Below are 119,303 nucleotides of genomic sequence, written 5' to 3'. Positions count from 1 at the left end.
TACTGCAACATTTTAGTACACCTCTCTGCCTCTGGCAGAAGAGATTGAAAGTTCTCCTTGTAGCGTGGGTCTAGAAGTGTCACCAACCAGTAATGAGTGTCACCCAAAATTTTGATAATCCGAGGGTCACATGAAATGCAGCGCAACATAAAGTCAGCCATGCGTGCCAGACAGCTAACAGTCCTTCCGTGTCCTCACCAGCAGGATGACTGACCATGCTGTCCTCCTCCTCCTCCTCATCCTCCTCCCCCTGTCCTCTGATCATCCCTGTTGAACAGAAGCTAATGCAGATGTGTTTGTAGTACCGTCTATAGCGCATGAAAGTAGCTCCTGTTTTTCCTCCTCCTCCTCCTCATTGCCTACCAATCCACGCTGAGAAGACATGAGGCTGGGCTGAGTATAATCCCCCTGTATGTTTCCTTGCTCCATGTCCTCGTGCTCTGCCTGCAATGCATCCTCTTTGATTGTGAGCAGAGAGGTTTTAAGAATGCTGAGAAGCGGTATGGTGATGCTAATTATGGCGTCATCGCCGCTCACCATCTTGGTGCAGTCCTCAAAGTTTTGGAGGATGTTACATATGTCTGACATCCATGTCCACTCCTGAGGTCTTATGTGTGGAGTCTGACCTGAAATTCGACGGCCCAGGAAGCAGGATACCCCAGCGCCACACCTAGAGGAGCCCTTTTTGGGACCTAATTTCAAACTTTCAAACAGTATCAGCTACTCAGTTTGAGAAAGACCCGGAATTGGGTCGAAACGTCACTTTTTTTCTTATCCTGCTGTATGTGTACATATATTTAAAGGGAACCTGTCACCTGAATTTGGCGGGACTGGTTTTGGGTCATATGGGCGGAGTTTTCGGGTGTTTGATTCACCCTTTCCTTACCCGCTGGCTGCATGCTGGCCGCAATATTGGATTGAAGTTCATTCTCTGTCCTCCGTAGTACACGCCTGCGCAAGGCAAGATTGCCTTGCGCAGGCGTGTACTACGGAGGACATAGAATGAACTTCAATGCAATATTGCGGCCAGCGGGTAAGGAAAGGGTGAATCAAACACCCGAAAACTCCGCCCATATGACCCAAAACCAGTCCCGCCAAATTCAGGTGACAGGTTCCCTTTAAATGTCAAACACATGTGAATAAATACACCACTTTGCAAGCTATAACCCAAGAGAGTGCGGCTGTTTTCTCGCTTATCCTCCTGACTTTCTGGCAATTGTGTCTCATCATCTTCCACCTCTTGTGACACTTTCCCACCATCGCCTTCATGTGACCGGGGCTGGTCAAAGCTTTGGGCAGCTCTACATGCGATCTTATCTTTCCCCACTTCAAGATGACCGGCAGAGATTTCTGAATCTTGAAATGGAAAACTGAACAGCTCTTCAGAGTGTCCAAGTATGGGATAAGTTGTCTCAGGGCACTCAGCATGGTGGGAGGAAGGAGGATCAGGGTGAGGAATATCCTGGCCACACTCACGGCTACTCAGACTTGACGTGTGGAAGACAAGGAGGTGGTGGTGGCTAAGTGACTGGAAGCATTATCCGCTATCCAACCAACAACCGTTTCACACTGCTCTGGCTTCAATAGTGGTGTGTTGCGGTCCCCTAGAACTGGGACAGGAAGGTCGAGCGAGAAGATGTGGGTCTTTGTTGTTGTCCACTTCCACCTTGCCCATGACCTCGTCCTCTGGATGCACCATCAGCATCATGTCCACTTCCCCGTCCCTTGCCCCTTGCCTTAACCATTTTAAATGGACTACTGCACTATTTCAAATGCTCAAAACAAATGTCTTTATTAGTAGCGAAATAATATGTGATCAGTATGCCTGCAAATCTATGATTTTTCAAACCCAAACACCAGGCAGGCCTCAGCCTGACCTAACAGAATGTATACAATTTTTTTTTTTTTTAAAGTTGCTGCTATGTAGTTGAGCCGATCCAGTGATGCCAACTTCTAGCAAAAGTATGGCAAAAGTAAAAAAAAAAAATGTTTTTAAAAATATGAAAAAAATAAAAAAAAATAAAAGTTTAAATCACCCCCCTTTCGCCCCATCCAAAATAAAACAATAAAAAAAAAATCAAACCTACACTTATTTGGTATCGCCGCATTCAGAATCGCCTGATCTATCAATAAAAAAAAGCGTTAACCTGATCGCTAAACAGCGTAACGAGAAAAAAATTCGAAACACCAGAATTACGTTTTTTTGATCGCTATGACATTGCATTAAAATGCAATAACGGGCGATCAAAAAAATGTTTCTGCACAAAAGTGCTATCATTAAAAACATCATCTCGGCACGCAAAAAATAAGCCCTCAACCGACCCCAGATCACGAAAAATGGAGACGCTACGGATATCGGAAAATGGCGCATTTTGTTTTGTTGTTTTTTTTAGCCAAGTTTTGAATTTTGTTTCACCACTTAGATAAAAAATAACCTAGACATGTTAGGTATCTGTGAACTTGTAATGACCTGGAGAATCGAATCATAATATCAGGTCAGTTTTAGCATTTAATGAAGCTAGCAAAAAAGCCAATCAAAAAACAAGTGTGGGATTGCACTTTTTTTGCAATTTCACCGCACTTGGAATTTTTTACCGTTTTCTAGTACAAGACACTTACCATGGTGTCGTTCAAAAGTACAACTCGTCCCGCAAAAAATAAGCCCTCACATTACCATATTGACAGAAAAATAAAAAAGTTATGTCTCTGGGAAGGAGGGGAGTGAAAAACGAAAACACAAAAACGAAAAAAGGCCGTGGCGGGAAGGGGTTAAAACACCCCCCCCCAAAAAAAAAGGGGGCACAAGGGTAGCATATACAACTATGCTACGTATGCCTGACAAACTATAACTTTTCAACAGGCCTTAGTCTGACAGAACAGACTGTATGTATGTATATATTTTTTTTTTTGGGAGGGGAAATTAAAAAAAATAAAAATAGGTATATAGACAGTAAATAAGCAGCAGCAGGCAGTTAAGGAGCTTTGGGAGGGATGCAGTGGGAGCAATGGACGCACATACAGTGCCTGCAGGCCTTACACTGATGTGGATATGCTGTGCCCTGCCTGCCTAGCACTGCAATATCGGGACCCACGAATTAGCCCTAAAAAGGACTTTTTGTTTCTGAGGAGTTGCAGACCTACACTAACTCTAAAACCACGATTCTGACCCTATCTCGGCAGCAGTTCTCCCTACTCTCGCTGAAACAGGAACAGAATGCGGCGAGCAGGGTGGCGCCAGGTCTCTTATACTCGGGATGATGCTGTACGGCCCAGCCAATCACTGCACGACCACAACAAAGATGGCTGCGGCGTTTCATGGCCTGGCAGACAATCCCTGCACCGTGACTGGGTCTCTAAAGTCCGCCAAAACTGCTGGGTGGAGACTGCAGTTACCGCCAAATAATCCCGGAAATGCTCGCTCCTCGCCGAGTACACCAAGTACCCCGAGTAGTGGCGAGCACGTACGCTCATCACTAGTAACTACCTTTCATGGCACTACGTAGCTCCTATTTGTAGCAATTTGTTGTTGTTTTCTTGTCCATTCTTTCTTGCATTTACAGTATGATCCTTAACTATTTAGCTCCTAGGCTGCTTTGATGCAATCATGGACAGTTTACAGTGTCACCTGAGATTAACTGCAGCGCTGCCCAACTGTCTCTCAGGTTCTTTTTTACTAACATTCTCCTGCCCTCTTGCGCCATTTTGGACATTTATTTATACTTATTTTATTGCCACATTTTACTCATGATGTTATTCTAATTATGGTGGTTGCCTGTTTGATTCTTTGTAATACATGCCATATTTATACTTGATTTACCTTATCACTGACATTCATGTGGAGCACCCCCAGACGCAGGGCCGCGGGTTACTCGGTACCGGTCCTCTGCTGGCTCAGTTCTGGGGATGTCACGGTGGCTGGACCCGGTCCGTGACCCTGCTAAGGGGCGTCCAATGAAAAGTGATACAAGTCTGTCAAGGTTTCGTGACGCCACCTGTGGTATTCAGTCAGGGTGACCAACGCTGCTTGGGGTCCACTGGGGTGATGTGATGGCAGCTAGATGGTATACCTTCCCACAGGTGAAGTAGATCCCCAGGGCTTCCCAGTAGTGTAGGTGGCGATGGTGTGAGGTGCAGTCAATAACGAGGACACAGGGTTGCAGTCTCTTTACCTTTTTTACTGGTGACTTCAGGATCCTCAATCCAGAGCACAGTTAACAGGGCTGTCTGAGACCGGCCGGTCCAAAGGCACATCCAGAGTTCCCTTTGCAGGTGGAAATCGTTGCCTACCAATAGCGCCTGTGTGTTGTAGTCCTTCCCTGCTGAGCATTCGGGATAGTCCTCACAACTTCTGTTCTCGTTCTTTCTAGTTCTTTCTCATTTCTTTCTAGTTCTTTCTATTCTCCATCCCCCAAGTTGGTTATGGCTAGGACGCACCCGTTTGACAGGTAGGCTCGGAGCTCTTCCGGGACCCTAGAGACGCCCCTCTCCACGGTTGCCCTCTATGTCTGCTTAGGTGATGTAAGGTAGACAGCCAACCTATAATTAACTGTCCTGAGGTATTTGAAGTAAGGCATAAAGTCAGTTACTTCCTCGGTGTTCCGGGCACCGGCTACGCGCCTCAGTAGGATGTTGCCGTTCTCGGGGCACGACTCCTACTGGCTCTCCTTTGTGCTTTATCTCGTTTCTAACTGTCCACAATATCCTTCGCTTCATGTCCTTTCTTAGGATACCGCCGCAAGGTAGTGCAGGCGTGGTTCCGTAACGTTCTGCCTTGTCGCTAGGTACCTGCCAGGTTCCCACGCCTGACAGGGACCCCCCTGAATCTTCCCCGCAACACCCCCTGCCACGGAATGTTGCCTGGACAAAACCCAGTCAGCTTCTGCTCTAACTTCCTATCCAACCCCTAGTTTTACCAGTGTGAGGAGTGGCCTAATAAATAAAACCTTTTGCTCCCCCTATTGGCCGGAGTGTGAAGTGTAATGTGTGATGGTGATACCTGGTCAGATGAACTTCTTTAGTGCCATCAGACATACCATCACTCCCCTTAGTGGCAGAGCGACATTACTGCCACGACCAGGTCTCTGGGGCGCTGCACTCCCCCCCTCCCCCCGGGTAAATCCAGTACTCCTGGACTGGGAAGAAGAACAACAATACATGTTAGCAAAAGACATACAAAATTTTGGAATGCTTGAAACAAGTAAATTTAACAATGCTTCCCTTTATGGGAGGTGAGGACACTTGAACGTTACAAACAAAAACAAGGTTAAATATTTTAAATAACACTCTGACTATAAATAACTTCTGGTACCCTGCCGGGTATTCTACTAAGTGCAAATTCTGAACAATAATTTAACTTCTCCTTTAAGGGCGTATAGGCTGGACCCACTAAAGGCTTACTATAAAGTACTTTAATGCAAACTCAACTTTTCTTTATTTTTCTAACTTCACAAATGCAGGACCGCCTAGCTCCTTGGCTGGGCCTACTGTCATTGTCACAATCAACTATCTTTCTATGGTTCTCAGGAGGACTCTCTAACCCCTACAGGTTCACTATGTTGAAATTCGGCTTCCAACTTTTCCTGTCCTCAATCTCTAGTAACATTATTAACAGTTCCTAAATCTCAACATTATTACAATTTTAACTTTCCTAAGGCAACATTATACTTAAGTGCAACATGTGAACATTCCCTTTAAGAGGGAACCAGGTCTCTTTGAGGTAGTGCAGATTCTCTCTGTCTGCAAGTCCGTTAGAAAGCAAGACCTTCTGTGCTGTATTCAAAAACAGTCTCTTCACAAAGCCTTCTTTCTGTGTAAAACCAGTAGAGGGCACCTTTAAGAAGGTGCGAACTATTTACAAAACAGTTTGTGAATCATTCACCGTCCATGATTCGGCAGTCCTTGAAAACAATGGTAACTTGTGCAAAAATAAAACGATAGGGATCCCGGGTAAACAAAGGGATCCCTTTAAGAGTTAACCCTAAACGGGTTTAGGCAAAAGAGCAGGAAACAAACAGTTAACTATTTACATTTGTCGGGGTTTCGAGGTTTATTCTCACGACGTTAGGTTGCAAGGCATCAGCTGGCAGCGAACACTTCCTGGGCCGGGAAGATCTGTGTTCGACTTCTCATCCGATGCGATATCAATGTCACTAATCGGTTTTTCAGGTATAATCTGGGTTCGAATGTCACTTTTGGTAGTAGGTTCAGTAGCGGCAATAATGTCCACTGTGGTAGTAGTATTAGGATTTGTCAGTTCAGAGTTAGTCTTAGTCATGGCATCAGGTGGCGCTGCTACGGGGCCTACCAGTAGGTCCTCCATCACTGGGGCAGGGTCGGCGTCCTTACCTGCCACCACGGTGTCCTCGGGGTCGGCCGACTCTGACGACGGCGGGCTCCGGAATGCCGACTGCGTGGCCCTGCGCTGTGGCGCTGTCATCTCTGTTTGCAGTATCTCGCTTTCCGGCAGGGCCTTGCTTTCTGGCTTCGGAGCGCTGGAACTTCTTTCTTGCTCCGGACCAGACGAGGCCGCCGACAGATGTCTGGTGAGGCCCCCGGTGACGGTCTCCTTCCACCCGGCCTCAGTGCTCAGCTGCGTCCGCCGGAGTTGATCGCTGAGCTCGTCCACTCCGGCCTGCAGGAAGTCGGGACCAACAGGTGACGCTCGGCCGCGGTATCTCTCTGGGTAGCTGGGGGAGTCCTCTGCTCCGACCCCACGCTCCGATCCCGGTCGGCTGGCCATGGCGTCTCCCACGTGGTTCACTTCTTCTCCCTCGTCCTTTTCCCGCTCTCTCCTCTGTAGGCGGTTTTGCTTTCTTTGTCTCCGCCCGCCATTGAGGATCAGGAGGCGGATCTCGGCTGCTGACGGACACGTCCTCAAGGTACCGAAATATTTAGACTGGGCGGCCATTGCTCTTCGCGCTTCTCAGTTCGTCCACGCCCACAACTCCACGCCCTTCTTCTTCTCCTGCGCTCCTCGTGGCGCTGTAATGGTGGCGGTTTTGGCTATGTCTGCTTAGGTGATGTAAGGTAGACTGCCAACCTATAATTAACTGTCCTGCGGTATTTGAAGTAAGGCATAAGTCAGTTACTTCCTCGGTGTTCCGGGCACCGGCTACACGCCTCAGTAGGATGTTGCCGTTCTCGGGGCACGACTCCTACTGGCTCTCCTTTGTGCTTGATCTCGTTTCTAACTGTCCACAATATCCTTCGCTTCGTGTCCTTTCTTAGGATACCGCCGCAAGGTAGTAGAGGCGTGGTTCCGTAACGTTCTGCCTTGTCGCTAGGTACCTGCCAGCTTCCCACGCCTGACATGGACCCCCCTGAGTCTTCCCCGCAACACCCCCTGCCACGGGATGTTGCCTGGACAAAACCCAGTCAGCTTCTGCTCTAACTTCCTATCCAACCCCTAGTTTTACCAGTGTGAGAAGGCCTAATAAATAAAACCTTTTGCTCCCCCTAGTGGCCGGAGTGTAAAGTGTAATGTGTGCTGGTGATACCTGGTCAGATTAACTCCTTTAGTGCCATCAGATGTACCATCACTCCCCTTAGTGGCAGAGCGACATTACTGCAACGACGAGGTCTCTGGGGCGCTGCACATGCGTATTTGGTGCTAGTTATGTATGAGATGTGCAGGCTATTTATGTCAATATTATGACCTAACATTTTTCTGATTCAACACATCTACCAACACATTGGTCTTCTGATACTTTTATACTCGCCATATAGTGCACTTTGCACCATTATTTTCATTCTTTGTACAATTAGTCTACACAATCATTGTTGTCAGTGTTATATGGTTGTTACTCTGGTCTTGTGTATTTTATGAGCATATTTTACACTGTGTGTCACCAGAACCTTGTTGCCATCCCTTTCTTCCTTTGTTTGTCTTTAATAATAAACAATATATATTTTTTGTACTATACATCCTTTATTTGTGTTCATTTGACCTTATAGTTCGGTTCTTTTTCTCTTCCTTTGTTATTCTCACATTAGTGCAAAATGTCCGTGTGCTGCCAGATTTTTTATTATCATACGGCACTCGGACTTGTAGAATTTTATAGCTCCATTCACACATTCATGAGGATGTCATGTATACCAGGATAGGAATGAGGGGGCCATGTACAGGTCCTTCTCAAAAAATTAGCATATAGTGTTAAATTTCATTATTTACCATAATGTAATGATTACAATTAAACTTTCATATATTATAGATTCATTATCCACCAACTGAAATTTGTCAGGTCTTTTATTGTTTTAATACTGATGATTTTGGCATACAACTCCTGATAACCCAAAAAACCTGTCTCAATAAATTAGCATATTTCACACATCCAATCAAATAAAAGTGTTTTTTAATAACAAACAAAAAAACCATCAAATAATAATGTTCAGTTATGCACTCAATACTTGGTCGGGAATCCTTTGGCAGAAATGACTGCTTCAATGCGGCGTGGCATGGAGGCAATCAGCCTGTGACACTGCTGAGATGTTATGGAGGCCCAGGATGCTTCAATAGCGGCCTTAAGCTCATCCAGAGTGTTGGGTCTTGCGTCTCTCAACTTTCTCTTCACAATATCCCACAGATTCTCTATGGGGTTCAGGTCAGGAGAGTTGGCAGGCCAATTGAACACAGTAATACCATGGTCAGTAAACCATTTACCAGTGGTTTTGGCACTGTGAGCAGGTGCCAGGTCGTGCTGAAAAATGAAATCTTCATCTCCATAAAGCATTTCAGCCGATGGAAGCATGAAGTGCTCCAAAATCTCCTGATAGCTAGCTGCATTGACCCTGCCCTTGATGAAACACAGTGGACCAACACCAGCAGCTGACATGGCACCCCACACCATCACTGACTGTGGGTACTTGACACTGGACTTCAGGCATTTTGGCATTTCCTTCTCCCCAGTCTTCCTCCAGACTCTGGCACCTTGATTTCCGAATGACATGCAAAATTTGCTTTCATCAGAAAAAAGTACTTGGGACCACTTAGCAACAGTCCAGTGCTGCTTCTCTGTAGCCCAGGTCAGGCGCCTCTGCCGCTGTTTATGGTTCAAAAGTGGCTTTACCTGGGGAATGCGGCACCTGTAGCCCATTTCCTGCACACGCCTGTGCACGGTGGCTCTGGATGTTTCCACACCAGACTCAGTCCACTGCTTCCTCAGGTTCCCCAAGGTCTGGAATCGGTCCTTCTCCACAATCTTCCTCAGGGTCCGGTCTCCTCTTCTCGTTGTACAGCGTTTTCTGCCACATTGTTTCCTTCCAACAGACTTACCATTGAGGTGCCTTGATACAGCACTCTGGGAACAGCCTATTTGTTGAGAAATTTCTTTCTGGGTCTTACCCTCTTGCTTGAGGGTGTCAATGATGGACTTCTTGACATCTGTCAGGTCGCTAGTCTTACCCATGATGGGGGTTTTGAGTAAAGGCCCCTTCACATTAAGCGACGCTGCAGCGATACCGACAACGATCCGGATCGCTGCAGCGTCGCTGTTTGGTCGCCGAAGAGCTGTCACACAGACCGCTCTCCAGCGACCAACGATGCCGGTAACCAGGGTAAACATCAGGTAACTAAGCGCAGGGCCGCGCTTAGTAACCCGATGTTTACCCTGGTTACCATGCTAAAAGTAAAAAAAAACAAACACTAGATACTTACCTACCGCTGTCTGTCCTCCAGCGCTGCGCTCTGCTTCTCTGCTCTCCTCCTGTACTGTCTGTGAGCCGGAAAGCAGAGCGGTGACGTCACCGCTCTGCTTTCCGGCTCACAGACAGTACAGGAGGAGAGCAGAGCACAGCGCTGGAGGACAGACAGCGGTAGGTAAGTATGTACTGTTTGTTTTTTTTTACTTTTAGCATGGTAACCAGGGTAAACATCGGGTTACTAAGCGCGGCCCTGCGCTTAGTTACCCGATGTTTACCCTGGTTACCAGTGAAGACATCGCTGGATCGGTGTCACACACGCCGATCCAGCGATGTCAGCAGGAGTCCAGCGACGAAATAAAGTTCTGGACTTTATTCAGCGACCAACGATCTCCCAGCAGGGGCCTGATCGTTGGTCGCTGTCACACATAACGATTTCATTAACGATATCGTTGCTAGGTCACAAATAGCAACGATATCGTTAACAATATCGTTATGTGTGAAGGTACCTTAAGGTACCTTCACACATAACGATATTGTTAACGATATCGTTGCTATTTGTGACATAGCAACGATATCGTTAATGAAATCGTTATGTGTGACAGCGACCAACGATCAGGCCCCTGCTGGGAGATCGTTGGTCGCTGAATAAAGTCCAGAACTTTATTTCGTCGCTGGACTCCCTGGAGACATCGCTGGATCGGCGTGTGTGACACCGATCCAGCGATGTCTTCACTGGTAACCAGGGTAAACATCGGGTAACTAAGCGCAGGGCCGCGCTCAGTAACCCGATGTTTACCCTGGTTACCATGCTAAAAGTAAAAAAAAAACAAACAGTACATACTTACCTACAGCCGTCTGTCCTCCAGCGCTGTGCTCTGCACTCCTCCTGTACTGGCTGTGAGCCGGAAAGCAGAGCGGTGACGTCACCGCTCTGCTTTCTGGCTCCCAGACAGTACAGGAGGAGAGCAGAGAAGCAGAGCGCAGCGCTGGAGGACAGACGGCTGTAGGTAAGTATGTACTGTTTGTTTTTTTTTACTTTTAGCATGGTAACCAGGGTAAACATCGGGTTACTAAGCGCGGCCCTGCGCTTAGTTACCCGATGTTTACCCTGGTTACCGGCATCGTTGGTCGCTGGAGAGCGGTCTGTGTGACAGCTCTCCAGCGACCAAACAGCGACGCTGCAGCGATTCGGATCGTTGTCGGTATCGCTGCAGCGTCGCTAAATGTGAAGGGGCCTTTAATGAACCAGGCAGGGAGTTTATAAAAGCCTCAGGTATCTTTTGCATGTGTTTAGAGTTAATTAGTTGATTCAGAAGATTAGGGTAATAGGTCGTTTAGATAACCTTTTCTTGATATGCTAATTTATTGAGTCAGGTTTTTTGGGTTATCAGGAGTTGTATGCCAAAATCATCAGTATTAAAACAATAAAAGACCTGACAAATTTCAGTTGGTGGATAATGAATCTATAATATATGAAAGTTTAATTGTAATCATTACATTATGGTAAATAATGAAATTTAACACTATATGCTAATTTTTTGAGAAGGACCTGTATACCAGGATAGGGATGAAGAGGCCGTGCATTCCAGTATACGAATGAGGGGACCATGCATACCAGGATGGGGATGAAGGGGCCATGCATTCCAGTATACGAATGAGGGGGCCATGCATACCAGGATGGGGATGAGGAGGCCATGCATTCCAGTATACGAATGAGGGGGCCATGCATACCAGGATAGGGAAGAGGGGGCCATGTATACCAGGATAGGGATGAGGAGGCCATGCATACCAGGATAGGGAAGAGGGGGCCATGCCTTCCAGTATACGAATGAGGGGGCCATGCATACCAGGATGGGGATGAGGGGGCCATTCATACCAGGATAGGAATGAGGGGGCCATGTATACCAGGATAGGGATGAGGGGGCCATGTATACCAGGATAGGGATGAGGGGGCCATGTATACCAGGATAGGGATGAGGAGGCCATGCATACCAGGATGGGGATGAGGAGGCCATGCATTCCAGTATACGAATGAGGGGGCCATGCATACCAGGATAGGGAAGAGAGGGCCATGCATTCCAGTATACGAATGAGGGGGCCATGCATACCAGGATAGGGATGAGGGGGCCATGTATACCAGGATAGGGATGAGGAGGCCATGCATACCAGGATAGGGAAGAGGGGGCCATGCCTTCCAGTATACAAATGAGGGGGCCATGCATACCAGGATGGGGATGAGGAGGCCATGCATTCCAGTATATGAATGAGGGGGCCAGGCATACCAGGATAGGGATGAGGGGGCCATGCATTCCAGTATATGAATGAGGGGGCCATGCATACCAAGATAGGGATGAGGGGGCCATGCATACCAGGATAGGGATGAGGGGGCCATGCATTCCAGTATACGAATGAGGGGGCCATGCATATCAGGATAGGGATGAGGGGGCCATGCATTCCAGTATACGAATGAGGGGGCCATGCATACCAGGATAGGGATGAGGGGGCCATGCATTCCAGTATATGAATGAGGGGGCCATGCATACCAGGATAGGGATGAGGGGGCCATGCATTCCAGTATACAAATGAGGGGGCCATGCATACCAGGATAGGGATGAGGAGGCCATGCATACCAGGATAGGGATGAGGGGGCCATGCATACCAGGATAGGGATGAGGGGACCATGCATACCAGGATAGGGATGAGGGGGCCATGCATACCAGGATAGGGATGAGGGGGCCATGCATACCAGGATTGGGATGAGGGGGCCATGCATTCTAGTATACGAATGAGGGGGCCATGCATACCAGGATAGGGATGAGGGGGCCATGCATTCCAGTATACAAGTGAGGGGGCCATGCATACCAGGATAGGGATGAGGAGGCCATGCATTCCAGTATACGAATGAGGATGCCATGCATACCAGGATAGGGTTGAGGATGCCATGCATACCAGGATAGGGATGAGGGGGCCATGCATTCCAGCATACAAATGAGGATGCCATGCATACCAGGATAGGGATGAGGGGGCCATGCATACCAGGATAGGGATGAGGAGGCCATGCTTACCAGTATACGAATGAGGAGGCCATGCATACTAGGATGGAGATGAGGAGGCCATGCTTACCAGGATAGGAATGAGGAGGTCATGCATACCGTGATAGGGGTGAGGGGGCCATGTAGGCAAGAATAGTGATGATGGGGGGACCATGCATACCAGGATAGGGATGAGGAGGCTGTGCAATCCAGTATACGGATAAGGAGCCATGCATACCAGGATGGAGATGAGGAGGAAATGCATACCAGGATATGGATTATGAGGTAATTTATTCCCGAATGGGGATGAGGAGGTCAATCATAGCATAATAATAATAATAATCTTTATTTGTATAGCGCCAACATATTCCGCAGCGCTTTACAGTTTAACAGTTTCAAACAAAACAGTCATAAGTAACAACGTTAACAATACAATAATTAAAGTGAAATAAGATGACCCTGCTCATGAGAGCTTACAATCTACAATGAGGTGGGGGAGATACAAGGCAGGGGTGTGTATGTACTATGATGGTCCAGCCATTTCCTGGGGTGAGGGATAGATGGAAGTAGTGAATGGGCTACACACACACACAATGACTTTGATCAGTGAACATGATAGGCCTCTATCTATGCAAACTATGCAAATTGTGGATGGTCCTAATATCTTGGGGTAGAGCATTCCAGAGGATTGGCGCAGCATGGGAGAAGTTTTGGAGTCGGGAGTGGGAGGTACGGATTAGTGCAGAGGTTAGTCGAAAGTCATTTGCAGAGCGCAGTGGTTGGTTAGGCCGATAGACAGAAATGAGGGAGGAGATGTATGGGGGTGCTGCACTGGGGAGAGCTTTGTGGGTTAGAACAAGTACTTTGAATTGGATTCTACAATGAATGAGCAGCCAGTGTAACGACTGGAAAAGAGCGGACACGTCTGAATACCGATTAGCTAGATGGACAACCCTGGCTGCTGCATTAAGGATAGATTGGAGAGAGGAAAGTCGAGTAACGGGGAGGCGAATTAATAGAGCGTTGCAGTAGTCGAGACGGGAGTGGATCACGGCGACAGTGAGGGTTTTTGTTTCCATGGTGAGAAAAGGGCGGATTCTAGAGATGTTCTTTAGATGTAAGTGCAGCGCCCCAGGGTCCTGGTCGTTGCAGTAATGTCGTTCTTCCACCAGGGAGAGTGATGTTACATCTCATGGCAATAAAGGAGATCACCTTACCAGGTATCACAAACCACACAACACACTTCACACTCCAGTCCACCAGGGGGAGCTATGCTCCTATCTATTAGGGCACTCTTCACAGTTGGGTAAAACTGGTGGCTTGGTTAGGTAGTTAGGCAGAACCTGACTGGGCATTGACCCAGGCAGAAGCTGGCTGGGGATTGACCAAATCAGAAGCTGACAGGGCTTCACGTAGGCAGCTCCTGTCAGGCAGACAGGGGAAAGGAGGAACTTCAAACCATTTCAGACAGAGAGGTCCCTGACGGGGTGGGATCCTGTCAGAGGCCTAGATAGAAGCCCCACGTGCGGCAGCATCCTAAGAAAGGACGTGAAGGGAATTGCGTTGCTGAAAGTGAGAAACGAAGTCATAGCGAAAGGAGAGAAAACCAGAAGGAGTTCTGCCCTGTAAAAGGCTGCCTCCTTCTGAGGCGCAGAAGCTGGTAGCCAGAACACCGAGGGAGCAATAGTCTCCAAGTCTTGCTTCAGAGACTGGTAGGACAGCTAGTTCCATATTAGTTGCCCGACCCATACCCAGGAGGCACGGTGGCAACTTGTGGGGGCTGGGGCATCGTAGGGTCCCTGTAAAAAGCCTCAGGCCACCAGTCATACGGGTTTATCCTATCCATACCATCTGGGGGACAGAGAGAAAGAGATACAACATCTAGAACACCAACATCAGTTGTGAGGACCTCACCGAGAAGCTCAGCAGGGAGGGACTACAACACTCAGGCGCTAGAGGAAGGCTACTGATTTCCACCTGGATAAGGGGACTCTGGATTTGCCTTCTGACCGGCCGGACTCTGCCTACCCTGTGATCTGGTGCTCTGGACTGTGGATGCTGAAGCCTTCAGTATAGGTAAAGAGACTGCAACCTTGTGTCCTCGTTATTCACTGCGCCTTACAACTTCCATCATTCACCATCTAGACTCTGGGAAGCCATGGGGATACACTTCACCTGTGGGAAGGTATACCATCTAGCTGCCATAACATCACCACAGCGGACCACTAAGCAGCGTCGGTCCCCTGACCGAATACCACAGGTGGCGTCACAAACTTTATCCTATAAACTTTCGTCCTTTTATTGGACGCCGCTCAAGGGCCACAGACCAGGTCAGGCCACCGTGACATCCCCGACAAGAACCAGAGGACCCGGCTCTGACGTGGGGGCGCTCCATAAGTGGCAAGAGCAGGCTAGAGATTGTATATGGGATGTGAAGGAGAGATCGGAGTCAAACACCCAGACAGCGCGCTTGCTGCCGGGGTGATATTATGCTGCCACCCACGGAGAGGGAAATGTCAGATTTTGGGAGGTTAGTAGATGGCGGGAGCAGGAGAAGTTCATTTTTGGAGAAGTTGAGTTTCAGATAGAGAGCGGACATGATGTTGGAGACTGCAGACAGACAGTCATTGGCGTTCTGTAGTACAGTGGGGGTAAGGTCAGGGGAGGATGTGTATAGTTGTGTGTCATCAGCATAAAGATGGAACTGAAAGCCAAATCTGCTGATGGTCTGTCCAATTGGGGCCGTGTAGAGGGAGAAGAGAAGGGGACCAAGGACTGAGCCCTGAGGTACCCGACAGCGAGAGGAAGAGGAGATGAAGTGGAGCCAGAGAACAGAACACTGAAGGAGCGGTCAGAAAGGTAGGAGAATCAGGAGAGAGCAGTGTCGTTAATGCCTAGTGACTGGAGCCTAGAGAGTAGGAGATGGTGGTCAACAGTGTTGAAAGCTGTAGAAAGGTCGAGAAGAATGAGCAGAGCGTGGTCACCGTTACATTTTGCTGTCAGAAGGTCGTTGGTCATTTTAATGAGTGTAGTTTCTGTAGATTGTAGGGGACAGAAGCCGGACTGTGAAGGGTCTAGGAGGGAGTGAGTGGAGACGTAACGGGTAAGGCGGGAGAAGACCAGGCGCTCCAAAAGTTTAGAGATGAAGGGGAGATTGGAGACTGGTCTGTAGTTATTTGTGCAGGATGGGTTGAAAGTGGGTTTCTTTAATAATGGAGTAATAATAGAGTGTTTGAAGGAGGATGGGAAAATGCCTGAGGAGAGGGAGAGATTAAAGATTGTAGTTGGGGATGAGGAGGTCATTGATATCAGGATGGGGATGAGGAGGTCATTCATGCCAGGATGAGGATGAGGAGGCCATGCATACCAGTATATGGATGAGGGGGCCATGCAGGGGTGAACATAGCCTCTCTGCTGCCTGAGGCGAACGGAAAAATGGCGCCCCCCCCCACAGTCCCTGCCTCACTGCCCGTGCACACACATCCCTCCACCGGACCCGGTAATCGCCGCTCGCAGTGGCATACTGGCAGAGGTGTATCTAGGGTTTCTGGCACCAGGGACAAGAATTCATTTTGGTGCCCCCCCTCCACCAAGGACATATGCGATTTGCACACTTCACACTTAAGGTACCTTCACACTAAACGATATCGCTAGCGATCCGTGACGTTGCAGCGTCCTGGCTAGCGATATCGTCCAGTGTGACAGGCAGCAGTGATCAGGATCCTGCTGTGATATCACTGATCGGGGCAGAAAGGCCAGAACTTTGTTTCGTCACTGGACGTCCCGCTGACATCGCTGAATCGGCGTGTGTGACGCCGATTCAGCGATGTCTTCGCTGGTAACCAGGGTAAACATCGGGTTACTAAGTGCAGGGCCGCGCTTAGTAACCCGATGTTTACCCTGGTTACCATCGTTAAAGTAAAAAAAGCAACCACTACATACTTACCTACCGCTGTCTGTCCTCCGGCGCTCTGCTTCTCTGCTCTGGCTGTGAGCGCCGGGCAGCCGGAAAGCACAGCGGTGAAGTCACCGTTCTGCTTTCCGGCCGCTGTGCTTACACAGGGCAGAGAAGCAGAGCGCCGAGGACAGACACGGAAGGTAAGTATTTAGTGGTTGTTTTTTTTACTTTAATGATGGTAACCAGGGTAAACATCGGGTTACTAAGCGCGGCCCTGCGCTTAGTAACCCGATGTTTACCCTGGTTACCGGCATCGTTGGTCGCTGGAGAGCTGTCTGTGTGACAGCTCTCCAGCGACCAAACAGCGACGCTGCAGCGATCAACATCGTTGTCGGTATCGCTGCAGCGTCGCTTAGTGTGACGGTACCTTTAGTCATGTACCCACGAGCTCCTCTCCCTAATGCTCTCAATGTTCAGTGAAAAACTGAGAGAAGCAGAAAAGAAGCTCGATGTCACAGGACCACAAGTATGAAAGTCACATATGAGTGAAGTGTCCATGTGACGACTACTGGAACCTGCAGAGCTGAATCCTGACATCGCAGCTTCTGAATTCTCACAACCAATGCACTGCAAACTACTAGGATTCTCCCTTGCCGATGGACGGTCATGTCAGCACAAGCACGTGATTTGTATACTTCTGACCACATTCCGACTAGACGTGCCCGGCCTCGCTTAGTTCATTTTCAATGACGGAGGCCACACATGTCTAGTCAGCACATGACCGCGTGTATGTAAATCACCAGCACGAGAGAATCCTGACAGCGTGAAGTTCGCACTGTGAGAAGTCAGAAGTCTGCAGTCACAAAGAATGACTGCAGACTCATTACAAACCTGGACAACCCCTTTAAAGCTCCTAACATAAATAAAAACATGAGAATTAGTATCACAAATAACATTTACATCCAGGTACCTTATAGATGGCGTTGACTCTGGAGCCGTTCTTCTTTTCTTCATCTTGTCCAGATCCCATGATGAGTTTTCTTAGCCACAGCCGTCTCTGCAGACTTCCATCTTTTCCGCTCTTTTGCAGAAAATCTCCACAAGACGCCCTTAAAGATACAAGTGTCATTATAATGCTCCGGAATAAAAAATTGCCCCTCACTATATTGTCTGCACAAAATATGACCCCCACACTGTCCCTCTTATGGTACATGCTCTTCACACTGACCTCTCCTTTCTATACCGGCCCCCTCTTCACACTGTCCTCTCACACTGTGTCCCCCCCTATAGGGCCTAGTATTTATACTCCATCCTCCCACCCTGTGTGCATGGCTCCCCCATCCTTCTCCCCTGCGTGCATGGCTCCCCCATCCTTCTCCCCTGCGTTCATGGCTCCCCCATCCTTCTCCCCTGCGTTCATGGCTCCCCCATCCTTCTCCCCTGCGTTCATGGCTCCCCCATCCTTCTACCCTGCGTTCATGGCTCCCCCATCCTTCACCCCTGCGTTCATGGCTCCCCCATCCTTCACCCCTGCGTTCATGGCTCCCCCATCCTTCTCCCCTGCTTTCATGGCTTCCTCATCCTTCTCCCCTGCGTTCATGGCTCCCCCATCCTTCTCCCCTGCGTTCATGGCTCCCCTATCCTTCTCCCCTGCGTTCACAGCTCCCCCATCATTCTCCCCTGCGTGCATGGGTCCCCCATCCTTCTCCCCTGCGTTCACAGCTCCCCCATCCTTCTCCCCTGCGTTCATGGCTCCCCCATCCTTCTCCCCTGCGTTCATGGCTCCCCCATCCTTCTCCCCTGCATTCACGGCTCCCCCATCCTTCACCCCTGCGTTCACGGCTCCCCCATCCTTCTCCCCTGCGTTCACGGCTCCCCCATCCTTCTCCCCTGAGTTCACAGCTCCCCATCCTTCTCCCCTGAGTTCACGGCTCCCCCATCCTTCTCCCCTGCGTTCGCGGCTCCTCCATCCTTCTCCCCTGCGTTCGCGGCTCCCCATCCTTCTCCCCTGCGTTCGCGGCTCTCCATCCTTCTCCCCTGCGTTCATTGCTCCCCCATCCTTCTCCCCTGCGTGCTTGGCTCCCCTATCCTTCTCCCCTACGTGCATGCCTCCCCTATCCTCCCACCCTGCCTGCATGTCTCCCCTATCCTCCCACCCTGCGTGCATGCCTCCCCTATCCTCCCACCCTGCCTGCATGCCTCCCCTATCCTCCCACCCTGCGTGCATGGCTCCCCATCCTTTTTCCCTGTCATACTCACCTCTCACCGTGCGGCACAGAACAGAACTTCCTGGCATCTCTTCTGCAGCGTTTTCCTTCCTGTCTTCAGCGGTCACATGATAGCGCTAATTAAGGTCATGAATATGTGCATATTCATGACCTTAAATGAGCGGTACCATGTGACCACTGAAGACAAGACGCGCTGCCGGCGCTGAGACACAGTTGCAGCCACCGCTGGAGGAAGGTGAGTATTACGTCTTCAGGGAGGGGGGGCATGTGTTATGTTTGCTAATGACAGGTGTTATGAAGGCAATCCAGAAACACAGTGTGCTTAGCGATCAGAGAGCACACAGTGATCTGACAAATACCCAAAAATACAAGAACGAGCTCTGAGACGTGGAAACTCTGTAGACTGCACACCTGATCCTATCCTAAACACAACTAAAAGCGGCTGTGGATTGCGCCTAACAACTACCTAGGCAACTCGGCACAGCCTAAGAAACTAGCTAGCCTGAAGATAGAAAAATAGGCCTGACTTGCCCCAGAGAAATTCCCCAAAGGAAAAGGCAGCCCCCCACATATAATGACTGTGAGTAAGATGAAAAGACAAAACGTAGGGATGAAATAGATTCAGCAAAGTGGGGCCCGATATTCTAGGACAGAGCGAGGACAGTAAAGCGAACTTTGCAGTCTACAAAAAACCCTAAAGCAAAACCACGCAAAGGGGGCAAAAAAAACCCACCGTGCCGAACTAACGGCACGGCGGTACACCCTTTGCGTCTCAGAGCTTCCAGCAAAACAAAAGACAAGCTGGACAGAAAAAAAGCAACAAAAAAGCAAAAAGCACTTAGCTATACAGAGCAACAGGTCACAGGAACAATCAGGAGAAGCTCAGATCCAACACTGAAACATTGACAAGGAGCAAGGATAGCAGCATCAGGCGGAGTTAAGTAATGAAGCAGTTAACGAGCTCACCAGAACACCTGAGGGAGGAAGCTCAGAAGCTGCAGTACCACTTGTGACCACAGGAGTGAATTCAGCCACAGAATTCACAACAGTACCCCCCCCTTGAGGAGGGGTCACCGAACCCTCACCAGAGCCCCCAGGCCGACCAGGATGAGCCGCATGAAAGGCACGAACAAGATCGGAAGCATGAACATCAGAGGCAAAAACCCAGGAATTATCTTCCTGAGCATAACCCTTCCATGTAACCAGATACTGGAGTTTCCGTCTAGAAACACGAGAATCCAAAATCTTCTCCACAATATACTCCAATTCCCCCTCCACCAAAACCGGGGCAGGAGGCTCAACAGATGGAACCATAGGTGCCACGTATCTCCGCAACAACGACCTATGGAATACATTATATATGGAAAAGGAGTCTGGGAGGGTCAAACGAAAAGACACAGGATTGAGAACCTCAGAAATCCTATACGGACCAATAAAACGAGGTTTAAATTTAGGAGAGGAAACCTTCATAGGAATATGACGAGAAGATAACCAAACCAGATCCCCAACACGAAGTCGGGAACCCACACGGCGTCTGCGATTAGCGAAAAGTTGAGCTTTCTCCTGGGACAAGATCAAATTGTCCACTACCTGAGTCCAGATCTGCTGCAACCTATCCACCACAGAATCCACACCAGGACAGTCCGAAGACTCAACCTGTCCTGAAGAGAAACGAGGATGGAACCCAGAATTGCAAAAAAATGGAGAAACCAAGGTAGCCGAGCTGGCCCGATTATTAAGGGCGAACTCAGCCAACGGCAAAAAGGACACCCAATCATCCTGGTCTGCAGAAACAAAACATCTCAGATATGTTTCCAAGGTCTGATTGGTTCGTTCGGTCTGGCCATTAGTCTGAGGATGGAAAGCCGAGGAAAAGGATAGGTCAATGCCCATCCTACCACAAAAGGCTCGCCAAAACCTTGAAACAAACTGGGAACCTCTGTCAGAAACAATATTCTCAGGAATGCCATGCAACCGAACCACATGCTGAAAGAACAAAGGTACCAAATCAGAGGAGGAAGGCAATTTAGCCAAGGGCACCAGATGGACCATTTTAGAAAAGCGATCACAGACCACCCAAATGACTGACATCTTTTGAGAAACGGGAAGGTCAGAAATGAAATCCATCGAAATATGTGTCCAAGGCCTCTTTGGGACTGGCAAGGGCAAAAGCAACCCACTGGCACGAGAACAGCAGGGCTTAGCCCTAGCACAAATCCCACAGGACTGCACAAAAGTACGTACATCCCGTGACAGAGATGGCCACCAGAAGGATCTAGCCACTAACTCTCTGGTACCAAAGATTCCAGGATGACCAGCCAACACCGAACAATGAAGTTCAGAGATAAGTTTATTAGTCCACCTATCAGGGACGAACAGTTTCTCTGCTGGACAACGATCAGGTTTATTCGCCTGAAATTTTTGCAGCACCCGCCGCAAATCAGGGGAGATGGCAGACACAATGACTCCTTCCTTGAGGATACCCGCTGGCTCAGATAAACCCGGAGAGTCGGGCACAAAACTCCTAGACAGAGCATCCGCCTTCACATTTTTAGAGCCCGGAAGGTACGAAATCACAGAGTCGAAGCGGGCAAAAAATAACGACCAACGGGCCTGTCTAGGATTCAAGCGCTTGGCAGACTCGAGATAAGTCAAGTTCTTATGATCAGTCAATACCACCACGCGATGCTTAGCTCCTTCAAGCCAATGACGCCACTCCTCGAATGCCCACTTCATGGCCAGCAACTCTCGATTGCCCACATCATAATTACGCTCAGCGGGCGAAAACTTCCTGGAAAAGAAAGCACATGGTTTCATCACTGAGCAATCAGAACCTCTCTGTGACAAAACCGCCCCTGCTCCAATCTCAGAAGCATCAACCTCGACCTGGAACGGAAGAGAAACATCTGGCTGACACAACACAGGGGCAGAACAAAAATGACGCTTCAACTCCTGAAAAGCTTCCACAGCAGCAGAAGACCAATTAACCAAATCAGCACCCTTCTTGGTCAAATCGGTCAATGGTTTGGCAATGCTAGAAAAATTACAGATGAAGCGACGATAAAAATTAGCAAAGCCCAGGAACTTTTGCAGACTTTTCAGAGATGTCGGCTGAATCCAATCCTGGATGGCTTGGACCTTAACTGGATCCATCTCGATAGTAGAAGGGGTAAAGATGAACCCCAAAAATGAAACTTTCTGCACACCGAAGAGACACTTTGATCCCTTCACAAACAAAGAGTTAGCACGCAGGACCTGAAAAACCATTCTGACCTGCTTCACATGAGACTCCCAATCATCTGAGAAGATCAAAATGTTATCCAAGTAAACAATCAGGAATTTATCCAGATACTCACGGAAGATGTCATGCATAAAAGACTGAAACACAGATGGAGCATTGGCAAGTCCGAACGGCATCACTAGATACTCAAAATGACCCTCGGGCGTATTGAATGCAGTTTTCCATTCATCTCCTTGCCTGATTCTCACCAGATTATACGCACCACGAAGATCTATCTTAGTGAACCAACTAGCCCCCTTAATCTGAGCAAACAAGTCAGATAACAATGGCAAGGGATACTGAAATTTAACAGTGATCTTATTAAGAAGGCGGTAATCAATACACGGTCTCAGCGAACCATCCTTCTTGGCTACAAAGAAGAACCCTGCTCCCAGTGGTGATGACGATGGGCGAATATGTCCCTTCTCCAGGGATTCCTTCACATAACTGCGCATAGCGGCGTGTTCGGGCACGGATAAATTAAATAATCGACCTTTAGGGAATTTACTACCAGGAATCAAATTGATAGCACAATCACAATCCCTATGCGGAGGTAGAGCATCGGACTTGGGCTCTTCAAATACATCCTGATAATCAGACAAGAACTCTGGGACCTCAGAAGGGGTGGATGACGAAATCGACAAAAATGGAACATCACCATGTACCCCCTGACAACCCCAGCTGGATACCGACATGGAATTCCAATCCAATACTGGATTATGGGTTTGTAGCCATGGCAACCCCAACACGACCACATCATGCAGATTATGCAACACCAGAAAGCGAATAACTTCCTGATGTGCAGGAGCCATGCACATGGTCAGCTGGGCCCAGTATTGAGGTTTATTCTTGGCCAAAGGTGTAGCATCAATTCCTCTCAATGGAATAGGACACTGCAAAGGCTCCAAGAAAAACCCACAACGTTTAGCATAATCCAAATCCATCAGATTCAGGGCAGCGCCCGAATCCACAAACGCCATGACAGAAAACGACGACAAAGAGCATATCAAGGTAATGGACAAAAGGAATTTGGACTGTACAGTACCAATGACGGCAGACCTAGCGGACCGCTTAGTGCGCTTAGGACAATCAGAAATAGCATGAGTGGAATCACCACAGTAGAAACACAGACCATTCAGACGTCTGTATTCCTGCCGTTCAACTCTAGTCATAGTCCTATCGCACTGCATAGGCTCAGGTTTAACCTCAGGCAGTACCGCCAAATGGTGCACAGATTTACGCTCACGCAAGCGTCGACCGATCTGAATGGCCAAAGACAAAGACTCATTCAAACCAGCAGGCATAGGAAATCCCACCATGACATCCTTAAGAGCCTCAGAGAGACCCTTTCTGAACAAAGCTGCCAGCGCAGATTCATTCCACTGAGTGAGTACTGACCATTTCCTAAATTTCTGACAATATACTTCTATATCATCCTGACCCTGGCACAAAGCCAGCAAATTTTTCTCAGCCTGATCCACTGAATTAGGCTCATCGTACAGCAATCCGAGCGCCAGGAAAAACGCATCGACACTACTCAATGCAGGGTCTCCTGGCGCAAGAGAAAATGCCCAGTCTTGAGGGTCGCCGCGCAAAAAAGAAATAATAATCAAAACCTGTTGAATAGGATTACCAGAAGAATGAGGTTTCAAGGCCAGAAATAGCTTACAATTATTTTTGAAACTTAGAACTAAGTTTCTATCTCCAAAAAAACAAATCAGGAATAGGAATTCTTGGTTCTAACATAGATTTCTGATCAATAGTATCTTGAATTTTTTGTACATTTATAACGAGATTATCCATTGAAGGGCACAGACCCTGAATATCCATGTCCACACCTGTGTCCAGAATCACCCAAATGTCTAGGGGAAAAAAAAAAGTGAACACAGAGCAGAAAAAAAAAAAAAAAAAAATGATGTCAGAACTTTTTCTTTCCCTCTATTGAGAATCATTAGTTAGGCTCCTTGTACTGTTATGTTTGCTAATGACAGGTGTTATGAAGGCAATCCAGAAACACAGTGTGCTTAGCGATCAGAGAGCACACAGTGATCTGACAAATACCCAAAAATACAAGAACGAGCTCTGAGACGTGGAAACTCTGTAGACTGCACACCTGATCCTATCCTAAACACAACTAAAAGCGGCTGTGGATTGCGCCTAACAACTACCTAGGCAACTCGGCACAGCCTAAGAAACTAGCTAGCCTGAAGATAGAAAAATAGGCCTGACTTGCCCCAGAGAAATTCCCCAAAGGAAAAGGCAGCCCCCCACATATAATGACTGTGAGTAAGATGAAAAGACAAAACGTAGGGATGAAATAGATTCAGCAAAGTGGGGCCCGATATTCTAGGACAGAGCGAGGACAGTAAAGCGAACTTTGCAGTCTACAAAAAACCCTAAAGCAAAACCACGCAAAGGGGGCAAAAAAAACCCACCGTGCCGAACTAACGGCACGGCGGTACACCCTTTGCGTCTCAGAGCTTCCAGCAAAACAAAAGACAAGCTGGACAGAAAAAAAGCAACAAAAAAGCAAAAAGCACTTAGCTATACAGAGCAGCAGGTCACAGGAACAATCAGGAGAAGCTCAGATCCAACACTGAAACATTGACAAGGAGCAAGGATAGCAGCATCAGGCGGAGTTAAGTAATGAAGCAGTTAACGAGCTCACCAGAACACCTGAGGGAGGAAGCTCAGAAGCTGCAGTACCACTTGTGACCACAGGAGTGAATTCAGCCACAGAATTCACAACAGGCATGAAGGAGGGAGGGAGGAGGGGGGGCGGGCACTTGACCCCGGAGTTTTATAAAAAAAAAAAAACATACAAAAAAAAACCTAGCAGCGCAAATCCACGGAATCTGCCGCCCCCTCTCTTCTGCCGCCTGAGCCAAAGGGCTCAAATCGCCTAATGGAAGCAGCGTCCCTGGGGCCATGCATACCAGGATAGGGATGAGGGGGCCATGCCTGTCAGGATAGGGATGAGGAGGCCATGCATACCAGGATGGGGATGAGGAGGCCATGCATACCAGGATGGGGATGAGGGGGCCATGCCTACCAGAATACAGATGAGGAGGTCATTCATACCAGGATGGAGATGAGGAGGCCATGCATACCAGGATAGAGATGAGAGTGCCATGTAACAGATTTTTGTGGTAAAATTAGGTGCCTCGGTTTAAATTTGGGTTGGCTTATACTCGAGTATACACCGTATTATGTATAGCACAGTCTCTTAGTATATAGTGTATTCACTTATTGTGTAGGGTACAGTCCGTTAGTATATAGTGTACTCACATATTATGTATAGCAGAGTCCCTTAGTATACAGTGTACTCACTTATGTATAGCACAGTCACCTAGTATACAGTGTACTCACTTATGTACGTATAGCGCCGTCCTTAGTTATAGTTTCCTTTTTTATTATGTTTAACACCATCCCTTATTACATACCATCCTGTCTAGTCATATATGGTGACGTTGTTTATTATATAGCCTCCTCTGCTGTTATGTACAGTGCTGTCCCTTACATACCATATTCTTATTTTTGTTATTCACAGCACCCTTCCTACATAGTCCTCTCATGTTAGCTAGAAAATGACTGATGATGGATCCAGGCTCGGACTGGCCCATAGGGGAACAGGGGAATCCCCTGGTGGGCCCCTGTGCAGACACAGGCCACCTACCCCAATATATGGGTAGTACATGGCATAATTCACATGATTTAGGCTGGGTTCCCATTGCGTTATGGGATCCCGTTTAACGGACAGCGTTGCACGGCGAAATTAACGGCGTGCAACGCATCCGTTAGCGCGCCCATTCAAGGCAATGGGAACGCGCATCGCTAGCGCGTGCCATTTTCGGCACGCGCTTGCGATGTGCCGGTGTTTTGTAGCGTGCCGCGGACGCTGCTTGCAGCGTCCGCAGCGCGCCCGAGGTCGGTTCCCCGCTCTCGCAGATCAGGGATCTGCGAGAGCGGGGACGTTAAATGCGACCCCGAAAATCACATTGCGTTAGCGCAACCCGCCACCGCTTAGCGCTAAACGGATTGCTCTAACGCAATCTGAACCTAGCCTTACTCTGTATAGAAAAAAGCAGCATCTCATCATTCATTAACCCAGTTTATTATTATATAGAAATATAGGTAAATTTGTGAACAAGGGTTGTGTAATATTTGCATGTAGGTGAAAAGTGGGCCCTGAAAGTCATTGTTACTGGTGGGCACTTGGCACCCCAGTCCGACACTGGATGGAGCAGTATCTGACCAGAAGACCAGTCCATTAGCTGCTTCCATTAGGAAAGAAGTTTTTCCTTACTTCATCAGCCATCATTGCATTATATATCTAACAAGAGAGGACTACGAAACTGGACTTTCTCATTTACTGGACTGTGACAAACCTACCGAGCTTCCACCACATATCATCCACGTAGATTTGAGCACCAAACATCCAGGGATTTATTCCGATCGCCATATTTAGGGTCAGGAAGGACTTTTTTTCCCTTGATATCAGGATATTTCAAGAACATAGCAAGTAACTAAAGGCTGAAATTGAAGGACTTCTTTCAGCTATACTTGCTATGTGACCATCTGGATGACTCATCTACAATGTAGTGGTAAGGAGAAGACTACCGAATATGGGCAGACTGAAGGCAGCGGCTGCTCCTTCACCTATCGGATATTTACAGAGAGAAGGAAGCGGCTGCTCTTTCTCCTACTTGGCCATGTACACATGCAAAGCGCCATTGAATAAATGACACTATAATAATAAATAATAATAATGTACAGACAGACGGAAACTGCTGCTCCTTCACCTACCTGGCCATGTACATGGATAGCCCCCAGTAGGGCAGTGGGGTACTCGGAGCCGGGCACTTCGGTTCTCAAGGGGGATGTCACCGGGGCTGACCCGGTCCGTGGCCCTAGGGGCATCTGTTGATAAAAGGGGGAAAGGTCTTTAAAGGGGAAATGTTCATGACGCCACCTGTGGTATTCGGTCAGGGTGACCAATGCTGCTTAGGGGTCCGCTGGGGTGATGTGATGGCAGCTAGATGGTATACCTTCCCACAGGTGAAGTATGTCCCCAGGGCTTCCCAGTGTGTAGATGGTGGATGGTGTGAGTTGCAGAGAAGAACGAGGACACAAGGTTGCAGTCTCTTTACCTTTACTGAAGGCTTCAGCATCCACAGTCCAGAGCACCAGATCATAGGGCAGGCAGAGTCCGGCCGGTCTGAAGGCAAATCCAGAGTCCCCTTATCCAGGTGGAAATCAGTAGCCTTCCTCTAGCGCTTGGATGTTCTTGTTCTAGTACTACCTTACTGCTGTGCTTCTCATAAGGTCCTCACAACTGTTGGTGGTGTTCTAGATGTTATGTTTTTCTCTCTGTCCCCCAGATGGATAGGAACAACCCGTATGACTGATGGCCTGAGGCTTTTTACAGGGACTCTAGCACGCCCCGGCCCCCACAGTTGCCACCGTACCTCCTGGGTAAAGGGTCGGGCAACTAATATGGAATTAGCTGTCCTGCCAGTCTCTGGAGCTAGGCTTGGAGACGATGACTCTCTCGGTGTTCCAGCTACCGGCTTCTGAGCCTCAGAAGGAGGCAGCCATTTACAGGGCAGAACTCTTTCTGGTTTCCTCTCCTTTTGCTATGACTTCGCTTCTCACTCTCAGCAACGCAATTCCCTTCAATGTCTCTTTCTTTGGATGCTGCCGCATTGGTAAGCAGGTGCAGCTCCATGTCCTTCTGTCTAGGCCTCTGACAGGATCCCACCCCTGTCAGGGACCCACTACCTGAGTGGAGCTCAAATAGCAGCTAACTGAGTATAGCCCAGCCAGACATAACATCACTCCCCCTGGTGGAAGAATGACATTACTGCAACGACCAGGACCCTGGGGCGCTGCATACAGACAAAAGGCAGCGGCTGCTCATTCTCATACTTGGCCATGTACATACAGAAGGATGCGGCTGCTCCTTCACCTTCCTGCCCATGGTCAGACAGAAGGCCATACGGTTGATTGCGTTGCTATAGGAATCCAGGAAAACTCCAACTACACAGATCACATGTCACACATTCCTGCTCTTCTCCTCTCTGTCATGTGTGATCCAGACCTGGATGTCCAAGTGCAAGCCAAGGCCCGAGGAGCGGAATCATCATCATCTGCTCCTTTCTACAGAAAGTCACTGTATCTACACACTTTCTTTTTATATTTGCATAATATTAACAACTTTTTTGGACAAATAAATATGTAAAACATCTATGTTGCTTTTGGTTAAATTCTTCTCATATACAGACCTGTTTTTTTGTACTTTTATTAACATCATGATCAGGGCCGGGACAAGGTATTTTGGTCCATTAAGGAGAGAAGACAATGGTCTCCTCCCGCAAGAAAAGCAATAGGTCAGACACTATGGTAACAGGACCCCTAACGCAGCACCTCCACCCTCCGATCGGTCAGGTGACAAGCTCCGATGACCACTTCTACTGCAATTCTTACCTTTTTTACCCAAAAAATACTAGTGAAAGTAAATTTAAAAAATATTGTGTATCAGGGTTGAGGCTTACCAGGGAGCACAATTTCAGACTTTTATATAGAACCATTCATTGTTTGTGGACGATTTACTCCATATAGGGGACAAATAGCGATATTCATCCCTGACATCCTATATTTTAAATGTCAGACCAAAGAATGGTCATGGAAACAAATATAGCTTAACTATGACCATAGCCGGAGTCTCGTGGGAATTACCGGCAGAGCAGCGAGCGGATTACAGCTCCTCTGCTCCTATCCTGGCAGCGCTCACACCAATTGTATTCATAAATACAATTCAGTGCAGGGAGGGAGTGACGGCCGGGTGTTAGTGACGCACCGACACTGCTCACCTTTGTGCGTGTGCTGTTGGTGTGTGCTGTTTCTGTGTGGTCTGGTTTGGAAACAGACAGAACTCAGACCAAAAATATGTTTGTGTGAACATACCCTTATGGGGAAGAGAAAGTTTGCAATTTTTTTGGGGCATATGACAAAACCAGTGATGGTTAAAACAGATGCACCGACCAAACACTGATGAAAGTCTCTTCCAGCAGATTGATGAAAATAGATTTAAAAAAATGAACGTCTAACAGTATTGGATTCAGTAGATTCAGCTATGTAATTTAATGATTTAATTACATTTTTTTCAAATTAAAGTACATAACTGAATCTACAAACATGCAGGACGTCTGTCCAAGAATTTACCCACAGATTTCTTCTATCAGTGAAGCCTTGGGATAAGTGAATCATCTGTGGACACAAGTAGCCACTGATGTCAGGAAAAGAGAGTTCATGAGGCCAAATTTCTCCATTTCCTGCTGCGTCTCTTTAAATTCCCTTAAGAGGCAAAACAGAGAAATGACATATCTTAATACCTTAAAGGGAACCTGTCACCCCGTTTTTTCAGTAGGAGATAAAAATACCGTTAAATAGGGCCTGAGCTGTGCTTTACAATATGTTCCCGTTGGTGGCGTAGTGCTTCTCGCATGCGCAAGTGCCGAATGCACATCGAATCTCGGCTTCAGGAAAATGGCCGCCGCGATATCCATCTGCGCACGCGCGGCATCCCGCGGCCATTTTCCTGAAGCCCCGGGAAGCAGGAGGCTCCATCTGCGCACGCACGGCCTCAGGAAGATGGCCGCGCCCACCGAGAAACCGCTGAATAGCGGCGAGCGTGCTCTTTTTCTTCAGCTGCGCAGTGCATTCGGCACTTGCGCATGCGAGAAGCACTACGCCACCAACGGGAACATAAGCAAGATGTGGGGGAGAAACAGCGCTGTGACCACGCCCATCCGACCTGACCAGCCTGATTGACAGGCGAAAAAGGCCACTTTTGTAAGGTATTTCGGCAGCATAGGTAGGGAATCAGGGGACAAAAAATACCCTATTGTAAAGCACAGCTCAGGCCCTATTTAACGGTATTTTTATCTCCTACTGAAAAACGGGGTGACAGGTTCCCTTTAACCCCTTCCCAACCCATGACGCCACGTAGGCGTCATGAAAGTCGGTGCCAATCCGACCCATGACGCCTATGTGGCGTCATGGAAAGATCGCGTCCCTGCAGATCGGGTGAAAGGGTTAACTCCCATTTCACCCGATCTGCAGGGACAGGGGGAGTGGTAGTTTAGCCCAGGGGGGGTGGCTTCACCCCCTCGTGGCTACGATCGCTCTGATTGGCTGTTGAAAGTGAAACTGCCAATCAGAGCGATTTGTAATATTTCACCTATTATAACGGGTGAAATATTACAATCCAGCCATGGCCGATGCTGCAATATCATCGGCCATGGCTGGAAATACTAATGTGCCCCCACCCCACCCCACCGATCGCCCCCCCAGTCCCCCGATCTGGCCGGTACACTGCTCCGGCTCCCCTCCGTCCAGTGCTCCGCTCCCCCCCGTGCTCTTGTCCGCTCCCCCCGTGCTCCAATCACCCCCCTGTGCTCCAATCACCCCCCCTGCACTCCGATCCACCCCCCCGTGCTCCGTTCCACCCCCCCGTGCTCCGTTCCAGCCCCCCGTGCTCCGTTCCACGCCCCCCGTGCTCCGTTCCACACCTGCCGCGCTCCGATTTCCCCCCCATGCTCCGATCCCCCCCCCGTGCTCCCCCCCACCCCATCATACTTACCGATCCTGCGGGGCTCCGTCCGTCTTCTCCCTGGGCGCCGCCATCTTCCAAAATGGCGGACGCATGCGCTGTGCGCCCGCCGAATCTGCCGGCCGGCAGATTCGTTCCAAAGTACATTTTGATCACTGAGATAGATTATATCTCAGTGATCAAAATAAAAAATAAAATAAATGACCCCCCCCCCCTTTGTCACCCCCATAGGTAGGGACAATAAAAAAATAAAGAAATTTTTTTTTTCCACTAATGTTAGAATAGGGTTAGGGGTAGGGTTAGGGGTAGGGTTAGGGTTAGGGCTAGGGTTAGGGTTTCGGTATGTGCACACGTATTCTGGTCCTCTGCGGATTTTTCCGCTGCGGATTTGATAAATCCGCAGTGCTAAACCGCTGCGGATTTATGGCGGATTTACCGCGTTTTTTTCTGCGCATTTCACTGCGGTTTTACAATTGCGATTTTCTATTGGAGCAGTTGTAAAACCGCTGCGGAATCCGCACAAAGAAGTGACATGCTGCGGAATGTAAACCGCTGCGTTTCCGTGCAGTTTTTCCGCAGCATGTGTACAGCGATTTTTGTTTCCCGTAGGTTTACATTGAACTGTAAACTCATGGGAAACTGCTGCGGATCCGCAGCGTTTTCCGCAGCGTGTGCACATACCTTTAGAATTAGGCTATGTGCACACGGTGCGGATTGGCCGCTGCGGATTCGCAGCAGTGTTCCATCAGGTTTACAGTACCATGTAAACATATGAAAAACCAAATCCGCTGTGCCCATGGTGCGGAAAATACCGCGCGGAAACGCTGCGTTGTATTTTCCGCAGCATGTCAATTCTTTGTGCGGATACCGCAGCATTTTACATTTGTTCCTCAATAGGAATCCGCAGGTGAAATCCGCACAAAAAACACTGGAAATCCGCGGAAAATCCGCAGGTAAAACGCAGTGCCTTTTACCCGCGGATTTTTCAAAAATGATGCTGAAAAATCTCACACGAATCCGCAACGTGGGCACATAGCCTTAGGGTTAGGGTTGGAATTAGGGTTATGGCTACAGTTGGGATTAGGGTTAGGGGTGTGTTGGGCTTAGGGTTGTGATTAGGGTTATGGCTACAGTTGGGATTAGGGTTAGGGGTGTGGGGGGGTTAGTGTTGGAGTTAGAATTGAGGGGTTTCCACTGTTTAGGCACATCAGGGGGTCTCCAAATGCAACATGGCGCCACCATTGATTCCAGCCAATATTCAAAAAGTCAAATGGTGCTCCCTCAATTCCGAGCCCCGACGTGTGCTCAAAGTTTCTTTCGGGGTCTAGTTTCCAAAATGGGGTCACTTGTGGGGGGTTTCTACTGTTTAGGCACATCAGGGGCTCTGCAAACGCAACGTGACGCCCGCAGAGCATTCCATCAAAGTCTGCATTTCAAAACGTCACTACTTCAATTCCGAGCCCCGGCATGTGCCCAAACAGTAGTTTACCCCCACATATGGGGTATCACCGTACTCAGGAGAAACTGGACAACAAATATTGGGGTCAAATTTCTCCTGTTACCCTTGGGAAAATTAAAAAATTCTGGGCTAAATAATTATTTTTGAGGAAAGAAAACGTATTTATTATTTTCACGGCTCTGCATTATAAACTTCTGTGAAGCACTTGGGGGTTCAAAGTGCTCACCACACATCTAGATAAGTTCCTTTCGGGGTCTAGTTTCCAAAATGGGGTCACTTGTGGGGGGTTTCTACTGTTAAGCCACATCAGGGGCTCTGCAAACGCAACGTGACGCCCACAGAGCATTCCATCAAAGTCTGCATTTCAAAACGTCACTACTTCAATTCCGAGCCCCGGCATGCGCCCAAACAGTGGTTTACCCCCACATATGGGGTATCAGCGTACTCAGGAGAAACTGGACAACAAATTTTGGGATCCAATTTCTCCTGTAACCCTTGGGAAAATTAAAAAATTCTGGGCTAAATAATTATTTTTGAGGAAAGAAAACGTATTTATTATTTTCACGGCTCTGCATTATAAACTTCTGTGAAGCACTTGGGGGTTCAAAGTGCTCACCACACATCTAGATAAGTTCCTTTCGGGGTCTAGTTTCCAAAATGGGGTCACTTGTGGGGGGTTTCTACTGTTAAGCCACATCAGGGCCTCTGCAAACGCAACGTGACGCCCACAGAGCATTCCATCAAAGTCTGCATTTCAAAACGTCACTACTTCACTTCCGAGCCCCGGCATGTGCCCAAACAGTGGTTTACCCCCACATATGGGCTATCAGCGTACTCAGGAGAAACTGGACAACAACTTTTGGGGTCAAATTTCTCCTGTTACTCTTTGTAAAATAAAAAATTGCAGGCTAAAAGATCATTTTTGAGAAAATAATTTTTATTTTTTTTATTTTCATGGCTCTGCGTTATAAACTTCTGTGAAGCACTTGGGGGTTCAAAGTCCTCACCACACATCTAGATTAGTTCCTTTGGGGGTCTAGTTTCCAAAATGGGGTCATTTCTGGGGGATCTCCAATGTTTAGGCACACAGGGGCTCTCCAAACGTGACATGGTGTCCGCTAATGATTGGAGCTAATTTTCCATTTAAAAAGCCAAATGGCGTGCCATCCCTTCCGAGCCCTGCCGTGCGCCCAAACAGTGGTTTACCCCCACATATGGGGTATCAGCAGGGCCGTATTTAGAGTTTCTGCTGCCCTAGGCACTTTTAGCGCTGCCTCCCCCTCTGGTGAGTATGACACTATCGGCAGTGACTTTGGGAAGAATCACTGATGTGAAAGTTGCCGTTTGCAGCAGATCGGGCAGTTTTTCTGCATCTGCCACGTAACGGATCACTTACGGCAACACTGCGTTTGGTTTCATTCATTCCTTATGGGATTCGCGGTACTTGATGTGATCTGGGAAATGCGGTGCCATACCTCCCAACTTTTGAAGGGAAAAAGGTCTAAAGGTTGCGGCGCACATAGTGCGCCGCGGCAAATTTTAGGCCACGCCTCTGACCACACCCATTTCACAACTAATCACACCCATATCCAAGTCCCAACCACACCCATTTAGCACTGCTGATCACACTGTTTCATATACATTAAAACAAAAAAAAAATATGGCCACACAGTGCTTCATACTGTACAATGGCTATGCAGTGCTCCACATACTGTATAATGGCCCTACATGATGTTCCATACTGTATAATGGCCACACAGTGCTCCATACTGTATAATGGCCACGTCTGTCCTGTGTCCTTGTGTGTACCACATTGAGAATGGAGAAAAGAAAGAAGACCAAAGAACTGTCTGAGGACTTGAGAAACCAAATTGTGAGGAAGCATGAGCAATCTCAAGGCTACAAGTCCATCTCCAAAGACCTGAATGTTCCTGTGTCTACCATGCGCAGTGTCATCAAGAAGTTTAAAGCCCATGGCACTGTGGCTAACCTCCCTAGATGTGGACGGAAAAGAAAAATTGACAAGAGATTTCAACGCAAGATTGTGCGGATGTTGGATAAAGAACCTCGACTAACATCCAAACAAGTTCTAGCTGCCCTGCAGTCCGAGGGTACAACAGTGTCAACCCGTACTATCCGTCGGCGTCTGAATGAAAAGGGACTGTATGGTAGGAGACCCAGGAAGACCCCACTTCTTACCCCGAGACATAAAAAAGCCAGGCTGGAGTTTGCCAAAACTTACCTAAAAAAGCCTAAAACGTTTTGGAAGAATGTTCTCTGGTCAGATGAGACAAAAGTAGAGCTTTTTGGGCAAAGGCATCAACATAGAGTTTACAGGAGAAAAAAAAGAGGCATTCAAAGAGAAGAACACGGTCCCTACAGTCAAACATGGCGGAAGTTCCCTGATGTTTTGGGGGTGCTTTGCTGCCTCTGGCACTGGACTGCTTGACCGTGTGCATGGCAGTATGAAGTCTGAAGACTAACCAACAAATTTTGCAGCAGAATGTAGGGCCCAGTGTGAGAAAGCTGGGTCTCCCTCAAAGGTCATGGGTCTTCCAGCAGGACAATGACCCAAAACACACTTCAAAAAGCACTAGAAAATGGTTTGAGAGAAAGCACTGGAGACTTCTAAGGTGACCAGCAATGAGTCCAGACCTGAATCCCATAGAACACCTGTGGAGAGATCTAAAAATGGCAGTTTGGAGAAGGCGCCCTTCAAATATCAGGGACCTGGAGCAGTTTGCCAAAGAAGAATGGTCTAAAATTCCAGCAGAGCATTGGAAGCAACTCATTGATGGTTACCGGAAGTGGTTGGTCGTAGTTATTTTGGCTAAAGGTTGTGCAACCAAGTATTAGGCTGAGGGTGCCAATACTTTTGTCTGGCCCAATTTTGGAGTTTTGTGTGAAATGATCAATGTTTTGCTTTTTGCTTCATTCTCTTTTGTGTTTCTTCATTTAAGACAAATTAAATGAAGATAATAATACCAAAGAATTTGTGTTTGCAATCATTTTCAGGAAGAAACTGAGTATTATCTGACAGAATTGCAGGGGTGTCAATACTTTTGACCATGACTGTACTGAGCCCGAGTGACGGGCGAGACACCACATGTACTGAGCCCGAGTGACGGGCGAGACACCCCATGTACTGAGCCCGGGTGACACTGTAATATGTAAGTAACATCAGACTGTATTGTGGGGACCATTCACTTCTATGGGAGGGTGTTAAAGGGAACCTGTCACCCCCAAAATCGCGGGTGAGGTAAGCCCACCGGCATCAGGGGCTTATCTACAGCATTCTGGAATGCTGTAGATAAGCCCCCGATGTAACCTAAAAGATGAGAAAAAGACGTTATATTATACTCACCCAGGGGCGTTCCCGCTGTTGGTCCGGGTCCGGCGCCTCCCATCTTCATCAGATGACGTCCTCTTCTGGTCTTCACACCGCAGCTCCGGCGCAGGCGTACTTTGCTCTGCCCTGTTGAGGGCAGAGCAAAGTACAGCATTGTGCAGGCGCCGGGCCTCTCTGACCTTTCCCGCCACCTGCGCAATGCAGTACTTTACTCCGCCCTCAACAGGGCAGGCAAAGTACGCCTGCGCCGGAGCTGCGGCGTGAAGACCAGAAGAGGACGTCATCTGATGAAGATGGGAGGCGCCAGACCCGGACCAACAGTGGGAACGCTCCTGGGTGAGTATAATATAACGTCTTTTTTTCATGTTTTAGGATACATCAGGGGCTTATCTACAGCATTCCAGAATGCTGTAGATAAGCCCCTGATGCCGATGTGCCTACCTCACCCGCGATTTTGGCGGTGACAGGTTCCCTTTAAGGAGGAGGAGGAGGTGAGCTGTGACATCTCCTATTGTGACTGTTGGATCTGGTTGCCGGGGTCTACCTTCCTGTGGTTGTTACAAGTATCCTCCGCTCACCTTTCGGGGTGTTGCGCTCCTCGTCCACTTGTCTCAGGAGATTCGGTTGAACGCTCGGTCCGGCGCTGACATCCTGCAATATAATGGAAATGGCGGCTGAAGCTGCAGCACAAGGAGACACCGGAGAACGGCGGGGACAGAGCGCTCTGTAGCCGTGGACACGTGCAGTATAGCACGCGGCTGCCGATCATGTGACGCCTGCACTCACTTTCACCAGAGGAGCGGCGCTATAGGTCAGAATATCAGAGTAGAAGCCTCGCTGTCTGATCACCGGATATTTCCGCGGGAGGACGGCGCTGATCCGCGCGGGTGACACCGGCACAAGCGACTGCGGACACGGGATCTCCCAGTGTGGACGGGACTCCGCGGAGGATGGGGGTCGCCTGCCGTTATCTGCTCCATCTGCGCCCAACAGAGAAGACAAACATGTCCGATAACTCTACAGGACCGTGACAGCTGCAGAACATCGCCCCCCCTCCCTCCCTCCCTCCCTGCAGAGCTTCATCGCCCCCCCTCCCTCCCTGCAGAGCTTCATCGCCCCCCCTCCCTCCCTGCAGAGCTTCATCGCCCCCCCTCCCTCCCTGCAGAGCTTCATCGCCCCCCCTCCCTCCCTGCAGAGCTTCATCGCCCCCCCTCCCTCCCTGCAGAGCTTCATCATCGCCCCCCTCCCTCCCTGCAGAGCTTCATCATCGCCCCCCCTCCCTCCCTGCAGAGCTTCATCATCGCCCCCCCCTCCCTGCAGAGCTTCATCATCGCCCCCCCTCCCTCCCTGCAGAGCTTCATCATCGCCCCCCCTCCCTCCCTGCAGAGCTTCATCATCTCCCCCCCTCCCTCCCTGCAGAGCTTCATCATCGCCCCCCTCCCTCCCTGCAGAGCTTCATCATCGCCCCCCTCCCTCCCTGCAGAGTTTCATCATCGCCCCCCCTCCCTCCCTGCAGAGCTTCATCATCGCCCCCCCTCCCTCCCTGCAGAGCTTCATCATCGCCCCCCCTCCCTCCCTCCCTGCAGAGCTTCATCATCGCCCCCCCTCCCTCCCTCCCTGCAGAGCTTCATCATCGCCCCCCCTCCCTCCCTGCAGAGCTTCATCATCGCCCCCCCTCCCTCCCTGCAGAGCTTCATCGCCCCCCCTCCCTCTCTCCCTGCAGAGCTTCATCGCCCCCCCCTCCCTCCCTCCCTGCAGAGCTTCATCGCCCCCCCTCCCTCCCTCCCTGCAGAGCTTCATTGCCCCCCCTCCCTGCAGAGCTTCATCGCCCCCCCTCCCTGCAGAACATCGCCCCCGTCCGTCCTCATACTCACCTGTCACTCAGCTCAGCTGCCTGCCCACACACTGCGCGCGCCGCAGCCGCCGACATCCCTCTGGCGCTCTGTCCCGCCGCAGTGCCTTCTTCCTGACTGAGTGAGCGGTCATGTGATACTGCTCAATAAGGTCATGAATATGCGCATATTCATGACCTTAATGACCGGTACCATGTGACCGCTCACTCAGGACGCGCTACAGACGGTGAGAACAGGCATCGCTGGAGGCTGGAGCAGGAGGTGAGTATCGTCTCTCTTCATGGAGGGTGGGTGGGATGCGGAGGCGGGGAGGGGCGCGGGGAGGGGAGGGGCGCGGGGAGGCAGGCGGGGGGGCGGGGTTTTGCGTCGGTCGCGTTTGTGACTTAAAAAAAAAAAAAAAAAAAAATCCTTGCCCAGGTGCCGCCCCCCCGCAATGTCGCCGCCCTAGGCACGTGCCCTCGAGTGCCTAGTGGCAAATACGGCCCTGGGTATCAGCGTACTCAGGACAAACTGGACAACAATATTTGGGGTCCAATTTCTCCTATTATCCTTGGCAAAATAGGAAATTCCAGGCTAAAAAATCATTTTTGAGGAAAGAAAAATTATTTTTTATTTTCATGGCTCTGCGTTATAAACTTATGTGAAGCACCTGGGGGTTTAAAGTGCTCAATATGCATCTAGATAAGTTCCTTGGGGGGTCTAGTTTCCAAAATGGGGTCACTTGTGGGGAAGCTCCAATGCATAGGCACACAGGGGCTCTCCAAACGCGACATGGTGTCCGCTAACAATTGGAGCTAATTTTCCATTCAAAAAGTCAAATGGCGCGCCTTCCCTTCCGAGCCCTGCCGTGTGCCCAAACAGTGGTTTACCCCCACATATGATGTATCGGCGTACTCGGGAGAAATTGCCCAACAAATTTTATGATCCATTTTATCCTACTGCCCATGTGAAAATGAAAAAATTGAGGCAAAAAGAATTTTTTTATGAAAAAAAAGTACTTTTTCATTTTTACAGATCAATTTGTGAAGCACCTGAGGGTTTAAAGTGCTCACTAGGCATCTAAATAAGTTCCTTGGGGGGTCTAGTTTCCAAAATGGGGTCACTTGTGGGGGAGCGCCAATGTTTAGGCACACAGGAGCTCTCCAAACGCGACATGGTGTCCGCTAACGATGGAAATAATTTTTCATTCAAAAAGTCAAATTGCGCTCCTTCCCTTCCGAGCCTTACCATGTGCCCAAACAGTGGTTTACCCCCACATATGAGGTATCGGCGTACTCAAGAGAAATTGCCCAACACATTTTATGATCCATTTTATCCTGTTGCCCATGTGAAAATGAAAAAATTGAGGCTAAAAGAATTTTTTTGTGAAAAAAAAAGTACTTTTTCATTTTTACGGATCAATTTGTGAAGCTCCTGGGGGTTCAAAGTGCTCAATATGCATCTAGATAAGTTCCTTGGGGCGTCTAGTTTCCAAAATGGGGTCACTTGTGGGGGAGCTCCAATTTTTAGGCACACGGGGGCTCTCCAAACGTGACATGGTGTCCGCTAAAGAGTGGAGTAAATTTTTGATTCAAAAAGTCAAATGGCACTCCTTCCCTTCCAAGCCCTGCCGTGCGCCCAAACAGTGGTTTACCCCCACATATGAGGTATCAGCGTACTCAGGACAAATTGGACAACAACTTTCGTGGTTCAGTTTCTCCTTTTACCATTGGGAAAATAAAAAAATTGTTGCTAAAAGATAATTTTTGTGACTAAAAAGTTAAATGTTCATTTTTTCCTTCCATGTTGCTTCTGCTGCTGTGAAGCACCTGAAGGGTTAATAAACTTCTTGAATGTGGTTTTGAGTACCTTGATGGGTGCAGTTTTTAGAATGGTGTCACTTTTGGGTATTTTCAGCCATATAGACCCCTCAAACTGACTTCAAATGTGAGGTGGTCCCTAAAAAAAATGGTTTTGTAAATTTCGTTGTAAAAATGACAAATCGCTGGTCAAATTTTAACCCTTATAACTTCCTAACAAAAAAAATTTTGTTTCCAAAATTGTGCTGATGTAAAGTAAACATGTGGGAAATGTTATTTATTAACTATTTTGTGTCACATATCTCTCTGGTTTAACAGAATAAAAATTCAAAATGTGAAAATTGCGAAATTTTCAAAATTTTCGCCAAATTTCCGTTTTTATCACAAATAAACGCAGAATTTATTGACCTAAATTTACCACTAACATGAAGCCCAATATGTCACGAAAAAACAATCTCAGAACCGCTAGGATCCGTTGAAGCGTTCCTGAGTTATTACCTCATAAAGGGACACTGGTCAGAATTGCAAAAAACGGCAAGGTCTTTAAGGTCAAAATAGGCTGGGTCATGAAGGGGTTAAAGAGGTTTTTTCACTACTATGATATTAATGACCTATCAATGAAATAGGTCATCACTATCAGGCAGCATGGGTGGCTCAGTGGTTAGCTCTGCAGTCTTGCAGCGCTGGGGTCCTGGATTCAAATCTCACCAAGGACATAATCTGCAAGGAGTCTGTATGTTCTCGTGTTTGCATGGGTTTCCTCCGGTTTCCTCCCACACTCCAAAGACATACTGATATGGAATTTAGACTGTGAGCCCCAATGGGGACAGGTATGAATACCGGAAAAGTGCTGCGGAATATAATAGCGCTATATAAGCAAGTATAATACAATAATAATAAATCAGCTTGTACTCAGGTGAATAGAACCAGTACCAGATAGCCACCACTAAACAGCGTCATGGAGCGGTGGTGTTCTGGTTACCGGACCTGGTTCCAGGTGTCAGACCCCTACTGATCTGATATAGATGACCTATTAAGGACAGGTCTTCAATATCAGCGTAGTGGAAAACCTCTTTGAAAGGGTTGGACAAAGAAAATCACGATTGTTTCCAGAAGCAGTGACTGTATTGTCTATTTTCTGCATTTGCAAAACCCCCCAAAAGAACGGGCACACATGTTGGTATAGGTGCAGTGTGTAGGTGCTCATTGACACTGTGGCCATGTAACAGACAGAACCTAGGATAAAACCAAAATCAGCAAATACCCCGCACTAAGTAAATAGTAACAGTCCTTGTAAATACAATTGCATAATTAGTTGACACTGTTTTGATCAAAAGCCCTGTTTTTGCACTTTGTACATACAGGGGCATGGCTCCCCTTTTTGGGCTGGGCATTTTGTCTATATTGCTTTCCTAAACAGTCAGGTGTGGGTCCTGCTCTGCCCCCATCTGTTCTGACATCTGCTGACACATAGTGAGGTGACCTACAAGAGTTAGGGTCCATCCCAATCGGGTACACCTTGTCGCAGTAGGACGACTTTTACGCTCTTTTGATCAAAATAGTCAACTAAGTGCCCCATGTTATTTACATGTATTATTGCTATTTATTTACTGCAAGGTTTTTATACATTGTTTTTACCCTTGGTTCTATTTGCTGTATTTGGAAAGATGGTAACAGTGGGACAGGGAGAGACATATAAAACAGTTTGCGGGATAATATTCTCCTATTATCGCTTCTAGGGGAGGATACATGAACTGTGATGATGATGTGGCTTCCTACTCTATCAGCACTACTAGGTGGTAATGAGCACTTGCAGTATGTGGCCACATGAGGGCAGTAGTGTCGCGCTGAATCTGACATACAGTACATTCCTGCATTGTTTTATTGAGAACTATATCAGCAAGTATATCAGCACTGCCTATGGTATACTCACATGGGGCAAATGTATCCCTCCAGACAATCTGAAATTATTAATGATGTGGATTTTCATTGTATTTCATCACTTGCAAATCATCAAGTGTGTAAGTTATGTAGCTTTTACTGCAGATTCCTGGAGGATACTGTTGTGGTTTGCTTGCTTTTTCCATTTGGATGTACTATTGACCCTGATTCGTTAAAGAAGCACTCCCTTCAAAGTTTGTATTCTTTTAATGTAATGCAATCATCATATTATATGGCTTTGTGTGCTTACAATTGCTCTTTTTGCCTTTCTACCTAGTAAATTCTTCACTTTTCTCTGCTCTATGTAGAAACAGGAAGTCTCTTTTCTCTGCATTTATCATTCCCCTCTTCAGCTCCTGTCCCGTCAGGGACTTTTGCAATGATGACTCATACAGGGAAAATTGACCTCCTGTTTCTACATAGAGCTTAGAAGGGTTCAGCTAGTCAGTTTTTAATCAAGTTATGTCATAGTTGTAATGGAAAAGAGAAGAATTAACTGGTTAGAATGGGAAAATGAGCAATTGTAAGTACACAGTGCTATATAATATGATGATTGCACTATATTAAGAAGGTAAACTTTTTGATGGAAGGAGGAGGAGTGCTTCTTTAAGACAGGCTTCGCCATGTCTGGTCTCATCCAAGCTCTGTCAACTTTCACAGATCTGGCCGGGACAAGCGTAAAAATGTTACAACATTTGTGTTTTTCACTGTAATAAATCGGATCCTTAACCTTCTGTGGCACATTAGAATATTAGAAATATCCTTCTATATGGATGTGGCCAGTAATGTCTCCCCTGCTGTGATACGCTGCCTGTGGGCTGCATGTGGCCTTACAATTCCTCAGATTCGCTCATGGAGCCCAATAGCTATCAACCCTCGTGAAATATTTGGCCATATTCAGCAAACCCATAGGATTCCCCCCTCCAAAATCCTCCCCGTGTATAGACTGCCTAGAGGCATGCGTCCTGAGAGGAACGAGGGCTGCACTATCCACCTGTTAGTGGTATTGTTTTCATGCTTTGGTCTTGGCCCACTAATAATAAGGGAGGAGACGCCATATTTGGAGGGGTTTGGCGCCATTCTGGTAGAGCGGTAAGGGGAGAAAAGCTGGAAGGCGGCAGCTGTGGAGGTGGTGAACCAGAGACGGAACAGGAGGTCTATGGGAAAGAGACCTCAGAGGAGAAAAGAACATGGCTGTATGGCCAAGTGTGGCCTAGCACGTGTCACAGAGAGGACGGTGAGCGACTAGTGCTGAGCATGGTCTGGGGGCTGATAGAGTTGTGTCACGTATGGTCAGGGCTGTGGCCAGTAAACCACCAGCCCAGCAGGGATGTACATCCACAGACCAGTGCGGGAAACACTTGAGCATTTACAGCTTGGCTGTGATAAGTAATAGTAACCAATCAGCACACTCGTACAAATTCCACCCCCACAGCACTGATGAGTGGACTCATCTCATTGGATGGAATAACAGTCAATCACGACCTACTTAGCAAACAGCTGGTTGCCGTGGAAATTCTAGCTGTGGCCCCTTAACTAGTGTATTTGTGGTATTGGGAAGATAAAGCGTCCTGCGAGAGACCAGGAAAAGAGACCCCCGGAGTAGAAACGTCACAGCTGCATAGTTATGCTGAAACCGGGGAGACTAGTGGAGAACACTGATGATCGCCTCACGGCCGCTCATGCCGGGTACTCACCTGTCCCCCAATACTTTACTTAAAGGGAACCTGTCAGCACAATATCATCCCCAAAAGTCTGAATGAGGCCTAAGCCAGTACCCCAACATCGCCCAGTCTGTTATATGCACACACACAGATATATTGCTCCTAGTAAAGCCCATTATTGATCCCGCACAGTATGATTCCTAGCTCACTGATTCCTAGTTCATGGTCCCCGCAGAGCTCCTTAAACAGTAAGGTGGACCCACAGTCCCCTGCACATAGTAAATGGCCCCAACTGTGCCACCACACAGTATAACGCCTCCGCAGATCCTCACACAGTATGATAACACCCACAAACTCACCCACAGACCCTCCCATCACACAATATGATGACCCCAAAAGAACCCCCCACAGTATGATGTTCCCACAGACCCTCCCATCACACAGTATGACCCCAAAAGACTCGCCCACAGTATGATGTTACCACAGACCCTCCCATCACACAGTATGATGACCCCAAAAGACTCCCCAACAGTATGATGTTCCCACAGACCCTCCCATCACACAGTATGATGACCTAAAAGACTCCTCCACAGTATCATGTTCCCACAGACCCTCTCATCACACAGTATGACCCCAAAAGACTCGCCCACAGTATGTTACCACAGACCCTCCCATCACACAGTATGATGACCCCAAAAGACTCCCCCACAGCATGATGTTCCCACAGACCCTCCCATCACACAGTATGATGACCTAAAAGACTCCTCCACAGTATAATGTTCCCACAGACCCTCCCAACACACAGTATGATGACCTAAAAGACTCTCCCACAGTATAATGTTCCCACAGACCCTCCCATCACCCAGTATGATGTTCCCACAGACCCTCCCATTATACAGTATGATGACCTAAAAGACTCCCCCACAGTATAATGTTCCCACAGACCCTCCCATCACACAGTATGACCCCAAAAGACTCCCCCACAGTATGATGTTCCCACAGACCCTCCCATCACACAGTATGATGACCTAAAAGACTCTCCCACAGTATAATGTTCCCACAGACCCTCCCATCACACAGTATGATGACCCCAAAAGACTCCTCCACAGTATAATGTTCCCACAGACCCTCCCATCACACAGTATGATGACCCCAAAAGACTCTCCCACAGTATTATGTTCCCAGAGACCCTCCCATCACACAGTATGATGACCCCAAAAGACTACCCCACAGTATAATGTTCCCACAGACCCTCCCATCACACAGTATGATGACCCCAAAACTCTCCCCAACAGTATGATGTTACCACAGACCCTCCCATCACACAGTATGATGACCCCAAAAGACTCCCGGACAGTATCATGTTCCCACAGACCCTCCCATCACACAGTATGATGACCCCAAAAGGCTCCCCAACAGTATGATGTTCCAACAGACCCTCCCATCACACAGTATGATGACCCCAAAAGCACTGCTACATCAACACACATAAACACAACCCTGCTATACATATATATGCACAGACACTGACACAAAAACTGCTACATCAACGCAGACAACCCTGCTATATCAAAACACATGTACCCTACTACACCAGACACATATACACTCAGCTCTGCTATATCTATCTGCAGTAGTGTTCAAGTTGAACTGTTTGAATGTACAGCTCTGGATAAAATAAAGAGACCACTGCAAAATGTTCAGTTTGTCTGATTTTTCTCTTTATAGGTATATTTTTGAGTAAAATGCAAATTATTCATTTATTCTATAAACTTCTGACAACATGTCTCCGAATTTCCAAGCAATACATTTTGTATTTATTTTCTGACACAGAAAAATGGTCAAAATTAAAAAAAAAAACCCACTGCTTTCAGACCTCAAATAATGCAAAGAAAACAAGTTCATAGTCCTTTAGAAACAACACTAATGTTTTGTCTCAGGAAGAGTTCAGAAATCAATATTTTGTGGAATAACCATGATTGTTAATCACAGCTTTCATGCGTCTTGGCATGCTTTCCACCAGTCTTTTACACTGCTTCTGGCGCAAAAGTTTAAGCAGTTCTTCTGTTTGATGTCTAGTGACTATCCATCATCCTCCTGATTCCAGAGGCTTTCAGTAGGTTCAGGTCTGGAGATTGTGCTGCCCATGACAGGGATTAGATGTGGTGGTCTCTTAATTTTTGCCAGTGCTGTATTTGAAGTGTGATTGTCTTCTTTATCAAAGGGGCCATTTGAGATCCCCACCCTGCACACATGTTGGCATCAGCCTTACAGAAAAAAACTGCAAATCCTATGCTGACTTTCATTGGCACAGTACAGAGATCCTGATACTGCCCTCTGCTGGCAGCATTTGGTAAAACTAATAATGGCTTGTTATTACTAACTGGTTTCCAGGTTTCCAGAGTCTTTAATGTCCTTGTGGGATGAAGAGCATGTTCACAGATAAATATGTTGCCTTGATGGCGAAAATTGTATTTTTTAATATTTTCCGCCAGACCCTGTGATGGGGGAATAGTGTATTTTTCCTTGTGGGGTGCACTGACATACTGCTGGACAGCCTGCTTGTTATAATAGTATTGGTGCTACTTATAGGCTGTAAGCCAGATATGTTCAGAAAAAGCGAAACGTGTCGTAAAAGTTGAGAGATTGACTTTAACTGTAATGGGAAGGCTGCGAGAAAAATTAAAAACTTGTGGACGTATTATTATTTTATTTGAGTAACTACAGCTTATCCATGAAATATGGGGAAGATCCCGTCACTGAATGTTATCCCTGAGGGAATTCAACGATCTGCACTAATTTTGAGCATTTAATTAATCCAATATATTGACGATAGAGACCACTATATACAGTTAGGGCCAGAAATATTTGGACAGTGACACAATTTTCGCGAGTTGGGCTCTGCATGCCACCACATTGGATTTGAAATGAAACCTCTACAACAGAATTCAAGTGCAGATTGTAACGTTTAATTTGAAGGGTTGAACAAAAATATCTGATAGAAAATGTAGGAATTGTACACATTTCTTTACAAACACTCCACATTTTAGGAGGTCAAAAGTAATTGGACAAATAAACATAACCCAAACAAAATATTTTTATTTTCAATATTTTGTTGCAAATCCTTTGGAGGCAATCACTGCCTTAAGTCTGGAACCCATGGACATCACCAAACGCTGGGTTTCCTCCTTCTTAATGCTTTGCCAGGCCTTTACAGCCGCAGCCTTCAGGTCTTGCTTGTTTGTGGGTCTTTCCGTCTTAAGTCTGGATTTGAGCAAGTGAAATGCATGCTCAATTGGGTTTAGATCTGGAGATTGACTTGGCCATTGCAGAATGTTCCACTTTTTGGCACTCATGAACTCCTGGGTAGCTTTGGCTGTATGCTTGGGGTCATTGTCCATCTGTACTATGAAGCGCCGTCCAATCAACTTTGCAGCATTTGGCTGAATCTGGGCTGAAAGTATATCCCGGTACACTTCAGAATTCATCCGGCTACTCTTGTCTGCTCTTATGTCATCAATAAACACAAGTGACCCAGTGCCATTGAAAGCCATGCATGCCCATGCCATCACGTTGCCTCCACCATGTTTTACAGAGGATGTGGTGTGCCTTGGATCATGTGCCGTTCCCTTTCTTCTCCAAACTTTTTTCTTCCCATCATTCTGGTACAGGTTGATCTTTGTCTCATCTGTCCATAGAATACTTTTCCAGAACTGAGCTGGCTTCTTGAGGTGTTTTTCTGCAAATTTAACTCTGGCCTGTCTATTTTTGGTATTGATGAATGGTTTGCATCTAGATGTGAACCCTTTGTATTTACTGTCATGGAGTCTTCTCTTTACTGTTGACTTAGAGACAGATACACCTACTTCACTGAGAGTGTTCTGGACTTCAGTTGATGTTGTGAACAGGTTCTTCTTCACCAAATTAAGTATGCGGCGATCATCCACCACTGTTGTCATCCGTGGACGCCCAGGCCTTTTTGAGTTCCCAAGCTCACCAGTCAATTCCTTTTTTCTCAGAATGTACCCAACTGTTGATTTTGCTACTCCAAGCATGTCTGCTATCTCTCTGATGGATTTTTTCTTTTTTTTCAGCCTCAGGATGTTCTGCTTCACCTCAATTGAGAGTTCATTTGACCGCATGTTGTCTGCTCACAGCAACAGCTTCCAAATGCAAAACCACACACCTGGAATCCACCCCTGACCTTTTAACTACTTCATTGATTACAGGTTAACGAGGGAGACGCCTTCAGAGTTAATTGCAGCCCTTAGAGTCCATTGTCCAATTACTTTTGGTCCCTTGAAAAAGAGGACGCTATGCATTACAGAGCTATGATTCCTAAACCCTTTCTCCGATTTGGATGTGGAAACTATCATATTGCAGCTGGGAGTGTGCACTTTCAGCCCATATTATATATATAATTGTATTTCTGAACATGTTTTTGTAAACAGCTAAAATAACAAAACTTGTGTCACTGTCCAAATATTTCTGGCCCTAACTGTAGGTTAAATTCAGAAGTGGCGACGTGTTTCTATTATACTTTTCTTCTGATTGTTCATCTCCTGATTTTGGATCTTGATGTAAAATACTGATGTACAATACTGACTGAATCCTGATAGTGTGAATGGGACCTATCACGCTTAATACTTTTACAAAGAGAGAAAACCCACAAGATGTATTAAAAAAGTGAAAATGTGTATAAAATAACAACTTTATTGAAGAATAACCCTCATATAAAAGAAAACATAAGCTCAAGAACTTTGAAAACATATATAACAGCGTGAGAGGGGGATAGGCACAGTACTCGTATGTCCAAAAATGAGAAGCTGCAAATAGTCCCCTGTCAATATGATACCAAAGATAGAAAATGGTGACACAAATAAAGTAAGGATAATTTCCAAAAATAAAATATCCAGTGACAAAATGACTAAAGGATAATAGGATCTGAGTAAAGGGAAGGATACACTGAAGCATTTACACTAAGGTAAGTATACAACAAAACAATAAAAAGACAAATATAAAGCAATACTTCATGGACAGCAGGACATAAAATGACAATAGTAGCAGTTATGGCAACAGGTCTGCATTGCAAGGATAATATAATAAACTGAAAAGCTAAAGAAAAGACATACCACAAACCTCACACCACTCCAACGCCGTTTCGCTACTGCTTCATCAGGGAGTTACTTCAATAGATGTAATATATTAAAGTGTCTATGTGCATAGTGCTGCTTGATTTTAAGTATAAGGTGCAGGGTCACATACTAATACCTGTGTGAAGGGTCGATGAGCTGCGTATTAGTATGTGACCCTACATCTTATACTTAAAATACCAGGACAGGAGGAGTGGCACTGTGCAGTGTATATATGGACAAAAGGCAGGGAGCCAGCACACCGAGGAAATGCAGTGTATATATACAGGACAGGAGGAGTGGCACTGTGCAGTGTATATATACAGGACAGGAGGAGTGGCACTGTGCAGTGTATATATACAGGACAGGAGGAGTGGCACTGTGCAGTGTATATTGTTGTGAGTTCTGTTTTTGGGCTCCCTCTGGTGGTTACTGATGGTACTGGGTGATTTGTGTTCTGCTGTCTCTGGTGTCCACCTGTTCTATTAGGATTTGGGAGTTTCCTATTTAACCGGGCTTTCTTGTCATTTCCCCGCTGGCTATCAAGGTTATCAGAGTGTTTTGTTACCTCAGCTTCTGGCTTCAGTAATCTTCAGGACAAGCTAAGTTTTTGATTTTCTTGTTCCACGTTTTGCTTTATTTTTGTCTTGTCCAGCTTGCATATAATTGTTTCTTGCTGCTGGTTGCTCTAGTGGGCTGTAATTGCCCCTCATGTTCCATGAGTTGGAACATGAGTTCAAGTAATTGCAGGATGGTTTTTTGAAGGGTTTTTTGCTGACCGCGCAGTTTACTTTTGTATCCTCTGCTATCTAGTTTTAGCGGGCCTCATTTTGCTGAATCTGTTTTCATACTGTGTATGTGCCTTCCTCTCATTTCACCGTCATTATATGTGGGGGGGCTGCTATTTCTGTGGGGTATTTCTCTGGAGGCAAGAGAGGTCTGTGTTTCTTCTAATAGGGGAAGTTAGATCTTCGGCTGGTGCGAGACGTCTAGGATCAACGTAGGCACGTTCCCCGGCTATTGTTATTTGTGTGTTCAGGTTTAGGGTCGCGGTCAGCTCAGGTTCCATCACCCTAGAGCTCGTTGGTGCTTGTCCTTTTGTGATTCCCTGCCATTGGAATCATGACAGTATAGCCGGCCAAAATGTTTGGGCTGAAGTAGGAGGAAAAGTAGTCTGAGGAAGTTTTTTTTTTTTTTTCTCTCCTCTGAGGTTGCTGCCTAGCCTTAATTGCAGCCTGGCTGATTTTTTTTTTTTTTCCTCCTCTTAATCCTTGAATGGCTCTGACCTTAGCTGTTTATCATGGACGTCCAGAGTTTAGCTTCCAGCTTGAATAATCTTGCTGTTAAGGTTCAAAATATACAAGATTTTGTTGTACATGCTCCTATATCTGAACCTAGAATTCCTATTCCAGAGTTCTTTGCTGGAGATATATCTAGTTTTCTGAATTTTAGGAACAATTGCAAGCTGTTCCTTTCTTTGAAATCTCGCTCTTCTGGAGACCCTGCTCAGCAGGTTAAGATTATTATATCTTTCCTGCGGGGTGACCCTCAAAATTGGGCATTTGCATTGGCACCAGGGGATCCTGCGTTGCTTAATGTGGATGCGTTTTTTCTGGCATTGGGTTTGCTCTATGAGGAACCTAACCAGGAGATTCAGGCTGAAAAAGCTTTATTAGCTCTCTCTCAGGGGCAAGATGAAGCAGAAATATATTGTCAAAAATTTCAGAAATGGTCAGTGCTTACTCAGTGGAATGAGTGCGCCCTGGCTGCAAAGTTCAGAGATGGCCTTTCTGAGGCCATTAAAGATGTTATGGTGGGGTTCCCTGCGCCTACGGGTCTGAATGAGTCTATGACTATGGCTATTCAGATTGATCGGCGTTCACGGGAGCGCAAACCTGTGCACCATTTGGCGGTGTCTTCTTAACAGGCACTTGAGACAATGCAATGTGATAGAGTTCAGTCTAGAAGTGAACGGCAAAACTATAGGCGGAAAAATGGGTTGTGCTTTTATTGTGGTGATTCAGCTCATGTTATATCAGCATGCTCTAAACGCACAAAAAAGGTTGATAAGTCTGTTGCCATTAGTACGTTACAGTCTAAGTTCATTCTGTCTGTGACTCTGATTTGCTCATTATCATCCATTTCCGTCGATGCCTATGTAGATTCAGGCGCTGCCCTGAGTCTTATGGATTGGTCATTTGCCAAGCGATGTGGGTTTAGTCTTGAGCCTCTGGAAGTCCCTATTCCTTTGAAGGGAATTGACTCTACACCTTTAGCTATGAATAAACCTCAGTACTGGACACAAGTGACCATGCGTATGACTCCCGTTCATCAGGAGGTGATTCGCTTCCTGGTATTGTATAATTTACATGATGTTCTAGTACTTGGTCTGCCATGGTTACAAACTCATAATCCAGTCCTTGACTGGAAAACAATGTCTGTGTTAAGCTGGGGATGTCAGGGGGTTCATGATGATGCACCTCCGATTTCTATCGCTTCATCTACTCCTTCTGAGGTTCCTGTATTTTTGTCTGATTATCGGGATGTTTTTGAGGAGCCTAAGCTCAGTTCGCTTCCTCCTCACAGGGATTGCGATTGTGCTATAGATTTAATTCCTGGTAGTAAATTTCCTAAAGGTCGTTTGTTCAATCTGTCAGTGCCAGAGCATACTGCTATGCGGGATTATGTTAAGGAGTCCTTGGAAAAGGGACATATCCGTCCATCTTCGTCCCCTTTGGGAGCAGGTTTTTTTTTCGTGGCCAAAAAAGATGGGTCCTTGAGGCCTTGTATAGATTATCGTTTTTTGAATAAGATTACCGTAAAATATCAGTATCCTTTGCCTTTGTTGACTGATTTGTTTGCTCGCATTAAGGGGGCTAAATGGTTCACTAAGATTGATCTTCGGGGTGCGTATAATCTTATACGAATAAAGCAAGGTGATGAGTGGAAAACCGCATTTAATACGCCTGAGGGCCATTTTGAGTATTTGGTAATGCCTTTCGGACTTTCTAATGCTCCTTCAGTCTTCCAGTCCTTTATGCACGATATTTTCCGTGAATATCTGGATAAATTTATGATTGTGTATTTGGATGATATTTTGTTTTTTTCTGATGACTGGGAGTCTCATGTTCAGCAGGTCAGGAAGGTGTTTCAGGTCCTGCGGGCTAATTCCTTGTTTGTAAAGGGCTCAAAGTGTTTCTTTGGAGTCCAGAAGATTTCTTTCTTGGGGTATATTTTTTCCCCTTCTACTATTGAGATGGATCCCGTCAAGGTTCGGGCTATTTGTGACTGGACGCAGCCTGCATCTCTTAAGAGTCTGCAGAAGTTCTTGGGCTTTGCTAATTTCTATCGTCGTTTTATAACTAATTTTTCTAGTGTTGTTAAGCCTTTGACGGATTTGACTAAGAAGGGTGCTGATGTTGCTGATTGGTCTCCTGCGGCTGTGGAGGCCTTTCAGGAACTTAAAAGCTGGTTTTCTTCTGCTCCTGTGTTGCGTCAGCCTGATGTTTCACTTCCTTTCCAAGTTGAGGTTGATGCTTCCGAGATTGGAGCGGGGGCGGTTTTGTCACAGAGAAGCTCCGATTGCTCGGTGATGAAGCCATGTGCGTTCTTTTCTAGAAAATTTTCGCCCGCTGAGCGGAATTATGATGTGGGTAATCGGGAACTTTTGGCCATGAAGTGGGCATTTGAGGAGTGGCGTCATTGGCTGGAGGGTGCTAGACATCGTGTGGTGGTCTTGACTGATCACAAAAATCTGATTTACCTTGAGTCTGCCAGGCGTCTGAATCCTAGACAGGCTCGTTGGTCACTGTTTTTCTCTCGTTTCAATTTTGTGGTTTCATACCTGCCAGGTTCAAAGAATGTGAAGGCGGATGCTCTTTCTAGGAGTTTTGTGCCTGACTCCTCTGGAAATTCTGAGCCCACTGGTATCCTTAGGGATGGGGTGATATTGTCGGCCGTCTTCCCAGACTTGCGACGTGCTTTGCAGGAGTTTCAGGCGGGTAAACCTGATCGTTGTCCGCCTGAGAGACTGTTTGTTCCGGATAGTTGGACCAGTAGAGTCATCTCCGAGGTCCATTCCTCTGCGTTGGCAGGTCGTCCTGGAATATTTGGTACTAGAGACTTGGTGGCCAGGTCTTTTTGGTGGCCTTCCTTGTCGAGGGATGTGCGTTCTTTTGTGCAGTCTTGTGAGGTTTGTGCTCGGGCTAAGCCTTGCTGTTCTCGAGCCAGTGGATTGTTGTCACCTTTGCCTATCCCGAAGAGGCCTTGGACGCACATTTCCATGGACTTTATTTCGGATCTCCCTGTCTCTCAAAAAATGTCTGTCATCTGGGTTGTGTGTGACCGCTTTTCTAAAATGGTTCATCTTGTACCCTTGCCTAAGTTGACTTCCTCCTCTGAGTTGGTCCCTCTGTTTTTCCAGAACGTGGTTCGTTTGCATGGGATTCCGGAGAACATCGTTTCTGACAGGGGATCCCAGTTTGTGTCTAGATTTTGGCGGACGTTCTGTGCTAAGATGGGCATTGATTTGTCCTTTTCGTCTGCATTCCATCCTCAGACGAATGGCCAGACGGAGCGAACTAATCAGACCTTGGAAACTTATTTGAGGTGTTTTGTTTCTGCTGATCAGGATGACTGGGTTACCTTTTTGCCGCTGGCCGAGTTTGCCCTTAATAATCGGGCTAGTTCTGCTACCTTGGTTTCTCCTTTCTTTTGTAATTCGGGGTTTCATCCTCGTTTTTCCTCTGGTCAGGTGGAGCCTTCTGATTGTCCTGGAGTGGACATGGTGGTGGATGGGTTGCATCGGATTTGGAGTCATGTGGTGGACAATTTGAAGTTGTCCCAGGAGAAGGCTCAGCAGTTTGCTAATCGCCGTCGCCGCGTGGGTCCTCGACTTCGTGTTGGGGACTTGGTGTGGTTGTCTTCTCGTTTTGTTCCTATGAAGGTCTCTTCTCCTAAGTTCAAGCCTCGGTTCATCGGTCCTTATAGGATCTTGGAAATTCTTAACCCTGTGTCGTTTCGTTTGGATCTCCCGGCATCGTTTGCTATTCATAATGTGTTCCATCGGTCGTTGTTGCGGAGGTATGAGGTACCTGTTGTTCCTTCGCTTGGGCCTCCTGCTCCGGTGCTGGTGGAGGGAGAATTGGAGTATGTTGTAGAGAAGATCTTGGATTCTCGTGTTTCCAGACGGAAACTCCAATATTTGGTCAAGTGGAAGGGTTATGGTCAGGAGGATAATTCTTGGGTGGTTGCCTCTGATGTTCATGCTGATGATTTGGTCCGCGCTTTTCATAGGGCTCATCCTGGTCGCCCTGGTGGTTCTCGTGAGGGTTCGGTGACCCCTCCTCAAGGGGGGGGTACTGTTGTGAGTTCTGTTTTTGGGCTCCCTCTGGTGGTTACTGATGGTACTGGGTGATTTGTGTTCTGCTGTCTCTGGTGTCCACCTGTTCTATTAGGATTTGGGAGTTTCCTATTTAACCGGGCTTTCTTGTCATTTCCCCGCCGGCTATCAAGGTTATCAGAGTGTTTTGTTACCTCAGCTTCTGGCTTCAGTAATCTTCAGGACAAGCTAAGTTTTTGATTTTCTTGTTCCACGTTTTGCTTTATTTTTGTCTTGTCCAGTTTGCATATAATTGTTTCTTTCTGCTGGTTGCTCTAGTGGGCTGTAATTGCCCCTCATGTTCCATGAGTTGGAACATGAGTTCAAGTAATTGCAGGATGGTTTTTTGAAGGGTTTTTTGCTGACCGCGCAGTTTACTTTTGTATCCTCTGCTATCTAGTTTTAGCGGGCCTCATTTTGCTGAATCTGTTTTCATACTGTGTATGTGCCTTCCTCTCATTTCACCGTCATTATATGTGGGGGGCTGCTATTTCTGTGGGGTATTTCTCTGGAGGCAAGAGAGGTCTGTGTTTCTTCTAATAGGGGAAGTTAGATCTTCGGCTGGTGCGAGACGTCTAGGATCAACGTAGGCACGTTCCCCGGCTATTGTTATTTGTGTGTTCAGGTTTAGGGTCGCGGTCAGCTCAGGTTACATCACCCTAGAGCTCGTTGGTGCTTGTCCTTTTGTGATTCCCTGCCATTGGAATCATGACAGTATATATACAGGACAGGAGGAGTGGTACTGTGCAGTGTATATATACAGGACAGGAGAAGTGGTACTGTGCAGTGTATATATACAGGACAGGAGGAGTGGTACCGTGCAGTGTATATATACAGGACAGGAGGAGTGGTACTGTGCAGTGTATATATACAGGACAGGAGACGTGGTGCTGTGCAGTGTATATATACAGGACAGGAGGAGTGGAACTGTGCAGTGTATATATACAGGACAGGAGAAGTGGTACTGTGCAGTGTATATATACAGGACAGGAGGAGTGGTGCTGTACAGTGTATATATACAGGACAGGAGGAGTGGTACTGTGCAGTGTATATATACAGGACAGGAGAAGTGCTACTGTGCAGTGTATATATACAGGACAGGAGAAGTGGTACCGTGCAGTGTATATATACAGGACAGGAGGAGTGGTACTGTACAGTGTATATATACAGGACAGGAGGAGTGGTGCTGTACAGTGTATATATACAGGACAGGAGGAGTGGTACTGTGCAGTGTATATATACAGGACAGGAGAAGTGCTACTGTGCAGTGTATATATACAGGACAGGAGGAGTGGTACTGTGCAGTGTATATATACAGGACAGGAGGAGTGGTACCGTGCAGTGTATATATACAGGACAGGAGAAGTGCTACTGTGCAGTGTATATATACAGGACAGGAGGAGTGGTACTGTGCAGTGTATATATACAGGACAGGAGGAGTGGCACTGTGCAGTGTATATATACAGGACAGGAGGAGTGGTACTGTGCAGTGTATATATACAGGACAGGAGGAGTGGTACTGTGCAGTGTGTATATATATATATATATATATAGGACAGGAGGAGTGGTACTGTGCAGTGTAAATATACAGGACAGGAGGAGTGGTACTGTGCAGTGTATAAATACAGGACAGGAGGAGTGGCACTGTGCAGTGTATATATACAGGACAGGAGGAGTGGTACTGTGCAGTGTATATATATATATATATATACAGGACAGGAGGAGCGGTACTGTGCAGTGTATATATACAGGACAGGAGGAGCGGTACTGTGCAGTGTATATATACAGGACAGGAGCAGTGGCACTGTGCAGTGTATATAAACAGGACAGGAGGAGTGGTACTGTGCAGTGTATATATACAGGACAGGAGGAGTGGTACTGTGCAGTGTATATATACAGGACAGGAGGAGTGGTACTGTGCAGTTTATATATACAGGACAGGAGGAGCGGTACTGTGCAGTGTATATATACAGGACAGGAGGAGTGGTACTGTGCAGTGTATATATATATATATATAGGACAGGAGGAGTGGCACTGTGCAGTGTATATATACAGGACAGGAAGAGTGGCACTGTGCAGTGTATATATACAGGACAGGAGGAGTGGCACTGTGCAGTGTATATATACAGGACAGGAGGAGTGGCACTGTGCAGTGTATATATACAGGACAGGAGGAGTGGCACTGTGCAGTGTATATATACAGGACAGGAGGAGCGGTACTGTGCAGTGTATATATATATATATATATATATATATATATATATATATATATACAGGACAGGAGGAGTGGTACTGTGCAGTGTATATATATATACAGGACAGGAGGAGTGGTACTGTGCAGTGTATATATATATATATACAGGACAGGAGGAGTGGTACTGTGCAGTGTATATATACAGGACAGGAGGAGTGGCACTGTGCAGTGTATATATACAGGACAGGAGGAGTGGCACTGTGCAGTGTATATATACAGGACAGGAGGAGTGGCACTGTGCAGTGTATATATACAGGACAGGAGGAGTGGTACTGTGCAGTGTATATATACAGGACAGAAGGAGTGGCACTGTGCAGTGTATATATACAGGACAGGAGAAGTGGTACTGTGCAGTGTATATGCAGCGCCCCAGGGTCCTGGTCGTTGCAGTAATATCTTTCTCCTCTAGGGGGAGTGATGTTACGTCTGAAGGCAATAAAGGAGATCACTTTACCAGGTATCACAAACCACACAACACACTTCACACTCCAGTCCACCAGGGGAAGCTATGCTCCTATATATTAGGGCACTCTTCACAATTAGGTAAAACTGGTGGTCTGGATAGGAAGTTAGGCAGAAGCTGACTGGGCTTCACCCAGGGAGTACCTGTCAGGCAGACAGAGGAAAGGAGGAACTTCTAGCAGTTACCGACAGAGGGTCCCTGGCAGGGGTGGGATCCTGTCAGAGGCCTAGACAGAAAAACATGGAGCTGCGACTGCCTAGCGATGCGGCAGCATCCTAAGGAAGGACACGAAAGAGAATTGTATTGTAGAGGGTGAGAAACGAAGTCATAGCAAAAGGAGAGGAAAACCAGGAGGAGTTCTGCCCTACAAAGGCTGCCTCCTTCTGAGGCGCAGGATACGGTAGCCGGAACACCGAGGGAGCAATCATCTCCATGCCTTGCTCCAGAGACCAGCAGGACAGTTAATTGCACATTGCTGATCCGCACCTATACCCAGGAGACACAGTGGCAACTTGTGGGGGTTGGGGGCGTGCTAGAGTCCCTGTAAAAAGCCTCAGGCCACCAGTCATACGGGTTTGTTCCTATCCATCTGGGGGACAGAGAGAGACATAACATCTAGAACACCAACAACAGTTGTGAGGACCTTACGAGAGGCTCAGCAGCAAGGTACTACAACATCCAGGTGCTAGAGGAAGGCTACTGATTTCCACTTGGATAAGGGGACTCTGGATTTGCCTTCAGACCGGCCGGACTCTGCCTGCCCTGTGATCTGGTGCTCTGGACTGTGGATGCTGAAGCCTTCAGTAAAAAAAGGTAAAGAGACTGCAACCTTGTGTCCTCGTTCTTCACTGCGCCTTACACCATTCACCATCCACCATCTACACACCAGGAAGCCCTGGGGACATTCTTCACCTGTGGGAAGGTATACCAACTAGCTGCCATAACATCACCCCAGCGGACCCCTAAGCAGCGTCGGTCACCCTGTCCGAATACCACAGGTCGGTCACGAACATATCCCTTTAAAGACCTTTCCCTTTTACACGGACGTCCCAGGGCCACGGACCGTGTCAGCCACCGTGACAACCCCCTGTGAACCGCAGGACCCGGTACCGAGTACCCCTAGCCCCTGGGGGCGATCCATCTTGATTAGACCATGTTCCTGCACAGTCAGACACGGCCATTACACAGTACACAGCAGGGGCACATTTATAAGATTATCTCAGCACATGAAGATTATTTTTAAATACATCCAATTGTGGAAATGATTATTAAAAGCTTAATTAGAATTAACTTTGCTCATGGGAAAACCAATCTAATCTTCTGCCTTGCTCTTAACATCTGGGCAACAATCTCTCAGAGTTATTGTCCCATTTGTAGTAGGTGGCCGGTGTCCAATGGATAACCTTTCTTTGTGCGGTCTGAGAGCGTCAGGGTGATTTAGCTTGTTCGGCACAGTTTGTGCTTGTGAGGTCTCATTCTTGGCATGCAAGGATATAGATATATGAGTTTTCATCTAATAAAGGCCTCATGGCCATCCACACCCAACCTGGATCTAAACCCAGAATAGCATTATGTCCAAAATAATCAGAAATGTCATCCTTTAACCCTTTCCAAACTCTTGGTTTTGTCGGGAGAGAGTAATTAAATCTGCTAGCAAAACTCTGCAAAGACTATATAATGGTGGTCTGTTGAACGGACAAACAAAATGCGATTTACACAGATTTTTCTGACCTTAATAAGTCTATATCTGTCAGCTCTTACCCAACAACTACAAGAAAGTAACTGTACGTGAATGGCAGCACATCAGGGGACTGCGTTTGTACAATGGGTGGCCTTAAAGGCAGGGCTGTGGAGTTGGTAAGCCTAACCTTCGACTCCGACGCCTCAATTTCCATGACACCGACTCCACCAAAATGGCCTCCGACTCCAATTCTGACTCCACGACTCCAACTCCACAGCCCTGCTTAATGGCAGTAGTGAAAGTGTGTAGGAAAGTAAGTGATGTGGCACTGCTGTATATGGAGCGCCCCCGTAGGAGTGGGGTACTCGGAGCCGGGCCCTTCGGTTCTCAAGGGGGATGTCATGGTGGCAGACCCGGTCCGTGGCCCTAGGGGCGTCCGTTGTAAATGGGGAAAGGTCTTTAAAGGGGAAATGTTCGTGACGCCACCTGTGGTATTCGGTCAGGGTTACCGACGCTGCTTAGGGGTCCGCTGGGGTGATGTTATGGCAGCTAGATGGTATACCTTCCCACAGGTGAAGTATGTCCCCAGGGCTTCCCAATGTGTGGATGGTGGATGGTGTGAGGTGCAGTGAAGAACGAGGACACAAGGTTGCAGTCTCTTTACCTTTACTGAAGACTTCAGCATCCACAGCCCAGAGCACCAGATCACAGGGCAGGCAGAGTCCGGCCGGTCTGAAGGCAAATCCAGAGTCCCCTTATCCAGGTGGAAAATCAGTAGCCTTCCTCTAGCACCTGGATGTTGTACCTTACTACTGAGCCTCTCGTAAGGTCCTCACAACTGTTGTTGGTGTTCTAGATGCTATGTTTCTCTGTCCCCAAGATGGATAGGAACAAACCCGTATGACTGGTGGCCTGAGGCTTTTTACAGGGACTCCAGCACGCCCCAGCCCCCACAAGTTGCCACCGTGCCTCCTGGGTTTAGGTGCGGATCAGCAATGTGCAATTAACTGTCCTGCCGGTCTCTGGAGCAAGGCATGGAGACGCTTGCTCCCTCTGTGTTCCGGCTACCGTATCCTGCGCCTCAGAAGGAGGCAGCCTTTGTAGGGCGAACTCCTCCTGGTTTTCCTCTCCTTTTGCTATGACTTCGTTTCTCACCCTCTACAATACAATTCTCTTTCGTGTCCTTCCTTAGGATGCTGCCGCATCGCTAGGCAGTCGCAGCTCCGTGTTTTTCTGTCTAGGCCTCTGACAGGATCCCACCCCTGTCAGGGACCCTCTGTCGGCAACTGCTAGAAGTTCCTCCTTTCCCCTGTCTGCCTGACAGGAACTGCCTGGGTGAAGCCCAGTCAGCTTCTGCCTGAGTGAAGCCCAGTCATCTTCTACCTAACTTCCTATCCAGACCACCAGTTTTACCTAATTGTGAAGAGTGCCCTACTAAATAGGAGCATAGCTCCCCCTGGTGGGCTGGAGTGTGAAGTGTGTTGAATGGTTTGTGATACCTGGTAAAGAGATCTCCTTTATTGCCTTCAAACGTAACATCACTCCCCCTAGAGGAGAATGATATTAGTGCAACGACCAGGACCCTGGGGCGCTGCATATATGCTGTACACATCTGATGTCTGGACAAAATTTAGCAAAATCCAGAAATCCTTTTCTCCTTTTTGTATTGGTGAGTGGAAGACCCACATGCCATGCAATATACTCCTGCAAGTAGGATGTGGCACTATAGAGCATCCTTAATACAAATAAAGAAGCTAGACTTAAGGCCCCGTCACACATAGCGACGCTTGAGCGATTCCGACAACGATACGACCTGTCAGGGATCGCTCAAGCGTCGCTATGTGGTCGCTGGTGAGATGTCAAACAGTGAGATCTCACCAACGACGCAGCAGCGATGCGGCGACCTGTAGCGACCTGTACAACGATCCTATTTCATGACGATTCAATGGGACGTCCTGTCAGCAAGGTCGTTGGTAAGGTGTCAAACACAGCGATGTGTGCTACCCAGCGGGACCTCAACGATCAAAAAATGGTCCAGGCCATTCCGACACGACCAGCGATCTCACAGCAGGGGCCTGGTCGCTGCTACGTGTCACACATAACGAGATCGTTACTGAGATCGCTGTTGCGTCACAAAACTTGTGACTCAGCAGCGATCTCGCTAGCGATCTCGCTGTGTGTGACGGGGGCTTTAGAGACTTGTACCACAAGGGAAAAAAATTAAAACCAAAAGCATAGAAATGCTGGTAATAATAGAGCAAAGCTGCAAACTTAAAGGTAATTTGTTATCAGGTTTTTGCTTCCCCATCTGAGAGAAACATAATGTAGGGGCAGAGACCCTGATTCCAGTGATGTTTAACATACTGGACTTCTTGTTCACTGTTTTATCAGCTGCAGATCTACCAGTTTTCTTAACCTCTTACCGACATTGGGCGTAATAGTACGCTGATGTCGGTATTCCCCGCTTCGATGTGGGCTGCGGCGCTGAGCCCACATCTTTTCCGGGACATGTCAGCTGTTTTGAACAGCTGACATGTGCCCGCAATAGCCGCGGGTGGAATCGCGATCCACTCGCTGCCATTAACTGGTTAAATGCCGCTGTCAAACTCTGACAGCGGCATTTAAATTGCGCTTCCAATCATTGGCCTGGAAATACGCGCACCAGTGACCCCCATTAAGTGTTCAGGGATCATCGGTTCGTTGGCATGACAGCCAGGGGTCTCCTTGAGTCCTCTATGGCTGTCAGTGCCGGTTTGCTATGAGCGCCACCCAGTGGTCAGAGCTCATAGCAAGTCAGTATGTCTGCTACATAGAGGCGAGGTTCAGATCGTCTTTATGTAGCAGAGCCGATCAGGCTATGGCAGCTTCTAGTCTCCTATGGAGGCTATTGAAGCATGCCAAAAGTAAAAAAAAAATGTTTTAAAAAATATAAAAAATAAAATAATATATAAGTCCGAATCACCCCCCTTTTGCCCCATTCAAAATAAAACAAAAAAAAAATCAAACACACATATCTATCAATAAAAAAAAGATCAACCTGATCGCAAAATGGCATAGCGATAAAAAAAAAGTAAGAAAATAAGCTTGCACCCAACCCGAGATCATGAAAAATAGAGACGCTACGGGTATCGGAAAATGGCGCAATTATTTTTTTAGCGAAGTGTGGAATTTTTTTTCACCACATAGATAACAAATAACCTAGTCATGTTAGGTGTCTATGAACTCGTACTGACCTGGAGAATCATAATGACTGGTCAGTTTTAGCATTTAGTGAACCTAGCCAAAAAAACAAGAGTGAGACTGCACTTTTTTTGAAATTTCACCGCACTTGTAATTTTTTTCCCGTTTTCTAGTACACGACATGGTAAAACCAGTGGTGTATTGCAAAAGTACAACTCGTCCCGCAAAAAATAAGCCCTCACATGGCCATATTGATGGAAACATAAAAAAGTTATGGCTCTGGGAAGGAGGGGAGCGAAAAACGAAAACGCAAAACCGAAAAAAGCTCCGGGGGTGAAGGGATTATCAAGGTCAGTACAAAGTCTGGAGAATGCAATGTTTCTTCTCAGGGACATGATTGTTCTCAGAGCACAGTGTCCCTGGAATAGATTTCAGGGTTGGACTTTGCTTGGATACTTATGGTTCTTTTTATGAATATGTATCGTCTTCCAGGCCCTGAAGCACAGCATGTCCTAGTCACTACGCGCTCGGGTCAAGCACACATGCACACTGTTCCTGAATGGCTGCGGTTGTTCCTCACAGGATGTGAAAGTCTCATAAAAGGAACTGAAGATTCACTTTAGTGGAAAACATCTGACATGATGGCCACGTGATGTGGTCGGGGAGAGTAGGGTGTAGACTGGTGCAATGGGGAACAGATGGAGGTCATGTGACCTGAGCTGGTGTTGTGCAGGGAGCTACACTACTGCCTATGCTTGCCTTTCTGCAGCTCTTCCTGAGAACTCCATTTCCTGGCACTTTGATGTGTAACCTCCTCTTCCTCCCCTTCTCCTAGTCCTCCTCACTCTCCCTGCAGCTGGAAGTGTTTCCTCTGTGTGCTGCCGCAGAGAAGGAGGGAGGGAGGCTGAGGAGACGCACACATACTTGTGTGGGATGCACGGAAACTCTATGGTGCAACATCAGCCCCAACATCTGGATCTGCGCCGCCACCTCCCATTTTCTCCGCACCGTCCTTTGGCCTTCTGTTCTCTATTCCTTCCTTCCTTCTCTTCTGTCTCATTGTCCCCTCTGAATGTCCCCTCCCTGAGACCGCCTGGAGGAGAGCGTGCCAGCTGGTGGGATGTGGAGATCGGGGTAAGATCAATGCATTGTGATATGGGGTCTGCCCAGTAGCGTCATTTGAAACTAATGGGCCCCGATGCAAGAGCTTCAACGGGTCCCCCAAATATTGTCAATCTTTAATAGCAATAGTCTTATTCTATAGGCCAAAGGGACTTTCAGGGCCCCCTAGGCTCCAGGGCCCGGGTGCGATTGCAGCCCCTGCACCTGTTGTACTTATACCCCTGGGTCTGCTGCAGATTGCGGACCACCAAACAGCAGCGTTACAATGTGCATAGAAGTTTAATCTCACATTTCCAGCCCTGTGCCATGTATCATTTAGGCTGCTTTTGCACATCAGGTTTTTTGTTTCAGGCTAAATCCGGCTCTCGGGAGAAAAACCGGAACCGGAAAAAATAAAAACCGAATCCGTTTTTTCCCCCATTGACTTGTATAAGTGCCGGATTGCGCCGGATGACCCAGCGTTCCTTCCGGTTTGATGCCGGATCCGGCGTACACTCGATTGCGGCGTCTGGGAAAAAAATGTCTACTGTAACATTTTTTGTCTCTGGCGAAAAAACCTGAAGTGCCGGCTGTTTGCTAGAATGGAAGCCTATGGGAGCCGGAAGGTGCCGGATGCAGAAAATGGCGGATTCGGCGACCTGATCAGGTTTTTTAAACTGAGCATGCTCCAATTTTTTTTTTATCCAATAATCTAGATAGGCTAGCTGGATCTGTAAAAAAAAAACACGGATCCGTCGCATCAGTCTTTCACAATCTGCGCCGGATCCAGTTTTTCCAACATTCGCCGGATTTAGCCTGAAACAAAAAACCTGATGTGCGAAAGTAGCCTTAGTAGTTACTAGATGACGGATGATTTGGCGCATTCCATTTAGATCAACGGCTTAGGCGAGGTACTACAAGGCTCAGCAATCTTAGCTGTTCTGTGCACAGAAATATCCTTTGTGATATTATGCATATTGTCTAGATGGAGTTGAGCTGAGTTTGTCATTAGTCATCGTGTGCAGGTGCAGATCCGGTTAAATGACCCGATCGGCTCTGCTACATCGGCTCTGCTACATCTGGGAGGGATACAGAAACGAGAGAAGTTGGAATGATCTGTGTATTAGGTGCAGCTCTGTGGACAGTGTCCAGTGTTCATTGATTGCAGATATGGATCCCTCGCCTATAGAGAAAGTGTTTTCTATGTGACTGGCAGGAAGTTTCATTCCGAGGCGGCTTCCTGGAGGGAGCACCACTCTCCTTCCTTCCATACGGTCTTGCGCTGTTCTCTGGAGACTAACATGGTGTGTATTTTACCATAGGCAAGATGGGGGCACCCAGCTCCACTGCTCATCTGAGGACTGGACGACGTCTCCGAGACCGGAAGCTCCTAGACCCATCACTGAGCTACCAAAAGACACCCCTACGTATGACCTGTCTCGCCTACGCAGCTCCTCCGTGGAAATCAGGGAAAAGGGCTCGGAAATACTAAGAGATGAGCTCTTGAAAGCCCAGAAGGTAACGTCGTGTCATTTGGGTTGTATCACACAAGGCGGCTGATACGCTGCAGATTTTGGGTTTCGATTTGTGGACATAAAATCCAGAGCGTATTACAGCAGCAGTGAAATAGATACGATTTTACCAATCTCATTCACACGCCGCGGAAAAATTCTAAAGCGAACATTCGCCTTTGATGAGGATTTTTAATTCATAGAATGTCAATCTATCTAGCGGATTTAGGCCGGGATCAGACAAGTGTATAGAAGATCATCCAGAAAACGCTGCTGATGTTCACCTGTATTGTCATCTGTGGGTCCATATTTTACGTCTGTGTGATTTATACATAAGCAATTTTCTAGGTTAATCATGGAAAAGTAGTCTTAGAAATCGGATGCTAAACGGATGACCAATATGGGATCCAATTTTTTTGTGCGCCCATAGACTTGAGTGGGAGAGTCTCATACGATATATGGAAAAAAATAATGCATGTTGGTGATTTTTTTCATACGAACACCCGATTCATGTGAAAAAACGGTCATCTCAATGGCCCTATTGAAGTGCTGCAGAATATGTTGGTGCTATATAAATAAAATTATTATTATTATTAATTACATTGATCAGTGTGCTTTCGATTTTTACCTGGACAGCACAAGTCTGTATAATACGCTAATCTGAATGATCCCTGACAATTGCTGATTCCAAGCTCCCCCATTATACAGGGTGAACTCTGCACATGAAAATCTGCATGTAACACATGGGAATTCTGACGCAGATTTTGGTGTGGATTCGCTGCAGATCAATAGCAAGATCAGCATCGGTAAATTTGTAGGTGTGAACATCGCCTAACTGTAATTGATCAGATGTATAATCGTGTTAGTGAAATTGGAGTCCTGTACAGGGTGTGGCCTTATAACAGGGCTGTGTATGTGCAGATAACTCCAAAACTACTTTATCCAAGCTTGAAACATTTTTACATTTTTGAGAAACTACAATCATATGACAGCGCCCTAAACAGAATAGCTCTTAAAGGCGTTTATGGGGTTAAAAAACATGGCTGCTTTGTAAGAGAAACAGCACCTACCCTTTCCACGGGATGTGGGTGATGTTGCCGCTCAGCTCCATTGAAATGGACTGGATCGAGCTGAGATACTGCACACAACCTGGAAAAAGTGTGGTGCTGCAACGTTTTCTTATCCTGCACAATGCTTGTAATGTGTACCCCATTTAGCAGAATATACAGAATGTATGTAGACTGGATCTCAGCCAGTACAGATTTTGAGCCTTGCTATATGGGACTTTGAGTTTTACTATGTGGGGCATTGAGCCTTGCTATATGGGACTTTGAGTTTTACTATGTGGGGCATTGAGCCTTGCTATATGGGACTTTGAGCCTTGTTGTATTGGCTTTGAGCTTTGTTGTATGGGCTTTGAGCTTTGCTGTATGCGGCTTTGAGTTTTACTATATGGGGCATTGAGCCTTGCTATATGGGACTTTGAGCCTTGTTGTATTGGCTTTGAGCTTTGTTGTATGGGCTTTGAGCTTTGCTGTATGCGGCTTTGAGTTTTACTATATGGGGCATTGAGCCTTGCTATATGGGACTTTGAGCCTTGTTGTATTGGCTTTGAGCTTTGTTGTATGGGCTTTGAGCTTTGCTGTATGCGGCTTTGAGTTTTACTATATGGGGCATTGAGCCTTGCTATATGGGACTTTTAGACTTGCTATCAGGAACGGACTGGGACTGACTTTCAGTCCTGGCATTTGAAATCACACAGGCCCATGCTGTCACTATCCCCAAGCACCAGATGGGATATATTACTAATATTACCCTGGACTGAGGAAAGCAAGATTTACTACAAAACCAATATTTCTAATGATGCTAAAGGCCTGCTGTGATAATTGACAGTCACCTACTTTGTGATTCATCACATCTCTTAACAGTATGGGTGTCTTGAGAACACAGATTCTGTTAACAAAGTAGTAGACAAGGCAGCCCACAGCCAGACAGGCCCTTCTGGCATTTGCCAGAATTGCCAGATGGCCAGTCCGGCCTTGCTTGCTATATGGGGCATTGAACCTTGCTGTATGGGGCTTTGAGCTTTGCTGTATGGTACTTTGAGTTTTACTATATGGGGAATTGAGCCTTGTGATATGGGGCATTGAACCTTGCTGTATGGAGCTTTGAGCTTTGCTGTATGGTACTTTGAGTTTTACTATATGGGGCATTGAGCCTTGCTATATGGGACTTTTAGACTTGATGTATGGGGCATTGAACCTTGCTGTATGGGGCTTTGAGCTTTGTTGTATGGGGCTTTGAGATTTGCTGTATGGGGCTTTAAGCTTTGCTGTATGAGCTTTGAGCTTTGCTGTATGAGGCTTTGAGCTTTGCTATATGGGGCTTTGAGCCTCGCTTTATGGCTTGTACTCAAATTAATAGTTTGGGCTTATATACAGTATACATTTCTATACAGAAAATGTGAGTTCAGTGCAGTATTCTGCAGCTGTAAGCACATATACAGCATATACCCCAGCAGCAGTACGAGCATCAGTGATTGGATAGTGATGACTTTTCACCCAATGTCCACTCATGCAGTAAACTACTGGTTTTAACGTGCTAACAGAATTAGAGTAAGTCATCAGAATAAAACATCAGAATAAAAACAACCTTACTACTCATACTTTGCACATATCATTAGGGGTCAAAAATCTGTTTGTTTCCTATGGCGCTATGAATCACCCATTTCCCTTGTTTTTACTCTAATTGAACTCCTTTAAGTCCAGAATCACTAAGGGTTTGTTCACACATAGAGTTATTTCTTTGTTTTCCCATCCATTTTTGTAGCCTATTACACTAGCTGCAAAACAAATAAGATTTTGAATATATCCTTCACTTTGTTTTTCAGTTGCAATGGTTTTTTTTTAAACTGAAGAATTTTGCTGCTTTTTTTACCCATCTAATTGAATGTATAAAAAAAGCATATACTTAGCCAGTAAAGGCTAAGTATACAGCTGTGAGCTGATATTAACAGCCTGGGAAGCTCCATAGTTATTACCCCCTTCCCAGGCTATAAACATCGGCCCCAGCCGTCGGCTTTCCCTCTGCTGGTTACAAAAATTAAATGGGAGCCCACACCATTTTTTTCAGAAAAATAGTGAAATGCATGTACAGTATGCTACACACGCACTGTACTAATTGTATATGTCACTGACATCTTTATATCTACCTATTCTATGTGTACAGTGGGGCAAAAAAGTATTTAGTCAGTCAGCAATAGTGCAAGTTCCACCACTTAAAAAGATGAGAGGCGTCTGTAATTTACATCATAGGTAGACCTCAACTATGGGAGACAAACTGAGAAAAAAAAATCCAGAAAATCACATTGTCTGATTTTTTAACATTTTATTTGCATATTATGGTGGAAAATAAGTATTTGGTCAGAAACAAAATTTCATCTCAATACTTTGTAATATATCCTTTGTTGGCAATGACAGAGGTCAAACGTTTTCTGTAAGTCTTCACAAGGTTGCCACACACTGTTGTTGGTATGTTGGCCCATTCCTCCATGCAGATCTCCTCTAGAGCAGTGATGTTTTTGGCTTTTCGCTTGGCAACACGGACTTTCAACTCCCTCCAAAGGTTTTCTATAGGGTTGAGATCTGGAGACTGGCTAGGCCACTCCAGGACCTTGAAATGCTTCTTACGAAGCCACTCCTTCGTTGCCCTGGCGGTGTGCTTTGGATCATTGTCATGTTGAAAGACCCAGCCACGTTTCATCTTCAATGCCTTTGCTGATGGAAGGAGGTTTGCACTCAAAATCTCACGATACATGGCCCCATTCATTCTTTCATGTACCCGGATCAGTCGTCCTGGCCCCTTTGCAGAGAAACAGCCCCAAAGCATGATGTTTCCACCACCATGCTTTACAGTAGGTATGGTGTTTGATGGATGCAACTCAGTATTCTTTTTCCTCCAAACACGACAAGTTGTGTTTCTACCAAACAGTTCCAGTTTGGTTTCATCAGACCATAGGACATTCTCCCAAAACTCCTCTGGATCATCCAAATGCTCTCTAGCAAACTTCAGATGGGCCCGGACATGTACTGGCTTAAGCAGTGGGACACGTCTGGCACTGCAGGATCTGAGTCCATGGTGGCGTAGTGTGTTACTTATGGTAGGCCTTGTTACATTGGTCCCAGCTCTCTGCAGTTCATTCACTAGGTCCCCCCGCGTGGTTCTGGGATTTTTGCTCACCGTTCTTGTGATCATTCTGACCCCACCGGGTGGGATTTTGCGTGGAGCCCCAGATCGAGGGAGATTATCAGTGGTCTTGTATGTCTTCCATTTTCTAATTATTGCTCCCACTGTTGATTTCTTCACTCCAAGCTGGTTGGCTATTGCAGATTCAGTCTTCCCAGCCTGGTGCAGGGCTACAATTTTGTTTCTGGTGTCCTTTGACAGCTCTTTGGTCTTCACCATAGTGGAGTTTGGAGTCAGACTGTTTGAGGGTGTGCACAGGTGTCTTTTTATACTGATAACAAGTTTAAACAGGTGCCATTACTACAGGTAATGAGTGGAGGAAAGAGGAGACTCTTAAAGAAGAAGTTACAGGTCTGTGAGAGCCAGAAATCTTGATTGTTTGTTTCTGACCAAATACTTATTTTCCACCATAATATGCAAATAAAATGTTAAAAAATCAGACAATGTGATTTTCTGGATTTTTTTTCTCAGTTTGTCTCCCATAGTTGAGGTCTACCTATGATGTAAATTACAGACGCCTCTTATCTTTTTAAGTGGTGGAACTTGCACTATTGCTGACTGACTAAATACTTTTTTGCCCCCATGTATATACTGTATGTAACCTATCTATTCTTTCATGTCGGGTCCCTCTGTGATATTACTGTATGCGGCAGATGAATTGCCGGCTTTTCAAAGGTGATCGGTGTGTAAAAATTGGACAGCACTCGCACTCGCAAGTCTATAGGTCAGTGAAAAAAATCAGTCCTCACTTGGATGACATAGAAGTGTGGTCCAATTTTCAGACTGAGAAGGTTGAGAACAATTTTTTTCTCTCCACATCCTAAAAAATTTATGCCAATTTAATCAACTCTGATCAGAATGACTGGAGCATTTTTCTCTGATGGGGAAAAATTGGCCGTGTGTACATTGTAAATGAAGACAATGAAGGAAAAAGGGGGTCTTGAAGCAGGCTGTTCTCGATAGAATTATTTCACCAAGGACTTCTTGCAAAGCTTGCTTTTTATTTTTCAAGAAAAGTGGGTTTGTGTATAGCAGACATTGTTTTCAAAAAGGTAAAATAAATTTAATAAATATGTAAAAGGAATGATGATGATGCCAAAAGAGCAGAGTCCACCTCTACCTTCCAGCTTTTTGAGACTTGTATATCCTTTCTTCAGGAGCTAAAGCTGAGAGATGAGGAATGTGAGAGATTGTCAAAAGTTCGAGAGCAGCTGGAACAGGAGCTGGAGGAGCTGACGGCTAGTCTATTTGAGGTACGGCTGGATAATTTACGAATCCTTCACACAGGTTCATTCCTCCACCAACGAGTAATTCAAAATATCATTATAGTATATGAAGCATCACAAATGTTACTGTATTCTTTGTAAGTGGAACGTCTGTGACAATATTTTATTTGTTAGGAAGGTTTGTGGCTGTATCTTGGGCAAAATGGGGCTGCTCCGTGTGCAAAGTCACATAGAAGTCGTCCACGTTCATTGCTGTAAACCTGGCCTAATAATTAGCCAAAGCTGTAAATATTCTCTTCCTGTGTTCCTGGAGAACAACTTAAACTTTACCATCGTCCTTCATTACATTCCACCCATGACTTGCACGCGTCCTTCTTGACATGTGGATCTCACATTTTCCAAAAATTTGAAAAACAGCAAAATCCATTTCTCATATCTTTCTTAACCTCATTTGCAACTGATGCTGTAAACTGATAATTTAATTTAGTTCTTTATTCATTTCGCTGTTAGGACAATTTTCAAACTTTTAATTAAGAAAAATCTCGGCACTCCTACAGTAGATAGGTGCTCAAGTAGGGTCCAGAGCCTCTCACCTAGCCAAATCAGTTCTCATGCTTCGCACTGACGAGGGTCAACAGCCCGAAACACCGTGTCTGCGAATTGAGATACTGATTTGGCTTTTATCCTAAGTCATATTGCACGACTCGTTGAAGGGTTGATTGTGACTTGTAGGATCGCTACTTCCAACAGGTGGCGCTATAGAGTTTAAGTCCTCTTTTTCTCAGAAGAGGCAATTTGAACAAGTAGGGTCCAAATTTTAGGACAATTTTCAGACTTTTGACACGAAAATAAAGTCTAGGTTTCAATACAAAAAAATTAAATGTAATTTAAACATCCCCATATAGTGTTTTTTTGAAAGTTTGTGAACCCTATAGCATTTTCCATATTTCTTCATAAATAAAATCAGAGGCATACAGAGCTACAGTAAAGGTCCGAACCAATAAAATTGAAGACAAATTGTAAATCTGTACAAAACTGAGCTGTATTAAGAGTCCTGTCGCAGGGGTCCCCAACCTGTAGCTCGGGAGCCACATGTGGCTCGCTGTCCCATGAATTGTGGCTCGCTACTGTCTGTCAGCTTAGAGCATTAGCCCCAGTTCTAACAAACAGGTATGAAGAGCACATCTGAAAATGGTGAATTTTGTGAGCAGCCCTGCACAGAAGAGCAGATCTGGATGCACATATCATGGTCTTAGGGGTTTTGAGATGATTTAAATATGGTATGCTGGAGACAAGATGACACCACCTGTCAGAGGAGGTGTTTGAAGCTGGATGTGATAGTGTCTTGGGAGTGCTTTACAGGAGAATACTGAATTGGGGGTATTGTAGAAACCCCTGGATCTTTGTATACTGCTTTGGGGTGATTGATTTTTGTGGAAAAGCTTTGGTTACCATTATGCCTGTAATGGGGGCTTTGGTTGCCACTGCTGTGAGGGGGGCGGGAGCTGAATGTAGCTCGCGAACCTCTCTCAGAGCTGAATGTGGCTCTCAAGGTCAGAAATGTTGGGGACCTCTAAACTAATTTATCTATTTTTGGCCCAATTCTTTATATATTTTTTTTTTGTCAAAGAATGTCACTTCCATTTCTTCTTTTTGCAGGAGGCTCACAAAATGGTGCGTGATGCTAATATCAAACAGGCTGCATCTGAGAAACAGCTACGGGAGGCCCATGGGAAGGTAACTACTGATGGGCCAGTTACCCATGTATTACTCACACCATACCTTTTATACCTCTTCTTTTTTCCTCTTTTTTATATTTGATGTGTCTTGTCAGATTGACATGCTGCAGGCTGAAGTCACGGCTTTGAAGACTCTTGTCATAACCTCCACTCCATCTTCTCCAAACCGTGATCTACATCCCCAACTACAAAGTCCATCAAAAAATGCACTACGCCAGGGTCATGCTCGGAATAAGAGTACAGGATGTGCAGCTGCCATGCCACTGCCTCCTCCCAATCAGCCGATGAACACAGAGGCCAAAGAGGTGAGACGAAATACATCTAGTGAGTCCGTGACTTGGTGCTTTCATGTACAGAGTTTCCAATTCTAGTGATATCTGCTGTTTGTAAATGGACAAAATTGTTTTCACCAGCAAGGGTGATGGTAGATGCTGAGGATACCGGGGTACCATGGGGCAAATTTGAATGTGGTAGTCACAGCAGGCACCATGCTACTGGTGTCCGGTACTAGCCATGCCACTAGTATAGACTATCAGGGTCATTGTGGGACACGTCATTATGTATACACCAGTGGGGTTACTATAGTGGTATGGAAGTTGCTGTTGCAACTTGGCTCTGTTGTTACCCCCCCTTGCTACATAAGAGGACAGTTGGATTAAATGTGGTGAGAAACAAGAAGAATGTTCTCACTGTAGAGTTTAGCAAAAAGAAAAGAAGAACTCCATAGTGTAAATCCATGTGAAAGGTTCGTTAGGTTGGCAAAATGTCTCACCTGGAAGACTTGTGCATGGGCATGCACAATACTGCACAAAGCGTAGAAGAGGTTTGGATAGGCTTGCTACTCCAGCCAAATCCTGAAGACCTGGATCTGACCAGGAGAGATGATGGAGTAGAAAGGTGTGGTTTGGGTACAGTTGGTTTGCTGGACTTGGTTTTGGTGCAGCTTCGATATCCAGAAGATCATGAACCAGGGTGGTGAAAAAATACTTTATTGGACAATGCATTTGGGAGTTGGTTTACCTCCTTTACGTACCTGGTGAAGGAGGTAAACTAACTAGAAAACGCGTTGTCCAGTAAAGTATTTTTTCACTACCCTGGTTCACATTCCTGGATATCAGGTGCTTTCACATTGCATTTAGGCACCTGTTAAGTGGTCCCGACGGGTCCTTAGACTATAACGGTGCCGACAGAGCGAATGTTTTCTCTGCCGTGCATCATTTTTGGGTGTATACGCCTACTGGAGGCAGACACCCAAACACAGTCTACTATGAGACTGCAGTTTTCCTTGCCTTCTGCTCACTGTATCGTAGTCTGCAGATTATTGTGTGCACAGGAAATCAATTATCTCCAGTCTCTACCAATTCTTCTAACTCTTTTCTTTCTCTCCATTGACTCTTCTTTGTGCCACGTCATTCATTATGCTCTTCGCAGCTTCATTAATACCAGTTCTATACATTGTGTCATATCAACTCCCTCTCCAGCATCCACTACCTACTCATCTATGCTTGTTCTTCAGCAAACATTACAGTAGTTTTCCATTGGTGTCGCACTAAGCCTCAAGTCTTTCTCATGGTCACTTACCGTGCTATGGAATATATTATTATAATCCTAAGATAGACCATATCAGGCTTCAAATGTTATTATTAACAAAAAGCCCCAAAACGTGTCCCTTCCTCTCCAGGTTTAGTAGGTAATCTCATAGAAACCTTTAATGTGTGAATGATATTGGTGGCACTTTTTAAACTTTTGGTTTAGTGCAACTTTAATTTGTTCCTTTTCTTTATCCATAAACCTTTAATTTTGTATTCATCTTCAATGCTAACATTTTTGTTACTGCAGCTAATTGGAAGGGGATGGTGCATGTTATAAAATATCCTGTCAAATAACCAATGCAGAGAGTCATGGTTCGGACATAAAGGGCTTACAGCAGCCATGCGGATCCTTGCTTCCATATTCCTAAATGATGAGTGAAGTGATGGGTTGCTTTAGGAAACTGTTTTTTTCTTAGTCTGATCAGTTTCTATATACAAGGTTTCAATGTCTTTACTTTAAAACATTGGATCAGATAGGTGGTTAGCGGCCCAATTTTGATCGCCAGCTGGAGAAGACTTATAGAAGATTACTGCTGATTGTGCCAGTTATATTTATTTTTGCTCCACATAATTAGACTTTAATCCAGTCATTAAAGGTCCTAATATTGGGTGTTCATATATACTGTATGGATCTGGTCTGTGTGCCCTGGTGCCGAAACAAAAGTTCTTTTTTCTTCTTATGGAATAATTTGGGCCATCTAGTGACCTGAATGATGATTTACAGATAGCAATTTAGAATGTACTGGTTGTGACTTTCCCCTCACAGAAGGAATGTTTCAGATGAATAAATGCCATTGTTCTCCCTACAAGAACCCACAGAAGTCATTTTCTACTGTCAGGGTTATTTTTGGGTAAACCCGTTGCAGGAAAAATGTAGCACTACAAGTTGCCATTGAAGTGAATGGCGGTCCACGTAAAGCATGACAAGGCCGATCCACGTAAAGCATGACAAGGCTGAGTCCTACAGTCTTACTAGATGCGGCATACTGACAATGGTTGTCTCACTAAAGGGAAAGATTTAGCATTTTCCACCATGTTTCTCCATCTTCATCTTTGAGAATTTCTTCAGTTGTGTCTCTGTGTCGTTGTGTGGCTCACCCGTCTTCTATCTTCTTCCTTTCCTTCCTCTTATCTCTCAGTTATCTGCAGTACCATCTCTTCTTTCATTGCTTCTTTGTATTGTCCCGGGGAAGGTTGTCCATTTAACCTACGAGCCGGGATGGCCTCTCTCCGATGACTCCTCTTCCACTTCCTCCCGCCAGGTACTGTCCCTTGTGTGTTAAGTCACTGTCTATGAAGACCAGTAGTGAAACTTACACCTTATGACCCCAATATTCTGACATTTAACTCTATAGAGTACACAGGAAATATAGAGGCACAAGTATCTAGATCACTCCACTGGAGTATTTAGACTACTTGTATTGTTGACTTGTTTCTCAAGAAAGATACTTATGAATTTAATTGCTATTTTTATTGGTATTTTATTTATGGAACTTTAATAAAAAATATCACAATATGGGAAAAATATCAAATATCAGAATTCAAACACATCTGAATCTCAACCCATTGTTTTTGGGTTTTTTTTAAACTCTGGAAAACATTTAAAACACTATTTTAATACTTAGTTTTGTTATGTGCCTACATTATATAAATACGTTGCTACTTACTTAATTTATAGGGAAAAAAGCAGAGATTGGGTTTACTTTTTAAATAGTTCCCGATGAACAGCTGCTGAGCACCAATGGCACATGTTATAATTTTACAGGTGCAAATTTTGCTCTTTCTAGAAGCGCTTATATTTTGCCTGATTTGATTAGATGGAAACTGTGACTAGGTAGCTCATGTATAGTTGTAATAGAGTACCACATTTTTAGTTTATATACCTCATGACATTTGACTGCAACTTTACACAATTGATCTGACTTGACATGATCACCTTTTCTGCTTTCTTTACTTTCAATGTTACCCACCTGGTCATGAACCACCACTGTTTTAGTACCTGTTTTGTCCTCTTTTCACCAACCTGGCCACTTATGGCTATCCTTCTGGACTGTTGCATCCTGACCAAGCATAAAGGGCCTAATGTTGACTAGATAACTGGGAACCATGCAAGTTTTATTTGTGAAGAATATGTTCTGCTAGTCCAATGTGCAAGAAGGGTCCACGGGTACCACTAAAAAAGTCTAATGCTTTTTTATGGAGCACATAGCGAAATTTCCCACTCAGACTTGTAAACTAAGACATTGCTATAATTTGTGTTTGTTCTCCACAGTAAAGCATTACAATTTTTTTCCTGGTGTTTCAATAGACCCCTTTTACTCTTTGTATTTCTATTGTGGATCAATCTGGAGCCCACTCCAAAGTTAACACCTCACCTGTTACACACACTACCTGTCACAGGATATAGGATATCCCAGGGCTAGGGGCTCCTTCGCTATCCCCGAAGCTAGGGGCGCCCTTGCTATCCATTCTCCTCAGATTACTTCTGATGGTGAAGATGCCGGGGCTACGTGCCTTGCTGAGCTTATAAATCAGCCTTTATCTGTCCCCTACCCCACCCAGGGAAGTGGGGTATTGTAGTATATGAGAATACACAAACCAGACTAACAAGGGAAGACAGACATACATGGATAAATGAAAATGCCAACCATACAGATACAGTTAGGGCCAGAAATATTTGGACAGTGACACAAGTTTTGTTATTTTAGCGGTTTACAAAAACATGTTCAGAAATACAATTATATATATATAATATGGGCTGAAAGTGCACACTCCCAGCTGCAATATGATAGTTTCCACATCCAAATCGGAGAAAGGGTTTAGGAATCATAGCTCTGTAATGCATAGCGTCCTCTTTTTCAAGGGACCGAAAGTAATTGGACAATGGACTCTAAGGGCTGCAATTAACTCTGAAGGCGTCTCCCTCGTTAACCTGTAATCAATGAAGTAGTTAAAAGGTCAGGGGTGGATTCCAGGTGTGTGGTTTTGCATTTGGAAGCTGTTGCTGTGAGCAGACAACATGCGGTCAAAGGAACTCTCAATTGAGGTGAAGCAGAACATCCTGAGGCTGAAAAAAAAGAAAAAATCCATCAGAGAGATAGCAGACATGCTTGGAGTAGCAAAATCAACAGTTGGGTACATTCTGAGAAAAAAGGAATTGACTGGTGAGCTTGGGAACTCAAAAAGGCCTGGGCGTCCACGGATGACAACAGTGGTGGATGATCGCCGCATACTTAATTTGGTGAAGAAGAACCCGTTCACAACATCAACTGAAGTCCAGAACACTCTCAGTGAAGTAGGTGTATCTGTCTCTAAGTCAACAGTAAAGAGAAGACTCCATGACAGTAAATACAAAGGGTTCACATCTAGATGCAAACCATTCATCAATACCAAAAATAGACAGGCCAGAGTTAAATTTGCAGAAAAACACCTCAAGAAGCCAGCTCAGTTCTGGAAAAGTATTCTATGGACAGATGAGACAAAGATCAACCTGTACCAGAATGATGGGAAGAAAAAAGTTTGGAGAAGAAAGGGAACGGCACATGATCCAAGGCACACCACATCCTCTGTAAAACATGGTGGAGGCAACGTGATGGCATGGGCATGCATGGCTTTCAATGGCACTGGGTCACTTGTGTTTATTGATGACATAAGAGCAGACAAGAGTAGCCGGATGAATTCTGAAGTGTACAGGGATATACTTTCAGCCCAGATTCAGCCAAATGCTGCAAAGTTGATTGGACGGCGCTTCATAGTACAGATGGACAATGACCCCAAGCATACATCCAAAGCTACCCAGGAGTTCATGAGTGCCAAAAAGTGGAACATTCTGCAATGGCCAAGTCAATCTCCAGATCTAAACCCAATTGAGCATGCATTTCACTTGCTCAAATCCAGACTTAAGACGGAAAGACCCACAAACAAGCAAGACCTGAAGGCTGCGGATGTAAAGGCCTGGCAAAGCATTAAGAAGGAGGAAACCCAGCGTTTGGTGATGTCCATGGGTTCCAGACTTAAGGCAGTGATTGCCTCCAAAGGATTTGCAACAAAATATTGAAAATAAAAATATTTTGTTTGGGTTATGTTTATTTGTCCAATTACTTTTGACCTCCTAAAATGTGGAGTGTTTGTAAAGAAATGTGTACAATTCCTACATTTTCTATCAGATATTTTTGTTCAACCCTTCAAATTAAACGTTACAATCTGCACTTGAATTCTGTTGTAGAGGTTTCATTTCAAATCCAATGTGGTGGCATGCAGAGCCCAAATCGCGAAAATTGTGTCACTGTCCAAATATTTCTGGCCCTAACTGTATGCACTCACAAACAACATAGTGGAACACCATGGAGTTAAGGAAGGATAAACCAAATAGAGGATGAGGAAGTGCACACAGGCAAACACCGAGCAGCAGTCTTCTGAACAACTCTCCAAACTCCACCTCCAGCAACCAACACGTACAACTCCAGAACCAGGCAGTATAAAATTAACACTGGCAATCCCTGATTACCAGAGGCCAGTATATATAGTAGAGGGGAGTGGCCAACACTGAACAGCTGATACCATCACAGCAGGAGAGCTCTAGGGGCTCTAAACTGAACATAATTAACCACTGCACTACTAGCAGAAACCTGCACTGTTTAACCCCTTCCCGACCTGTGACACAGCGTATGCGTCATGAAAGTCGGTGCCAATCCGACCTGTGACGCATATGCTGTGTCACAGAAAGATCGCGTCCCTGCAGATCGGGTGAAAGGGTTAACTCCCATTTCACCCGATCTGCAGGGACAGGGGGAGTGGTAGTTTAGCCCAGGGGGGGTGGCTTCACCCCCTCGTGGCTACGATCGCTCTGATTGGCTGTTGAAAGTGAAACTGCCAATCAGAGCGATTTGTAATATTTCACCTAAAAAAATGGTGAAATATTACAATCCAGCCATGGCCGATGCTGCAATATCATCGGCCATGGCTGGAAATACTAATGTGCCCCCACCCCACCCCACCGATCGCCCCCCCAGCCCCCCGATCTGTGGCCCGCTCCCCTCCGTCCTGTGCTCCGCTCCCCCGTCCTCCTGTCCGCTCCCCCCGTGCTCCAATCACACCCCCCCGTGCTCCAATCAAACCCCCCCGCACTCCGATCCCCCCCCGTGCTCCGATCCACCCCCCCTGCACACCGATCCACCCCCCCTGCACACCGATCCACCCGCCCGCACACCGATCCACCCGCCCGCACACCGATCACTCTCCCCCATGCTCCGATCCCTCCCCCCCGTGCTCCGACGCCCCCCCGTGCCCTGATCTCCCCCCCCTGTGCCCTGATCTCCCCCCTTATACTTACCGATCCTGGCGGGGTCCGTCCGTCTTCTTCCCCGGGCGCCGCCATGTTCCAAAATGGCGGGCGCATGCGCAGTGCGCCCGCCGAATCTGCCGGCCGGCAGATTCGTTCCAATGTGAATTTTGATCACTGTGATATAATCTATCACAGTGGTCAAAATAAAAAAACAGTAAATGACCCCCCCATTTGTCCCCCATAGATAGGGACAATAATAAAATAAAGAATTTTTTTTTTTTTCACTAAGGTTGGAGTTAGAACTAGGGTTAGGGTTAGGGTTAGGGGTAGGGTTAGGGGTAGGGGTAGGGGTAGGGTTAGGGGTAGGGTTAGGGGTAGGGTTAGGGTTAAGGTTAGGGTTAGGGTTTCGGTATGTGCACACGTATTCTGGTCCTCTGCGGATTTTTCCGCAGCGGATTTGATAAATCCGCAGTGCTAAACCGCTGCGGATTTATGGCAGATTTACCGCGGTTTTTCTGCGCATTTCACTGCGGTTTTACAACTGCGATTTTCTATTGGAGCAGTTGTAAAACCGCTGTGGAATCCGCAGAAAGAAGTGACATGCTGCGGAATGTAAACCGCTGCGTTTCCGTGCAGTTTTTCCGCAGCATGTGTACAGCGATTTTTGTTTCCCATAGGTTTAAATTGAAATGTAAACTCATGGGAAACTGCTGCGGATCCGCAGCGTTTTCCGAAGCGTGTGCACATACCTTTAGAATTAGGCTATGTGCACACGGTGCGGATTTGGCTGCGGATCCGCAGCGGATTGGCCGCTGCGGATCCGCAGCAGTGTTCCATCAGGTTTACAGTACCATGTAAACCTATGGAAAACCAAATCCGCTGTGCCCATGGTGCGGAAAATACCGCACGGAAACGCTGCGTTGTATTTTCCGCAGCATGTCAATTCTTTGTGCGGATTCCGCAGCGTTTTACACCTATTCCTCAATAGGAATCCGCAGGTGAAATCCGCAGTAAATCCGCAGGTAAAACGCAGTGCCTTTTACCCGCGGATTTTTCAAAAATGGTGCGGAAAAATCTCACACGAATCCGCAATGTGGGTACATAGCCTTAGGGTTAGGGTTGGGTTGGAATTAGGGTTGTGGTTAGGGTTAGGGGTGTGTTGGGGTTAGGGTTGTGGTTAGGGGTGTGTTGCGGTTAGGGTTGTGGTTAGGGTTACGGCTACAGTTGGGATAAGGGTTAGGGGTGTGTTGGCGTTAGAATTGAGGGGTTTCCACTGTTTAGGCACATCAGGGGGTCTCCAAACGCAACATGGCGCCACCATTGATTCCAGCCAATCTTTTATTCAAAAAGTCAAATGGTGCTCCTTCCCTTCCGAGCCCCGACGTGTGCCCAAACAGTGGTTTACCCCCACATATGGGGTATCAGTGTACTCAGGACAAACTGGGCAACAATTACTGGGGTCCAATTTCTCCTGTTACCCTTGAGAAAATAAAAAATTGCTTGCTAAAACATCATTTTTGAGGAAAGAAAAATGATTTTTTATTTTCACGGCTCTGCGTTGTAAACGTCTGTGAAGCACTTGGGGGTTCAAAGTGCTCACCACATATCTAGATAAGTTCCTTGGGGGGTCTAGTTTCCAAAATGGGGTCACTTGTGGGGGGTTTCTACTGTTTAGGCACACCAGGGGCTCTGCAAACGCAACGTGACGCCCGCAGACCATTCCATCAAAGTCTGCATTTCAAAACGTCACTACTTGACTTCCGAGCCCCGACATGTGCCCAAACAGTGGTTTACCCCCACATATGGGGTATCAGCGTACTCAGGACAAACTGGGCAACAATTACTGGGGTCCAATTTCTCCTGTTACCCTTGAGAAAATAAAAAATTGCTTGCTAAAACATCATTTTTGAGGAAAGAAAAATGATTTTTTATTTTCACGGCTCTGCGTTGTAAACGTCTGTGAAGCACTTGGGGGTTCAAAGTGCTCACCACATATCTAGATACGTTCCTTGGGGGGTCTAGTTTCCAAAATGGGGTCACTTGTGGGGGGTTTCTACTGTTTAGGCACACCAGAGGCTCTGCAAACGCAACGTGACGCCCGCAGACCATTCCATCAAAGTCTGCATTTCAAAAGTCACTACTTCCCTTCTGAGCCCCGACGTGTGCCCAAACAGTGGTTTACCCCCACATATGGGGTATCAGCGTACTCAGGAGAAACTGGACAACAACTTTTGGGGTCCAATTTCTCCTGTAACCCTTGGGAAAATAAAAAATTCTGGGCTAAAAAATTATTTTTGAGGAAAGAAAACGTATTTATTATTTTCACTGCTCTGTGTTATAAACTTCTGTGAAGCACTTGGGGGTTCAAAGTGCTCACCTCACATCTAGATAAGTTCCTTTCGGGGTCTAGTTTCTAAAATGGGGTCACTTGTGGGGGGTTTCTACTGTTTAGCCACATCAGGGGCTCTGCAAACGCAACGTAACGCCCGCAGAGCATTCCATCAAAGTCTGCATTTCAAAATGTCACTACTTGACTTCCGAGCCCCGACATGTGCCCAAACTGTGGTTTACCCCCACATATGGGGTATCAGCGTACTCAGGAGAAACTGTACAACAACTTTTGGGGTCAAATTTCTCCTGTTACCCTTGGGAAAATAATAAATTGCAGGCTAAAAAATCATTTTAGAGAAAATAAAATTTTTATTTTATTTTCATGGCTCTGCGTTATAAACTTCTGTGAAGCACTTGGAAGTTCAAAGTCCTCACCACACATCTAGATTAGTTCCTTTGGGGGTCTAGTTTCCAAAATGGGGTCATATGTGGGGGATCTCCAATGTTTAGGCACACAGGGGCTCTCCAAACGTGACATGGTGTCCGCTCATGATTGGAGCTAATTTTCCATTTAAAAAGCCAATTGGCGTGCCTTCCCTTCCGAGCCCTGCCGTGCGCCCAAACAGTGGTTTACCCCCACATATGGGGTATCAGCGTACTCAGGACAAACTGGACAACAACATTTGCGGTCCAATTTCTCCTATTACCCTTGGCAAAATAGGAAATTCCAGGCTAAAAATCATTTTTGAGGAAAGAAAAATTATTTTTTATTTTCATGGCTCTGCATTATAAACTTCTGTGAAGCACCTGGGGGTTTAAAGTGCTCAATATGCATCTAGATAAGTTCCTTGGGGGGTCTAGTTTCCAAAATGGGGTCACTTGTGGGGGAGCTCCAATGCATAGGCACACAGGGGTCTCTAAACGCGACATGGTGTCCGCTAACAATTGGAGCTAATTTTCCATTCAAAAAGTCAAATGGCGCGCCTTCCCTTCCGAGCCCTGCCGTGTGCCCAAACAGTGGTTTACCCCCACATATGAGGTATCGGCATACTCGGGAGAAATTGCCCAACAAATTTTAGGATTCATTTTATCCTATTGCCCATGTGAAAATGAAAAACTGAGGCGAAAAGAATTTTTTTGTGAAAAAAAAAGTACTTTTTCATTTTTACAGATCAATTTGTGAAGCACCTGAGGGTTTAAAGTGCTCAATATGCATCTAGATAAGTTCCTTGGGGGGTCTAGTTTCCAAAATGGGGTCATTTGTGGGGGAGCTCCAATGTTTAGGCACACGGGGGCTCTCCAAACACGACATGGTGTCCGCTAACGATGGAGATAATTTTTCATTCAAAAAGTCAAATGGCGCTCCTTCCCTTCCGAGCCTTACCATGTGCCCAAACAGTGGTTTACCCCCACATGTGAGGTATCGGTGTACTCATGAGAAATTGCCCAACAAAGTTTAGGATCCATTTTATCCTGTTGCCCATGTGAAAATGAAAAAAATTGAGGCTAAAAGAATTTTTTTGTGAAAAAAAAGTACTTTTTCATTTTTACGGATCAATTTGTGAAGCCCCCGGGGGTTCAAAGTTCTCACTATGCATCTAGATAAGTTCCTTGGGGCGTCTAGTTTCCAAAATGGGGTCACGTGTGGGGGAGCTCCAATTTTTAGGCACACGGGGGCTCTCCAAACGTGACATGGTGTCCGCTAAAGAGTGGAGCCAATTTTTCATTCAAAAAGTCAAATGGCGCTCCTTCCCTTCCAAGCCCTGCCGTGCGCCCAAACAGTGGTTTACCCCCACATGTGAGGTATCAGCGTACTCAGGACAAATTGGACAACAACTTTCGTGGTTCAGTTTCTCCTTGTACCATTGGGAAAATAAAAAAAATGTTGCTAAAAGATAATTTTTGTGACTAAAAAGTTAAATGTTCATTTTTTCCTTCCATGTTGCTTCTGCTGCTGTGAAGCACCTGAAGGGTTAAAAAACTTCTTGAATTTGGTTTTGAGCACCTTGAGGGGTGCAGTTTTTAGAATGGTGCCACTTTTGGGTATTTTCAGCCATATAGACCCCTCAAACTGACTTCAAATGTGAGGTGGTCCCTAAAAAAAATGGTTTTGTAAATTTCGTTGTAAAAATGAGAAATCGCTGGTCAAATTTTAACTCTTATAACTTCCTAGCAAAAAAAAATTTTGTTTCCAAAATTGTGCTGGTGTAAAGTAGACATGTGGGAAATGTTATTTATTAACTATTTTGTGTCACATAACTCTCTGATTTAACAGAATAAAAATTCAAAATGTGAAAATTGCGAAATTTTCAAAATTTTCGCCAAATTTCCGTTTTTATCACAAATAAACGCAGAATTTATTGACCTAAATTTACCACTAACATGAAGCCCAATATGTCACGAAAAAACAATCTCAGAACCGCTAGGATCCGTTGAAGCGTTCCTGAGTTATTACCTCATAAAGGGACACTGGTCAGAATTGCAAAAAACGGCCAGGTCATTAAGGTCAAAATAGGCTGGGTCATGAAGGGGTTAACAAGATGGAGAAGTGCTTCTAATCAGTGGAGGAGTGCGTGAAATAAGACACCATGGTCTTCTGGCCCCTCTCTGTCGCGGTAAACCCATGAAAATAACTATCTGAGTATAACTGATTACATCTGGACAATTTTTACAATTTAAGACAACTTATGATCCCTAATAGTTTCTTTGTGAATATCATTGCTGCTTTTTGGTCATTTGCAATGATTAAAAAGCCCCTTTATCACTGATAAATATATGAATCAATTCCCTTTAAGATTAAGGGTTCACACCAAGAAATTAGTATCAGATAATAATTTTCTTTTATTAGTTTAAACTTATATTATATCATATTAAAGGGAATCTGTTTGCAGCTTTTTGCTATATAACCTGAGAGCAACATAATGTAGGTCAAGAAAGCCTGATTCCAGGAATATTTCACTTACTAGACTGTTTGGTATAGTTGTGATAGAATCCTTGTTTGTCTCATGTAGAACTAATAATTTTTGGACTGTGTATATCTCCGCCCACACCTCTGACTGGCAGCTTCATGTGTAAATTGTGAAGCAAGCTCCCAATCAGTGGTGGGGGCCGGGTTACACACATTAGCCGGACTGCCTGGCACGTGAGCTGTAGTCCTGTAGTGTTAATCTCCTTCTGATAAAATAAAGGAAACCGTAGATATAACTATGGTTAAAGGAAATAAAGTTGGCTGCTTTAAACAAGTTCTATGTTGGCACGCTACAAAAACAGTAATCAGTTCATAGTAATTCACATTGATCCTTTGTGTTGCTGCTTCAGGTGGACACCATACTATACTCAGAATTTATGGAGTGGAAGGAGAACCCAACACTTGACAAATCCTGCCTCTTTCTGTCCCGTATCTACCAAGAAGATATTAATCCATGCTTGGACTTTGCAAAAAGAGAGGTGAGTGCAGATTTTGAAACCAAATTCCATTCTATGACCCACCCACCCGCAAAGAAGATAAAAAGACTGGTCTTGCCAGTACATTTTCTTCCTGTTTTTTTTTTAATAATATATGCCATTGTACTATTATTCTACATTGTAGGAGCTGTCAGCCTGATAACATTTGGCTAATAGTTATCGCATGTGTATGGCAGGCTTAAGATGATCAAGACTCCTCTCATGCTGTGCCAGTCTTTTGGAATGCATTACCTCAGACAATCCGACTAATAGCTAGCCCCCACATTTTTAAGCATGCTCTGAAAACACATCTCTTTAGACCGGGGGCAGAGGGGGCCGTCGCCCCGGGCCCTGTCACATGAAGGGGCCCACTGGGAGCCAGGGCGAGCCCACTTCTGTGACGAGGCAGAACACAGCATAGGAGCAAAGCAGTATGTCTGCTCCCGTCTGATGGAGACTCTGCAACCTGGCTAGCACAGTGGCCGGCTGCAGAGTCTCCCTCCTGCAGTGAATGGTATTGCCTGTCTTTTCCTGGGCTGCAGCTCTGAATCTTGACTCTGTGCAGTGTGCATGCTGGGTACTAGTGCCATTTCACTGACACATAGACACTTCCTGGTCCTCCCTGCAAACTTCATCAGCAAGTGGGGATGGAACTTATTAGGTTTACTAAGTTCAGGTATGTCACTGTGAGGTGAATGTGAGACCATTGTGGGGGCTGAAAGTAGGTGAGGGAGGACAGGGTACTGGGGGTGAATGTTAGACCATGGGGGTATTGTGGGAGAGGGGAGACAGGGCACTGGGGGGTGAATGTGAGGCAATGGGGGTATTGTGGGGGAGGGGAGACAGGGTACTGGGGGGTGAATGTGAGACCATTGGGGTATTGTGGGGGAGGGGAGACAGGGCACTGGAGGGTGAATGTGAGACCATGGGGGTGTTGTGGGTGAGGTGAGGACAGAGCTCTGAGGGGGTGTTGTGGGTGAGGTGAGGACGGGGCACTGAGGGGGTGGATGTGAGGTGATGGGGGTATTGTTGGGGCTGAAATGGGGGAGGGGGACAGGGCACTGGGGGCTGAATATCATGTTTTATGTTATTTTATTATATGTACTCCATCACATGTCATATTTGCTCTCTGGGGGGGGGGGGGGTAGGGGGCTTTTGATACGTACCACCTGGGTCTTTTATGAGTATTAGTATAAGAAGCCCCATACAGTAACCAAGAGCTGCATCACATTTACAGCACCACTCCAGTATTTTTTTTTTATTTCACTGCTGGAGCGGAGCTGAAAATCCAAGTCCCCTGCCCCCTGTCTAATACTCACCTTCAGGGGTTTTCATCGGTTTTCACCGCAGTGTTTCATGGAGCGGTGCAGAGGTCACTAATCATGTAAGTCTATGGGAGCCTCGTTCTGGTATGTTCCTCGCTCTCATAGTCTTACATTGAGCGCTTGTGACATAGCTTCTCACTTCTGGCCAGTCAGAAGCTGCGCTCACAAGTTTGAGCCGCCGCACTGCAGCAGTGCCACAAAATAGTGCGCTTAAAGCACCATTCCAGCGGTAGAAAAAAAACCTGCTAGAGAGGTGCTTTAATAATTTAATAATAAGCAATTTTTTACTATAAAGTTGATAAAGGCTTGGAATAAATGTCTGCAGTCACTTTATATGACTGCAGACTGCCAAATCAAGATCGGGCGCTGCGGGCCCATCATATTGTGTATAAGGGAGCTGCGGGCCAATCAAACTGTGTATAAGGGAGCTGCGGGCCAATCATTCTGTGTATACGGGAGCTGCTGGCCAATCATACTGTGTATAAGGGAGCTGCGGGCTAATCATACTGTGTATAAGGGAGCTGCGGGCTAATCATACTGTGTATACGGGAGCTGCTGGCCAATCATACTGTGTATACGGGAGCTGCTGGCCAATTATACTGTGTATAAGGGAGCTGCGGGCTAATTATATTGTGTATAAGGGAGCTGCGGGCCAATCATACTGTGTATACGGGAGCTGCTGGCCAATCATACTGTGTATAAGGGAGCTGCGGGCTAATCATACTGTGTATAAGGGAGCTGCGGGCCAATCATACTGTGTATACGGGAGCTGCGGGCCCATCATACTGTGTATAAGGGAGCTGCGGGCCAATCATACTGTGTATACGGGAGCTGCGGGCCCATCATACTGTGTATAAGGGAGCTTCTGGCCAGTCATACTGTGTATAAGGGAGCTGCGGGCCAATCATACTGTGTATAAGGGAGCTGCGGGCCAATCATACTGTGTATAAGGGAGCTGCGGGCTAATCATACTGTGTATAAGGGAGCTGCGGGCCAATCATACTGTGTATACGGGAGCTGCAGGCCCATCATACTGTGTATAAGGGAGCTGCGGGCCAATCATACTGTGTATACGGGAGCTGCGGACCCATCATACTGTGTATAAGGGAGCTTCTGGCCAGTCATACTGTGTATAAGGGAGCTGCGGGCCAATCATACTGTGTATAAGGGAGCTGTGGGCCCACCATACTTTGTATAGTGAACTGTGAAGGCATTAAATTGTGCATATGAGAGCTGTTGGCCAATAACACTGTATATAGTTGGCTCTGGGGGTCATTATACCTTCTATAGTGGAGCTCTGTCAGCATTATACTGTGTAAAGGGGAGCATTGGGCTTATACTTTCTATAGGGGAGCAGTGGGAACATCATACTGTGTAAAGGGGAGCAGTGGGAACATCATACGGTGTATTGGGGAGTTGTAGAATCATAATACTGTGTATAGGGGAGCTGTGGGGGCCTTATACTGTGTATATGGAAGCTTTGAGCTCACCATACTGTGTATAATGGAGCAGTACATGGGGAACTTAGGGGACATTATTAAATGTTAAGTGGGCACTTAAGATTATTGTTATAGGGGCACTCAGAGTATTGTGACCATCAAAGTTGCATATGGGGTATTATTACTTTCTAGGTCAAAAATGTGGAGGGCACTAGCAAAGGGCATTAATATTTTCTAGGAGGCAATTTTACTCTCCAGAAAGCACAAAGGAGTCATTATTACTATGTAAGGGGCACACAGCGGTGGCATTATTATGTGGGGCGGTAAGAGGAGCCATTATTGTACCACACAGTAGGTGCAGTAATAGGGACACATATGCCAGCAGCGGCTCAGTATTGGGATATCAGCAGGATGAGGAGTTTGTACAGATTGGGGAAAGATGGGGACAGTGCAGGAAATGTGAGGAGTCAGATGTGTTGTTGTCATGTCAGTGTGTGCCAGATGGAAAAGATGGGAAAGTGAATGACTCCATCAGAGAAAACATCAGCTGTAAGGCCATGTGCACACGTTCAGTATTTTTTGCGTTTTTTTTGCGGTTTTTCGCTATAAAAACGTGAAAAAAAACGCTTACATATGCCTCCTATTATTTACAGTGTATTCCGCATTTCTAGTGCAAATGTTGCATTTTTTTCCGCGAAAAAAATCGCATTGCGGGAAAAAAAAGCAACATGTTCATTAAATTTGTGGAATTGCGGGGATTCCGCACACCTAGGAGTGCATTGATCTGCTTACTTTCCGCATGGGGCTGTGCAGACCATGCGGGAAGTAAGAAGATTATGTGCGGTTGGTACCCAGGGTGGAGGAGACGAGACTCTCCTCCACGGACTGGGCACCATATAATTGGTAAAAAAAAAAGAATTAAAATAAAAAATAGTGATCTACTCACCCTCGATGGCCCCCGGAGTCTTCCCGCCTCTCAGCGGTGCATGCTGCCGGTTCCATTCCTATAGATGCTCTGTGTGAAGGACCTGCGATGACGTCGCCGTCTTGTGATTGGTCGCGTGACCGCGACGTCATCGAAGGTCCTGCACACACACACCATCTATAGGAACGGACGCCACTGAGGAGATTGGCTGTTTGCAGGTAAGTATAACCATTTTTTTTATTTTTATTTTATTATTTTTAAACATTCTACCTTTTACTATAGATGCTGCATAGGCAGCATCTATAGTAAAAAGTTGGTCACACTTGTCAAACAGTATGTTTGACAAGTGTGACCAACCTGTCAGTCAGTTTTTCAAGCAATGCTACAGATCGCTTGGAAAACTTTAGCATTCTGCAAGCTAATTTCGCTTGCAAAATGCTAAAAAAAAAAAAACGAGAAAAAAACGGGGAAAAAACAAACAAAAAAAAAATGCGGATTTCTTGCAGAAAATTTCCGGTTTTCTTCAGGAAATTTCTGCAAGAAATCCTGACGTGTGCATATACCCTTAGTCTCCATCTATGACTGTAGTGTAATCTCTTTCATGGTCTGCAGAACTGGTATCTACCACTATATGGTCACAATATGGCAGTAAAATCAATGTTTGTTTTTGTCTATAGATTTATTTTCAATAACAGCGCGGTCATATTCTGAGGTTCCACTATATTCACAATTAGAGTGCGCAACCGTAGTTGTAATCAGGGTTAGCTGGTTAGGGGCCCACTCAGGTGTTTCGCCCCCCCCTAAGTTGAAACCCTAGCTACGCCTCTGCTTTAGACACTTCGCTCATCTAACTCTTCCCTGTTGACCCTTCCTAAATTTTCTTCAGAATCTGGTCCCGCTTTTTCATCTGTCTCCATTAGCTCTGTGCCCCCCAATAGCACTTGGTAACTGTAGTGAGCCAGATCGTGGCTGATGACCGGATCATGCAGCTTTATATCATAGCCCCTACTTATTATAATAATGGCTGAATCATACATGACAGCACGTTCTACCATTTCCTTATAGATTGTAAGCTAGTGAGCAGCACGGCTCGTTCCTCCTGTAACTGGTGACCTATGTGATTCTTATTCTCCGCACATGTTACCGCTTAATTGTAAAGTGCTGCAGAATATGTTGACGCTAAAGCATCACTCTATATTGCTTGGAAGATATCACTTTGATATAGGTGATAAATATGATATATATATATATATATATATATATATATATATAATTTCATTACTTATTTTTTACATTTCACAGCTGTCGGAGCAGGTTCTCATTGCTGTAGAAGATAACACTTTATCGGTAGAGCCTGTGACACAGCCAACTCTACCCGTTGTGAAAGCATCAGCCGTAGAACGTGGAGGTCCAAGGTAAATACATAGAAAAATCTAAATAATGCCAAAAAGAAAAATACACTACTCTGCATGGCGGGGTAATTCACCATGTGACGCTTATAATACCGGTGTCTTATGTGGCAGAGAGGCTTTTGGAGGCCTTTTCGGGTCCCCGGTGCTACCTCTACCTCTCCTAAAGTTATGTCTTTGGCGCTAGATCATGTTGGGGCCAATCGTGTAGTCTGCCGCTGACCGCTGCCATATTTTTGTCTTTCTGTTTTCCCTTTCAGTGGAAGTCGGGTGGAGGTTTTAATGTAAGTTCAGAAAGGAAACTTGTATTAATCCACTGATGAGCTGTGATAATAAGTGAATGGCTTGTTTGATTGTTTCTACTCCAGTAACTAAAGAGCTAATAAGGTGCATCACTAACTTGTATGTTTCTGCATATTCCACCACAGATAACCTGCATGCTCCTGGCATTAGACCAATGCTCATTTGATTAACCAGTTTTGTTTTGTTACATTTGGGGGAACTACTCGTTGGAGGACCCAATGTATTGGCCATTTTTCTTTCCCGATAATACAGATCTATTTGCTCCAGTGTAAAGTCATCTAAAGATGCTCTCCCCATAGAGAACACAATCCTTGGCCAAGCACAGCTTTCACGTCTGGAGATCTAGCCGTCAGCCCAGTGCTTGTATCACAGTTGAATGGCCAGGGGAACTGCTACATTGGTGGTTAATCCCACGACTGGTGCAAAGACTAAAATCCAATTATTATTAATTTTTGTTCATGGAGAAAGTATCACTGTAAATGTAATAATTAATGCTATCAATATGGTTTATTTCATGTCAAAAGAACTTCCCATGTGTTCCCTCATTACTGACATTAAATGTGATGCATTTAGGATCAGGAATAATTATCTGATGTGAAACCATATCCCAAAAATGGCTCAACTGATCCATCAGATCTCCATTGGTATGAAACAATCATGTTGTTGTGATAAACTAATTATTTACAGACCTTTAAATAGGTCAAAATTTTGTGCTGATTAATTGTTTAAAACCTTCACCACCCGTTACAAATCGGTGCTTTGTGTACAGAGTGGGCTCAGGGGGCCGCAGCACCAGAAGCGAGCTTCCATAGTGCTGCTATTAACCATTTAGATGCCACTGTCAATCACTGACAGTGGCATTTAAATGTCACTTTAATGGCAATTACAGGGAGCACTGTGGTATTGCTGTACATACATGTAGTATAAGCGATCAAATCATTTTGCAGGTTCAAGTCCCCTAAGGGGAACTAAAAAGTAAAGTAAAAAAAAAAAATAAAATAAAATAAATATATACAGTGGCTTGTGAAAGTTATCACCCCCTTGGCATTTTTCGTGTTTTACTACCTTACAAACTGGAATTTCACTGTTTTGTAGGGTTTGCACCAGTTCATGTAAAGAACATGCCTACAACTATGAACATTTGTTTTTCTTTTTATTGTGAAGCAAACAACAAATAAGAGAAAATAACTGAAAACTTCAGTGTGTATAACTATTCACACTCCTAAAGTCAGCACTTGGTAGAGCCTCCTTTTGCAGCAATTACAGCTGAAAGTCTCTATGAGCTTTCCACATCTGGCCACTGGGATTTTTGCCCATTCCTCCCATTCCAGGACAAAACTGCTACAGCTTCTTCAGGTTCGATAGTTTCCTCTGGTGAACAGCAGTCTTCAAGTCTGACCACAGATTCTCCATTGGATGAAGGTCTGGGCTTTGATCAGGCCACTCCACAGCATTTACACGTTTCCCCTGAAACCACTCAAGTGTTGTCTTAGCAGTATGCTTTGAAGGTGAACCTCCGTCCTATTCTCAAATCACTGACAGACTGACACAGGTTTCGCTCAAGAAAAACAATATTGGACAAACAATCAGTAAATTCATTGTTCAGTACCATCTTTATTCCTTACTAGATGGTGGCCCGATTCTAACGCATCGGGTATTCTAGAATATGCATGTCCACGTAGTATATTGCACAGCCGCATATTATATTGCCCAACCACGTACTATATTGCCCAGCTACGTAGTATATTGCCCAGTGACGTAGTATATTGCCCAGCCACATAGTATATTGCCCAGTCACGTAGTATATTGCCCAGTCACTTAGTATATAGTCCAGCCACGTAGTATATTCCACAGCGATGTAGTATACAGTGCAGAGCCACGTAGTATACAGCACAGACACGTAGTATATTGCCCAGTCACGTAGTATATTGCCCAGTCACGTAGTATATTGCCCAGCTACGTAGTATATTGCCCAGTGACGTAGTATATTGCCCAGCCACATAGTATATTGCCCAGCCACGAAGTATATTGCCCAGTCACGTAGTATATTGCCCAATCACTTAGTATATAGCTCAGCCACGTAGTATATTCCACAGCGATGTAGTATACAGCGCAGAGCCACGTAGTATACAGCACAGACACGTAGTATATTGCCCAGTCACATAGTATATTGCCCAGCCACGTAGTATATTGCCCAGTCACATAGTATATTGCCCAGTCACGTAGTATATTGCCCAGCCACGTAGTATATTGCCCAGTCACATAGTATATTGCCCAGTCACGTAGTATATTGCCCAGTCACGTAGTATATTGCCCAGCGACGTAGTATATTGCCCAGTCACGTAGTATATTGCCCAGTCACGTAGTATATTGCCCAGTCACGTAGTATATTGTTCAGTCACGTAGTATATTGCCCAGCCACGTAGTATATTGCCCAGTCACGTAGTATGTTGCCCAACCATGTAGTATGTTGCCCAGCCACGTATGTAACAGGTTAAAAAAGACTTAAAATAAAAAATAAACATATACTCACCATCCGAGGGCCCCTTGTAGTCCTGTCGCCTGTGTGTGGTGCACGCGGCAGCTTCAGGTCCCAGGGTTGGTATGAGCGCAGGACCTGTGATGACGTCGCGGTTACATGACCGTGACGTCATGGAAGGTCCTTCTCGCATAGCATCCTTGGCCCCGGAACCTGCCGCTTGCACTGCCGAGGAGAGGACGCGACGGCGGAGGGTGAGAATAACCTTTTTTTTTATTATTATTATTTGTAACATTAGATCTTTTTACTATTGATGCTGCATACGCATCATCAATAGTAAAAAGTTGGTCACACAGGGTTAATAGCTGCGTTAATGGAGTGCGTTACACCGCGGTCCATTAACGCTGGCATTAACCCTGTGTGAGGGCTGACTGGAGGTGAGTATGGAGCGGTCACTGACTGCGGGGAGGAAGGAGCGGCCATTTTTCCACCGGACTGTGCCGGTCGCTGATTGGTCGTGTCTGTTTTGCCGCGACCAATCAGCGACTTGGATTTCCATGACAGACAGAGGCCGCGACCAATGAATATCCATGACAGAAAGACAGACAGACAGACGGAAGTGACCCTTAGACAATTATATAGTAGATGACACCAAATTATACACTTCTTCTCCTGACATCACCCCTGCATTACTACAAAATACCATATGTAAAATGCCTCTTCAGAGAGGAAGAGGACTTGAACTCTATAGTGCTACCTGTTGGAAGCAGCAATCCTACAAGGCACTATCAACTGGTTAACAAGCCTTGAAATGTGACTTAGGATAGAAGCTAAATCAGAATCTCTATTTACAGACACGGTGTTTCAGGGAATTGCCCCTCGTCAGTGCAAAGTATGAGAACTGATTTGGCTAGGTGAGAGCCTCTGGACTGAGGTCTAAGGGGTATTGTTTCTCCTTGCTGAGAGTGAGATACCAGCTCTCGTATGGCAAGGTACAGAGGCTTATTCACCATGCAATGTCTTCACAGGCTGCACCAATTCAATGGAATGCACTACCCAAGACAATTTGATTAATTCCCAATATACACAGTTTTAAGCGTTGCCTAAAATCACATTTTTTTTAGACTGGCCTATCGCCCCCCCTAACTTATCGAACTTCCCTTTTTGCACATACAAAATTTTCTTCAAAATCAGGACCCTCGTAGCATTTGTTCACGCACCCTCCATGCGCTTAGTAGCCCTCTGTGTCTGTACTGTACACATACTGACTGGTGACCGCTTCATGTAGAGTTAGCGTTTTGTTCATACTCTTTTTGGAATATTATGGTTGTATCATACAATAGAAGCACATTTTATCATTTACCGTCAGACCGTTTTCCCCAAGCTTGATGCTGCCACCATGTGTTTCTTTGTGGTGTTCTTGGGGTGATGAGCTGTGTTGGTTTGGATCCAGACATAGCGTTTACTTTGGTGGTCAAAAAGTTCCATTTTGATCTCATCTGACCACAACACCCTCCTCCATACATTTGGGGAATATCTTTTTGCGAACTAAAACTTTTTAATGTAAGTAATTAGGCTTTTTTTCTGCCCTCTCCTACATCAAGGCCATCTCTATGGAGTATACGGCTTATTGTGGTCGTATGGACAGATGCTCCAGTCTCTGCTTGTAAACTCTGCAGCTATTTCAGGGTTACCTTTGGTCTCTGTGCTGTCTCTCTGATAAATGCCCTCCTTGCCTGGGCTGAGAGTTTTTGTTGGAGGTGGCAGGTTTGTTGTGGTACCATGTTCTTTCCATTTGATGATAATGGATTTGATGGTGCTTGCCCTTCTCAACCACTTTGTCCCTGACTTGTTTGGAGATCTCCTTGGTCTTCATGGGGTGCCTCTTACTTAATGATGTTGCAGTCTCCGTGGCCTTTCAGAAAGGTGTGTATATACTGACAGACCATGTGACACTTACAGTGGCATGTAAAAGTTTGGGTACCCCTGGTCAAAATGACTATCATTGCGAACAGTTAAGCAAGTTGAATATGACATTCTATCTAAAATGGCTAAAGTTAAAGATGACACATTTTACACTTTAGGAGATATATATATATATATATATATATATATATATATATATTGTAATTAATTTTTTGCATTTTAAAAATTACAAAAGGGAAAATGGGCTGATGCTCTTGGAGATTTGTGTGCTCATAACTTTGATCAAGGTTTCAGACTTTATTTAGCCTGTTAAAGTTGTGGCTTGTTCACTATCATCATTAGGAAAGTTCAGGTGATGCAAATTTTGCAGCTTTATCAAACCCCAGCCTCCTCTAACGTTGTGCCAAAAAATAGCCGCAATGGCTTCTTCTAAGAAGCTGCCTAGCACTCTGAAAAAGAAAATGGTGAAGGCCCACAAAGCAGGAGAAGGCTATAAGAAAATAGCAAAGAGTTTTCAAGTTGCTCTTTCCTCTGTTTGAAATGTAATTAACAAATGACAGTTAACGGTAATAGTGGAGGTCAAGATAAGGTCTGGAAGACCAAGCTAAATGTCAGTGAGGAGCTGCTTGTAGGATTGTTAAAGAGGCAAATCAGATTCCCCGCTTGACTGCAAAAGAACTTCAGAAAGGTTTAGCAGACTCTGAAGTTGTGGTACATCATTCTACTGTTCCAAGATACCTGCACAAATATGGCTTTTATGGAAAAGTAATCAGAAGAAAACCTCTCCTGTGTCTTCACCATAAAATTCAGCATCAGAAGTATGCAAAAGAGCATCTAAACAAACCTGGTGTATTTTGGAAACAAGTCCTGTGGCGCGATAAGGTTAAAATAGAACTCTTTGGCCACAATGATCAAAGGTATATGTGGAGAAAAAGACACAGAATTTCAGGAAAAGAACATCTCACCAATATTAAGCTTGGAGGTGAAGTAATCATAATTTGGGATGTATTGCAGCCAATGGCATGGAGAACATTTCACAGGTAAAGGGAAGAATGGATTCAATTAAATTTCAACAAATTCTTGATGCAAACATAAAATCATCTAGAAAAAAGCTGAAGGTGAATAAAGGATGGCTTCTACATATGGATAATGATCCTAAACACAGGTCAATCCACAATAGACGACCTCAAAATGGGCAAGATCAAGGTTTTACAATAGCCCTCACAGTCCCCTGATCTAATCATCATTGGATGGAACTGGAAGAATTCTCCAAGGAAGAATGGATGAAAATCCGTTAAACAAGAACTGGAAGACTCTTGGCTGGCTACAGAAAGCGTTTACAAGCTGCGATATTTGTAAAAGGGGTGCTTCTATGTACTAATGATGCAAGGTGCCAAACTATTGCATTGTCCCACTTTCCTTTTGCTAATTTTTAGGCCATGTTCACACGTTCCTGATTTCCATCCTTTTTTTTCTGCACTAAAAACCGCAGCTCTTGACAGAAAACGCAGGTCCTTTTTTTGGTGCGTTTTTTGATGCGTTTTTTAGTGCGTTTTTTGATGCAGTTTTCTATGCAGAGTCTGTGTGTTTTCTAGGGAGTTTTTTAGGGTTAAAATGGCTGAAAATACCCTACCCCTAACCCTAACCCTAACCCTACCCCTAACCCTACCCCTAACCCTATTCTAACCTTAGTGGAAAAAAAAAAAATTCTTTATTTTTTTATTGTCCCTACCTATGGGGGTGACAAAGGGGGGGGTCATTTACTATTTTTTTTATTTTGATCACTGAGATAGGTTATATCTCAGTGATCAAAATGCACTTTGGAACGAATCTGCCGGCCGGCAGATTCGGCGGGCGCACTGCGCATGCGCCCGCCATTTTGCAAGATGGCGGCGCCTAGGGAGAAGACGGCCGGACGGTGGCCGGGTAAGTATAAGGGGGGGAGATGAGGGCACGGGGGGGCGTCGGAGCACGGGGGGGGGGGCGTCGGAGCACGGGGGAGGGCATCAGAGCACGGGGTGGCATCGGAGCATGGGGGGGTGGGATTGGGGCACGGGGGGGCAGCCACACTGCAGCGGTTCTGCACTACAAACCGCAGTAAAACCCGCAGATATATTTTTCATCTGCGGGTTTTACTGCGGGTTTGACCTCACAATGGAGGTCTATGGGTGCAGAACCGCTGCAGTTTTGCAAAAAGAAGTGACATGGTACTTCTTTTTTACCGCAGCTATTCAGTGCGGCTTTTTTTCCCGATTCCCGCATCATGTGCACAGTGGTTCCTGTTTTCCATAGGGTACAGTGTACTGTACCCTGCATGGAAAACAGCTGCGGAGCCGCAGCGGCAAAATCGCTGCGGTTCCGCAGTAAAAAACGCACTGTGTGAACATACCCTTAAAATGTAAAATATGAAAATATTTTCTTTTCCTAAAATACAAAATAAATGTGTCATCTTTATCTTTAGGCCTTTTAGAGATCGTTTAATTTTCAACTTGCTTAGGCTACGTTTAGATTAGCGTTTCCCGACGCTGCGTCGGGCGACGCAGCGGCGGGCGACGCAGCGGCGACGCACGCGTCATGCGCCCCTATGTTTAACATGGGGGACGCATGCGTTTTTCTTGTTGCGTTTTCCGACACGTGCGTCGTTTTTGACGCTAGCGTCGGACGCAAGAAAATGCAACAAGTTGCATTTTTCTTGCGTCCGATTTTCGTCAAAAAACGACGCACGCGTCGCAAAACGCAGCGTTTTTGCGTGCGTCGTGCGTTGCGTCGCCGACGCAGCGGCGCGCAATGCTAATCTGAACGTAGCCTTAACTGTTCACAAAAACAGTAACTTTGACCAGGGGTGCCCAAATATTTACATGATACTGTAGATTGCACACAGGGGGACGTCCTGTCACCAAGCATGGAACTTATGAAGGGAATTGCTTGCACCAGAGATTTTTAGAGGGTGATTACAAAAGGGGTGATTACATATGCACATGCCAATTTTTAGTTATTTGATCTCATAAATGTAATTTTTGCCTATATTTTTCTCACGTCACCAACTTAGACTATTTAGCGCTGACGCATCACTCACCAATCGGATTATAAAAATAATTAAACACCGGTTGTAATGTGTTACAAAATAGTTAAAAAGCCAAAGGTGTGAAGACTTTCTCAAACTACTGTGTGTATATAAAAATTTAAATCCCTTCCCATTTTCCTCATTCAAAAACAAAGAATAAAAAAAAATTGGTATTGCTGTGTTTGAAGAAATGCAAGTTATCAGTTTATAAAATGATTTAAACTGTGTGTTAAAGAGAATTTGTCAACAAGTTTTTGCAGTGTAATCTGATGACAGCAGGAGATAGGGGCTGAAACACAGAAATCAGGGATCTGTCACTGATCAGGTTGTGTTCTGTTGTTTACTTACAATTAAGGTTTTATCACCTGGACATTATCACTGCCTGGACTACAGCTCAAGCACCTGCTAGATCGACCACGTCTCCTCCCCGGAAAAGCAGCTCATTATCAATAGACAATGTACACAAGAGAGCCTGGTGTGGCTGGGTTAGCTTTCTGAGCTCTGCTACATGCCACATCTAAAATCTCTGAGTGTGTCACCACTGCTGCACCCACTAAACTAAGTGACACATCGTTGGAATCAGGGTCTCCTTTTCTACGTTATGCTGCTCTTATGCTGCAGTTAGCAAAAAAACAGCTGAAAGATACCCTTTAAACACAGAAAATGAAAAAAAAATGAAACATCAGAATTGTTTTTTATTGCCACACTTTTCTAAAAATACAATAAAAATCTATTTAAATGTCACATCTATCCTAAAATGTATCAATAAAAACTACATCTCAGATCCCTACCCCTATTTGTTACTCCTGAAAGATGTGTATGAGTTTTACAAGGGGCCATCTACTGTATTCTTGTGACTCTGTACATCATAGTTTATGGCATTTACAATGGGGAGAGTCACCGTCATGTATGGCCTTCCCTTCTCCTAAGCGCTAAGTGTTGGTATAGGGGACCCCTTTTATTCCCATAGGTACAGGCTCCAGGTGTTTATGGCATGAAATCTTGATATGCTGGAAATGTCTCAGATGATAATAACTTCTAAGATTTAATGCTGGGAGCGACTCAGTATGACAATGTAGCCTCGGAGCAGAAGGATCAGAGGAGATGGCTTGTCAGGCCGGAATATGGCAACAATGTGCACAAATTGTGATACAAAATACTGGCAAAAAACGAAACAAGCCAAGGCAGTAGTGTCTACATTGTGTAGCGGGATACAGTAAATGTAGACTGTATTTCATCATGTTGCCGTATATTCAGATCGCCTGGTCTAGGTTTATGCTGTCACACCATTAGATAAGATTAGTATAGGAAAATCTGCAAAACATGTTAACCCTAAAAATGGCATGATGCTAGGGCAGACATTCACTTTAAGGCCGCCGTCACACATGCGAGTTTTACGGACGTAAGAGCGCAGAATCTACGTCCGTAAAACTCGCAAAAAATACGGCACAATTATTCTCTATGCCCCTGCTCCTATTTGCCGTATTTTACTGATCAGTATTATACGGCTTTCTACGGCCGTACAAAATCGCAGCATGCTGCGTTTGTCACCGTACTGCGCAAGAAATACGCCAATGAAAGTCTATGGAAGCGTGAAAAATACGGATTACACACGGACAAGCAGTGTGACTTGCGAGAAATACGCAGCGCTGTTAGAGAGAAAAGCCGGTAATTCAGTGCGGTGTACAGTAAAATCACACTGACAGCTTCCAGTCCAATAGATATAATAAATGTGTACACATAGAATAGGTATATATATATATATATATGTCAGTGAGACACATATATGTATATATATTAATACTTATTCCAGCGCTATACAGCTTGAAAGCCGGTAATTCAATTACCGGCTTTTTCTTTCTCCTTCATAAAACCCGACATGATTTGAGACATGGTTTACATACAGTAAACCATGTCTTCTCTCCATTTTTTTTGCAGATTCCACACTACTAATGTCAGTAGTGTGTATCTGCAAAATTTGGCCGTTCTAGCTCTTAAAATAAAGGGTTAACTGGCGGAAAAAATTGGCGTGGGCTCCCGCGCAATTTTCTCCGCCAGAGTAGTAAAGCCAGTGACTGAGGGCAGATATTAATAGCCTGGAGAGGGTCCACGGTTATTGGCCCCCCCCTGGCTAAAAATATCTGCCCCCAGCCACCCCAGAACAGGCACATCTGGAAGATGCGCCTATTCTGGCACTTGGCCACTCTCTTCCCATTCCCGTGTAGCGGTGGGATATGGGGTAATGAAGGGTTAATGCCACCTTGCTATTGTAAGGTGACATTAAGCCTAATTAATAATGGAGAGGCGTCAATTATGACACCTATCCATTATTAATCCAATTGTAGTGAAGGGTTAAATAAAACACAAACACATTCTTTAAAATTATTTTAATGAAATAAAAACAATGGTTGTTGTAGTATTTTATTCAACGCCCAATCCAGTCACTGAAGACCCTCGTTCTGTGAGTAAAGAAACATAATAAACCAACAATATACTTACCCTCCGCAGATCTGTAACGTCCAACGATGTAAATCCTTCTGAAGGGGTTAAAACATTTTGCAGCAAGGAGCTGTGCTAATGCAGGCTGCTCCTCGCTGCAAAACCCCAGGGAATGAGGCTAAAAATAGATCAATGATCTATATTTAGCATCATTTGCGGTGAGGCGCCCTCTGCTGGCTGTTCATAGATCGTGGGAAATTACCTAGAAAGCCAGGGAGCCAGGGAGCTTTCTAGGTAATTTCCCACGATCTATGAACAGCCAGCAGAGGGCGCCTCACCGCAAATGATGCTAAATATAGATCATTGATCTATTTTTAGCCTCATTCCCTGGGGTTTTGCAGCGAGGAGCAGCCTGCATTAGCACAGCTCCTTGCTGCAAAATGTTTTAACCCCTTCAGAAGGATTTACATCGTTGGACGTTACAGATCTGCGGAGGGTAAGTATATTGTTGGTTTATTATGTTTCTTTACTCACAGAACGAGGGTCTTCAGTGACTGGATTGGGCGTTGAATAAAATACTACAACAACCATTGTTTTTATTTCATTAAAATAATTTTAAAGAATGTGTTTGTGTTTTATTTAACCCTTCACTACAATTGGATTAATAATGGATAGGTGTCATAATTGACGCCTCTCCATTATTAATTAGGCTTAATGTCACCTTACAATAGCAAGGTGGCATTAACCCTTCATTACCCCATATCCCACCGCTACACGGGAATGGGAAGAGAGTGGCCAAGTGCCAGAATAGGCGCATCTTCCAGATGTGCCTGTTCTGGGGTGGCTGGGGGCAGATATTTTTAGCCAGGGGGGGGCCAATAACCGTGGACCCTCTCCAGGCTATTAATATCTGCCCTCAGTCACTGGCTTTACTACTCTGGCGGAGAAAATTGCGCGGGAGCCCACGCCAATTTTTTCCGCCAGTTAACCCTTTATTTTAAGAGCTAGAACGGCCAAATTTTGCAGATACACACTACTGACATTAGTAGTGTGGAATCTGCAAAAAAAATGGAGAGAAGACATGGTTTACTGTATGTAAACCATGTCTCAAATCATGTCGGGTTTTATGAAGGAGAAAGAAAAAGCCGGTAATTGAATTACCGGCTTTCAAGCTGTATAGCGCTGGAATAAGTATTAATATATATACATATATGTGTCTACTGACATATATATATATATATATATATATATATATATATATTCTTTTCTTTTTGGGACACATGGATCACTTCTATAGCGGTATGTTGGTTTTGCAAGCCTGCGAGAAAACCACGCAGTACGGATGCCATACGGATTACATACGGAGGATGCCATGCGCAAAAAACGCTGACACAGCCTGCCTACGGAGGAGCAACGGACCATTTTTTTGGGGACTTTTCAGCGTATTACGGCCGTAATATACGGACCGTATTGTTTTACGCTGTGTGTGACGCCGGCCTAAGACTAATTAAAGGCATTCAATCAAAGTGACTGTGTAAAGCACCACTCCACAGTTAGAGTTCTCCACATGGGGCTGATATCAGCTATGTTGCATAATCAGCATCTTTGTCTATCAGCAGCAGTCTGAGCCAAGCTCCAGTTGCTGCTGTTAACCATTTAAATGTTGCTGTCAATCGCATTGTTTAAATGACATACTTGCCATTGCTCATGTGCATTGGCTCCTATTGGCCCCGTGTGATGCGTCTGCAGAGCATCGATGGGTTACCATTGCAGCCCTGGCCCTATTGAAGAACCCCATCATCACTGCCATCTTGGTATTTCAGTGAAGCTCAGACAAAGGGACAGCAATTGTACCTACATACTGCAATATGTAGTATCACATGCTGGGTGCTGCTGTTTTCTTTTGCTTACACTGCACTTATTTCCTCTCCATGTGCTTTTCTCCGTGTCTATAGCTTGTTTTCTCTGCTTTCCATAAGACTTTAGTCACTTCATTCCCTTTCCATTGCAGATCTGAGAACAACACCCTCTTTGCTGCTATCTCTAAGGGGGCAGTCAGACGGCCATATTACTCTCGCGAGTACACAGACTGGCCAGTAGCGCTAAAAACCTGAGCGTGACAACTGCATAGAAATACAGGCTGTCACTCTCAGGTAAGAAGAGCCGACGGCCAGTCCGAGCATTGCGCTGCGAGTAATAAGGCCGTCTGACTGTACCTTGAGAGGAAAAAATCAAAGGGCTAAGCACTCAGAATAAATACTTCCATTCAAGAAGCCTTTTCCCGCCTTCGTATCTTTACAATATACAGTAAAATACTGTGTATCTAGAATCTTACATTTCTGCTGATCTACTTCATTTTAGGAAATGTGCACTCAGCGGTTTGTCACGTTCCTGCCGCCACCGCATTAAGCTGGGAGACTCTGGGAATTATTACTTCATCTCACCCTCCTGCCGGTACAGGGTAAGTGCTGGATAAAAGAAGGGTGCCCTTCCATCTTTGCTCCCTAATTCCGTAAAGCACAGCAAAGTGCAAGCTATTGGAATCTTGTGGCCACGTTTGCATATCTTAAATATGGGGGTCGATTCAGTAAGACTGGAGTAGTGAACACCCGTGCTGTGCCAGTCTGGCTGGAATTCATTAAGTGATCTGTGGAGCGGCGGATTGCCGGTGTGCTACCCGATGGAGAAAGGCGAGTACAGTGCGAATAGTTAATTACCTTCATTAGAATTCCTCAATCCACAAACAGGTTGTCAGGTGTCCGTACAATGTGAGCACTAGGCGCTGTTTAAATAGCAGTTTTGGCGGTAAAAACAGATATCAGTTTCCAAAAACATTTTCTTTGTATAAATATTGGCTAAAAATACTAAAGGAATAATTCAGATCAAAATAATCAGAGTGCAATTAAATTAATTGTATTTTAAAAATTACAGGAAAATAGATTATTGTTATACAGATTAAAATCCTTTATTATTGCTCCATCATTTGAAGGTTATTTGGGTTCAAAATAACTGAAGTGAAAATTAATGTAATAGAAGAAATGGAAATTCAATTGTCCATTCCTAATTAGTGTTTCTATATAATGTAACAGTTTGTACAGTAGCCAATAAGAGGTAGTTCTTCTTTAATCCAGGAGGTGCCATCATTCCTCCATCAGCACAGAATGGCTTCTGTCATTGCCATTTCATTGAGACATAAGGTCGTATGAAAGGACGGAATGTTTCTGGTTGTATATCCAGAAGAGCTCTCCCTTTTTTAGCAGATTTAATCTGTTTTAATGTGGGTATTTGAACCATAGGTATTATACAGTAGATAAGGGATTTTTATGGCTAGGGTGAAAAAATCCAGTGTCTTGATAAACTGTGTTGCGTAAATGTATTTGTTTGTATTAGATCTGTGTTTGTTGACTTTATTGTGGAACGTTCACGTTCTTCTCCCTACATATTGTTAGTTACAGCAGCATGTTTTTAGATAAATTACATATTTGGATTGACAAGTTTAATTTTTGTTTGACAGACCCCATTATAGATAAAGGGATACATTTGATAGTGCTTTTGCGTGTCATGAAACAAAGCTTGCACAAAACTGGTAGTGGTTCTGGTGGCATATTTATGTACTGATGGTGGTTCTGGTGATATGTTCCGGTTTTGGTGACATATTCATGTAGTGATGGTTGTTTTGGTGCTTCATTCATGTACTTCTGATGGCTCTGGTGATGCATTCGTGCAGTGATGATGATTCTGGTGATATATTCATCACCCGAATCATCATCAGTACATGAATATGAAACCAAAATCATCATCAGTACATAATTAGAGTATTAGAGCCATCAATAGTACATGAATATGGCACCAGAAACATCATCAGCAAATAAATGTCACCAGAACCACCATAAGTACATGACTTCATCACTAGAACCTCCATCAGTAGATGAATACATCAACAAACCCACCAGCAGTACATGACTACATCACCAGAACCCCCATCAGTAAAGGAATACATCACCAGAACCTCCATCAGTACATGAATACATCACCAGAAACACGAGTACATGAATCTTACACAAGAAACACAATGTACTTAAATACAGGAACCAAGCTTAATATCAATTGTAATGTCAAGTCAGCCCACAAACAATTGTATAGCATGAACTTACAACTCTGTTATGAACTGGTGATTCAGAAACACAATGGACCTGGTGGTTAAGAGCACACAAAGTGACCTGATAGTTACTAATAACATAGGATGAGCTCTGAGACGTGGGAACTCTGCTGACCGCAATCCCTAATCCTATCACACCACTCTAGAGGTAGCCGTGGAGCGCTCCTGACCAGACCTAGGCGCCTCGGGCACAGCCTGAGAAACTAGCTAGCCCTGAAGATAGAAAAACAAGCCTACCTTGCCTCAGAGAAATTCCCCAAAGGAAAAGGCAGCCCCCCACACACAATGACTGTGAGTAAAGATGAAAATACAAACACAGAGATTAAATAGGTTTTAGCAAAGTGAGCCCCGACTTACTGAATAGACCGAGGATAGTAAAGATAGCTTTGCGGTCAGCACAAAAACCTACAAACAACCACGCAGAGGGCGCAAAAAGACCCTCCGTACCGACTAACGGCACGGAGGTGCTCCCTCTGCGTCCCAGAGCTTCCAGCAAGCAAGAAAAACCAATATAGCAAGCTGGACAGAAAAAATAGCAAACAAAAGTAACACAAGCAGAACTTAGCTTATGCAGGGCAGACAGGCCACAAGACGATCCAGGAGAGAGCAAGACCAATACTGGAACATTGACTGGAGGCAAGGAACAAAGAACTAGGTGGAGTTAAATAGAGCAGCACCTAACGACTTAACGTCGTCACCTGAGGAAGGAAACTCAGAAGCCGCAGCCCCACTCACATCCACCAGAGGAAGCTCATATACAGAACCAGCCGAAGTACCACTCATGACCACAGGAGGGAGCTCGACCACAGAATTCACAACACAACTCCAAAAATTCCAGTATATCCTTAATGTACAATAACAAATTGTATTGTGGTACCGTGTTAGCCAGAAAAATCGATGTGAATACTTTTCTGCCCAATGATGACAGAAGTATTCTGGGAGTGATACCTTTATTGGCTAACCAGAAAATAATATGTTTGCAAGCTTTTAGAGCACAGAGGCTCCTTCTTCAGGCAAGATTAATCATGAATAGATTGCCATGAATACTTCTGTCATCATTGGGCAGAAAAGTATTCACATCGAGTATATCCTTAAGAATGGTAAGGAGATACTGGAAGTTGTTATTACCAGCCATCATTAGACTGCGGACCACACAGGAACCACAGTACTGCTGAGACTCAGCCAGTATCGCAAATAAAGATTTACATCAGGTACTTTATAGATTACATCTTCTCTGGATATGCAAATTGCCTCTTCTGAGAAAAAGAGGACTTAAACTCTATAGCGCCACCTGTTGGAAGTAGCGATCCTACAAGTCACAATCAACTCTTTAACGAGTCGTGCAATATGACTTAGGATAAAAGCCAAAGTAGTATCTCAATTCGCAGACACGGTGTTTCGAGCTGTTTGCCCTCGTCAGTGCGAAGCATGAGAACTAATTTGGCTAGGTGAGAGGCTCTGGATTAGGGTCTAAGGGGTATCGTTTCTCCTTATGGAGCGTGACATACCATCTCTGGCTTGTCAAAGTAAGGAGGCTTATATGGAGTATAATCTCCAAAATAAATAAAAACTCAAAACGCACTGTTCCAAATTATTAGGCACAGTAGAATTTCTAAACATTTTATATGTTTTAAGGAACTGAAAATGCTCATTTGTGGAATTTACAGCATTAGGAGGTCACATTCACTGAACAAAAAAGCTATTTAACTCCAAAACCTCCTAACAGGCCAAGTTACATGTTAACATATGATTCTTCTTTGATGTCACCTTCACTATTCTTGCATCCATCAAACTTGTGAGTTTTTGGAGAGTTTCTGCTTGTATTTCTTTGCATGAAGTCAGAATCGCCTCCCAGAGCCGCTGTTTTGATGTGAACTGCCTCCCACCCTCATAGATCTTTTGCTTGATGATACTCCAAAGGTTCTCTGTATGGTTGAGGTCAGGTGAAGATGGTGGCCACACCACGAGTTTATCTCCTTTATGCTCATAGCAGCCAATGACTCAGAGGTATTCTTTGCAGCATGAGATGGGGCATTGTCATGCATGAAGATGATTTTGCTCCTGAAGGCACGTTTCTGCTTTTTATACCATGAAGAAAGTTGTCAGTCAGAAACTCGAAACTCTATATATTTTGCAGAGGTCATTTTCACACCTTCAAGAAACTTAAAGCATCCTACCAGCTGTTTCTCCATGATTCTGGCCCAAAATGTGACTCCTCCACCTCCTTGCTGACATTGCAGCCTTGTTGGGACATGGTGGCAATCCACCAACCATCCACTACTCCATCCATCTGGACCATCCAGGGTTGCTCGACACTCATCAGTAAACAAGACTATTTGGAAATTAGTGTTCATGTATGTCTGGGCCCACTTTAACCATTTCTTCTTGTGAACACTGTTTAAGGGTGGCTGAATATTAGGTTTATGCACCACAGCAAGCCTTTGAAGGAGCCTACACCTTGAGGTTCGAGGGACTCCAGAGGCACCAGCAGCTTCAAATAACTGTTTGCTGCTTTGTAATGGTATTTTAGCAGCTGGACTCTTAATCCAACGAATTTGTCTGGCAGAAACCTTCCTCATTATGCCTTTATCTGCATGAACGCTCTCTGTGCTCAGTTTCAGTCAGAAATCTCTTCACAGTATGATGACCACTCTTTAGTTTTCGTGGAATATCTAATGTTTTCATACCTTATCCAAGGCATTGCACTATTTAATGCTTTTCAGCAGCAGAGAGATCCTTTTTAGTTCCCATATTACTTGAAACCTGTGGCCTGCTTAATAATGTGGAACATCATTTTTAAGTAGTTTTCCTTCAATTAGAATCACCTGGAAAACTAATTATCACATGTGTTTAAGATTGATTTCAGTGATCCATTGAGCCCTGAGACACAATACCATCCATGAGTTTATTTGAAAAACAAAACAATTAAATCTTTGACACCTAAATCCAATTTGCATAATAATTTGGAACACAGTATATATCAAGTACCCAAATGCACAAAAAACAGATTTAACCTACTAAAAAGGAGAGAGAAATCCTGAACACATCATCAGCTGGGGGCCATGAGGACAGAGTTTGGGAAACACCGGTCTAATGACCGATCCATTCTGGATCAAAGAACTACATCTGATGGGCTAATATAATGATACAAACTGTTACAAATAACCAGCTACAGCTTCCTAAAAAGATAGCAACATTAATTATGAATTATGCATTTTAATGTTTTCTATTAAATTAATTCTCCCTACAATTATATTGAAACCACATGACCTTCTAATAATGGATTGTAATCTGTATAATGATTATCTATTTTTCTGTCATTTTCAATTACAATTAATTTAATTGCACTATAATGTATTTAATATGAATTCCTTTAGTATTTTTAGCCAATATTTATACATAAAAAATATTTTTGTAAACTGATACCAGCTTTTACTGCCAAAACTGATATTTTAAACAGCGCCTAGTTCTCACATTATAGAAGAAAACAGGGGTGGAGGGCACCATCGTATTATCAAAAGACTGGGATCCACCTGGAGTATGTCAAACCAGAGTCATGAAAAGAGACATACACAACACCAGGGATCACCAAGAAATAATAAATCCTAGATACGGTATATAATATAATAAATTTTATTAAGGTCAAACAAGACACTGCAAACAATTAAAAACATTTAAAAACCAAAACGGTACATATCCCAAATAGGGAATACCCCCCCAAGACCCAGAAGATGACTTCAGACCAGAAAATACATACAGATATAACATGTAGGTGCACACTACAATATGTGATATCAATAGATGAAGGGTATACAGCTGTTCAGGGCTGAAAACAATAAGATGTGGTCTATAGGCGTATAAAGATTATATCCATAATGGATAAAAAATAAAAAATAGAGCTCCCAAAAAAAGGTCCACACACACAATGTATCAATAATAAACAGGTAGGGCAGTGTCCTAAGTGAGATGGAACTAATACTTTAGATGTGTACACATCCCGTATGCCTAATTAGCCAAAGGACAACCTCCAACTACCTGTGGGTAGTATAACATAAGTACAACATAGGATGCAGGGCGACGTCTAAACCACAAAAACGGCAGGTAAAGAACACATGCACAGATAGAATATAGAGATCAGGTAACAACCTGCCTATAAGCAGTAGCTAAATCTGACCAATAACTAGTCCGGTAAGAAGTCAGTCATGGGGGCAAAGAGAAGCTTTGGGTCTTGAGGGGTATTCCCTATTTGGGATATGTTCCATTTTGGTTTTTAAGTGTTTTTAATTGTTTGCAGTGTCTTGTTTGACCTTAATAAAATTTATTATATTATATATCTAGGATTTATTATTTCTTGGTGATCCCTGGTGTTGTGTATGTCTCTTTTCTCTCTTTTCATAGTTCTCACATTATACAGACACCTGGCGAAGGTTCCAGTCCGGAGCTGACAATCTGTTTGTGGATTGAGGAATTCTAATGAAGGTAATTCACTATTCGCACTGTACTCGCCTTTCTTCATCAGGTAGCACACCGGCACTCTGCCGCTCCACAGATCACCTGTTACCCGCATAGTCCCTGAACGGATATTCTCTTGGTGCTGTATCCCATTCTGAAGGTGAAGTGGGTTCATCACCCAAACCACCATTCTCCAGAAATAATACTCCGGCCATGCAAACTCCAGCGCTATTGATGAATTGGACGGGCAGGCTCGGTCACGCTCCCGCCAGCCCTGGCCACTCCCCACCTCTGCCCATTTCATTCATTACAACTCTACATTGTGCAAGTATTTGGTGACTTTTCAAAGCTTTATGACACTTTTTTGGCATTAAAGCTTTAATAAATTGTCTCCATGTTTTTTTTTGTTATAGAGACTTATGAAATACCCCGAGTTACCTAAGATGTAGCTTCCAGTTCTCTGGTTGTAGACTAGTACACAAGCTTTTCCTTTACCACCACCACTGTGCATCCACAGTATGTCCCATTCATATTAAATTCTAATTGTTCTTTCAGACAATGTGATCTCATTTGATACATATGGTGATAAACAGGCAATTTGCAAATTGCTTTATTTTCAAACTATGTTGTCTTTCCCTGCTGACCGCCTGTGATGGAGTGCAATTCGTCTCTAGCAGAGATGGATTACAGTGGGGAGGGCCTTTGTCTGCTCCTGCTTTCCTGTCTGTCACACTTCATACAGGCATAACAATGACAATAATGTGGTAACGCATGCTGGAAAGTCAGAGAAGGAAAGCTGCAGCACTTATAGTGCTGGCAGAATACAGATGAAGGGTATCCACTTACGGTACTCCAAAAGAGTGGATGGGAAGTTATAGAATTAAAGACCTATCAGACTGGCATGAGCATCTATTTGCAGAGGGATCAAAGAATGTAGCAGGACCATGCGTTCCTGCTGATTATTTTTATGAATGGAATGACATACTCTAAGGCCACATTCACACGTTCAGTATTCGGTCAGTATTTTACCTCAGTATTTGTAAGACAAAATCAGGAGTGGAACAATCAGAGGAAAAGTATAATAGAAACACGTCACCACTTTTTAGTTCACTAGTTGTCACCTTACCTCCCCTCTATTTATTGCCAGTCCTTCATCTGGCTCCTCACTTCTGTGTCCGGTGTCCTTGGACCTCATCTTGGGTGACTCTTGCACTTGCTATGATGTTGTGAGGCCTAGTAAGTCCAATAGCCCTCCTGGACGTCTGGTCAAGGACACTAGGTGCGGAATTGAAGACCGCCGTGTCCCAGAGGACAGGACACTGAACCAGGGCAGTACAAAATATTTTGCTCAATTCCACTATGAACCCTTCCCAGGAGGTTCCAGCTCCATCTTCTTTCTATGCCATATCACCTCTCTTGGTGCTTTCCCCTTCTCACTAAGGCCATGTGTGGTATAGAGGCAGGCCATGAGGGTGTCATGGGGACCACTAGGCCCGGGGAGACCAGACCTGCTTAAGTACATCACTTATTTAGTTTCATTCCCTTTAGAAAACAAGGATGACAACCACTGTGGACTGGTGTGTGGTGGCGTCTCCCAGTAGCTCTTGTCCTGCGTCCTTACTGCCTTGTTTCTCACATTGCATTCTCTCCTACAGATAACAGCAGTCTGCAATTTCTTCACTTACATCCGTTACATTCAGCAAGGTCTGGTACGCCAGGACAGTAAGTAGCCTCATCTTGTGCTCCAGACACTTTCTTGTCCTCAGTGCAGTTTGTATGATCTGTGAAAAGGAACAAAGCCAGCACAGGCGAGCCGTGCACCGTAAAGATGGCGTCGGCGGCGTCTACAGCGAGTGATGAATTGTCATTGCAATAATGATGGCAGTGAGGTGCTTAGTTCCCGGTGTACTGTAGGGTTGTGTTCACACATGGCAGTTTTGTCACATATTATACACAGTGCAGTCGGTGTGTTAAATGGGCAGCATTTGAGCCCTGCTTTGTTTTTGCCAAGACGCAGCATGTCAATGCTTTCAATGTTTTTGCAATAAATGGGTGAAAAGCGCAAGTAAAAACACTTAAAAAAAACATGTAAAAACAAGGCAAAAATCCACGTATTGCATGCAGCGCTTTTCCTGCCTCCACTATGGTATTTGGTGCAGAAAAAATGTTGCAAAAACACATGTGCTGATACCCTGAGGCCGGTTTCACACGTCAGTGGCTCCGGTACGTGAGGTGACAGTTTCCTCACGTACCGGAGCCACTGACACACGTAGACACATTGAAATCAATGCATCTGTGCAGATGTCATTGATTTTTTGCGGACCGTGTCTCCGTGTGCCAAACACGGAGACATGTCAGTGTTCGTGGGAGCGCACAGATTAAACGGACCCATTAAAGTCAATGGGTCCATGTAAAACACGTACCGCATACGGATGCTGTCCGTGTGCAGTCTGTGTGCCGTGCAGGAGACAGCGCTACAGTAAACGCTGTCCCCCCCACATGGTGCTGAAACCGCGATTCATATCTTCTGTGCAGCAGCATTTGCTGTAAAGAAGATATGAATAATCCTTTTTTTTTTTGTTTCTCGTGTTTACAATAAAGATCCATGTGCCCACCCCCCTTCCACCTCCTGTGTGCCCGCCCGTTGTTCTTAAAATACTCACCCGGCTCCCTCGCTGGCTGGCGCTGCTTCCTGTCCTGGCCGCACCTTCTACTTTATGAGCGGTCACGTGGGGCCGCCGATTACAGTCATGAATATGTGGCTCCACCTCCCATAGGGGTGGAGCCGCATATTCATTACTGTAAATGAGCGGCCCCACGTGACCGCTCATACAGTAGAAGGTTTCCGGAATTATCTGGACGTGTGGGACTGCCCTAAGGCTGCTGTAGCAGTATTTGGTCAGTATTTTACATCAGTATTTGTAAGCCAAAACCAGGAGAGGAACAAATAGAGGAAAAGTATAATAGAAACATATGCACCACTTCTGTATTTATCACCCACTCCTGGTTTTGGCTTACAAATACTGACCAAATACTGCTAGTGTGACTGCACTCCTCGCTTGTATATTGAAGACCGGCATAACAAGCAGTTGCCTAAGGCCTCATTCAGACATCAGCGGTTTTTCTGGTACGCAAAAAAAACCAGTCTGATTTTCATCTAATGTTTTTGATCCAATTTTCCTCTGTATTCAGTCAGCATTCCAGTTTTTGCCATCAGTGATTTTCTCATATGAAAAAATAAATCAATAAATTGCTAAGATTCTCCTAAACAATGCAATGGTGAAAACAAGGATAACACATGGATGGTAATGTGCGCTGACAGCGATTTTTCACGGACGATTGACTTGTATGGGCGATTATGATCTGTTAGGGCAGACGAGCGCATTTATTGTCCATTTGTGATCTAACTAAACATCAGATGGCACTTGGACCAATGTTATTCTATGGGACCGTGCACATGTCCCAATTTTTTCCTCGGAGAGAGATGGTCTGGGGAAATAAATCGCTGCGTGCCCAAGTTTGCTCCAATATTCTGATTGCACTCGGACATTCAAGTCAATGAGTGCATGGGAAACATCAGACTCCACTCGTTTGACATCTGAGTGCAGTCCAATTTACACGGACTGATGAACTGAGAATTTTATTTCTCCATCTTCTCCTTATCTGAGAGAATCAGATCACACTCTGATCATACTATGATCACATGATCAAATTCTGATCAGAGTATGATCAGAGTGTCATTGGTATAATTGTCTGGATGAAAAAATACATGGTCATCTGCACCTGTCCTTACTCAGATCAAAACACATCACATAGACCATAATGAGTACATATTTTATCCACGTAGGACACGTATGCAATTCACAGACGTCTGAATGATGCCTCATATGCATCTATTACATAACTCACACTCTAAGGCCGGGGTCACACTTGCGAATTCAATGCGAGAAACTCGTGCAAGTCTCTCTCATCAATACCCGGTATATAGAAATACATGCAGCCGCACGCTCCGATCCCCAGTGCCAGCGGCAGTGCTAGGTATTGATGCGTGAGTTTCTCGCATTGAACTCACAAGTGTGACCCCGGCCTAAAGGTACCTTCACACTCAGCGACGCTGCAGCGATACCGACAATGATGTCGATCGCTGCAGCGTCGCTGTTTGGTCACTGGAGAGCTGTCACACAGACAGCTCTCCAGCGACCAACGATCCCGAAGTCCCCGGGTAACCAGGGTAAACATCGGGTTACTAAGCGCAGGGCCGCGCTTAGTAACCCGATGTTTACCCTGGTTACCAGCGTAAAAGTAAAAAAAGCAAACACTACATACTTACCTACCGCTGTCTGTCCCCGGCGCTCAGCTTCTCTGCACTCCTCCTGTACTGGCTGTGAGCACAGCGGCCGGAAAGCAGAGCGGTGACGTCACCCCTCTGCTTTCCGGCTGACCGACGCTCACAGCCAGTACAGGAGGAGTGCAGAGAAGCACAGCGCCGGGGACAGACAGCGGTAGGTAAGTATGTAGTGTTTGTTTTTTTTACTTTTACGCTGGTAACCAGGGTAAACATCGGGTTACTAAGCGCGGCCCTGCGCTTAGTAACCCGATATTTACCATGGTTACCAGTGAAGACATCGCTGGATCGGTGTCACACACGCCGATCCAGCGATGTCTGCAGGGAGTCCAGCGACGAAATAAAGTTCTGGACTTTGTTCAGCGACCAACGATCTCCCAGCAGGGGCCTGATCGTTGGTCGCTGTCACGCAGAGCGATTTCCTTAACGATATCGTTGCTACGTCACAAAAAGCAACGATATTGTTAACGATATCGTTATGTGTGAAGGTACCTTAAGCGTAAGTTCACACTGAATGTCTTTGTTACATGAATATTTTGCCGCAGATTTTGTTGTGGAATTGCTGCACATTTCATTGTCTCCATTGCAAATAGTGAAATCCAAGCACAAAGAGTTGATGTGCTACAATTTTTACATCTGTACAACATGTCTGTTTCTGCACAGGCATTTTCAGCAACTTGTATACTGTATTACACTGTGGATTTTCTGCCAGCAAATACATGCTGAAAACCCAAACCAAACGTGCAACATGTGAACGTACCCTAAGGCTAAATTCACATGTTACATATTTGTTCCAGATTTTGTTGCGGCAAATTCAACAACCTTCCCATTCATCTGCAGCAATTCTGTTCAGATGGATGGAACTGATTTCCTCCAACATAATCTGCAGTTTCCTTGGAAGATCCAGCGATTGTGCAGGAAAATAGTGGAGAGGCCGCAGAAGCACAGGACTGTTGTGGTTTTCAGCTGCAGCGTGACTGCTGCGTGTGAACAGGACCTTACTATTATGCATAATGACATTTGTCCTTTCTGATGTCTGTTCGCTGTGCTGGTTCATTACATAAAATAGATTTTAAAGCTCCTTTTCTCCACTTGTGCAGCGGAGCTGATATTCTGGGAAATCATGAGGCTCCGACGTGAGATGTCGTCTGCAAAACTTGGGTTCTTTCCCAACGAGTCCTAATGGTGTCAACAGAACCCGGACTGCCAGAACAACACTTAAATAAAACACCAAAATGCTGCTGCGGGTCAAGTAAAATGGAGGCGTGAGTGTGCGCTTGTGAAGACACAACTGCGTCTGTGTGAACTGTTTGTTATCCCTTCCTACATGGTACAAAACCCACCTACTCTGGAGAAGAAACATGACATGCAGGTAGAATTAGTCACTTTACAGAAGTCCGGAAATGACTGTAATGTGCACGAACCCACAGCAACTAATTACGTATTTGCTTCTAATGTCGGAATTTGCACAAGACAGATTACGTCTAACTTCTGATTGGTTGCTTTCGGTTGTCCACTATTACTTCTCTGTTAGTAAGTGGCGCTGTGTATATCACCTGGTACTTTATAAGGCTGGTTTCACACGTCAGTGCCTCCGGTAAGTGTAGTGACGGTTTTCTCGCGTCCCGGAGACACTGACACACGTAGACCCATTCAATTGAATGGGTCTATGCACATGTCAGCGGGTTTTCACAATAAGACACCCATCCATTAATAATCCTATAGTTGTTAAAGGTTTAATCAAACACCACACAGCAAGAAAAGTCTTTTAATGAAATAAAACAATAAACACAGTTTTTCCATTAGTCTGCCATTCCAAGCGAAGCCCTTGATCTCCTGTAAAAAATGTCAAAATAATAAACCAACAATATACCCATACCTGTCTGCCCTACAGTCATGTCCCACGCAGTAATCCATATCTGAGGAATGTACAGTTTACAACCAGGAGCGGTGCTAATGCGACCGCTCCTGGCTGTAAACTGTTTTATTTCATTAAAATACTTTTTTCTTACTGTGTGGTGTTTGATTAACCCTTTATAGGATTAGTAATGGATAGTTGTCTTATTGACACCTCTCCATTACTTAGCCGGCTTAATGTCACCTTACAATAGGAAGGTGACATTAGCCTCTCATTACCCCACTTGCCACCACTACAGGGCAAGTGGGAAGAACCAGGCAAAGCTCCAGAATTGGCGCATCTCATAGATGTGCCTTTTCTGAGCAGCTGTGGGCTGCTGTTTTTAGGCTGGGGGAGCCCATATCCATGGCCCCTTACCAGCCTGAGAATAGCAGCCTGCACCTATGAGTTTTGCCGGGTTGGTTGAAAAATATAGGGGGGATCCCACGTCGTTTTGTTCTTTCATTCATTCTGCGCTTCTTCCCGGCGGCCGTCCGTGTGGTACTGATGCGGCACATGGTTGCCATACGTGAGTCACGTGTAGGACACACATGGATATCTCTGGTACCGTGTTTACTGGTACCGGAAATATCAGGACGAGTGAAACCGGCCTCAGCTATATATGACATATTAAAGCATCTCTTTCAAGGTTTTACAGGAGGTTTCCCACGAACAAAGTACATTTTAATCTATAGAGCTTGGAATAAAAAAAAAAGTTACACTATTGGATGTCTTAAAAAAATGTTTCTGCACTGTTTGCTTTTAAACAGGAGGGGAAATGTTTTACCTCACAGAAAGCAGCAGCTGCAATCCTGTGCTGTAATGTCTGTCTCCTCTCTTTTGCTTTCTCCCCCGCCCAGGAGCTGTGGTATGATCAGACCATGTCCCTGCACGGTCAGACACATCCATTACACAGTACACAGCAGGGGCACATTTATAAGATTATCTCAGCACAGGAACATTATTTTCTCTTACCCCATGACGGCACTAACGAGAGAGAGGGATCCGCCCTCAGGGACAGGAAACCCACAGGTTAAAAAGGCGGGACCTCTCCTCCACCTCAGTTCGGTTTCCTGTCCCCGACGGGGATCCCACAGCTCACCATTCAGGAGTCCAGGGACCATCGGGCCGAGTTCAGGCAGCGGGGGGCCCTGCCACGGTCTCAGGTGGATTCCTCCCTGAAGGCGCGTTCCGGGGTCGGCGGGCCTCGTGGATATGCGCGGAGGGGAGGCAGTGAAGAGGTTACCGAGCCTGCCTCTTCTCTTTTCAATGGAGTGGTCGGTAATAGGTAGCGGCGGCTACCTGGAGGTTTCCTCCGCCGGTCCATGAGGCGCACAGGGGGTGGTGACGCTGGTCACCGACAAGCGGCAGGACGCAGATTGCAGCGGCGGCTGCAGAAGCTCCGTCCCTCCTGTGAGCCGGCAAGTAGTGAGCGCGCGCGCGAGGTCCGGCAACTTACTGCGCAGGCGCGGGGGTCACTTCCGGGGTCGGCGCAAGGTACCTCTGGGTAAACCGGAAGTTACCTGGCGCCGCTCTGTCAGCATAAAAACCGGAAAAAAAGGGGCATACCGCTGCTCAGTAATTACCACCATGAGTGGAATAGAGCAGTCGGTGGAAGAAATTTCACAGGCCCCTGTGACAAAGAATCCGAAGGAGCGCCATTCGTCACGGAAACCTACGCAGCGCAGCAGCTCAGGATCCCAGCGCAGCAGAGGCTCTGGTGGATCCAGGAGGGAGACGGTGGTTCAAGTGGAGGAGGCATCCTCAAAGCCACAACCGGTATCTTCCTCACATTAGGAGGGTAAGTGACCTCCGTGAAAGTGTATATTCTAATAGGGGTTTATTGTTTCCTAGGGAAAGAAATGCCAAGGGAAAAGTAAACATAAAGTGTGCCCACTTTGTTCAGCAGATTTGCCAGATTCGTGGGTTAAAAAACTCTGTGCGTCATGTATTAAGAACACCATTGATGAGGAGGCACCAAGTTTCACATCTGAATTAAAAGATTTAATTAAAACCCAAGTAGCAGACGCATTAAAAAGCGTAAAAAACCGTAAAAGAAAACATAAAGAAAAATCTCCAGATTACAGCTCCAGCGAGGGAGATAGTACGAGTGGGGATTCTGATAGCTCTACAGCTTCATCATCCTCCTCCGCATCTTCAGAAAGCGGTCGCAACTGTTTCCCAATAGATGAAACGGATGCGTTGGTGAAAATGGTTAGGGCGACAATGGGTCTGGCAGATACTCGTTCCAAAAAATCTGTACAAGATCTTATGTTTAGTGGCCTGGAACAAAAGAAGTACAGAGTGTTCCCATTAAATGAAAAAATTCAAGCCCTTATAAAAAAGGAGTGGAAAAGACCAGACAAAAAAGTACTGTTAACACCCAAAAGGAAATACCCATTTGATGACCCAGCCTGCGCCTCATGGGGAAAAGCGCCAAAATTAGACGTCGCCATCGCGAAAGCCTCTAAAAAGTTCGCTCTGCCTTTTGAAGATATGGGGACCCTCAAGGATCCTATGGATAAAAAGGCCGATGTCTTCCTAAAAGGGTCCTGGGAGGCCGCCAGCGGGGGGCTAAAACCCGGTATAGCTGCTACGTGTACAGCTAGAGCACTAATGGTCTGGCTGGATCATTTAGAGACTCAATTAAAAAATAAATCCCCGAGAGAGTCTATACTAGACTCCGTGTCAGCGATGAGAGGGGCCGCTGCATATTTAGCAGATGCCTCAATAGACGCAGTTAGACTGACGGCAAGATCGGCTTCCTTCTCAAATGCGGCTAGGAGAGCATTATGGCTGAAGTGCTGGCCGGGGGACCTGCAAACTAAAGCTAAGTTGTGTTCCATTCCGTGTGAAGGTGAATATTTGTTCGGTCCCACCCTAGACGATGTCCTCGAAAAAGCGGTTGATAAAAAGAAAGCCTTTCCGGGATTCCTAAATCAATCTTATAGGCGGCCCTTTCGAGGAAGGAGGTTCACACAAAGACGCCCCCCAAAAAATCAAAAGGAGGGGTGGGAAGACAGAAAATTCAAAAGAGGAGGTTTCATGTTCAACAAGCCGGATAATAAAAAACAGCCACAATGAGGGTGCGCCCCAGGTAGGAGGGAGACTGACCCACTTTCTTCCAACCTGGGAAAAAATTTCTGGAAGTGCCTGGACTCTAAACATCATAAAGACGGGCCTAAAACTAAGCTTTCACACAATGGCACACAATCAGTTTGTGGTCACACCACGAAGAAAGTCAGAGATCGAGCAGCTGAGCATCCAGAGAGAAGTTCTCAGTCTTCTGGAGAAGAAAGTCTTACAGGAAGTTCCACAACAGGAAGAGATGAGGGGGTTTTATTCTCCGCTCTTTCTTCGAACAAAACCGGACGGAACTTTCAGAGTAATTATAAATTTAAAACAACTAAACAGATACCTGGTAATAGAAAAATCCAAAATGGAGACAATAAAATCATGTGTCAGATCCCTTATCCCGTCTTGTTTCATGACTGTTATAGACTTAAAGGACGCATACTATCATGTGCCAATCCATCCGGATTTCCGGAAATATCTCAGGGTTGCAGTAATGATACAAGGGGAACTGAAACATTACCAATACAAGGCTCTTCCGTTTGGTCTAGCCATTGCCCCGAGAGTATTCACAAAATTAATGGCGGAAGTAATGGCCCATATAAGGGAACAAAACATATTGATTGTGCCTTATCTGGACGACCTCCTAGTGATGGGCAGTTCCTCTCTACATTGCAGCCAGCAACTAAACAGAGTGATGGTAGCCCTATCGAATCTAGGATGGTTTTTGAACCTGGAAAAATCCAGGCTTATCCCATCTCAAGTACAGTTGTACTTGGGGATATTAATAGACTCAACAAAGCAAGAGTGTCGTCTGCCGGAAGAAAAAGTAGCCAACATGATACATCTAGTGAATCAGTTGAGTATCTCTCCTCTGATCTGTCTAAGGAGAGCCATGTCCATACTGGGGTCAATGACATCCTGTATCCCAGCGGTACAGTGGGCTCAGAGCCACTCGAGAGATCTCCAGTGGGAAATACTAGAGGCGGTATCCCACGCAGGAGGAAATTTAGAAAAGCAATTAAAAATATCCTCTCGGACAAAAACTTCCTTAGCTTGGTGGACAGACCCGTCCAATCTCAGGAGGGGGGTTCCATGGGTATGGCCGGTCTCGATAATCCTGACCACAGACGCAAGCCCTTGGGGGTGGGGGGCCCACCTAAACAGGCAAATTGCCCAAGGTCCTTGGTCAGTAGAAGAAAAAGACCTTACTTCAAACATGAAGGAGCTTTTAGCAGTTCAGTACGCCATCAATCATTTTTTAACTTCCCTCCGTTCCCACCACGTGAGAGTACTGACGGACAACAGGGTGGTAGTAGCATATTTAAACCATCAGGGAGGGACGAGGTCTCAATCCCTAATGAAAGTGACAAATTTCATCATGTCACAAGCAGAAGCCAACTTGTCCACCCTGACAGCCCTTCACATAAAAGGGTCAGAAAATCAAACTGCAGATTTTCTAAGCAGAACCCAATTAAAACAGGGGGAATGGGAGTTAAATACAAGTACCGTATATACTCGAGTATAAGCCGACCCGAGTATAAGCCGACCCCCCTAATTTTGCCACAAAAAACTGGGAAAACTTATTGACTCGAGTATAAGCCTAGGGTGGAAATGCAGCATTTACCGGTGAATTTCAAAAATAAAAATAGATCATTATTTCCCCATAGCTGTGCCATATAGTGCTCTGCACCGTTCATTATTTCCCCATAGCTGTGCCCCATATAGTGCTCTGCACCGTTCATTGTGCCCCATTGCTGTGCCCATATACGGTGCTCTGCACCGTTCATTGTGCCCCATTGCTGTGCCATATACGGTGCTCTGCACCGTTCATTGTGCCCCATTGCTGTGCCATATACGGTGCTCTGCACAGTTCATTGTGCCCCATTGCTGTGCCATATACGGTGCTCTGCACTGTTCATTGTGCCCCATTGCTGTGCCATATACGGTGCCATATGCTCCCTGCTATCCCACATATATACACAGCTCTGCCGCCTGCATGTCTCACATATATACACAGCTCTGCCGCCTGCATGTCCCTCATATATACACAGCTCTGCTCCCTGCATGTCCCACATATATACACAGCTCTGCTCCCTGCATGTCCCACATATATACACAGCTCTGCCGCCTGCATGTCCCACATATATACACAGCTCTGCTCCCTGCATGTCCCACATATATACACAGCTCTGCTCCCTGCATGTCCCACATCTATACACAGCTCTGCTCCCTGCACCGTTCATTGTGCCCCATAGAAATCTCTGCCGCCGCCGCCACTGCTGCAATAAAAAAAAACAAACACATACTCACCTCCCTTGATTGCAGCTCCCGACGTCTCGTTCCGGCGCCTCCATCTTCCCGGCGTCTCTGCTCTGACTGATCAGGCAGAGGGCGCCGCGCACACTATATGCGTCATCGCGCCCTCTGCCTGAACAGTCAGAGCGCAGACGTCGGGAAGATGGAGGCGCCGGCCGGGAAGATGGAGCGACGCCCGGCGGCTGGAACGAGGACAGGTGAATATGACATACTCACCTAGTCCTGACGATCCTCGCGCTGTCCCTCTGCCTGGTCTTCGGTGCCGCAGCTCTTCCTGTCAGCGGTCACCGGCACCGCCGATTAGAGGAATGAATAGGCGGCTCCGCCCCTATGGGAGGTGGAGCCGCTTATTCATATCTCTAATGAGCGGTCCCACGTGACCGCTGAAGAGAGGAAGAAGCTGCAGCACAGAAGACGGGGAGGAAGGCAGG

General features: G+C 45.5%; 1 protein-coding gene across 5 annotated transcripts; it reads left to right on the top strand.

Annotated features, from left to right (window-relative positions):
* The first annotated feature begins 61,710 nt into the window (after nt 1-61,710).
* Nucleotides 61,711-112,904, top strand: RAB3IL1 (RAB3A interacting protein like 1). 5 transcript variants are annotated; one of them, XM_069738505.1, is made up of 12 exons: nt 61,838-61,980; nt 63,270-63,465; nt 68,861-68,956; nt 70,589-70,666; nt 70,764-70,973; nt 73,400-73,522; nt 83,194-83,322; nt 88,311-88,423; nt 88,678-88,701; nt 100,990-101,089; nt 108,895-108,961; nt 112,685-112,904. In XM_069738505.1, exons 1-12 carry the CDS (start codon nt 61,967-61,969, stop codon nt 112,765-112,767), a joined length of 1,233 nt encoding a protein of 410 aa, XP_069594606.1. In that variant the 5' UTR covers nt 61,838-61,966; the 3' UTR covers nt 112,768-112,904. The 5 variants fall into 5 exon arrangements, with proteins under 5 accessions (XP_069594610.1, XP_069594609.1, XP_069594606.1 ...); XM_069738508.1 differs by lacking the exon at nt 73,400-73,522 and having other exon boundaries at nt 61,735-61,980; XM_069738506.1 differs by lacking the exon at nt 88,678-88,701.
* The last annotated feature ends 6,399 nt before the right edge of the window (nt 112,905-119,303 follow it).

Source organism: Ranitomeya imitator, chromosome 9 (assembly GCF_032444005.1).
Source record: "Ranitomeya imitator isolate aRanImi1 chromosome 9, aRanImi1.pri, whole genome shotgun sequence".
In the NCBI taxonomy this organism is placed as follows: Eukaryota; Metazoa; Chordata; class Amphibia; order Anura; family Dendrobatidae; genus Ranitomeya; species Ranitomeya imitator.
This window is presented reverse-complemented; position numbering and strand designations above follow the sequence as displayed.

Coding starts and splice junctions, on each gene's coding strand:
- RAB3IL1 (XM_069738505.1), top strand. Junction 88,702..100,989: donor AGTCGGGTGGAGGTTTTAAT/GTAAGTTCAGAA, acceptor ACTTCATTTTAG/GAAATGTGCACTCAGCGGTT. Junction 101,090..108,894: donor CACCCTCCTGCCGGTACAGG/GTAAGTGCTGGA, acceptor TCTCTCCTACAG/ATAACAGCAGTCTGCAATTT.